Source organism: Bos taurus, chromosome 26 (genome assembly GCF_002263795.3).
Source record: "Bos taurus isolate L1 Dominette 01449 registration number 42190680 breed Hereford chromosome 26, ARS-UCD2.0, whole genome shotgun sequence".
In the NCBI taxonomy this organism is placed as follows: Eukaryota; Metazoa; Chordata; class Mammalia; order Artiodactyla; family Bovidae; genus Bos; species Bos taurus.
The window spans coordinates 41,445,092-41,589,270 of NC_037353.1; the positions used below are offsets into that span (position 1 = coordinate 41,445,092).

General features: G+C 46.8%; 1 protein-coding gene and 1 long non-coding RNA gene across 16 annotated transcripts; one reads left to right on the forward strand and one right to left on the reverse strand.

The window, feature by feature from the left end:
* Window positions 1-5,585: 5,585 nt before the first annotated feature.
* FGFR2 (fibroblast growth factor receptor 2) lies at window positions 5,586-112,645 on the reverse strand. Of its 15 annotated transcripts, none has more exons than NM_001205310.2 (18): window positions 112,552-112,645; window positions 108,460-108,755; window positions 84,486-84,752; window positions 83,533-83,610; window positions 73,374-73,543; window positions 60,862-60,985; window positions 43,874-44,064; window positions 42,614-42,761; window positions 38,806-39,002; window positions 29,094-29,245; window positions 26,133-26,254; window positions 23,988-24,098; window positions 22,460-22,650; window positions 14,087-14,209; window positions 13,457-13,527; window positions 12,039-12,176; window positions 10,273-10,378; window positions 5,586-7,287 (listed from the first exon to the last, which is right to left on the reverse strand). In NM_001205310.2, exons 2-18 carry the CDS (start codon window positions 108,623-108,625, stop codon window positions 7,123-7,125), a joined length of 2,520 nt encoding a protein of 839 aa, NP_001192239.1. In that variant the 5' UTR covers window positions 108,626-108,755; window positions 112,552-112,645; the 3' UTR covers window positions 5,586-7,122. The 15 variants fall into 15 exon arrangements, with proteins under 15 accessions (NP_001192239.1, XP_010818391.1, XP_010818393.1 ...); XM_010820089.4 differs by lacking the exon at window positions 42,614-42,761 and adding an exon at window positions 41,029-41,173 and having other exon boundaries at window positions 112,552-112,640; XM_010820091.4 differs by lacking the exon at window positions 42,614-42,761 and adding an exon at window positions 41,029-41,173 and having other exon boundaries at window positions 5,586-7,379; window positions 112,552-112,640.
* LOC132343968 (uncharacterized) lies at window positions 68,818-73,214 on the forward strand. The gene is made up of 3 exons (XR_009493013.1): window positions 68,818-69,598; window positions 71,946-72,340; window positions 72,506-73,214. It is a non-coding gene; the product is annotated as an uncharacterized lncRNA (long non-coding RNA).
* Window positions 112,646-144,179: the final 31,534 nt, after the last annotated feature.

Here is a 144,179-nt window from a genome sequence, read left to right on the forward strand (position 1 = left end):
TAAACCCTTCCTCAGCATGACTGGTACAGCTCTGAAAGCATTGATTTATCCCTTAAAGTTCATCCAGGGAACTGCCTGGGAGCATTTATAGAGCAAATGCTTGTTTTAAAACAGAACATAATTAACACAACCATGTAAATCAGCTATACTTCAATTTAAAAAATAAAGGGGAACATAACAGGTTGAATATTGTAAGCAATTTTATGATTTTAGAAAATTTTGATCATTATTTTCACTAATTTAAAACATAATTTTTTTTCGTTTACAAAAGTAGGGGAAACATGGTCCTAGTGAAATTCACAGCTAACTAGTAATTTCATGAATAAGTTCCTTCAGTAAAAATGACAATTATAAATACATACATACACTTTTTTTTATATCTGCCTCTATATCTATGTCTGTCTACATTTTGATCAATTGATAGATAAATAAAACAGCAGCTAATATTTGAGCTCTATGTAGCAGGCACTGTGTTTAGTAAAATCTCATTGAATTCAACTCTTATTTGAGAAGGGGATCATTTACCCCACTGAAACTAGTCAATTCTAAAGGAAATCAACTCGTCAATGTTCATCAACGCTGAAGCTGAAGCCCCAATACTTTGGCCACCTGATGCAAGAGCCAACTCATTCAAAAAGACCCTGATGCTGGGAAAGATTGAAGGCAGGAGGAGAAGGGGACGACAGAGGATGAGGGTTGGATGGTATCTCTGATTCAATGGACATGAGCTTGAGCAAACTCTGGGAGATAGGGAAGGACAGGGAAGCCTGGCGTGCTGCAGTCCATGGGGTCGCAAAGAGTCAGACATGACTGAGGAACTCAACAGCAATTACAGACCAAGAAAACACTTCCTCCATTATTCTTAATTTATAAATCCATGAATCTGTCCCTTTCCAAGTACATTTTGCTGAGGATTTTGACTCGTAAGGGATGCAGGCAAGATTCAGTTAAGTGTCATCAGCTAAAGAACTAGAGGGGACAGATACGTGGATGTAGAGCATAGACATGTGGACTTGGGGCAGGGTAGGGTGGGACAAACTGGGAGAGTAACACTGACATATACACACTACACTACATATACACACTACACTACATATACACACTACCATGCGTACCATAAATGGCTAGCGGGAACCTGCTGTACAGCACAGGGGGCTCCGCTCAGCACTCTGTGATGACCTAGATGGGTGGACTGGGTGTTGGGAGGGAGGCTCAAAAGAGAGGAGATATATGTATGTGAGTGCTCAGTTGCTTCAGTCATGTATGACTCTTTGCAACCCTTTGGACTGCAGCCCACCAGGCTCCTCTCTCCATGGGATTCTCCAGGCCAGAATACTGGAGTGGGTTGCCATACCCTCCTCCAGGAGATCTTCCCGACCCAAGGACTGAGCCCACCTCTCCTGTCTCCTGCATTGCAGGCGGATTCTTTACCCACTGAGCCACCTGGAAAGTCAGATATACATATACAAATAGCTGATGCACTTTGTTGTACAGCAGAAACAAACACAACACTGTAAAGCAATTATACTCCGATCAAAGGGAAAAGAAAAGAATTTGAGGGGAGAAACACACTCAAAAGAATCAACTCGAAAAGAAGGCAATGTTCTGAGTCACAGGAAGAAAGACCCATCACTTACCTGCAAACGTATTTCAAGCCTAATTCCGTCATTGAACTACATACCCTAGAATTCAACTTTGCAAATGAAAGGAATCCACTGCCTTTTATTTCAAAGGTGTCGGGAGGATGGCCAGGGCTGCTGGAGGCTCCAGATAGTTGGCACTGACTGTGCTCACATCTACCGTCTTCTGTAGCCCCTCATGTGACCTCTGAGACAGGACTTGGAGGCAATTTTGAAGCATTCTTCAAAACCCCCTGGAAACCCTGAGGAAAAGAGGACACAGAAAGGCCCCATTCCAAAATGTCACTTAAGACGTGGAAGGCTCTGTAGCCCCTGCCCAGCTGAGTCATTTCAAGGCTTCCAAGGAATGAAATGTGAGAGAAGATAAACTCTGCTTTCATCTTCAAAAACATCAAAAAATAAATAACATCAAAATGCAGGCTGGATAAGGAAGGCTCCAATGTGCATACATAAGTAATGGTGCATTAATCGGTCCCAGGGGATTCTCAAGCTCACTAGACTTTATTTGCTATAAAACTGGGGACCTGGGGAAAGATGCACTCAAGGATTTCAGCCAGAAAGTGTCTCTATCCCTCTGCATCTGTGAGTGCTTCCTTCCTTTCTCAGTCAAAAGGAGAGAGATGGAATTGATCAATTTCTCAGGCCCTCCACTCCGGGAAGCTCCACTGATGCTTCTTTGCTATATTGGCCATTTTATAGATGTCAAAGCTAGCCAGTTTTGTATTTATGTATTATGTATCTTTGATCCATGATCTAAGTAGCATTTCCTCAACTTTTAAAATCTTGAAGAAGACACTTTACACCCACTAGCTATAATAAAAAGTATGAACAATAACAAGTGTTGGCAAGAATATGGAAAAATTGGAAATTTCATACACTGTTAGCGGGAATCTAAAATACTGCAGCTGCTTTGGGAAACAGTCTGGCAGTTCCTCAGAGGTTAAACACAGAATTATCTATGACCCAGAAATTCCACTGCTTAGGTAGACTACCAAGAAAAATAAAAACATGTGACTACACAAAAACTTTTACACAAATGTTCATAGCAACACTTTTCCTAATAGGCAAAAAGAGGAAATAACCCAATATCCACCAACTGATGAATGGATAAATAAATGTGTATATATCCACACAACGGAATATGATTCAGCAATAAAAAATGAGTGAAGTATGGATACATGCTACGGCACAAGTGAACCTAGAAACCACTATGGTAAGTGAAAGAAGATAGACACGAAGACACAATATATGATTCCATTTATATGAAATAGCTAGAATAAGAAAATAGTACATTGGTGTTTGCCAGAGCTGTGAGAAGTAGGGAGTGACCACCAAATGGTACCGGGCTTATTTTTGGAGTGAGGAAAATGTTATAGATGGTGATAATGCTTGCACCATCTTGTGACTATCTACCAAAACCAAAAAATCACAAATATACAAATCCTCAGGAAGAGAAAATTGTTTATTAATAGTTTAGCAATTGCCAGGGCTGAGCTAAGCTCCTACGGGCAGCCCTTATGGTAAGACCATGAGGCCGGTGATAATCAGTTTTAAAGTTGAGGAAATAAATGAAGGTCCAGATAGAATCCATGACTTGCCCAACATCACCCCGCTCTAAGAAATAAACCAAACCAGTTCCCTCCCAATCCACCATCCATCGTCTTTCTTCTGGACTGCAGAAGGCTGCTGCCTTGCTTGTGTTTCCTAGGAACCTCAAGTAGAGCCTCAAATTCCTAATCTGTAATAGCGGAGGTCTCTGTACCTGGCCCCGCTAGAGTCTGTTTGTTATATAGTACAAGCTAGCAGATCATTGTCTGGTTCCCAGGACAGGGGCTGGTCGTCAATCCTTAGCTGTTCAAATATGCCGTATGTTTTACCGCAACTGCACGTTTCAGTCTCCTATGCGTGGGATCAAAGACACGCATCTGGTGGAGGGAAGCTACCTGAGGTTACCAGGGATGGAGAAACTGAGTGTGGAACAGAGTACCTGGTTCTCAGGCAATCCACTGAAGGCCCAACTTCTCCTCCCCACTCGTTACCTGCCCACCCTGTCCGAGGCCACCACCAGCCGGACTTTGAGGCAACCTCTTGAATCTGCCCCCTTCCAGGCTGGAGACAGCAAGGTCAGGTACCCCTCCTTCCTCACCAGCATGCCTGACTTTTGTTCATGTCTCGATGACAGTCACACAGCGGTTCAACTAATTCCCAGTGTTTCCTTCGGTCCTAGGGTGAGAGGGCGGGGGCAGCCACAGGCTTTAGGATTCTTATCAAGCCCTACCTATGTGTTTATTAGGAGCAGGTTTCAAAAAACATTATGTCTAAAAAGCATCTCAAAAAAAGCACCTCTCATCCTTCCCGTGGACCACATTACCTTCCTTCTCTTCCCTTCCTGTGTCCAATTCTTTTCGACCCCGTAGACTGTAACCTTCAGGCTCCTCTGTGCATGGAATTCTCCAGGCAACAATACTGGAATGGGAAGCCATTCCCTTCTCCAGGGGATTTTTCCAACCCAGGGATTGAACCCTGATCTCCTGCATTGCAGGCAGATTCTTTACTGTCTATGCCACGAGGGGCGCCCCCTTGATGATGAAATCTAATTCTAAAACTAAAATAGCTATCAGCTGGTATAGGATAACAACTTACTTCGTCTAGTAACAATATAATTTACATTGTAAAAGCCATAAACTGCCCCTAAACAGTCTCAAAAATATAGAAGATATATCATGAAATTGCATGAACATGGAGCATCGAGTCCTTCCTAAAGCCTGGCCAACCAAGCACAGCCCACTGGTGAAGATGGCCAGAGGGCTACAGAAGTCTTCCTGTATACACGTGACTTCCTTAAAAAGGCTGCTTTCACCTATTTTTAATTTTTTTTTAAATTGAAGTTTAGCTGATTTACAATGTTATCTTTTTCTTTTTTGGCTGTGCCGTGTGGCTTGTGGGTTAGTTCCCCGATTGGGGATTGAATCCAGGTCACAGGAGTGAAAGTGCTGAGTTCTAACCACTGGTCTGCCAGGGAATTCCCATATTATCCTGTTTTTTTAAATCCCGTTCTTTTAGGTGGTATTATACCCCTGTCCTGATAACAAATAGTGCAGGAGATTGGCAAGTGCAGAACGAGGGCTGAGGTCACTCTTCAATTGGCTGGTGAGACCCTCGCTTCACTACTGGCCTCAAACAGAACAAAGATGCCAAGGACGGCATCCCCTTTGTCTTTTTTTTCCCAAGAGAAATACTTTATTCTGAACTGAAAAGTTGAGTTCTGGCCAAGGACGGCACTTTTTAACCACCAACAGCCCCAGAGGGTTCTGAGACCGTGGCTTAAGTTCAGATGCCAGATTGTTTTTGTCTTCTTCTGCTGGTGTGAAGGCTGGCAAGCTGATCTAATGAGGCCTTAAGAGTCACAGATACATATTTGTTAACAGGCAAAATGCCGTTTCCCTCTTCAGATTCTTGGTGGCATGGGAACAGTACAATTATTTTAAAAATCTGCTCAAGTTGTCTTTTTGAAAATTTGAAGCAAAGTGTTGTTTCCATACATCATGAGGAAGACAGCTTAAAAGGTTTCAAGGCGCCCAGTATCCAGAGCTTCTAAATATCTCCCCTCTGATGGTCTCCCATCCTTAGAACAGCTGCGCTTCCACAAAGCTCTCTCCCATGCCCTTCATTTGCTCCTCTGGGAGCAGCGAGGGCCCAGAAAGGAACACAGACTACTCTGGGGTCCTAGGAAGCAATGAAGCCAGGATTTGAACAGCCTTTTCTGATTTTCCACTAGATCCACCTGTCCCAGGTACTGCTGGGTCCTGGCCAAGACCTCTGAGAAGTCACCTGTTTGTAGCAAACACAGACCTCCCCAGCTCTGCCTTCCTTCCGGGCGATCACACCACGCAGCACTGAGTCAGCGCCTCCGAGCACGGGAAACCACTTGGTAAGACACAAGGGTTAAAAAAATAAGCCGCATGACATTTATTTTGTCTTGTTAACATTAATATCTGTAGAAACATTTTTATTGTCAGTATAAAAATTAACAGGTTTTATTAAATACTTTCTCCAATTTCATAACACGTTAAAAATCAGTGTCATCCGCATTCATGTTGCACAGCCAGAGCAGAGTGAGAAGGTGTTTTGAAAGCAAAACACAACACGTTCATACAGAACGAACACCATGGCAGTAACATGACATTGGCATAGGGCGGGATCTTTCGGTGAGATCCTGCCAGAGGAGGCAGAAGCGATCCCTTAAAAAGATGGAAGGATCCCCCAAACTATCAGCAGAACAACTCAGTGTTTCCATTTTCTCCGACAGGGCGTGAAGATTCTAAGAGACTTCTCTGTTGCCAGTAAATCTGGAAGCTGTGATGAAGATTCGCCAAAGAGAATGCAGGCTGATCTGATCAATGTGCAACTTGGCGGGGAGAGGGGCAGAAGGCCAGCGGCTGGACAGAACATTCTTTTAGCATCTCGATGAGAGTTCCTCCTTTGAGGAACAGATTAAGGCATCTTTTTAGGAGAACGCTGGTACCGTTTGTCTTGGGAAGCCCAGTGAAAGGTTTATGGGCCCAATGACCAAGCTGTACCAAGACAACACACCTTCTCATCAATGGGCTCTTTCATACGGGCAGTTAGGTGGTTAAAGACCAATCATCTGACAGCAGAGCTGAAATACAAATAAACCAAAACTTCACTTCCCCCAAATTAGTCACATTTTGTAAATATTTCTCTTTTCAGAGGATCTGGTAACTAGTTAAGTTCAAGCAAGAGATTAACTAGTCTGGTGTGCTGCCTGCATAGAAATGCCACTTAAATTACCAAAAAAAAACACAAAAAACGATTGTTTTGTATATTACCAATTCATTAATAAATTAATGTCATATCATTTTTCCCTGAAAGCAAAAGTACTTTTCCACCTCTGCTCGGTGAAAATTAAGAAATTCTATGTAAGAAACAGCATTTAGCAAATAGCTATTTTTTAAAAAAAGAGAGAGAGACCAATTTTCTAGGTGCGCTGGGACATCCATTTAAAATCAATACAAAAAATAATTCCTTGTAAATATATAATATATATTTATACATAATTTGAATATATTTACATACATCCAGCACCTATATACTGCAATTGTGCTCTATAAGTGTGCGCTGACATATATTTTCTCCAATTATTACAAAATTCACAAGGCAGGCAGAACGGGTGTTTGCCTCAAGTCCGGCTGGTCCACAGCCAGTACCCACGGTGGGTCACAAGCACGTGGCGGCCCATGGCAATCCATTGCCCCCACAACCTTCTTGTTCTCCTGGTGAAGATTACAAGTCTCCAACTGGATAAATTCTTTACACGTGTGCCGATCACTTTTCCAAATATTTACTCCTCTGATCCATATATACAAGCCAAGCCAACAGGCTCCTGGAGGCAAGGCCCCCCCTGCTCAGTACAGCTAAGTTCCTGATGCCACCCTGTTTGGGGACAGGGGGACAGGCCCATTCATGTTTTAACACTGCCGTTTCTATGTGGATACTGAGGAAGGCAGGGTTCGTAAGGCATGGGGTCCGGAGAGAAAACAGAATCATCTCCCGAAGAGCAAGAACTCCTTGTGTCAGGGTAACTAGGTGAATATTGTTCAAGAAGCTGACTGAGGTCCAAGTATTCCTGAAAGAAGGGAAGAGAGACGTTTTATTTCATCTCGGGTCAGGATAACAAGGTGAATACGGTTCGAGAGGCTGACTGAGGTCCAAGTATTCCTGAAAGAAGCGAAGAGAAGACTTTTATTTCAAACACAGGCTCTTGGGATGTTGATATGGGAGTCAGGACAGGATGGGGGCACCCCCAGCAGGGAGATACCCACCCAGCCTAGCTCCCACAAAGACCACCTTGAGACCCTGACTTTATCTCCTCTAGGTTACCCTTCAATAGTTACAAACTATTGCCAAGTCGGGAACCCTAATACCCAGCTGAATGGTCACCTCGATGGGCACAGACCCCAGGACTCGTTGATAGACCACATGGTTCAAATCCATGCCGAGCAAAATGGGGAAGATATAAGAAGCTGTGGAAGTCCAGGACCTCCTTCCAGTGCTGAGACCCTGAATATTTATGTCACGAATTACATCTTACTATTGTAGCTTCTAGGATAATTTAAAGGGAATATGTCTTCATTCAGCAGGTAATTTCACAGATGCAATTCATTACTCTCAGAAGCTCTCTGAGTTGAAAATGTAAACAGGTTCAAAAAAGGCTTGGATAGACTCATGTGTGTTACATCCATAATGGACAGCAAAAGAACAGTTCAGGAAAACGCAGGCTACATTTCAAAGTTTTGCAGGTTTGAAATTCAAAAAGGGCTCTTCTGCTCCCTGAAGCTGGTGCTGCTCTCGGAAAACCCACCCAATGGCCCCCAGATAATATTTCTTTCGACTTAAAACAGGGTGAAAATCTTCTACCTCCTCTTGTGCAGCCCGTGAGCTAAGAATGGCTTTTAACTTTATGAAATGGTTGGGAAAAAGGGGGAAAAAAAAAAAAATCAAAAGAAGAATAACATCTCATGGTATTAAACTATGTAAAATGTCCTAAAATTTAAATTTTAGGGTTCATCCAGTTTTATCTGAACGTAGACACATTTATTTATTCATTTACACATTGTCTGCGCCTGTTGCTACAGAGATCCACAAAGAGGCCCATGAAGCTAAAAATATTGACTGTCTGGCCCTTGACATAAAAGGTTTGCAAACTATGAAAAGATTTTTAAACTGGGGCCCTACTGGGTCTCACTGCCTCATCCAGGCTAGCATGTTGGGGTGCTTCTGCTCACACCCCCAAAAGCCAAGGAGTATACCATGATGCGTGGTTTTGCTGAGAAGGGGATAAAAAGGTGTAGACCACAGCACAACCAGCCTTGGTGTTATCAGAGAAGGGCCCACAGAATGTTGGCAACTATACATTTTAACAGACAGGAAAAAAGGAAAAAAAACCCAACCCCACCCCTATAATTCATCACCAGGTTTGGCAAGAAAAAGAGTCCCCATCCAAGAATGGGGGATGTGTCAGCTCCAACAACATCAGCATGAACCACACGACTGGAAACAAACACGCCCACCACATCAAAAGAGAACTTTTTTGCTTACAATGATAAAAAATGAAATTTTGTCCTAAATGGAACCATTTTTCTCCAGCATGTGGTAATGATTTTCAGAAGGAAAGAACTTCGATTTTTATATCCGTTGGACAATATGGCATTCTGCTTTTTTTTTTTTTTTTTTTCAATTTTAGGATGCTAGATGTAAGTTTCAGGGTGAAAACAGGCTCACTTTAAATGTAAATATATAAATAAATGGCATAGAGCATGGATACAGGATCATTAAAATGGAACTTTAGTGCTTTTTCAGTTTCTAACTGAAGCCATAAATGTTCAGATCTGATAGGGGAAAAAAAAACCTAGAGATATCAGTGAATTCCAAGTCTAGGGTTAAAGGAACTTATACTAGAAACAACAGTTTTGGCAGGAGAAGAAAGTTGGTTGTTTTTTTTTTTTTTTTCCCCTTGAACTGTTCCTTTCCTTTCAACTTCTGAAGGTCAGCTGTATTCATTTAAATGCAATCTCTCCCTTTATCAGCCACAGTCAGACACACAGATAATATTCCTGGCTTAAGGCTTCAAATCACAACATTTAATTATTTTTAAAAAATCAATCTGAAACTATTAAATACATTATTTTAAAATAAATGTATTCTTTTCCTTCTAAAATGTTTAGGCAGTTTTAATCTTTTCTGTTGTTATTAAGACAATTGTGGGGGTTTTCTCCCCCTGTCTGGGGGAACACTGTTCTATATCCTCATTAAATATCTCTAATTAATTCACTATTTCTCTCTATTGTGGGTTTTTTTTCTGGCTTTGATGGGTTTATCACCTTTCCTGCTCACATCACTTTCTTTCTACAACCAAAGATCACTCTCTCTGCATGAAGTAGCCACTGACATGGCTGAGTGTGGACAGTGAGTGACAGAAGGGGGTTTCTTTTGTTGTTATAGGTTATAACTGTTTTATAGAAGATACATATTTTATCAAAAGTTTTCACTCATTAAAGGAGTGACTCTGTATGTATACACTATGACCATCCTGCGTTATACAGAAGCTGGAATGGCACAACTTCACTTCATCCCAACAAGTTCATTGGTAATGGACCACCAGCAGCCCTCAGAGTAATGACCAGCAGCCCTCAGAGTAATGACCAGCGGCCCTCAGAGTAATGACCAGCAGCCCTCACGCTAATGAGCAGGGCAAGGAATCCAACCAGCACAGAAACCCCAGCTCCCTCCCACTCAAATCTAAATGCTGCAGTTTTGGACATCTTTTTCCCCTTCCCCATCTTCCTACACACACACACCGTGGACCCACCACCCACATGCCACAGTGAGGGGCAGCCTCAGGTGGGGCCCTTTGTGTCTGGTTTTGTGAGTCGCAACTCTCAAGATGAAGTTCCAAGAAAAGTCAGGGTTTGGGAGAAACATGGTTTCAGTCTATCTGAGCCCTGGAACAATGATAAACTGTACCCCAGACTTCCACTGGGGAGGCTGCATTTCAAAAGCTATACGGGGGTTCCCCAGCAAGGACCCTTGGCTTCTGGAAGGAGGCTCTTACCTCATTGGTTGTGAGTGTGAGAATTCGATCCAAGTCTTCTACCAACTGCTTGAAGGTGGGTCTCTGTGAGGGTACCGCATGCCAGCAGTCTCTCATCATCATATACCTGGAAGAGATGGATTTCCTTGGTGAGTTACTTCCCTGAGGACTAGGGGTGTGGCTATAAGCCACTCTTAACAGTCAGTATGGAGAGATGTCCTCAGTTATGAAAATGTATCAGAACTGCCCTAGCAACTGAATTAGGAGGTGGTGATCCACTCTGCCAAAAGAGACACTGCTTAGTTTCTCTGTAAGGCACTTTGATTTACAAAAACATCACTTTATGCAAAATGCTTTAGGACAGTATCTACACCATCAAAAAAGACACTTCTGGGAATTCCCTGGTGGTCCAGTGGTTAGGACTCAGCGCTTTCACCACCAAGGACTGGGCTTCAATCCCTAACTGGGGAACTAAGATCTCACAAGCGATGTGGTACGGCCAAAAACCCAAAAAGACACTTCTGTTTTCCTGGTTGACTTCCGGTATCCCTGTGGCAGTGACTTATAAAAGGGCATCACATTTCCACACTTCTGGACACTGTGGGAAGAGCCAGGTAGGGGTGGGTGGGAATCCAGTTTTCCCTCCCCACACACCCCTGCCAGGACCAAAGCTGCTCTACTGTTATCTGCCTGACACTCTGGACAAAGGTTCCTCAGTTTTGAAAAACTGAAGTTTGATAAGCACAACATTAAGGCAAGGTTCTTATGAATTAATCTGTCGTCACTGAGCTATGCCTTCACTTCCTGATTAACTCCTGGACAGGCTTAGGCTCCCAGGCCTTATCTTGACGATGGGTTTCGACAGACCCTCTATAGTAGAAAAAGCCCCAGGAATGACAAGGAGCACAATAAATGCCTTTATATAATATACTATAAAATGTGACCATTCATCTGATGCCCACTGTGCACCGAAAAGCACTCATGGGATTACTGATATAAAATCCCCATGAAACAATACCCAAGAGACTGCAGTCTCTGGAACAATCCCTCTTCTTAGTTGACACTGGGAGCTGGGAGGAGAAACACCTTTTCAAAGCGCTGATTTTACTGCACAAGACGCTTGTCACCAACACAAGTAATTCCACTTAAAGTACAGGGTAGGTTTTGCTCGAAACCAGTTTTATAGTCAGATCAGGATTAACAGTCAGACTATATTAGCACCTGGACAAATTTTTAATCCTCTGCACTGAAATATGGCTAAAATATAGATAAGCAGACACTAGTTCATTCACCCTGAGGGCTGTGGTCAAAATCCATCTATAATAGCAATGGTCACAAAGAGGCTGCAGAAGCACCCACTCTCTACTCACAGTGCAGAGGCCACAGACCACTCATAAGAAATGGAGGCAGCCCCATGGGTCTCAGGCTTGTGCATGAGGGAAGGCTTGATGTATCTTCCTCTCACAGCGAGGACAGCACAGTGGCCCAGGAAGATTACTGTGGGGGCTCACTGTGGATGGCTGGGAGCCCTCGGCCAAGCACTCAACACCTCAGTGGGGTAAAGCTCACGCCACACCACCTCAGGAGGATGCTCTTTCTTTTGGACAGTCAGGCCTGTCCATGGAACTCTCTATCTCAGTTCTGGGATTGAGCCCAGAAGTCTCCGCTATTCTTTTTCTCAGGACGTATTTAGAAACCTGGGGGCCTAAGGAAACGGAACCAGCCAGGAGAAGCGTTAGTGGCGTGGTGGGTCCCCTTGGGGCATCAGGAGAGACAAGAGCCCTTACAGTTCGTTGGTGCAGTTTGCTGGCTTGTCCATCCTATGTCCTTCCTTAAGCAGCTTAAAAAGTTCCTCCACGGGAATCCCTGGGTAGGGCGAACCCCCTAACGTGAAGATCTCCCACATTAACACCCCGAAGGACCAGCTGCAAAGAGGGGAGAAAACAGCATTAGTAACCCATCTGAATCACAGAAACCTAAACACACCCAGTTAAGAAAACAAACTCCCCCGTGCTTCTTACATTCAAAGACAAATGACCGGGGCCCTCCTGCAGTTCATCCAACCTGCCCCTTCCTGCCCCCAGAAAGCATCCCCAGATGACAATGAGGAGATATTCTGATGGAATTTTCCATCAGCAGACAACAGATAAGTGATGGTAAACCATCACTCTTGGGGGAGGGTGGGAAGGGGAAACAAGGGATGGAAATTTGGTTCTTTCTTCCTCCGTCTACCACTTTCAAATAAAACTCTTTGTCTTTATGCAGCGTTATCAACATGAGCTTCTATGCTGGAAACACACCCTCACTGATTCTATTAGGGTGAGTTTCAGAAATGAAACTGACTTCAGTTTTGTATACAGCAAGAGAAGCAGCTCACTGCAAAACTGGAAACCACAAGGCTCTCCTTCTAGGACTGCTGAAGAGAACCAGTGGCCGTGGCACGGGCTCCATGCCTGCGCCAGAAACCCTCCTGCCCACACAAGAGTAGCTCAGCTAACTTTTTAACTTTTGGAATAATTATAGATTCACAGGAACTTACAAAAATAGACCAGCGCGATCCTCTGTACCTCTCACCCAGTTTCTCACAATGGTAACATCTTTCCACCAGATTTCCAAAGCTAGAATTCTAAAATACCGCTTGGAGCCTAGCCCTGATGGTATTTTTAAGCGTATCATAATTGAAATACTGTAGAGTTTTCACTCTATTGCTGTAATGTTATCAAGGCTGCAAAGACGAGGTTGGACATTTTTCAAAGGATAAACAGGGAGTAGGCTCTGTGGAGATCCCCTGAGTGGATCTCATCCCAACCAGCCTCCCTGTTAGGACAAACCTAGGATGGGGAAAATACGACAAACCGCTCTCAAGAAGGAAAAGTTGAAGAGCGCGAAGAACATGCCAACAGCTTGGCAAATTAGATGGCAGCTTTGTACTTGCACATCCGTGAGTGAGTTCAAGGGGGGAGCTTCCGCTCTGGCAGGAGCAGGTTAGCGGTTCCACCTCCCGTGTGCTTTGAAGCCAGGCAGATTAGTAACAGAGCATTGGTTACCAGCCTAGCAGAAAATCCGTCCTTTCTAAGGCTGGCTCCTGCACCTTCTCTGCGTGTGTGAAATGCAGCAGGCACCAAAGAAGGAAGGAAGGCGAGGAACGGACAAGATTTCTGCAAGTCAACCCCAGGGAGAAGGCAGCGACAAGGGAGTTACTCACACATCGCTCTGATGGGTGTACACTCTGTCGAAAAGGGCTTCGGGAGCCATCCACTTGACCGGAAGTCGGCCCTGCGAGCGTGGAAGAAATGTCAAACCCAGTATACTAAAACCACTTTACTTTAGCAGCCCTCACTGGGCTGTGCCCTGTTTATTTTAAGAGCTGACACTCTAATGGTTTTTGCTGGAGAGTCATTAGTGAAAAAAATACGCTCCAAAGGGACTATGCAGAGTGTGGGTGATGCACAGATACGGACATGTTGATAAAGGGTCGTTTCCTCGTGATCATACATCTTCCCCAGCACGTTGACACACCCTGGCCCGTTTCTAGGTGAAAATTAACCCAGAAACTCACAAGCTCCAATCTTTGCTAGGGAATTTCCGGACGAGGAGCCTTGTGAAGATCCTAGAGGCTGATTATTCAGTATATAAGACTGGTTCACTTTTACTGAGAGAGTCTTAACTCTTAGTAAGAGTTAAGCCTGAATTTGCTTATTGAGAAGTTTGTAAGGAGTAAAGCCAACGAGCAGGAATAAAAAGGCATTGGTTGTTCTAGTTCTGAACGTTATCTTTCACCTGGAATGCTCCGTGCCCCCAACACCCTCCCACCAAATCATCACCGTAGACTCACATTTGTGGTCTTTTTGTAATAGTCTATATTGTTGATATCTCTGGCCAGTCCAAAGTCAGCTATTTTCATCACGTTGTTTTCTGTTACCAAAACATTTCTGGCAGCTAAATCTCGATGAATGCACTGAAATTAAAAAAAAAAAAAAAAACTTCTTTCAAAATGCTGTAAGGATAAAAAGGTAACACAAGCACTTCTTAAAATGTAGACAGAAAATACAACTGAAGTCAAAAATTGGTGTTTCTTTTCTAATTAAAGACTAAGGCCCCAACTATTTCAAAGAGCAAAGGTAGATAAGAAACCACATGCCTTTTTAACTTCAGTTGACTGGCATCCTTCACATTGTGAAGACTCAAATGGAATTTTTTCCTCTCTGCAGTTCAGGACCCTGTTTTCTTGCTCATTTTTGAGGCTGTCCCCCTGCTGAGTTCCACCCCATCCCTTCTCTTGGCTCACTCTCCTCCTCTCTCCCCACCCCTTCAGATTCCTTGGCTTAACTCCTCTCTCCCTCAAAACAGAGGACCTGTCCCATTAATTCTGTATATTTCCATACATCCTCATGGCTCCCATTCTTAGCTACATAGGAAAGATCTTCAAATTCTTATCTCTATCCTGACCTCTCTCCTGGGATCCAGATTCTCACTTTTATCAGGCTACAGGACATTGCCACATCCCTTTGGCACCTTAAGTTCAAGGTCTCTACTCTTATCTTCTTGGTCTTTTTCATACACACCTGTGATATACACACCAGACTTTTTTACACACTCCTCCCAAGTTCTTTTTGATTTCAACTCCCAAATGCCTCTCCGATCTGTCCACCCAGCTCCCTTCCCACTGCCACCAGCTTAGTCCGGGGTCTCATCACTGCCCACCCCCGTGCCCCACAGGAGGCCACAATGTCTGCACGGCAGTCTCTGTGCTTCCAGACTTAGCCCTGTTGCATCTTTTTTTCTGTTTCCCTCAAATTTCGTTTCTGAAGGAGCTGGTCATATCTGTTCCGGGCTTATATCAAAATCACTGCCTGTCTATCCAAATTCTCTGTCCAGTTCTCACCCAACACCTGGCCCCCACACAGGGCCCAACCTATATCTGCCACATACACAGGGGCCAGGCACTGAGATGCTTACTGCAGGGCAGTCGATTCATGGTACTGATGCGATCTCTTCAGTCTCAGAAAGCTCTAGTTCTTGTAACTTCTATATTTCCTTTCTCAAATGATATGCTTTTGTAAGCTGTTGAAAGCATTTTAGTTGTACTTTAATATACCAAAATTTCATCAGGATACATAGTAATTGGGGTCCCAAATCATCACCTCCTGTTTTTGGAAATGTAAGGTAGACAGAAGTAAACAAACATCCCTAACAAAGCCTTTTACACAGGTTCTGGGCAAAGGCAAAGTATTATATGAAGGAGAGACTCCTAGCAACCCCTCTGATATGGGTGAGATGGGGCTGATTTTAGATAGATACTACAAGAAACAGGCCATTTTAAAAAGAAGCAAGCCAAACTCTCCCTGAAGAATGAATTAGGAATCATTTCTTTCCACCCACCCTCCAACTAGTCCTTGTTTTAATCCCCGTCTGTGGCCCCCTGGATGGGCTAAGGTCATTGAAGAGAAAGCAAGAGAAGCCCACACGCTGCCTGTGCCCGGCCAGAATGGAAGCAGGAAATGTGAGAGCTCCCAGAAGCCGCCCGGGGATCCGGTCGGGGCAGGAGCCGGGTTCCTGGTTTTGGAGGCCTCTTCAAATGGAACTTCCAAGTCCTGGGCCAAACTCTCCCGGTGGTGTGCTCCCCGCCGACAAGACTCTGTGCGTTTGGCAAGCCATGCGGTCAGAAGAATCTGGCTCCCTGTGCACGGGGCTCCGACCACACATAAGGGCTCAACTCCGAGTCACCGTGATGGCGACCTCCATTTTCACTGTGAAAGCCAGAATCCATCACCAGCCTCCTGCGTCCCAGGGGGCTGGGAAACACCAAAGCCAACCCTCTGGGCTGAACAAGAAGAGACTTGGAACCAGTACCCAAGAAAAAGAAAATAACCAACGTCAAGCCAAACTTCCATCATCTGCAGAAATCTGAGTTGTTCTCCAGTGCAAAGAGCTGGCCGTTTTATATAACTAGAGCTCTTTGGGATATTTGGTATTCCTTTTTTTTTCTTTAAATAAACGAAGGTCAGTGGGTCCCTAAGGGAAGGAAGACGAGTACCTCTATGACCCTGACAGTGTGCTGGGTGCCTCTGCACAGCTGATCACATTAAATTTCCAAGGCAACTTATGAGATGGGTGTTATCATAGCCATTTTAAAGATGAGGAAGCTAAGCTTAAAAAAAAAAAAAAAAACCAGCAAAAATAAAAACAGCTGTTAAAAGTTAAACACCTTGGAGGTTTAACTGTCCTTAAGATTTTATAAAAAAGAAAAATTAGTGTACTTTACACTAAAAATAGAAAGGCTTGCATAACTAGGATAAGGCTCAAATACCACGTCACCCACTGTGTTACTGTACACATCACAGTGTCTCTTAACTTGTCCATCTCCAGTGTCTCCAGCTTAAGCGCAGGACTGCAGGTTCATCTCTACACACCCAGCACAGAGCCTGACCCCATCAATGTCCACTCAGCTGAATTTCTAATTACACTCCATCAGCAATGAGCCAGATGTCACAGCCAACAGTTCCTCAGGTCTCTAACAAACACATTGCCCTCCACTGGGACAGAATCCGTGTGGCACAGCTAGGATCTGACCTGTCCCCTGCTTTTCCATTTTCCACTACCCGAAATAAGCCCTCCAGTTTTAGAAGCAGGTTCCACTCAGGGCACCATCCTTAAGATCCTCATCTAGAACCTGCTTAAACCTGTTCTAGGTCCTTAATTACAGGTGGCCTTTGGCAAAGAGCTTTGGAAATACGACTGCAAAGCCTTAGGAAACAGACTCTGTCCCCTCAATTCCACCCTGGGTTGGCAAATGAAGCCCCAGCACACGGCATTTTTTCTCATCTTCTTGGTCTTCTTTATATACACCTGTGATACACACAGAATCCTTTACACACTCCTCCTGAGTTCTTTCTTATTTCAACTCCCAATGCCTCTCCAGCGGTCCTCTTCTTGGTCCAGAGAGGCAGGAATATCTGAGAGCAAGATAGCTGAGTAGAAAAGCAAAACACCAGGTCTGGGACCAGCCTCTTTATTCTCTGAACTGACGAGTCCTCATCTCAGAAATGAGCACAGTGACATACACACACCTGGGCTCAAAGGTTTCCTGGAGTTTCCTAACAGACCCCAGCATATTTACCCAGAGGACAGGGATTATAAACACACCTGTTTCTGAGTTATTCTGGGGTTGCGGACAATACTGTATGTAAAATGTTTGCCCCAGGCCTGCTGGACATTAAGCTCTCAAAAAGTGGTAGTGATTAGTAGTGTAATTATGATTACAGTACTCCTAATAAGAGTACTTTCAGTTTGTTCTAAAATGTATTCTTTTCCCCATTTTGCTGAGTTCATCTGATCCTCTGTTCTCTTTCCACCACACCACACAGCAAAGCAGGAAGGCTCTGATCCTCTAGGCCAGGGTGCGATGCGGGTGGTGGGGCAGGACTCAACCATCTTCTGTCTCCTTCTGCCTTCCCGAGACTCCTCTCTGGACCTCTGAACCACATTCTGGGTTTCCTCCTCCTCCTCTGAGGGTGTCTCCTCCGTCTTTTCCTGTGCTTTAAGTCAATCTGTGGACTTGAGAGGTTTCTCAGGGTTTGACTCCAAGCTTCTGTTTCTGCCTCTCCCCAACCTCCCTGCCCAAGGTGAACTCATCCGTTCCTGTGCCCTGAACCTATACCTTTTTCACTGGCTCCAGTGCCTCACCTAGCCCCCCAGAGCTGAGCTGCAGCCTTCAGCTTCCTGGCGGACATCTGCCTTTGAATGACCCTCGGACACACTGGAAATGCACCTGGGGTTTCCCACCGGAATCAATTCCTGCCACCGCCCCTGCCCCTCCCATCTTCCTCATCCTGATAAGCTGTACCACCATCATACCGCCGTCCAGTTTCTCAAGGTGGAAATCCAGCAGTCATCCTTGGTCCCTCTTCCTCTCCCTCCCGTATCTACCCCATCCTTTAACTGTCCTGATGGCAAAATATATCCCAAAGCAATCTACTTCTCTGGTATCTGTCAGAGCCAATAAACCTTAGCCAAAACCATGGTCACAAGTAGCCGGCTTTATACTGTGAACCTGATCCAAATCACTGCCCCTTGGAGGGGGGAAGGATGGCAACCTACTCCAGTATTCTTGCTTGGAGAATCCCAGGGACAGAGGAGCCGGGTGGGCTGCCATCTATGGGGTCACACAGAGTCAGACACGACTGAAGCGACTTAGCAGCAACAGTAGCAGCAGCCCCTTGGAGGCTTCCCCAGCGCCAAGAGCTGAGTCTTGCCTGGGGCTGTCAGCTTCGGAATGAGCAGGGCCTGCCTCCACACAGCCTGTCCCTCTGCAGGAGGGCTCAGCCATCACGTTTGGTCCCCAAATCCTCCAACCCCCGATTCCTGCCCCCATGCCAGGGGCTTCCTCCACAGCACGATTCTCAGCCTTTCAACATGCTTACTTTTGTGCCCACGTTTATTGTTGATTTCTAAAACCAGCTTGAACATCTGGAAGTTCATGGTTCACATATTGCTGAAGCCTGGCTTGGAGAATTTTGAGCATTACCTTACTAGCATGTGAGATGAGTGCAATTGTGCGGTAGTTTGAGCATTCTTTGGCACTGCCTTTCTTTGGGATTGGAAAGAAAACTGACCTTTTCCAGTCCTGTGGCCACTGCTGAGTTTTCCAAATTTGCTGGCATATTGAGTACAGCACTTTCACAGCATCATCTTTCAGGATTTGAAATAGCTCCACTGGAATTCGATCACCTCCACTAGCTTTGTTTGTAGTGATGCTTTCTAAGGCCCACTTGCCTTCACATTCCAGGATGTCTGGCTCTGGGTGAGTGGTCACACCATGGTGATTATCTTGGTCATGAAGATCTTTTTTGTACAGTTCTTCTGTGTATTCTTGCCACCTCTTCTTAATATCTTCTGCTTCTGTTAGGTCCATACCATTTCTGTCCTTTATCGAGCCCATCTTTGCATGAAATGTTCCCTTGGTATTCCTAATTTTCTTGAAGAGATCTCTAGTCTTTCCCATTCTGTTTCTTTCCTCTATTTCTTTGCATTGATTGCCGAGGAAGGCTTTCTTATCTCTCCTTGCTAGTCTTGGTTTTAGAAAAGGCAGAGTAACCAGAGATCAAATTGCCAACATCCACTGGATCATGGAAAAAGCAAGAAAGTTCCAGAAAAACATCTATTTCTGTTTTATGGACTATGCCAAAGCCTTTGACTGTGTGGATCACAATAAACTGTGGAAAATTCTGAAAGAGATGGGAATACCAGACCACCTGACCTGCCTCTTGAGAAACCTATATGCAGGTCAGGAAGCAACAGTTAGAACTGGACATGGAACAACAGACTGGTTCCAAATAGGAAAAGGAGTATGTCAAGGCTGTATACTGTCACCCTGCTTATTTAATTTATACACAGAGTACATCATGAGAAATGCTGGGCTGGAAGAAGCACAAGCTGGAATCAAGATTGCCGGGAGAAATATCAATAACCTCAGATATGCAGATGACATCACCCTTATGGCAGAAAGTGAAGAGGAACTAAAAAGCCTCTTGATGAAAGTGAAAGAGGAGAGTGCAAAAGTTGGCTTAAAGCTCAACATTCAGAAAACTAAGATCACGGCATCTGCTCCCATCATTTCATGGGAAATAGATGGGGAAACAATGGAAACAGTGTCAGACTTTATTTTGGGGGGCTCCAAAATCACTGCAGATGGTGACTGCAGCCATGAAATTAGAAGATGCTTACTCCTTTGAAGGAAAGTTATGACCAACCTAGATAGTATATTCAAAAAGAGATATTACTTTACCAAAGAAGGTTCATCTAGTCAAGGCTATGGTTTTTCCAGTGGTCATGTGTGGATGTGAGAGTTGGACTGTGAAGAAAGCTGAGCGCCAAAGAACTGATGCTTTTGAACTGTGCTGTTGGAGAAGACTCTTGAGAGTCCCTTGGACTGCAGGGAGATCCAACCAGTCCATTCTAAAGGAGATCAGTCCTGGGTATTCATTGGAAGGACTGATACTAAAGCTGAAACTCCAATACTTTGGCCACCTCATGTGAAAAGTTGACTCATTGGAAAAGTCCCTGATGCTGGGAGGGTTTGGGGGCAGGAGGAGAAGGGGATGACAGAGGATGAGATGGCTGGATGGCATCACTGACTCGATGGACATGGGTTTGGGTGAACTCGGGGAGTTGGTGATGGACAGGGAGGCCTGGCGTGCTTCAGTTGATGGGGTTGCAAAGAGTCGGACACGACTGAGCAACTGAACTGAACTGATTGTTGATTTCACTTGCTGTCCCCCACAGTGCCCGCTCCAAGAGGCGGAGGATGGCATCCATTCCAGTCACCCACAGGGAGCCTGACCCAGCGCACCAGGCATCCGAATCAGGAACACTCAGGCATATTTGCTGAAGGATTAATAAAAGCACCAGGCCAGCCTTCTACCACTTTTATCAGGAGTAGCTCCTTGCTGAGCCCCCAAAATCATCCCCCCTCCACACCAGAGCAGGAGGACAGAGCAAGAAGGACTGGAGGGTCAGATGTGGGGGAGCCTGCAGGCAGGATGGCTTCCCAGGGTTTTACTTAGCAATTCTTCCAAGTTACAGAAAGGTAAAATAGAACAATGGATATCCATGTTTGCCAGATTCAATTCTTAGGCTTCCTTGCTCTCTCTTTCTCTCTATACCCAGACTCCCCCCACTCTCTCTCTCTCTCTCTCTCTCTCTCTCTCACACACACACACACTTTTTGTGGCTGAACCATTTAAAAATGAGTTGCAGACTTCATTAGCAGGTATCTCCTACCTTAACACAAGACCTTTATCACTGCCCCCAAATTTAACACTGAAACAGTCACATTATCTAATATACAGTCCATACACATATTTTAAATGCTCATAAATGGTTTTTACAAAAGTTGTCCCCCTACCTCCCACCCAGAACAGGAACCTAGTCCAGGATCACAAATTTAGTTGTCATGACTCTTAAGCCTCTTTTCATCTGGAACCCTCTCTGCAGGATTTTTTTTTCAATCTTTTGTGACTCTGACATTTTGAAGCAATGTCTTGTCAAATGTCCCACATTCTGGATCTGATTGTCTGACACGTTAGCTGGCAAAGTCTGCTGCAAACACACACACACGTACACATGCACACAACTTCACTCTGTCTTGGTTTCTTAAAATCTATACATTGGGAGATTTTATAGGAAAAAATATTTTTTTTGAAAAATCTTCAACTCTGAACTCTTTTGCTAAGGAGAAAAAACCAGAGCACGTGGTAACTCTGGCTGTGTTCCCACCTGGCTACAGACAGCAGGGGCCGAGCTGCAGCGGGGCCCTTCCTGAATCGCTACGTGGTGTGATGCGACAGTGGCCACCTTGCCCCGTCAATGACCGCCATGGCCAAGATCCAGCGGGGGGATAGAGGGTCCACGCCCACCAGAGGCTCTTACTTCTTTGGGGACACGAGGAATTACTGATGTTTCATGACATGCCAGAGCAGATAAGAACTGACCCACCTCTGCCCAAGGAAGAAGCTATGGACCGTCCCCGAAGTGTGGGCCAGGGAAGGACATCTGGGGCCAATCCAAAATGCCCCAGGGGACATCTGGGCACCCGTCTAACTGCTTTCAGAATAATTCAGATGTTTCAAGTTCCAACTGCATGCGGCATGCTCGGAATGCAAGTGATTCACCTCAGGGGACCTGGCCAACTTTTAACCGCAGAGGGTCACCTCACGAAATGAGACAAAATAAATCCCGAGAATACCTGGCTCTCGATGTCACCATAACATCCCATCATTTGATCTCCGTTCCTAGAATCTTTAACTTGATTTCAAACTCCAAACCACAGAGACGACACCCAAAGTCCACATCCAGAGACTCAAGAACCACAAAACAAAGCCAAAAGATCATCGGCACCAAAGGCAGCGCCCCCTAACCCCGCTGCCGTCCACCTGGAAAGCTGGTTCCCCAAAGGGTGCCGGCCAGCCCATCTCTGAGAAGAGACATCTTCTCTGCTCAACTCTGCGGCGCTGCTACAGGTCTATGACGCAACTCTGGCTGTTAAAGAGTTCATCAAACCCCAGTATGAATAATGCAAGACATATTTTCCAGGTTGTACAAGACAGGCCAGGGCTTGATTCGGCAAACGAGCACATCCAAATGGTCTGTTTTCTTCACATATTTTTCACTGGAATCCATCCAACCAAGGAGAAGGGGAAGGACTCACTTTCTGGGAAGCCAAGTACTCCATGCCCCGGGCCAGCTGGTAGGTACACGACACCAGGTCCTTGAAGGCCATCTGCTCCTCGGGAACGCGGTTGATGTCGTAGGAATACTCCATCCCGGGTGGCCTCCGGGCGCGCAGGTATTCCCGAAGGTTGCCTTTAGAGGCGTATTCAACGATGACATAGAGCGGCCCTGTGGATGGAAAACACGAGCTGGAGAGGCAGCGAACCCTGGAGCTGCCCTGGGGCAGCTCTGCCAAGGAGTTCGTAGCTATTACAACTCAGTGCTTTATTATTATTTTTTTTAATTTAAACATACAGAACGGCACACACAAAAACAGAACACCTGCCTTCTAATCTCCCCCCAAATGACAACGAACACCCGGTCGAGGTAGACTCAACAGTCTTTAATAAAACAGAAATGCTTCGTGAGTGCCCCTTTCTTGTCATGTCCCCTCTTAGAAAGCAAGGGCTACCATAAATTTGCTGCTCTCATTTAATTTTAACAATTTTACAAACACGTGTATCAATAAACGATGTATTATTTTTAGCAACATCAATAAGTAATAAAGACACAGCTTTGCAACAGTTTCCCCCCACACATGATCTTTCTGGAAGCCAGTCAGGCTGATAAAAAATAGATCCAGATCATTCCGTTTAACGCTTACATAGATTCTACCATATAAATATACCGTGCTGTATTCATCCACTCCCCCGATGGGTGTGTTCAGGCGTGGGCCATTGCCCACGTTGTGCGACGAACTCTGCAAGCCAGTGCATGGCTCCTTACACACGCGTGCGATAATGTCCCTATGGCACAGACCAGCCTGTTTCCATGTGTAAATGTTACTGGCACACAGCGAGGCCAATTCATTTCTGTATTGTTTGTGGCAGCTTTCTCACTCCAGCAGTAGAGGTGGGTGGCTGCCACAAAGCCAAAAATACTTACAATAACCCTTTACAGTCTCCTGACTCCCGGTAGAGACCTCAAAGGGAAATTGCCGAGGCAAAAAACAGGCATTCCAAGTTTATTAATTATCATCAAACTGGTTCCCAAAGTGACACAGATCATTTATGAGAGAAGCCAGGGTTCTCACTCCCCGGAGGAAGATAACATGTCCTTCCTGTCCCCTCTTTAAGGCCACTCCTGGGGACTCACCCATAGCAAGACATGGTTCCTCAATCCCATTTCAAGGGAAGAACTTGTCAACCAAAATGCAGGATCTTACATTGGGAACTCTCTCTCTAAACATAATGAGATGGCCTTTTCCAAACACCCTCTAGGTTATGTCCAAAAAACAACAGGACGCTACAGGCCTTCCCATCCAGGGTCGCCCAACATCCACCTTTCCCCCTAGACCCCAGGCATGGTCATCAGGAGCGCCTTCCTGAGGTGGGTTTTATAAAAAACTTTAAACATGTGCTTAGGAGGCTCTAGGAGCAAGATCTAAACAACCATACACTTCTAAAATGACGCTGATGCTGAACCCTGGGTTATGTGAATGAATGCATTTTTTTCCTCCTACTCACCATCCTGAGTACAGGCTCCAAGGAGATTTATGATATTTTTGTGTTTCCCAATCATCTTCATCATCTCCATCTCGGACACCAGATCAGAAAGGTCTTTCTCAGTGGCATCATCTAGAACATTAGGTAAGTTGCAGATCAGTTTTGCTACTGCTGGTTGATGAACATTTGGTTGAAACAGAATGAAATTGAATTTCTGAACCAGAAAAGACTTTCCAAATCACCTCTCTCATCTTACTGGTGAAGCAGGAAATGCCCAGAGAACTGCCCTCCTCCATGTCAAATAGCTAATTTGGGGTCAATAGTGTCAAAAGTCAAGACAACTATATATGCCTTGGGCACTAAGGCCAATTCTTTCCCAGCAAACCTCACAGACATGGGGGCATTCTTCTCTACCAGGAAATAATTCCACCCTCTAGCAGATAGCAGGTATCTCAGAAAACCACATCAAATTTCATGGGACCTAAAAGCAACTGTGAGGACTTCTGTGGAAGAGGAGGAAGGGGAGGAAGATGGGGGCATTTCACATACTTCAGACTGTCTCTGGATCACAGGCTGCTAAGCTGAGCCCTCAAAGCCCACAGGGCACTCACAGATGGATTCAGACAAGGACAAAAGTTCCCATACCAAGGACAAAAGTGTGCGTGCGTGTGTGTGTGTGTGTGTGTGCCCGCTCCTGCATCTTGAGGGGCTGAAGGTTCTCGCCTTCTATGGGCTTCCCAAGGGGCTGGGATTCCCATACTAAGATAATTAAAGTTTTTAAAACCTCTCTGCTCCATAATTTCAAACAAGAACAGCTTAGGTCCTGCATATCCTGGCTTGCAGTTAAGCTTCCAAAAAGTGGCAAGATTCTTCCTCAGGTACCTGAATTGAACTAATTCAATATGGGAAAATCTGAGCTCACCCCAAAAGGAGGATAGGCCATGGATAGAAGCCATGCTGCATAAAGCTCTTTGGCTTCACAAAAGGAAGAGCAACAGAAGTGCCTGGAGTGTAAAATCCACACGGACACCCATGGAGGAGCGCACACCTGCCCCTCAGAGGGCGAGGCTCCACTGCAGTGACACACGGCGTCCTCTCTAAGCTCTGAGATGCCCACTGGCTATTAAAATGACCACGGCTGATGTCTGTGGTCTTCCCAGGCATCACACCCAAAGTGGGGAGCAGCTCAAAATGTCCTCATTTTCCCGGGGAGCCATTCAGATCCAGAGCTAAGGAAAAACAACCAAAAAAACACCCAACACCTTTCCAACGATTTCTACCCTGCTCCCTCCTCTCAGGAAGAGACGCGATGACTCAAAATCCCATGAAAGAAAGAAAAAGCCTGACCCTGGGTGTCCACAATGCGTGAGACTCCCCACCACTGCCCAAGCACACACATTCTGAGAACAGACCTGTCTGCCAGGACATGTGGGAAAAACTCTGCTTGGGGTGTCTTTTCTGAGATGCCCACAATGGGATTTATAATGTAACCGTTTCCTATAACTCTTCTCATAAAAGAATACTGTGGGAAGATGAAGTTAATGGTTAAAAGGTCTTTAGGCTCTTTGGCTGTAGGCATGAGCAGGGTTGGAAGGTTAACACATAAATATTCAGGCTCCCACGAACGCCTCTCGACGTTCACATCTCTGGGTCACTGCTCACTCGTCCCTGAACATGTGAGCAATTCTACACCCGCATCAATGCCATGCGCTCCCTCTTAGCTTCCTAAGCAACTCTCCCAGACCAGGGCCATTCCTGCTCAGTGCCTCTTGCAAAGGAGAAGGACTGGCCTCCTCTCTCTGAGCCTTCTTGGCTCCCCCTAAAAAGGCCAACTTCCCTTTATTTGTAAGCTAAGGTTTGTGTTCTGCATCCAACGTGCCAACACTCATCTAAATTAATCAATTCTATGTGAGTCAATATTTTCTAAGCATTTCCAAATATAAAGGGAATGAGCTACCACTTTCTAACAGAACTGGCTTTTCTTTTTTATAAGTGCACACTGCTCAAGATAAATAGTCTGTCCGAGATGCTGATTTATACCGAAAACTTCTCAACCCCTAGGTCAACTATGTGCTCTTTGACCCCGCACCATGATAGAGTTCACACAAAAGGAACATCCTTGATAAGGCAACCCCTTTCTCCTCCCTCCCCACACCACCCCCTCACCTTTCAACATCTTCACGGCCACAGTGACTGCTTCCTTGGGCTTCTCCTTGTCAATTCCCACTGCTTCAGCCATGACCACTTGCCCAAAGCAACCTTCTCCCAGGGGTTTGCCCAGCGTCAGCCTGAATGTGTAAAGGGAGGATTAGTACACGGCATCTGGTACAGCGAGGGAAATTCCAGAACTCAATATAAAAATCTTTCAGCAGCTTACAAAAGCATGGAGCATTTATCATATGGAACTAATGAGACTTGGGGAACACACGCGTCTGAGTATTTTCTTAGTGACGCTTTAGGGAATGTCAGTGACTGCTGGAACAACTATTGAATGTCACATTTGTATTCTTGATTTATTTTCTTTAAGGAAGGTATCCTTGCGAGTCAGGTGGTCAGCTTTCCTAAGTGCTAATGAGGAGAAGCTTTGATCTTGAGCCCATCGAATATTTGTAATTTAGAATGTCTCAAAGAAAACCGTTAAACCTGTTATTTTTTTTTTTTTGTCTCTGTGAAGTGATGTCTTTAAAAATCACTATTATTTAAATACCAATGGATTTTATGGTCACATTCTGGGCCAAGTTACAAGATATGAATCTTAAACACATTTCAAGGAATCTCTGTTTTTTCATTAAAGGAAAAAGAGAACTCTAGAGAGGGGGGATTTTTCTGACATATTAGTTCAGAAATCCTTATGACTACCCAAAATTAATAATGAAGAAAATCCAAAGTGAACACAACAAACTAAGTTTCTAAGGTCAGAAGTGCTACATGCATCATGCTAATAGCCATATAGACTCCTTGGACATCGCAAAAACCAACAGAATGGAAGCGACTTTGGAATACTTACAAATGTGGGTTTTCATTTAAGTATAACACAGCAAAGTACTGAGCTGCCACTAGTAAGCAGTACTTTTGCTAAGTACGCAATGGTTTGAAAAAGTTAAAGCAAAGACCAAGGGCAGCGTGTGCTATGCTGAGGTCATTCCCTTCCTACCCTGAGCTAAAATTAAATTTAATATCTTGGCAGAAAATAAACATTTGCATTGGAAAAATGGCTAATTTATGTCCTATTGCCCTGCTACTACAAACATAACAATCCTTTCTTTGTACAACATCTGCCTCCAATCTAATAAACTGCTTCTAAATAGCCTTCATTCATTGGAAATCTGCTCCACCTATGGTTGTGCTAAACACTATTCTGAAACACTTAGCACTCAGATTTTCCGCACTCAGGGTCCTCTGGGTGGGGGCTGACAGACAGACTCCCACTGTTGCCTGTGGTGTCACAAGTGGCAAAAGCTATGGCTTGAACCTGGGAGCTACAATTTCTTAAAATATGATCACAGCTCCCCGACTCAGTCCTATATCCATAGGAATGTGCACAAGAACCCACCAACTTGTTTAGTCAAGCCCAGGCTCGTGAGAAACACCCCCTTCTCACACTCCACAGGTGAAGAAATCATTCTTGGTTTTTTTCTGGTGCCTCACTGGTAAGAATGAAGTAAACAAGTCCTGAATGAATGAACAAACAGCACACAAACAAACTGGAAATCACTTCCGTTAACACTCTAACAATATGATACCAGTACAGTAATTTGGCTCTAACTTATGGCGTATATTAATATCTCTAAATGAGCTGTTAGGAAACAAAACTGGTTGGAGTTGTGTGAGTCAAAGTTACAAGTGCCATGTAAGCTACCTCTCCTTCCAAAGAAAGGCTCCTCATCACATCCAATCTCTGGAAAAGCTTATCTGTGTATTTCCAAATCTGTGCCTGAGTTCCTTCTCTAGTCATTAGACACTTCTCCTACATAATCTCAAGAAGACAGAGCAAATGTCAAGACCAATAGGGTAGCTGTACATAAGCAAGTCAAAAGCTTATTCCAGTTGATTTGATGCAGAGGTAGAGTCAGCAATTTCTACCTTCCATTACTCTCAAGCTGTTTAGACTCTAACCACTACAAGAGAGACCCTGGAAATGAGCTGACAGCCCTTCAATGACCATCATATTCACTTCAGAAGGTAGACTTGGGGGCTGGCCCCTGGCTGGAAGATCGAGGGCTGGTAGCCCAAGATCTGTCCACTGGCTGGATGTCCATCTTGCTGAGATTTGAAGTTCAGATCTCACCGGTTATGAAGGGAAATTCACAGGAGCCAAGAATTGTGCTCAGTCTGGGGAGGTCTGTACCGTGATCTTCATTTTATAGAAATGAAGTTCAAAAAGAATCAGGTAACTCATACAGGGTTTCCCAGCCACTGCTGGCAGAGCCAGGATTCAAATCTAGCCCAAGAGAATCCAAAGTCCATGAACTTGATGCCAGACCAAGAAATATACAGCTCTCAACAATGCCTTCACCAGAGCCCAGGTGGCCACACTTGGACTGATCTTATTGGAACATCTCTATATCACCCAATAAGGAAAATATTATGGACCATAAGAAATTCAATGGCAGGTACCATATTTGAAGATTTACAGCCCAATATTATATTAATAACTAGTAAAAACAGCACTGTTGGGTGAAGATTCTTAAGGCAATTTATATTCTATATCTAATCCCTCTAAAGAAATGAACCATAGGACAGTCATGAACCAGAAGTTAGAATGTCAATTCTGTTTTATAAATGGGATAATCCCACCCATATTCCATTTGACTGGATCTAAATTATCTAGAAAGTAAAAAAAAAAAAAGAAAAGAAAAAAATGCTAACAAGGTACCATTTTGTTTGCTGACTAGACATGGCTTAGTAGCTCTGCTTTAAAAGAACTATTAAAAAAGAGCCCATGACAGAATCAGTTCTTTATTTTTCCTGGAGTTGATTATTTAAAAATATAATCTTACCCATTCCTGTTGATGTCATCACAACAAGACTTTGGCAATTAAGCATCATAAACAGAAAACGTCAACCCAATGTCCTCATTTATACTTAAGTCTTCATTGGGAGAAGTGTCCCCACTCAAGTACTCACTTATCTCTTGGAAACTCCCATTTGGGATCTTCTGGCAGCTCGTACTCGGAGACCCCCGCCAGCATGGGGGTGTCTGCAGTTGAAGAGAGGCGAGTTGTAATCCTCACCAACGGGGTATTGGAGTTCATGGAGGAGCTGGACTCAGCAGAAACCTGGATACAAAATGCAAAGACACAGATGTAATCCTGGCTCCACCTGAGAAGACTGGGAGCCGGCCAGAGCCCAGCCATTGGTCAGCTCTTAGAAAGCAAGGGGAGGGTGGGTTGGCCAAAGTCATGAATTTAGGACCAAACATTTAGGAGCTGGATTCCAACTCCTCGGTCCTCCTATCCAGGCAGTATGTGCTAGATTTCATCCAGCTTGTATGTTCCTAAAACCAGACGTCCAAACATTTTTTAGACATTGCTTGATTTAAAAAAAAAAAAAAAAAAGTCTTGTTTCCACCCTAAACAGTCAACATATCATCTGAGAACACAGAGCTAGACCCCCACAGGCTTCATTCTTGCCTTTTTGCCTGGGCTTGTATCAGAGCCCCAGATTAGCAATCTCCTCCTGGCATACCAGCTCAGATGGTGAATCAATGCTACGCTTATGACATTCCACAAAAGCTTCTGGAAAATCGGCTCCTCAATCAGCTCTATCTTTTGAAATGTAAAGGCGAATATGTCAAGGATCTAGCTCTAGAATTTGAATGGGAAAAGCATTCTGGCAGCAACAAGTGCCTTTATTCAAGGGTAACCAGAGACCCAGGCACTGCGGACCACTGTCTACTTCTCCCCCATTCCTTCTAGGAACTAGCTGATGACCAGGTCAACTTTGGTTTCAGAAACTAGTGAACAAAGAGTCAAGGGAAAGAAAAATACCTCTTTATTCACAATCTTGTGGGAAAGCTCCCCTCCCCATCCCCAACGCCCCCAGCAGCCTGCAAGGCTTTACAGAGTGTTCTCAGTTTACGCTCATTCATTATAGTCTGCATTTGAAAAAATAGCTATTTCTTAAATATATCATCTCTCTGTGCTGGTTTCTGTAAAGGAAAGTACCATTACGGGCTGCCTGACCATCACCTTATTCTAAACCATGAACAAGACCGACCCAAGAGAACTGGAATCGGGTTTGACGTGACCCCTCAAACGTGGTTCTGTCCCCTACGTGACTCTCACACCAACCTTTCTCCCCAGCAGTGCTTACAAACATTTTTAAAATCAAGATGGCAAGGATCAAGATGAACAAATTTAATGAGGATGAACTTTCAAGGCAGAGCCTGGACCATTCCCACAGGGAACCAGAAGATTGCTCTGGGAACGTCCTACTTAAAAAAACTTGACTCTCTCCTTAAACCCAGACTGCCCTTAAAAACAGGTAGGAAACCTGAGATATCCAAGAATAGATTGGGGGCAGGGATCATTTCAGGAACAGGAAGCTGGTATTAGTATTACTTATAATATCAAGAAGAAGGCAAATTTTAACATAGAATTTCTATCATCTTTTTAAATGTACATGAAAACATTTCTGAGCCTTCTGAGCAGTCTTTTGTCAAAGGGAATCATGCTTAAATTTTATTATGTAGACTCTATGATCAATGCTTACTCACCATGAGCATAGTAAACATATATATATATTTATGTGTGTATTTAATGATATATATACATACATATATTTTAAAGGAAGTTAGCAGTCATTAGTTTTGGAGCTAAGAGGGGCCTCATGGACAGATAAAGTTCTAAGAGGCTTCACACCTAAGTGTCTGGGCCACAGAGGCAAAGAGCAGAAGCAAAAAGACAAAAAGGTAAAAAAAAAAAAAAAAAGACAAAGGTAAACACGAAAAGCCTGCAGAATCCACCTCCGCAATACGCTGACCTCAGCTGCAGGGCCCACCAGTAACACCATCTCCACAGCCTCCACTGACCCCATATATGGGGTCATATATATATATATGTATATATACCCCATATATATGTCTTGAGCTCCATCTGCAGGGAAGGACTCAGAGAGATTTCAAGGAACAGGTTTGGCTAAAAAAAATTCCCCAAATCCTAACACCCTGCATCAGGTCATGAGCTATGGATGCCAAAGGAGATGGGTGTTCGCAGACGAAAAGGTCTCCCACATGAAGAAGCACAAATCACCACTCATCACGGTGGGAACCCAGCTTGAAGGTCACAGGCCAGAAGACTGGGAACAGCAGTCAGAGTCAGTCTGGCAATGAGACAGGACAGGCCCCATCCAGACGAGGTCTGGCAGAGTCCACAGCCAGAACACCTCTCCAAGGCCAGTAGCGTAGCCCTGCTCGCTGGACCTCAGGGATCCTAGAACCCCTGTGCAGAGTGTGCAGGGAACTTGGAGACGGAGAAACCCCTGGGGTGGTGATGGGGGGAGCGGCTCTGGGTGAGGAGGCCCGTCCCGCCTTCTCTGGTATCGGTGAGGTTTCCAGGACACGGTGAGCGGGGGCCGCCTTCCCACAGGAGGTTAGAGGACACGGGCACTGAAAACAAGTCTCAGGAAGGATCTGTGAGAGCCTGAGCCCTGGTCACCTCCGGGGAGACGGGTTAGAAGTTGAGCAGGGACGGGGTGGAATATATCTTATTCCAGAACCTTCTAAAGCATTTGCATTTGATTACCATGCATATGTATCTCTTTTACATTCTAGAAAAACAAAGAACTTTTCCTTAATGACAAAAATATTTTTAAGAATGAGAAGGATCTGGGCTGAGGCATGTCATGGGCAGGAGTTGGGGGCATGGAAAATGGGGCATATTCTTGAAATATACTGATGTCTAAAATGAGTCAAAAATGACGAGATCTTGGCTCTCATCTCTTCCCTGGGCTACAGGCTGGGTGTTGGGGCATCTCTGCATCCTTCCAGGTGGGTCCCCAGTGACTCCCCCAGCCTAGCTGGTACCACCAATCCTAGCTGGCACCGTTCCCCTGCAAACTGTTTACAATGTGGGACCCTGAGTGGGGATAGGGGCAGTCCCACCTGGACCAAGTGCCCCACTGTGAGCTGTAGGGTCCCTATTCCAACACTAACTGTGAGAGCTTCAGCTAGTCACTTGACCTTCCTAAACTCGAGTCTCCTCGTCTGTTAAAAGGAGGCCAGAACAAGGAGATCCAACCAGGATCCAAGGAGACCCAACCAGTCCAAGGAGATCCAACCAGTCCATCCTAAAGGAAATCAGTCCTGAATATTCACTGGAAGGACTGATGCTGAAGCTGAAACTCCAATACTTTGGCTACCTGATGTGAAGAATTGACTCATTAGAAAAGACTCTGACACTGGGCAAGATTGAAGGAGGGAGGAGAAGGGGATGATAGAGGATGAGATGGTTGGATGGCATCACCGATTCAATGGACATGAGTTTGAGCAAGCTCCAGGAGTTGGTGAAGGACAGGGAAGCCTGGCATGCTGCAGCCCATGGGGTCACAAAGAGTTAGACATGACTGAGCGACTGAACTGAACTGAGAACAGTTCCCATGTCACTGAATTACTGTGAGGGTAAAATGAGGTCATACCCACAAAGCGTTTAGCCTGGCACCTGCTAAGAGCTCAGTTTGCTACCAACACCACAATGGCTTCTCTTAGCATCTTCTCTTTTTTTGCCTGCACCCCAGTGGTATATGGGAACTTAGTTCCCTGACCAGGGACCGGACCCATGCCCCCTGCATTGGAAGGTGATATCTTAACCACTGGACCGCCAGGGAGGTCCCTTAGCATTTTTTTAGAGTCATTTGCTGCTCAGATTCATGGGAGTTTATGAGGATCCCTCTCTCTGGGGAAGCCTGCAGACTTGCAGCCTAGCATTGTTCTGTGTGTGAGATGCTGTCTGTCAGACGGCATGCAGCAGGGAGAAAGCAATTCCACCACATTACGGGTAGGATTTGCCTTAATGGTTTGACAGATGAGACCCTCTGCTCACAGCCAGGGTGGGTGGGTAGGGCTGGAGGAGTCCAGTGGGCAGAAGAGCAAGCCTCAGAAATTAAGGAGTCAGGGGACAGTCCCAGGGCAGGAGGAGAGCTGGAGAGTTAAGAAAGCCCTCATGACAAATAGGGCTTAGTGGCTGCCTCAGAAAGAAAAACGAAGCATTCAGTCAGAAGTTAACTGCTCCGCGGCTAACCTGTGACCCCAGAGGAATCTCTGCACAAACCCGTGACAAGAGTTCACACCCATACACATCTTCCCCCACAGACAGAGTGTCTCCCACAAGGTTTTAATGCGAAAGCTTTGAAAATGGAAAACCTTCCCCAACTTTGTTGCTGTCACTAGGATGAAGGTTATGGAAACTTTGTTCAGATTTAGGGCAGAGGTTTAGATTCCATGGACAGATCTGGAAGATACTTCTGTTTAAAAAAAAAATACACAAAGAGAAAAAAAAGAGAAGAAAATGTCCCGAGTGGAAGAATCGACAGAATTCAATCCCTCTGTCTACGGAAGGTATATCATAATTTTACCTCCATGCATTTTACTATGCTTTTAAAATCCCCTCTGGGACTGTAAAACATGACTGGCTTTCTCTTCATTCCATCTTACTCTGAGCGCTAACGTGTTTGCAGGGCTGGCCCAATCCCTTGCAGGCAATTCCTCTGAGGAACACCATGTTTCTAGAGCTTCTCTCTTTTGGACCACATTCTCTAAGGAATTCCACTGAATTTCATTCTGAATCCTGCTTCTGCAACACAGGTAATCATTCTTTTTTTGGGGGGGAGGTGGGAACAAAATCAAAACCTTCTCTCTCAGATATGCTCCTCCAGTTCCAGGTTTCCTTTTCCTCTGATTTTAAAAGATCCCATTGATAGTGATCACTGAGTTACTTAAAACAATAAACACTAACACTCTAAAATAAGCTGTTTCCCCACTCCCAAATCCTGGCAGGCCCTTTTCCATCATGTTTTGCCACAGTCTCCACTCAGCTTCCTCTCTCTCCGGAATCTCTTTACCATAAATTCCTCGTGCCATAAATCAAGCTCTTAACCAAATGTGTTTTTTCTCCTATTTCCACAGCACATAAAGGAGATTAGGTAAGGAAGCGGGTTTTTTTTGTTTTTTTTTTTTTCTTTTCTTTTTAAAGGGCCACCAAGACATTGTGTTGTCCTTTGATACTAGATTTGATTCATCAATGAGAGGGGGGCCTGCAGAGAACAGGGCAGGCAGAGGTATAGATGCCAGGAGGAGGAGGACTCACACGTGGACCACAGCCAGCCAGAGAAACCCTCTGACGCTCAGTCCACGGATCCACATTCTCAAACCAGAGCACGAGGCCCCAGAGCTAACACAGTGATGCTGTAAGTACCGCCTATCACTCCCCAATAGCAAACAAAGTGCCTTCACCACCTAGAGCTGGTGGATGAGATAAAGGGTCAAGGGATGGGGGAAGGGAGGATTTGTTTTCCTTCCATGACAAATTTTAGGTAAACAGGCAGGGGAGCTAATTTGACACTTACTTTCCTCCTTTAGCAAGTCTCTGCCTCCCCAAACCTCTCCCCAGAGAAACTCTATCAAACCCCGACCGGTCTCATCGGCCCAAACCCAGGTCTGATCTTAGCTGAACTTCGTGTCTTCTGGAAGCTGAGAGGAGAGAACAGCCAAGTGGGGGCCAGGCGCCCACATGCAAGGGCAAATTCCAGTTAAGCCATCCATGACCATCCGATTACCTACATGCTTGCTGGAACCAGCCAGTTCCATTAGACCACTTGAATGACCAAAATACAGAGAATGTTCCAAGATCACGCTGTTTAGCTGCTAGGCAGCAAATGCGCTTCTAGATGTGGGCCTGCCCTTCACAGAATTCAGTGGGTTTCATAACACGGCCCCCAGAACTGGCTCCCAAACCACACATGCCATCTTTGACCCATTCACGATGTCCCTGGGAATGTGTCCTTTGCCTCAAAGATACTGTTATAAAACATGACCTTGTCTGACCTTGATTTTTCTCTGGTTTTTGATCTATCTGTACCAGTAATCAAGAGGGTGAAATTAAAGTCTGGGGAAAGAAAAAAAAAACAAAACCAAAAACCAACCCTGCTGCCCCGTCTTGAGATGCTGGTGGTGAGCCAGCATGAGGTGCATGCATGTGAGGGGTTATCTGCTGATGCAAGTGTATCTCCATACCGCCCTACAGAAGAGTCTGGCTCTCGAAAAAGACCTGGACGTGCTCACTGAGAAACCAACTCAACAAACCCAGCAATGCTGCCTACCTCCTGAACAAACAGCTCACTTCCTTTCACACCTCTCTGCCCCCACAGAACTAATGTGTGCAACACACGAAAAGTACAGCCCACCCGGCAACTCATGGATGTGTCAGGAAGACTTCCCAATGGCCACACCATCCACTAGCAGCCCTGGAGACCTGTACAAGAGCCAACAGGCTCGGGCAGACTACCCTCTCTGGGCTGGCTCTTGCTGGTCCCCTTGTCTGAGCCCCAGCTCAGAACACGGAAGGATCCCTGCCAAAGGAAATGGGGAGACACCCTACATCACCCACCTCCCCCACCAAAAAGCTATTTCTCTTTCCCCAAACATCAAAATCCATAAAGAGCCTCAACAAACTCATGGTTACCAGGAAATGATCACAAGGAATTTCTTCTTTGGTACCAGAGAAAAATATTTTTGTGTCAAAAACAAATAACAAACTCGTATGTTGGTCTTACACTGGTAAGTCCAGTACATGTTAGTAAATGTCAACAAAAAAAATCCACAAAAGGATAAAACAATTTTTTTAAAACCTGCTCTTGTTCTAAAAAGGGAGCAACGATGGATCTAGTGAGATGTGGTCTCTGCATGTCTTGGGAGGGGCAAGGATCAGGGCCAAGAAGATGAAATTCCAGGCACATGCAGGACGGCAAGTGCCTAGGAAATACTGAGGAACAGTCCATCCCCAAGACATCTAATTACAGCTTACCTGTCGCCAGGTAAAGGCATGCCTGGCATCCCTGTGGTATGCTCTCTGTCATCAACGTATCTGCAGGCCTTTCTGGGGCTTTTCATTCCAGCCACAGTCCAATAACCCTCTTTTATCCAGGTATCTGATAAACATTCTTCCACCAAAGGGGCCATGCTCATTATGGACGAATGGCTGTTTGTGAAGAATCAGTGGGTCCCACATGTGCAGCTGAGATGTGTCAACATCCCCCCAAATAAACGCCCAGAGATTTGTTTTTCCAGGGGACTGGTACCTGCCCACTTTCTACTGCTTCTCTTACACTATTTGACCCTACTGAAACACAAGGCCATTGCATCTCAAATGAAGGCCCCCAAGTAACTTTGGAGCCATTGGCAAAGGCCACAGGCCACGTCTTGCATGAAACCTGTGTTAGACTAAGCACTCAGAAAATTAAGAAGAAAGGAGGGGCGGGAGGGATAAACAAAGAGGAAGAGCTAGAATGCTGCCTTCAGTTACACACAGGGAAGGAGAGGAGAAAGGAGCAACTTAGACTGAGATGGACAATGAAGAACACCAGTCAGCCAGGGAGAAACAGCACAAAGACCAGAGCTGAGTCAAGGGGATTTTAAAGGCATCTGCTTCTTCTATATGAAATAAAAAGAAGAGCACTATAACAGCTGCAGAAAAAAAAAGTATGATGAAGTAATTACAGGACAATGGTCTAGCTACACCAAATTAAAGGTTTCTTCCAGAAGGTAGCATTTTTCCCTATTAGAAAAAAAAATAATAGAGATGGGAATACCACTCCCTCTTTCAAGTCCCTAGAGTCAGGATCTCAAGATAGTAGCTGTAAAAATGGTCCAAATGGCTGTAAAAAATGGTCCTGAGGGTCGGGGAGGGGTGGCCACACCACCTGAAGGTCACTGAAGGTACCATGTTATAAGAGTCATCTTAAGACTGAACTCTCCCAGAGTCAGGCAAGTGGCCTCATCATCAATTCCCTGGCCCCAGGAAAGATATGCTCAGTCGCTTCAGTTGTGTCCGACTCTCAGAGACCCCATGGACTGTAGCCCACCAGGCTCCTCTGTCCATGGAATTCTCCAGGCAAGAACACTGGAATGGACTGCCATGCCCTCCTCCAGGGGATCTTTCCAACCCAGGGATCAAACCTGCATCTCCTGCGTTGCAGGCGAATTCTTTACCGATGAGTCACCAGGGAAGCCCCGAGAGACAATGTGCCACTTTAATAAAACAGCATTCTTGGAGGCAGGGGGAACCAATGACAACTTTCTCCCCTGCCTCACCCTGCTGCCACTCTTAAGACCATGTGGGCACTGCCCTATACTTGACACACTCCAAATGCTACCCTCAGCCTCCACTTTTTTTTTTTTTTTTTTTAGCCTCCATTTAGAAAGACCTGCTTGAAACATAGATTCAACGAAGTCAACAAGGACCCATTCAGCCCAGAGTTCGGAGCTGGGCTGAGAACAGCCATATCTGTGCCAAAACCACTGCTGACCAACTGGTTCCTAATGTTTCCTAATGCCTTGTCCAGAAAATATCATTGCCACCTGCAGTCAGGCTGGGATTAATCCAGAGTTTCTCAGAGTGCATTTCAGAATCATCTGAGGACTTACTTCAGATGCAGATTCCTGGTCCTCTTCAAAACCTACTCAACCAGAATCTCTGGGGCTACAAGTAAGGCATCTGCCATTTTAACAAGCGTGCTGTGCACACCGAGTTAGAGCCTGTGAGTTAGCCATTTTCCTCACTGTTTCAAAACTCATGTCCTTATTGGAACCAAGTACTAAATACTTTTGGAAACACTGCCTTCACACCTGCCTTCCCCTTCCACCTTCGCGAGCACTTCCAGCCCCACCAGCTGTGCCAGGCTTTGGTTTAAGGCAGAGGTGTTGGCTCCAACTTGTCCCATTTGCCTGAAGCAAAAGTAAACCCACCGGGAGGCACAGACGATCAAAAAGCAACCAACAAAACTGAGGTTAACAAGCTCGAGGGTAACAACTAGTTGCCCGTTCAATATACAAATCATTCTGCCACCAAATCCACAGTCACGCTCATGGGAACACCTAATCAGAACATATTATAGGCATGTGTGTGTGTGCGTGCTCAATCATGCGACCCCATGGACTGCAGCCTGCCAGGTTCCTCTGTCCGTGGGATTTTCCTGGCAAGAATACTGGAGTGGGGTGCCATTTCCTCCTCCGGGGAATCTTCCTGACTCAGGGATGGAACCTGCATCTCCTGCACTGCAGACAGATTCTGTACCACTGAGCCACTGGGGGGACTACAGGATTCTATTTTAAGAATCAGAGGTGGAAGCCAAATCCAGTTAAGACAGACCTCATGGGGTAGTAGTTCAGACACCTCCAGGTACAGGTTTCTGACCTTGACTTCAAAAAAAGTAAGTCCAAGAAAACCAGAATCCCTTCCTTTCCAACAGGCATCAGTCTATCGCCAAAAAAAGCATTCGATCACAGGGACAACGAGGGCTTATGCCACTGCACTTGAGTCCCACCGAACACAGCAGGGTGTTACCTCTTGGGTTATTTCCAGTCCTGCAGATGAGCTCAGAGTCTCGCACCACTGGGCTTTCTCACCCTCAGAACTAGACTCAGCTGACCTTACCAATGCACCAGGACTTGACCTTCCAAGCTCCAGACACTGATTGGACAGACGCCCACGAAGAGACCGGTCAGAACCACTAGCACAGGGATGCTCCCCAAAATAGAAGCACAGAAGCAGAGGAAGAGACCCAAGAGCTGGCTGGGCTTGGGGAGTGGTAAAGTTCTTCAAACTCTTTATCTACTTTCTGTTACCTGTCTCCGCAGGGGGATGCGCTTGGTCAGCTTGTGCACAGCCGGCTGGCTGCTGAAGTCCGGCTTCTTGGTCGTGTTCCTCATCCGGCACAAGATGACCGTCACCACCATGCAGGCGATGAAGAACACCCCTATGCAGTAAATGGCTATTTCCAGGTAGTCTGGGGAAGCTGGGATCTCCTTTTCTCTTACAGGAGCTAGATTGCAGATCACAGGAGAGGAACAGATAAGCAGGCCACAGAGTTAGGAGACTGCACTGATGCTTCCTGGCGTAACTACAGGAAATCAAAAAGTGACAATCATTCCCAAGGCAAGATGGGCCTCCCAACAGCTCAGCGCTGCAAGAGGCATGGGCTGTGGGCCTGCCGTGCACCTCTTCTAAACAAAAGTGAATAACTCTGGGCTCCTTGTTTTACCACTGGGGCCCAGGTAGTGTCTTATGACTACCTCAACGGACCTCCGGAATCCAGATCATGATGGATTGGCTGACTCCAAGGTACGAGGGTCAGGTTACAAGGTCACATTCCGTTAAGACATATGGGTAGGGTAGGACAGTCACCCACACCCACGACAAAAGGGCTGCCTTCTCCCTTGATGGTCTCTGATGCAAACCATTTAAAAATTCTTAAATATGAACGTGCCCACTTTTGTCTCTAAAGGAAGAATGCCTCTGTCTTATTTGGGTGAGCTCTTCCAAAGGAAGATGTGACCAAGTCATTTGCCCAGAACACAGTTTCAAAGCAAACAAAAAAATTATTCATCTACTGGGCTGGTTGGAAAAGGTTCATATTTCTAAATATAGTCCAGTAGATTATTTAACTAAACAAATGCTTTTAATAATAAAGACTGAATTGGTTATAGTACAGAATCATTATGTCTATACAATAAAAAGTATGTAACATTCTTTAATAACCATTTAAATTTTTGTGTATCTGGTTATACACATGTCACAACTTTTAAAGAAAAAACAGAGATGATGTCACATGTGAGGGCACATAAAACTGCTTAAGTTAGAAACTCTTACACTAACTTCCAATAATCTGCTCCCTCCTTGGTCCTCAATGATCAATCGACAAGCAGTGTATTTCCAAATAGTACTTTTCTCAAACTGCATTCTTAATTAATGTGCTCGTACTGTCAGGCAAATCGGTTAAGAAGTGCCAGTCGGGCACTTGTAAAATGCAATACTGCAAGTAAAAGCAAGCTCAATACACGAGGCATCTCACTGTCGCAAAGCAAATACTCAGAGCGGATTCACAACAAAAGGAAAAATGAATGCAATGGCATTATTTAAAGCTTATACATTTGAGTCAGAAAACTATTCGCAAGATAGTCAAAACTCTTAGCAGCACAGCACAAAATGAAATGATCAATTTATTTTTGCTAGATATAAGCATGCAGGTAGGCACCAAACTCTAAAAATAAGGAATTAATAACTGGAGTGGAACATATGAGCTGGCAAACCATAGTCTATGCAGTTTCACAAAGGAAATGACAAAGAGACAGATGTATTAAAGAAGATAGTAGTTAAAACTTGACTAGGGTAGAGATGTCAGTTAAAAGATTTAGACAGCGGCAGTGTTTAGGCAAGAGGGCTTCAGTGATGTTGATTTCTCTGTAGGGTAGAAATAACATCAAGCCCAAGATGGCAAGAGCATGCTTTGCAGTAAAAGCCTAAGAGTCTGTTCCATTACATCATGCAGCAAGCCACCGATCCCCAAGTAGATAACACACTGCTTCTGAACACCCTACACACAGAGGTATTTCTGCCCAGGAGCCTCAACATACACCCATCTATTTACATCTCATTAAAAACAGGAAGTGGAACAAAAAAACGTTTTTTAAGTACATATGGGATTTTAACAAAATGGAATTTGAAATGAGAAAAATCACTTTGAATTTTACAGAGTGATTTCAACTTCTTCCTTAAAAGAAACCAGGATGGGTGAATTTACACATTGACTCAATAACTCACTAAAAACATAAGATCTCTCGGGGTTTGAAGGGTAAAATCACTTGATCATAAATAAATGCGCGGGTGGGATCTCATTGCAAGTGAATTTCCAAGGCAACTTTCTTATCCCAGGGGGGTAATTTTAAACATTTTGAAAACTCTTTATGTGAGGGGAAAAGGGACCATTCCTGAGAACAGAAGCCGTGTTAATTTCATAGCAATCAACCAAGAAGAGGGAAAAAACCATGGAGAGAAAGAGCAGTATATACCTGGCAGAACTGTCAACCATGCAGAGTGAAAGGATATCCCAATAGAATTACCCGCCAAGCACGTATATTCCCCAGCATCCTCAAAAGTTACATTCCGAATATAGAGAACCTCAATTTCTTTGTCCGTGGTATTAACACCGGCGGCCTAGAAAACAAGGAAAGCAAGAGAAAGGGCTAGACGACACAGGAATGATTGTGGAGGGGCCATGGAACCACGAGGCACTGCACCGGGACCTCCACGGGTACCGGCCACCGGAAGATTCCAATCGCAGCCCATCCACAAAGCCCACAACCAAGAGACACTGAGCAACACGGAGCAGCTCACCTCCACAGGCCCGTCACCACACCGGCTTCACCACCTAGACATACATGCATGCGATCAAAGGCATGGAAAAATCAACCCACAGAGATCCATTCTCTGGGTCTTTGCTTGCTTGCTTTGGATGGAGGAGTGATTTTCCAAAAGTAGGGCACCCAGAAGTCCAAGCTGGGTTCTGGTCCTGTTGGCTGCAGACTCCCACCTTGAAAAAAGGATGGCTCTGTCTAAATTGTTGTATTGCAAGACAGCACACTGCAGGTTAGTCCAAGTGGATACTTGGCATATCCTTCCAGGCCTGTGAGAACCACCAGGGTGGGGTTCTGTGTTGGTTACTAGGCTCTGGTTACTTTTACTCCTGTACAACCACCTTGACATACATTGCATTAAAAGAAAATCGAAGAAAACATGATATTGATAGCAAAGAAACTGGGCTCTTTTTTTTTTCTTTTTGCAACAAAAACATTTGCCTGTGAATCATGACAAATTGGTGGCTCAGACAGTAAAGAATCTGCCTGCAGTGTAGGAGACCCGGGTTCGATCCCTGGGTTAGGAAGATCCCCTGGAGAAGGGAATGGCTAACCACTCCAGTATTCTTGCCTGGATAATTCCACAGAGGAGCCTGGTGGACTACAGTCCATGGTGTCGCAAAGAGTCAGACATGACTGACTCATGTCCCTTTCATATGAAAAACTGAGAAAAGCAATCTACTGTCTTTAATAGCCAGTCAGCAGTACATTTATTCACGGAGATGGGATATCCTTGAACTTGGGATAACAAGGTCAAGGACAGTATTCTGTTTAAGTATCAATTAGGTAACAGAGAAAACGGTGCTCTGTTGAACCAATGATATTTCTCTAAAAATCTGCGGTTGGGAAGGTATCAAATTCTGCTGTTATGCAAATGCCACGCGCAACAGGCACACTGGTGTGTGTCTGCAACAGTGCTGATGTGCAACAATGATGGGAGATGTGCAGCCTGAACAAGAAAAACCAGAAGGAACAACTTCAAAACTGGGTGGGGGGCGAAGGGCAATCTTCAAAAGAAATGAGAGCAAGCGCTTTGAACATGTGTGGGTATTTTTCCATGGCTGCTGGCATCCTACCAGCTGCATCACGGAAGAAAGATTATGATGAATATACCAAGACCACAGAATCACCCTATAAGCCGCTTGCAATCTCCCAAAGCACCAGGTCTTTTCAGCTTCTATATCCAGCCTTCTTTTAAAAAAAAAACCAAAAAAAAACAAACAAACAAAAACGTTGTTACCTTGCTGTTTTGGCAGGACAGTGAGCCAGGCAGACTGGTTGGCCTGCCCTATATAATTGGAGACCTTACAAATATACTCGCCAGCATCCGCCTCCGTCACATTGAACAGAGCCAGCACTTCCGCATTGGAACTATTTATCCCCGAGTGCTGGAACAGACACAGGAGAGCAATATAACGGCCAACCCGGAAGGGCTGCGCAAGGTCCCGCCACCAACACACCGCCAAAACCACCTCCATCTCATCTAAACAGCAGCACCAAAGGGCTGTGGGTTCAGAAGGAAGAAAAGTAAGTCAACTGGTGGACAGTGGAAGTGACCCAGTGGAGAGGGGACGGAGGCTGTGATCAATTCCCTTGAAGAAAGGGCCCACAGTTCCCCAAGCGGAGCATCTCTTTCCAGCTTTTTGGATCCTGGGTGTTTGTAGCTGGAGAGCACACTTTGGTGGTTTGATGTTTTGAGCTAAGCTACCTATGGTTCTACGGGAAGACTGTGCTTCTTAAGGACATTCTCTATGAGCAACTCAATGTGGGAGATGTGTCAGGCAGTGTGCTCAGAAGTATTTATGCAGACTCAGCTACCGGTTGCTATCACCATCTTGAAGAGCAAGACAGATCTAAAAAATAAAGAGGCTGGTGCTATTAAAACTGGGTCTTGCAAGGAACCAAAGAAGAACTCCATGGGGAAAAAGGTTTCCTTGTTCTACATTTCACGTGTGCAGAAATACCTTCTCAAGTTTATCATCTAAACCACGTGTGAAAGAACTTCAAAGGTTACGGGATTTCTTTTAAAAGGAAAATCTAAATTGTTTCTAAAAGGTGGCCACTAAAATCTGATCCTAACATCATATTAAGAAAAAACAACGTCAGTGGAACAATCAACGTTGCGACAACGCCTAGAGTTTATAATGCTCTTTCCAGCTACTCCAATCCACTGATCTGCACAGCGCCCTGTGGGGGAGATACTATCACGATCCCCACTTTTATAGATGTGCAGCTAAGCCTAAACATCTCATCTAAGATCTCTGGGCTGATAAACAGCTCAACTATTCTGACTCCAACTTTAGTAGTCCTCCCACTGCCCCATGGCTCCCTTCTGAGATTTTATTAGCAAGCCTAATGATCTGCTAATTCTCAAACACACTCTGTGCTGAACACATACAAGAGTCATCTTCTCAAACTCAAAAGGAAATCAATGAACCTGCGGCCAAACTCATCAGGGGAAACCCAGTCGTGGGTATCTTTGGATTCAGAACTTGCTCACCTTCAGAACCTTGAGATAGGGCAGCCCGTCGGGCCCATATTTACTGCCGTTCTTTTCCACGTGTTTGATCCACTGGATATGGGGCTGGGCATCGCTGTACACTTTGCAGACAAACTCCACATCGCCTCCAACCACAGTGGAGGCATTTGCCGGCAGCCCGGCTTGGAGGATGGGCCGGTGTGGTGATCGTTCTGGTGGAGACACAGAAGGAAGGGGGAGCGGGGACGGGACACGGAGAGATGAACAAATAAGTCGTGTTGTCCAGAAGGCTGCTAGTGAACTCAAGCCAAAAAGGCCTTGAGTCTGCTGGCTGACTCTTTTGAAATAACACCATGGCCCGATGCATAACAAAAAACGACTTCAAAGGAGACGGCTGGAGCGCGACCCTTGTAAAAAGAGTACTTATTTAGAGAGCTGAGAAAAGAACCTAACTACATTCTTGAGTCATTGTCCATGGCCACCTAATGAACAAGAATAAGATTTTATTTTGAGGATCTAAAAGACAAATGGTGAGGGAAAGAGTGCCTCTTCACTTATTTCATTTGGGACCATTTCAGAAACTCACCTTGATCATCAGCTTAACATCTCAGGGACTAACTTTTGAGGTCACCCTGAATTCCAAAATGGCATCTATAGGCAGTGTCTCCCCGCACCTTTCTAAGATGCTCTGGGGAAGATTTACAGCCCTTGTTTTGAAAGGAAAATAAACTAAAATCTAAAGCCCAAAGTAACGAACAACTGGTTTCATCCCTTTGCTGTGGAATTCACTCCATTTGGTCATTCTTTGTCCCGCGCCCCGTTCACCTCCCTGTAAGTACTCCGGGTCACTGTCTGTCCCATGCTAGATGCACAGGCAGACGCTCCTCAGCTTACTCAGATGTGGCACCAAAAGAAACACAAAGCAACACTGGTTCACAAATCCCGGCACCGTCTCAGACCGTCTTAAAGGAGGCCCCACAGTGGGTAAGCCAGCAATTACTTTCCACCCTCGCTTGTCTGCGTCTCTCTAGGGAAACTTTCCAGTTCAGGGGTGGTCTTTGCAGAAACCCTGCAGAGGCAACTGCATCAAGATGCAGGAACGACTACATAAGGTTCCTCAAGAATCAAGTAACAGACCAGCCTGCTGCATGATCTTGTCTACAAAGATAGTCCACAGAATCACAAATGGACCAGAGCCTCGCTACACAGCAGCTCGGTCAAGAGTCACACACAGAAAGAGAGTCCATGCACCAATATCACCCCATGCCCACCTACCTGCACGTACCTGCTCCTGTCTCCCTCCCCACACTGTGGGTACTGCTGCCTTTAACCTCCAGCCTAAAACATCACCAAGGGAAATGAGGACATCCCAACCAGCTCGATAAACCGAAGATGTCTCCACACCACGCCTGAGCATCCTTAAGCATCGCACTGGAAACAGCAAATTAAAACGACAGCTATCTAAGCCTTTCTATATTGGGGCTTTCAGATTAAAATGTCATTTAGTGGAATTTGTTGGACAGGAGCCAGACCATGTGCAAATTGATTTTACTGCGTAAGCCTGTGGCTAGCCTTTAAAAACTTAAAAAAAAAGAAAAGAAAAAGTGCCAGCAGTTACTCTTTAGCACATTTCATTCTAGAATCTTCCATCACTTCACAAACACCTTTATTTTTGCATTAAAAAGACAGGGTTGCAGAGCCCAAAGAAGGCATTCATTTGCCATGGTTTCACCCACATGGGCAAAGCAAAGAGCCCGGAAGTCGAGGCTCCTAGTCGTGGGGGCAGAAAATCCCAAAGCTGGAATCCTTTCAAGCATCACTAGAAACACTCACTGCTTGGCTAAGACGCCATCCCAGTGATGCGCCACTGTGAGCCTCCTGGTCAGGCCTGGTGGCCAGGTGGATGCAGAGGGACCTGCCAGAGGCCAATAGGGACAGCGCTCTGGTTCAACCCCAGCTTACCCCATGCACGTGAAAAGAACAGAGTTAAGTCCACACACACTCTCCCCACCAGGCCTCCTCCTAAGAGACTTATCAGCCCAAGGGGCACTGGTCCCGCAGGCTGGACACTGCCGGCCAAGCTCACAAAACATGCTCCTTTGCACCTATCAAATACTGAGGCGCTTTACTCCTTCCCACAGAGAATTGAATGTTAGGTATCAGTTCCTTCTCTGGCTCAGTTTTCCAGTTTTGCACGCGTGTGTTTGCGTGTTCTAAAGATAAATATTTACAGTGGACCTAAATATTTATTCTTAGAAACAAAGGTACTATAAAATCTTAAATGTCATAAGCCAGATCAACTGAATTTCAAACCAAGTCCCCTTTCTTCAACATGCTTGTTTCTCATAAATCGTTTCACAAGCAAACATTGTGCATGTAATACCAAATAATGATGCCGTGAACAATGAGGGCTTTCATACGGCACCGCAGTCCTGGTCTGCGCCAGGCTTCAGCAGAGAACTTCATCACTGGGGCAACACTGGCAGGGCCCACGATGGAGCTGCAGTCTTGTTTTACTTGTGGTCAACGTGCTGCTGTGCTCCAGTTATTAAGTTATTCCATTGCTATCCGGACTATGTTCACCCAAAAAAAGAAAAGAAAAAAGCACCATCTTCGCAATGGTTTCATGTTATTGCATTTGCAAATTACAGCATACCAAATGTTACCGCTTACAGTGGTGAATTCATCCTTTCAAATTTTCTCACCTTATACAAAATAACCTCTGAGCCACCCCCTCTCCCCGTCGGCCCTTTCTCACTTTAGGTACAAAAACTGCAAGCTGGATCGCTCTGTAATCGAAACCTTACACCGCCTTCCAAAACTTATTACAGCTGCCTTCAGTATAAAATGAAACCTTAGAGAATGTTATTTAAAATGTTTTTAAAAAGTCAGTAGGCCTCATGTTTCGTTTCTCCACATCAGGCTTTGATTTCCTTTGCAACCTTATTCTCTGCCCTTAAACAAGTCGGAGAACGAGGCCTGAAGCATCTTGGAAGAGATCCCAGGATGCCAGGCTCTGCCAAGAACGGCGTTCCCCTTTCTCAGATCCTTCAGCAACCACTCTTCCCTGTGTCCATCAGACCCCCAAGAACGGGGATCACCAGTGAGAGGATGACAGCACCTGGACTCCCGTTCTAACTTCTGAAAAACTGAGGTGAACGCAGGGTGCAGATGGCCGGCAGGAGAGCAGGCTGGGGGGCAGCCCCCAGGAAGCGGGCAGTCCCTCCGAGGCCCAGGCCAGCAGGCACTGGGAAAGCGAGACAGGGCCAGGGCCAGGACAGTGGGCATGAAGCCCCTCCAAGAGCGAACGTGCTCTCCTCAGCCCTGGGGGTACTCCAATGCCCTTGGGTCTGCAACTTTTGGGGGCAGCAAGCTGATATGAAAAGAATTTGTTGTTGTTCAGCTGCTAAATCGTGTCCGACTCTGCAACCCCATGGACTGTGTGGTCCACCAGGCTCCTCTGTCCATGGGATTTCCCAGGCAAGATAGTGGAGTGGGTTGTCATTTCCTCCTCCCGGGGATCTGCCTGGACCAGGGATCGAACCCACGTGTCCTGCATTGGCAGGCAGAATTCTTTACCACCGAGCCACCAGGGAAGCCCATAAAAAGAATCAGTCGATGAATTATCTTTGGATGAAAGAATAAAACCCAGAGCTGGCCCATCTCCTGTTCTTTTGTAATCACAGAAGTCATATCTCCTCTACCAGGAAGGATTTCCTTTTAGGCAAGGGGTCTCTCACAGCATGTTTAACGCTCAGATATTATAGAAACCAGATTTTGCTCTTTATAAGGGGAGCAATATACATGTACAGAAAAGCCAACAGGCATCTCATATCTGTGTTTTTACTGAAATGTTTAAAAATACATATTCTGAGTTCAGCAGGTTGCTGATGCACAGTGCATGGGCCGGAAAGAAGATGAGCACCCTTACAGTAGAGATCCTGAGGTCCCTGCGTAAGCTCCAAATTTAGACAGAACGGAAGGCAGTCCAAAGGGTGCGGCTGCGGCCGATGGGACAGTTGGCTGCCTTGCTGGAATGAGGTTCCACCAAATAAACGTGTAGTAAGCACAGCCTGGAGTGCTTTAAAAAACACATTCTCTCCCCCGTATTCTCCCTTTGTCAAGTACGCCAAGAGTCGACTTTACCAAAGCAGAAGGCCCAGCTGCTGAGAGTCTAAATTTTGAGACAGGCTCTCTCAAATCCTACTCTGGAGCTGGGACCAAGGCTGCAGGAAGAAAACAGCCTGTTTCATTCCAAGGGGTAATTATTGAGAAGGAGAGAGAGAAAATACCTGAGTGACAAAGAATAAATCTTTGTTAATTGACCATTTGAAACTTTATAACATGCCCGTCCCTCCTCTGGACATAATAATAGGTTTGCTTGTAAGAGATCTACAACTTTTGCTTTAACATAGCAAAGGCCATAAAGAACGTCCACTGGGCAGAGAGGCCTCCTGTCCATGGGCTCCGTAAATACACATCCCCAGGATCAGGAGGAGAACCAGCTTCTTAAATTACACCTATAAATTAATCAAGCCCGGAGTCGCCGGTTTCCCAGCACACATTGGTCTTCTAAGTATTTCTCCACAAAGTTCAGCAGCGCTTGCCACAAAGAACCATTTCAAAGCCACACTCTCTGGCGGCAAAACACCGAGAGACTCCAATCACGGTGCATGCCCAGGACCGATCTGGAAAGAGTGAGCCTCCTCCTTCTCGGGCACCCATTCATTTCAGGAACGTGAAGAACCCTGCCTGCCCTGTCTTTAAATTAAAATCAAAATTGAATTACCCCTCCTCTGAAATGGCAGTTTCTTAGCAACTCCAAGGGGCTGAATAGGGAAAGAACATTCTGCAACTTGGAGGACACGTGAAAACAACTGAGAATTCTTGCTCCTAAAGCCTAGCCTTGCTTTTTTTCTCAAGAGTAGGCAGTGGTGGCTTTTGTTGCATAAAAAACAAAAACAAAACAAAAAACCCGCATTAAACCAGTTAGCATGAGGCCTGGTTATTAGGAGAGCCGATCAAAAGCCTCTGATGTTTGAGGAGCCCAAGAACCTGCTAAAGACCTCACGTGAATTACAATTAGTAGAATGAGTTCATTGCCTTGTCAAGACTCTGCTGAATGCCCTCTAACCAGCCAGGCTACATCTAACTAGGTTCTGGGTTTTCTTTTCCCTAAGCTTCCTCCAGCATCTAGAGACTGGCACGAAAGGAGGTCAGAACCAAAAAGTAATCTGGAGGAAAAGGGACAGTTAGGACATAGGATGAGAAGGATTGCTGGTGTCTCAGAAATAGTCAACGCATCTGTAGCCAGGACTTTGCTTGTCATCTTCCAGAAAGGACTGGGGGATGATGGGTATCAGAAATTACTTTAAAAAAAAAAAAGGAAAAACGCACTTTGGTGGAAGGTGACTAGTTTGCTGCTCTCTTTCCATTCTACATGTACCCTCATCTTCCTCCTGCTTGGATATCTGATTCTGGGGGTTCTAGACAAAGTGGCCTGGAGAGCCAACTTCCTCCAAAACATACGTGTGTCTCTGCAGAGAGCAAAGTCTAGGGAGCAAGCTGGTTTGGGAAAAGCCAAAATGTTCTCCCCAGCACTGAGGTTCCTCAGTGACTTAGGGAGGCTGTGCTATGTGAAATGCTAGAAGCAAAACACCACTAATTCCTTTGTGCTTGCTCGATGAGGTGGAGATGCAGGGTGAAGCGCTGGCTGAGGCTGGATGCACTGGGAAGCCCAAAGCAGGCGGAGGCATGGTGCCTTCCCTAATTAATGTCATAGACGGTATTATTTGGCTGGGAGTTGAGTGGCTTCTACCAGCTGGGTGTCAATTTAAGTCTTCTTGGGCAAATTACGGGAGCGGGGCCGTGTGCTATTTACACCCCAAATGTTTATGATACCCTGATCTCTGTGTCTTCAAAAAGTTAAACTGGATGTGAAACTGCTTTGGCAGCCACAAAGGTATGCCAACTTTAGGTTCAAACATGCCCTTTCTTTTGTGAAAAGGCTTTGGGACGATGAAAAAGTTCCGAGATGGAGAGTGGTACAGTAACGACTGTATTTAATGATGCTGTACTGTATCCTCAGAAATGGCTAAAATGGCACACTTTATGTTATGTATATATTACCTTAATTCTTTTTTTTTTTTTTTTAAAGAATCGTGGCAGAGGTGGCAATCTCAGGGTGAGATCTAGTCCCAGGGATCCTGGAAAAGCCGCCTTCTCCATTAGTTAAGCATGTTTATCTTGTCCAGTTGACTAAATGAAGGCTTTCCTCTCACCAGGCACAAGGTCCCTGCCTGTATTGTGCTTGGTTTTCAGGCTGATGCAAAACTCAGACGTCAGTCTCCCTCCTGAGGAGCTGGGGTAAACACAGCTGAGCACAGTCATGCTGGGGAGCTCCATCACTGAGCCTCAGCACCCTGCCACTTGCTAGAGTCCATGCAACATCTTTCAGGAATACAAGGTTATCAGCTGGTGTCTGCAGAGCTGGCTTCCCTTCATGGGAAGAGGATGTTGGAAATGTTAAAATCCAGGACCGAAATATACTCTCTTAATACACAGGTGGAACTCTGATTTAGATTTTTTTTTTCCCCCAAATGATTTGCAAAAAAGCTAAAAAAAAAAAAAAAAAAAAAAACCACCAAACCATGGGGGAGTCCCCAAACACAGCAGTACTCAGAATGAAGCTGTTTAGGATGAAGATGTTGGTATCCAAAAAGATCCAGTGAATCTACGTCTAGAAATAGGTCCTAGAAAAATATTAATTAACCTAGGTGGCCAACAAACAGGTGTGAGCAAAGTTTGTCAGTGGAGCCTCTCTTGTAACTGGAAAGCAAAAGATGAACATAAGCTAAATACTCAGCAAAAGGGGACGATTATATAAGTTACGTCCACAACAGACAATATACAGACCACTAGAAAGACTGAAGCAAAAAGCTACGCACAGACATGGAAAGATGTCCACAGTGATAATGTTGATGGTTTTATCAACTTTCACCATTAAAAAATCTGACTTCAAGAGGAAGTCCAGAAAAACCTATCATGCTCATCTCTCAGACGCCTGACTCCTGGGGCTGTTCAAGCAGAAGCAAAAGCTTTCAGCCCATCTGAGCAAACAAGAAATGCCTCTCTTTGGTAACGAACCACAGGAGAAGTTGGACATTAAAACCTCATTTGTTTTTTTAGAGGCAAACTCAGGCCCCGAAAATAAAAGTGATTCTAGAGAATAGTTGCTTGCTCATAAGCAGCAGCATCTAAAGAGAAGCTTCAAAATAGTCACCCAGGTCACAAAAGGCTCCAATCTGAATCCTTCTCTTTTCACCAACCAAGCCAGATGAGAGACCTCAGGCCAGCCCTGCCCACTGCCCACTGATCACTCAGTAATGGCTGACACTCAGGGTGGTTTTGTTTCGTTTGGCCAAAATGTAAAAATTTAAAGGACTAAATCCTTCATCTTTCAGTTATAGTCCAGAATGTATACTGAACCAAACAAAATGAGGAATTCCTTTTCTCAGTAAAGCACAACTTCCAAAAAGACTCCTCCAAAACAACATCCAATGCTTATCTTTAAAAAGAGCACTTTCATGCACAGACGATAGAGAATGTCTGGGGCACCTTCTGACCTGTGATTTGCACACTGATTTGGGATGGACAGAATTCCTGTAGGCTTTGTTTGAGAGAATTCTCTTAAGTGGGAGGCTCTGGGAGAAAGAAAAAAGAGTTCTATTAAGATCCAGGAAGCTCCATTTCTATTTAATCACCTCACTGTGGCAGTTTGGGGGGGTTTGCACTGTGAACTGACCTGACGGCCCCAAGAGGCCAAAGCACATGTTCCATTCAACCGATTGTCCCAAACACCCTCTAGGCCAAGCACCAGATGCCCCACAGATAGAGGATTAATCATTACAGTACAATCAATAGACATGACCCCTGTGGAATGATCTTTCCCTCCAGACCAAGGCAATGATGTTCTTACCTCCACATCTCTCTCTTCTCAGAAGGAGGAACAGAAAAACTTCCCCACAGAAACACTAACACCCTCCCTTCAGCCTTTTCTTCTCCACTTCCCACCTGCATCTGATCTCCTCATGGTGAAAGAGTGTCGGTACCCCAAGATGCCACATTTCCAATTCAAACCTGCTCTTGAAGTTGGGAGCACATCCTTATTACGACAGGTCATTTCTGTCCTAGCTTCCTGACTATGAAAAGAAACCAAACGCAAGACCCCAATGCACAGCAGGGTGTTCTAAGGGTGGGGGAATTCACAAACTAATTCTGGTGGAACTACTGTTTCAAAGGGGAAGGATTTGTTGGTGTTTCTACATTCATCTTAATGAGAATAGGCATAATACAACCCAACAAAGGTCTTTTGTTTAAAAAGGTGATCGGTAATTGAAGCTGTGTGAGCTTAGAGAGAAACTAGGAAGATTGCTTCAGAGAAGGCAATGGCACCCCACTCCAGTACTCTAGCCTGGAAAATTCCATGGATGGAGGAACCTGGTGGGCTGCAGTCCATGGGGTCGCTAAGAGTCAGACGCGACTGAGCGACTTCACTTTCACTTTTCACTTTCATGCATTGGAGAAGGAAATGGCAACCCACTCCAGTGTTCTTGCCTGGAGAATCCCAGGGACGGGGAAGCCTGGTGGGCTGCCGTCTATGGGGTCGCACAGTCAGACACGACTGAGGCGACTTAGCAGCAGCAGCAGCAGGAAGATTCCTTACATTAGAATTTGCAGTTCAGTATTCTTGCCGGGACAATTCCACGGACACAGAACCCTGGTGGGCTACAGTCCACAGGGTCGCGAAGAGTTGGACACAACTAAGCATGCACACACGCAATGTTAAGAATCACAAACTCTCAAATATAAGTAACTCCAACTGTTTCTTATTATTTCAGTTCAGCACATACTGATCAAAATCTTGCTAAGTTCTAGTTCAATTACTAGGCACCCTGACTACCACTGATGAATTTACATCTTCATGCCATGCTTACTTGCCCACACCCTGATAGCAGCAAGCTTTCTCTCTGCCCTCTGCCCCCACCTGAATCATTTCCAGCTATGGTGAAGAGACCCTCTTACAAAATGCTGTAAGTCATACACTTATCCTTAACACGTCTACATCCTCTTTGCCCACATCACAGAGTCAATGCCAAAGAATAAACAGGAGATCAAATATTAGCCCTCTCCCCAGCCACCTCTAAGCTAGGCCCCCTGCCAGAATAAAAAACAATCAATAATGCTTCCTTTTTCAACTCTGGGGCAGAGGGCAACTGATGGGTTGCAGAGAACATGACAAATAGGCTGATATGGCAAAGTTCTAACATGCCCCATCCAGGCCAGCATGTGCCTGCTCCAACCCCAGGAGCTGGCAGCCATGGGTACCACCTGCTCTCAATGCCTGGAAGGAGTCACCTCGAGCTGGTGTTAGTCCTGCAGGAAGCACTTTCTGCTGGTCAGTATATCCGGGGCTAATATAGCCACCCACTGAGCAGCTTTTGCCCCTGGAATACCTGTTATGAAATAGGTATGAAAACCCGCTCTGTAGCAACCAGAAAGCTCGTTAAACAGTAGCTACTGAAGGAAGTTTTGAAATCTCTGTCCTGAAGGAAAGGAGAGGACCAACCACTCCTTTAGCCAGGGCTGGGCTGAGTGTGCATGTCTCAGCTTAGAGCTGTGAGAGAAGGTGTGGGACCCCCTAATGACAAGACTAGCAATCACATGGGTCCCATTATTTAAAAGCACCACTCACCTACTGCACTTTCCCAGTGGTGCTACAGGAAAAGCATATCATCACCCCCATTTTACAGATGAGAAAACCGAGGCTCAGAAGTTCCATGACTTTCAAGGCCACAGAGCTAGCAAAGGAGGCAAACAGAATTTGAATCACTCACTCATGTAATTCCCACAAGAACCTCCAGAAGTGCTACCCCGAAGGAGTGGAGACCCCTGAGGGTTGATGTGACAGCAAGGTTAGGAAGAGGAAGAGGAATTGGCTGCTGAAGCCACAAAAGCAGTGAGACTCTGCTTCCTACTCAATCCCCACTGGAGCTCCAAGATTCCATGTCAGTGTTAACAGGCCCACTTAGGAATGCACCACTGTGACCTATTCCCTGGCACGGCACCTTCATCCATCGTCAATAGAGGGGCCTTCTGCCCCCCTCCAGCTGGATTTCACAACGTTGAGCTGGCACACAAAACCAGCATCAGGAGAAACACCAAGTCTTAAACTTAGAACAAGAAATGGAAAAGAATTCATTGGCAGCAAAATCATGAATATGGAAAATCAAATGAGGTCTGGCCAGGAAGCTTCTAGGTCAAGATGCTTCAAGTTAAGAACCCCAAGGGGCTCTGTGGAGCCGAGGGTTGGCGAGTGCCAGGGAAATGCACAAGAGCTGTAAGTTGGAAGGCTAGAGTCAGGTGTCAGGAGCATTTAAATCTCCAGATACACGGTGCTGCGCTGTTTCATGCTACCTGGGCCGTGGCTGCCCTCATCACACAGAAAAACAAAAGCAGCATCCAGGAGCCACCGCATGATGGAAGCCAGGACACAGAAGGGTTTCTGTAAGGAGCAAGTGGCTGGGAGTGATCCTAATTTTGAGAGCCTCAGTAATAAGCCAAAAAGTGAAAGTTGCTCAGTCATGTCTGACTCTTCGTGGCCCCATGGACTGTATAAACCGTGGAATTCTCCAGGCCAGAATACTGGAGTGGGTAGCCTATCCCTTTCTCCAGCTGATCATCTCGACCCAGGAATCGAACCAGAGTCTCCTGCATTGCAGGCGGATTCTTTCCAACTGAACTATCAGGGAAACCTGATCCAGCCAGTTAATTAACAAACTACACCATTTCTTCTTTTTTCTTAAAGCCTACTTTGTTCCAATAGCCCCCTCTCCCCACCAAAAGAAAGGCCCACTGCCCTGCAGAAGTGTGGTTGCAGGGGCCCTGACTTGTCCCAGTCTCCTCCCTATGGCCCAGGGATCACACAGGGTCCTCTGTCTTCCTAGGACGGGGCTGCCCCAAGCAATAAACAACTGACACAACTTCTCCATGACGACAGGCTGCCAAGCGCTGCACACCAGGTGTCAGCCCCTTAGGCAGGCCTATCAGTCAGCGTTCAGAGTAACAGACTTCATTCCTTCCCAACACACACCTGAGGGACAGGCAGCACTGCGATGGAGTCCTTCCTGCTTTCAGGCTGAGTTACAGTGGACTGATGTCAAGGGCCAGTGGCCAGCGCCATCGTGATCTGCCACTGAGCACATCGGGACTGGCGAAGGGGACTGAGTGATCCCTCACAGCCAGAAGGGACACCTGGCCCCTGAATGGCTCCCAACAGTCCCCCAAGACACTGTCATCTGCTTACGGCTCTTGCCCGGGGAGGATGAGTCTCTGGTAAGCCAATTCACAGGAGGCACGGCTGGCCTCTGCAAATCCAGAGGACATGTTCCCACCTCTGCTGTCTGTGGGCTTCCCTGGTGGCTCAGACAGCAAAGAATCTGCCTGCAATGCAGGAGACCTGGGTTTGATCCCTGGGTCAGGAAGATCCCCTGGAGAAGGGAATGGCAACTCACTCCAGTATTCTTGCCCAGAAATTCCATGGACAGAGGAGCCTGGGGGACTGCAGTCCACGGGTTGCAAAGAGTCAATCATGACTGAGAGACTAACACTGCTACAAGTTACCAACCCCCCCCGCCAAATACCCAAGGCCAGGTGCAAAGCTCACAAGTTACCCGCTGGTCTCTGGGAATGCAAAACTGGACAGGGAACGGACACCAAGCTCATAAATCAAAGCCAAAGAAAGGGTCTTTATGAGTAAGAAGGAGCAACTGGTCTTCTGAACACCTCCCTTGCTCCCTCTCTCTCTCACTTTTTGGGGGTTTTGGCAACAAAGAGCTGAACATGGGGTTCACCTTTCTTGAGCCTGGCTGCAGCAGCTGCTGGTCTACAGTACAGTAATCCTAAAACAGAGACATCAGAGAGGGTGCAGGCAGCGTTAATCTAGAATTTGAGAAGACCCAGCTCTGGAGCCCCTTTGAGATGCTGGCAAAATGACTTACCCACTTGGAACTGGGATTTCCCCGACTATAAAATGGGGTGAGAGGTGGAAGTGGAAGTAACGAGACCAATTCGACGAACTCAAAGCTCTCAAAACTCTACAACCTTCTTCTGCAAGTTCAAGCAACTATCTCATTCCTGGGGCAGCCTCAACAACATCTTTAACCAAAGGTGGACACCTCAGCAGAATAAGTGACTGCCAGCCATTGGCCAGTTTCATCGGTCCCAACGTGCCATCCAGTTTGGTCAATAAGACTTCCGATTGAGTCAATAAAAGCCATTTAGGATGTCTTCTGATTCTCAAAGGAGTTTCTGGTTTGGCAAAAAAAGAAAGCAGTAGCAGTATTTGTTGCTAGCCACCTAGGTACCCACTGGGTGTTTTCATCTGTTAGGCCAACGAATTTCTCAAACCACCAAACTGGGTTGAACTGTGGCCCCAGAAAAGATAAGCCCACATCTTAACCCCAGGAATCTGTGAAGGTGACCTTATTTGGAAATAAGGTCTTTGTGATTAAGTTAAGTATCTCAAGAGGAGATCACCATGGATTGAAGATGAGCCCCAAATGCATTGACTGGCATCCTTAGGAGAGAAAAGGCAGAAGGAGATTTGAGAAAACACAGAAAGGAAGGGAAGACAGAGTCAGAAGTGGAGTGATATGTCCCCAAGCCAAGGACTCCCAGAGCCACCAGAAGCTGGGACAGAGATATGAGTGAACTCACCCTTGGGGTCTCCAGAAGGAACCAACCCTGTGGACACCCTGACTTCAGAATCTACAAGAGAATAAATTCCTATTGTTTTAAGCCATCTGGGGGCTTCCCAGGTAGCTCAGTAGTAAAGAATCCACCTGCCAATGCAGGAGACACAGGTTCAAGCCCTGTGTTGGGAAGATCCCCTGGAGGAAGGCATGGCGACCCACTCCAGTGTTCTTGCCTAGAGAATCCTATGGACAGAGAAGCCTGATGGGCTACAGTTGACGGGGTTGCAAACAATCAGACACGACTGAGTGACTGACCACACACACACAGGCTTATTCTAACCCCCAAACATTCTTTGAAAATATAATGGAGGCAGTTCCAATTATTTATTAAGCTTTTTTTTTAATTCTTTCAAAGTATTCATTGAATTTGTTACAACATCGCTTCTGTTGTTTTATGCTTTGGTTTTTTGCCTGCAAGGCATGTGGGATCTTAGTTCCCCAACCAGGGACCACATGTTCATGCCCTGCATTGGAAGGTGAAGTGTTAACGACTGGACCGCCAGGGAAGTCCCTCAAGGATTTATTTAAATACAACTTAAGTATAAGAGCTTGATCTCTGGGTCAGGAAGATCCCCTGGAGGAGGAAATGGGAACCCACTCCAGCATTCTTGCCTGGAGAATCCCATGGACAGAGCAGCCTGGGGTCACAAAGAGTCTGACTGGACAGGACAGATTACACACACCTGTACCTTGTGTACCTAAGCCATCCAGGCTATGACGTGTTACAGCGGCACCCTGGAAACTGATAACCAACACAGATGAGGCAGGCATCACCTCCGAGCGGCTCAGAACAGCTACATCACTTGTCCCAGGTCGCTCGGTCCCCAGCGTGTGGGCGGACAGAGCTGCTATGCTCACAACACCAGGCTGCATTTATCTAAAGTGGGTCTCAGCACCTTCATTCTCAGACACAAGAAGGGTGAGACCAAAAATTAAATGACTTCTCCCAGGTTGCAGCTTCTTTCTTGGTGGCAGGGCCCCGGGCAGGATCCAGCACTCCAGCCTCATTCACAGATGAACGATGGCAAACGCTTGCCAACTCCCGGAGCCAGGTCTTTTAAAGAGAGCCCGTTTTATTATCAGCACAATTACCGAGATGTGGAGCTTCACACTAATTTTCCCTTGCAAGTAAATGGCTGAAAAGTAATGGTGTCAATTTTAATGAGGATCAAGCAAGGTTCTTAAAAGGGCTCCCGTAAACCAAAGCATCTCCCTCACACACAACAATGGCTTGCTGTTTAATTCCAGAACACAAGAATGTCACTTAAATTACACGGCTTCTACATGAAAATGCTTATGGGAATGCCTTTCCAAGGAAGAATTTCAATAAAAAGATCTCACCCGGTTTGATGCATCGTCATATCTAAACTGCAAGCCTATGTCTCAAAGCAACAAAAATAAAGCCTCAGAGAACGTGCTCTAGGACAGGACTTCACTTTCTCTGGGAAAGCGTCTCTGAACTTCTGTGAAACGGAGATGTAGCTGAGAGGCTGCTATGAAGCAGCAGTATATTAAGCTCGGACCTGCAGGCCACCAGAAATTCAGTGTTTGTGCCTGAATCCTTTTTGTTTCCACTTGCCGAGATGTTCAGAACGATTCATCTGCCAGCCCTGTAAGACTGCCTGAGACCCTTCAGCTGACTCAATTCTTATTTTATTACCACTTCTCAGAGCAATTACTAGGGTTTTTGAGCAAAAATGAGAGTATTTCACACCTCCATCTTTCCTGAAAATGTCTTAGACTCCACTGACTTTTGGCTTCTATTTATAAAGAAGGTTCAAGGCTTGGAAAATTATTGGGGTTGAGCTTTCATGGATATTCCCAACCAGCATTGTGTCATTATTGGCCCACGTTTAGCTGGGCGAGCTCCCAAATTTGTGACATAATCAGGCCTTTCTCTGCATTACTCCATACACTCTACACTCTCTCCACATTACACCACTGAATCATACGCTCTTTTCAACAAGACTGATTGCCAGGGGATTAACATTAGACAGCACAATTCCATTATTCAGCAGCCCAATTCAAATCCAACCCTAAATGCTAAGAGAGATTTCAGGGCTTCACAGAGATGAGCTGCCAGAAAGCTGAAAGGGGGGGTGGGGTGAGGGGCTTTTGAATGTTTTACATAACAACTCAACCTAAAACCTACTATATAAGCAAGAGCCCCGTGGCTGAAGTGGCCGAGATATGACTCCTAATTCCTGGAATGGCCCCAACCAATCTTAATGAACAATTTGTAGACCTCTGCAAAGCCAGGATCCCCAAAGACTGCTATAGCACGATGATTTTATTCCCATAATAAATTACTTATTTTCAAAATTAAGTATTTAGAACTTTCAGCTTCAAACCTTTCTTTCCTGAAATAGAAACACTTGCATGTCAAATTCAGGATGAGTCAGACCCAAAGTGAAATACAAGTTGTATGTTCTTTGATCAACAGACTTATGGTACATCAGTGCCAAGATAAATGCTTAACTACTTTTTTCTGGTATTTGGGTGTTACTTCTCTTTGTGTTTCTTTGGAGAAATACCTGTACATGGTGATTCCCACTAAGAAACATTCCACAAATATCTTTGTAAGAAAAGAGAGTATAAAACTCAGGCTTTTATGAATATCTATAGAATTCACATTATGCAAAATCCTTTCAAATTTCACATTAAGGATTCTGAATAATAAAATGTTACTTTTTTTCCACTGAATACTCACAAATGGAAATTTTAAAAAGACTGTATCATACTTTCTAAAGCAGGGTTTCTTAAGAATTTAATTTAACCTGCTAGAAAATTAAAATGGTTTTCTATTTAATTTTCAATTTATCTAAAACTTCAAGTAACCAAATCTATGTAATTTGGTTAATCAAACTTTTGCAAGGTTCCTTAATGGCTCTTTGGGCAATTCAAATATCTATGGGTGGCGGAGTAGGGGGGAAATTTCCCTGGTGGTCCAGTGGTTAACACTCCACACTGCCAAAGCAGGGTGTGTGGGTTCAATCCCTGATCAGGGAACTAAGATCCTACATGCCATACATAAAGCATGGCCAAAATATTAAAAATATATATATATTTATCTATGCGGTCTCTCTCTTCAAGGAGTTTATATTTTATTGAAGGAGAAGAAATGCCCACATGTAAAATAATACTAGGGTCTCATGCCCAGGAAATGACGGAGGAAGGCCTTTGTTTATGGATACACAGTGGGTGGGCATGAGTTTGTGGGGTTACAGAGGGTCACATCAAGGCAAACTGAACCAAGGTGAGCTTTGAGCCTGAGACCTTAGCAGGAGCAACCTGGCATATATGTGCAAACTGATTAGGTAACCCACAGCAAGGACTCACGGACAACTGGCCACTTTGAGAGTCAAGGTAGATGGCAATGAGCAAAGACGGCTTCTACAAAGAAAAGACCTCAACCCACCATCGCAAAACAAGACACGTCCTTGCTGTAAGTTTATCTATCCTCTAACAACACAGCGAAACCCCCTTTCTTCATCAGTTACAATAAAACCCAGCATAACAGACCAGACTTGAGAAGAAATCTGAGTTTCCAGGACAACAAGCTATGTGGTCTTAAGATATTTCATTAAAAATAGCTTAATTCTCTAAGCATTAAAGTATTCCATCAGCCCATTAAAATAGTTCTCTTTTCACAGAAGAAATAGGTTCTAGGAATGGATGTTGAACTTGTGGTGTCTAACGACTTTCTTCTGATGGAACTGAATGGCTCCTTGATATTAACCTTCCTCCAACCAGCTATAAGCTCAGTCATTAAAATACCTTTTCCTTTACTCTTCAGCCAGCATTATACAGTTGACCTTCTTTCAAAAACAATGTTCCCCCATGGCCTAACTGGACCCATTCCCTACACATGCTAACTTTTTTTTTTTTTTTTTTTCAGAGAAATCTCAGCTTCCGGAACATCAGCACATTTCGCATCACATCCACGTCACACAAGAGGATGCTTGGGAACCAAGGGGACCACAATAAATGCATGTAACTCAGCTAATCAGGAAACAGAACGCATGTCAAACGACAGGAGCATCCTTCTCAATGACAGCCTGTATTTAGAAAGAAGGAAAACAAACCAACCCTCCTGAAAGTACAGGGAGAAACAGCGCTCACTTTCACAGCTTCAAATAAGCCAAGCTGCAGCAGGATGGCACATGGCTGGCACTCAGGGAGAAGTAAACTCACCAACAACGTCAAGGTGGTACGTATGATTGATGGACCCGTAATCGTTCTCCACCACGCAGGTATAATTTCCTTTGTCAGACGGGACCACACTTTCCATAATAAGGCTCCAATGCTGGTTTCGTACCTGCAAAGAGGAAAGGCGGTTACTGGACAAGTTTAGTACAGAATACCAGGTGCTGTGCTTTCGTGATTTGAAAAGAAGGTGAGGGAGACAAGGAAGGTAAAGAAGAATCACCCAAATTCTGAAGTTTCCTCATAATAAGGACTCAGACCAGGTGACAAAGGACAACCATGATTATCATCACAGTGAGCATCTGGCAAGCTGGCATTGACATGTTCAGATTTGAGAGGGTGTGGAGGAGGTCGGTCATGTCATGGGCTTGAGGGTTCCTCCAGAAGCTGCCAAGTGGCCAGGGAACGCAACACTAACCCCAGTGTCAGTGTTCCTGGGCAGGTGAGCCTCAGACTGGTCATCCACTGGGAACCCTTAGACTTTATGGCACCAAGGAACCACACAGAGCCAATGCCAGGGATGTGAACATGTACTGGATACCAGGTATTACACTGGGCAAAAAGTTCACTCTGAAAGATGTTACGGGAAAACCCGAACGAACTTTATTGCTAACCCAATATTTCCCTGAGCACTCCTTTCAACCTCAGCAAGTTTAACCTTAACTCCTCCAAGGAACCCACAAGGTAGCTACTGTTACTGTTCCTGAAGCCTTCTGGTTTGAAGACCTCCCAGCACTTTCCGTGCGGCCCTTAGATGCTATTGGGACATCAAGAAGTTTCAGCTAGAAACTCAGATCTGCGCCCCGCCCCATCACTGGGGGTGGCTGAATAAGATGCTACATGTCCCTGAGATATATACTCAGAATTCCAAATATGGGAGCAATGAATCCTTAGGCAACTTAAGGTGTGTATCCATCTGTTTACAAAATCCTTGAGACTTTTCAAAGTTAAGCAGCACGTGAGAAAATAAGTTACTACGATTCTTACCCGAGTTCTGTCAACATGCAAACAGGCTAGATTCTAATGTGCCCACTTTGCTTTTAAAATATTTCAACAGACTCGGGTTTTCAAGCAACTATGATTTTTTCCCCCATATTAAGAACAAAATGCAGATTGCATCATTCAGGCTCACAGCTTTAATAGTTCTCTCCAAATCCATATCATTCTTTAAAGGCATTTTGGACAAGGCATTCTGGGGAAGTGGCAAGAAAAAAATAAAAAGCCAGGGCCTACTCATGTTAACTATTGTTTCAGGAATTCCAACTGACCTTCTGAATGATTCCCTGAGCGCAGCAAGTGTTTTCTGCCTTAATCACATAAAAACCGATAATACCAGCAGAGCCTCTGCAAGCACATGAGTGATTCAAGGAACTAAATTAGCAAAGAAAGAAAATCATCTCATGAATGCTCCATTATACATAACAGGAGGGCAGAGCAGCTGTCCACTTCGAAAAGCAGAGCCAACAGAGGTAAGAGATTAGACGAACACGCTGTAGTACAACTCTCTTCATGTGCAGCACAAGCCACCACGGCAGAGTGCGGTGACTGATCCTGAGTCCAAAAACAAGCGAGCTGGTCATTCATCACTAACAGTCTTAGGAAGCATCATGGGGTGAACGCTGGACTCTACTTCTTAACAGACTACAAGCCCTGCATCAAGACTGAGCTCTGAGCAGTCACTTTGTTTCAGCTACTGCCTGAAGACGACCCCCCCTGTACAACCATGGAGGTTGTTTCAGAGTCTAAGGTCCTAGAGCTGGTGATAGGGCGCTGGTCTCACTGTCACAGGCAAGAAGTCTGGCAGTAAATGAACTTGCAGGCATCAGAGCCACAGTGGAGACAGTCCATTCTCTGTGTTGGGAGAAGATGCATTTTCTGCCCTTGGCTGGACCACAGGCTTTCGGGAGACCCAGAACAAGAGGCTATGCCTCCTCTTAGAAGGGATAAGCACCTTCTCTGAAGCATGCATTAAAGGGATGCTCAGAAAGAGGACAAGATGTAGATGCTAAAATTTTCAGTGCAAGGAGAATTCTCTACCAAAATCCTGGGCCTCAGGGACTCCCCTGCGGCTGCAGGCTCTAAGCATGGAAAGTGCTTGATTTAACTTAGGCCAGACGAGCCCACAGTGAGACCCTCCCTCACCCCCAGCTCTCAGGAATATCAGGAATGGGACTTGCCTGGCCTCTGAGGAACTGGTCACATGCAGAGTAACTCAGGCCCTGACGTCACCAAGCCACGTAATCCAGCGTTTAGCCCTGCTGTAAATATTCAGTTCTTTGAGCCCCCGCTCAAATGTCATGGGCCTAAGCCCTTAATCATGGTTAGTGCCTGTCTCTGGACCCCGTCCAAACTGTCAATGTCTTTCTTGTGCCTGGACCCAGATTTGGCACAGAGCGGATTCCAAATGGAGCTGAACCTGGACTCTGCAGAGAGGGCATGGTCTGCCTCGGCCCAGACGTTAAATCTTGGCATATGCAGCTCGGCATGCCACTGCCTTTTTCTTTTTTTTAACCCCCGGGCATATGGTCAGCCGCAATCTTTCCTCAGGGCTATGGCAGTGCACGTAAGATCCCTCTACAAGGGCATGTTCTCCCATGGATATTTACTTCCTAGAGGTGCACGACAATAATGTTAATAAGTTAACATTTATAAAATGCTTTCACAATGAGAAACACATTTACCAAACAGGGTGTTTCTGCCCTTCCAGAGACCTTGGTACTCAATCAATATTACCCCATACGATGCTGCTAATATTTATTTTCTTACACCATGGCTCCAATATTTGATTCCTTGACTTGCCACCAGTCCCAAATGTTATGAGCTATGGCATTTTCCAAATGGATGCCCTTGGAAACCACCAACAGGGAGACAATTTGACACGTTTGTAGAGGACATCCTACCATTAACTATTAGTTGCTTAATGACAAGCCAAGAGCCTATACAGAGTAACTGTACAAAAATAGGGAAGAGGCAGAAAGGTTTCTGTGCTTTTTAAACAATGTCCTCAGTCGCTTAGTCATGTCTGACTCTTTGCGACTCCATGGACAGTAACCCACCAGGCTTCTCTGTCCAAGGAATTTTTCAGGCAAGAGCACTGGAGCAGGCTACCAGGGGATCTTCTCAACCCAGGGATCAAACCTGCATCTCTTGTGTCGCCTACATTGGCAGGCGGATTCTTTACCACTGAGCCAACAGGGAAGCCACCGTATTAAACTTGATCTTAGCTAGAAGGCCATGACACACACCATTTCCATACCAAGAATCTGAGTAAACCTAAAGAAACTACAAAAATGTATAAGATGTTATCTTCAATATGTTTTTCTCAATTCCCCAGGTTTTGAATGCTCCAGCGTTTCTGCCAATTAGGTCATATGCACATAAACCATCTTTGCATTCCCAGAAGAGGAATGTGAACATCTAATAAACATATGAAAAGATGTTAACCTCATTAAGGAGCAGGGAAATGCAAATTAAAACAATAATGAGACACGGTTACTCACCAGTTGATTAACAAAAATTAGAAAGATCAGTGTCATTGAGCACTTGGTGAGGGTGGAGGGAAACTGACTCATAACAGGAATGAAAGTTGAGAAAAATATTTCTGTAAAATAATTTACTCACACCCATTAAAACAGACATTTTTTGGGGGGACCCTACTTAATTCCACTTCTAGAAACCTTGTCTACACAAAAAACAGCAGAATTACTTCAAAGCACATGACAAAATCATTGCTTCAAGCACAGCTTGTAACAGAAAAAAAACTTGGAACCCACAAGGAGCAGACTCATTCATAATGAGTAGTTTATTCCAGAAGACTAGCATACAGCCACTAAAAAATATGAAGCCTTCTTTTGTCCAGTGCTGGTAAAATATCATTAATAGTTATTGATGAATGAAAACAAGTAGCAATGGCACCCCACTCCAGTGCTCTTGCCTGGAAAATCCCATGGACGGAGAAGACTGGTAGGCTGCAGTCCATGGGGTCGCTGAGAGTCGGGCACGACTGAGCGATTTCACGTTTACTTTTCACTTTATGCATTGGAGAAGGAAATGGCAACCCACTCCAGTGTTCTTGCCTGGAGAATCCCAGGGACAGGGGAGCCTAGTGGGCTGCCGTCTATGGGGTCACACAGAGTCAGACACGACTGAAGTGACTTAGCAGCAGCAGCAGGCTGAATGCAAATGTCTATTTATGACTCCCTTTTGTAAAAAATACAGACACACACACACACCACAGACACCCTTCTAGGTGCATATAGGCCTGAATCTGTAAGCATGACTTATATACAAGGTAAAATAAGAAAGAAAATATACTCAATTGTTAGTAATATATATATAATTAAAGCAATGGGATTAAAAGTGTTTACACTTTTCTCATTCTCACTTTTTAAATTTAAACATAAATCCCCCATGCACACAACAGAAAATGTGAACGAAAACTCTAGGCGAGGAGTTGCCCTGCGGCAGATCCACTGCACAAGTGGCTCTCTCGCAGACCGACCTCAAGAGCCCGGGAGAATCGAAATCCTGCATCAACCAGTACATGCACAATTCCTTCTTTTCATTCCTGCCTGTGGCTAAATCTTTGTGGAATTCATCAGTATTTTTCATCTGCCAAGGAACAAAAGGAGAGAGCATGGGGTTTCAGAGTTAATGTTCACTAAAGACTTTTAAAAATAACATTTCAATACTAGAACCAAGTCGACTTAGCTAACAGCCTACACTCTCTGACTCGCCATCCAAAAACTAGACCCACAAACATTCCATACCCTGTCATCGCAAAGACAAAAGGTGGCCCAGGCAGGTTTTTTTTTCCTTTTCGAAATTCCTCTGTTACCTAAAGCCTCTGAGTTGCCTGTTAAACCCCTAGCCTGCAGCTGACAACCGGGAATGTCCATTGAGTTGGGAGGACACCAAAACACCTGGGTGAAAGGTCAAAGATCCAGCTGTCACCTGGATGTTTGCCTTCCACATTGCAAAAAACTCTGGACATTTCTAAATACCCAGGTGTTCAATAACAAGCAGAATAAACACCCAGAAGCTGGACGGAAAGTTGAACTCTGTGCCAAGTTGAGGAATGCAGTGTCCATATGACGATAAATATTCTCACAACTTCCTTCCACCAGCATCAGGGTTCAAACGGGTTCAGATTATAGAGAAGGACAGCCCTCCCTTTTAACTCTGGCCGTCATAAGGTGCCCCATGAACTGTAATTCAACACAGACCAGCTGTCATTAGGACGCACAAAATCTTACTATCCCCTGCCAGACTCCCATTTTCAGCTGGTTCCTGGGGTATTTCAAATCATCTCTCTGGGATGTGTATATATGAACTGAGCTTACCTGTGCCAAGCGCTGGGGCACGTACTGCTGCCTATCACTGGGCAGACGTGAGAGCCAACACCTGTTTAATGCTTAAACACCAAGTTTGCTTTTCAGGTGGTGTCCAGAGAACAGGCTGGGCGGGCGCTGATCTTCTGGAACCTGTGGCAGAAACTCTTCCCTCTACTCAGTAAGCAATGGATCTCTTTGGAGGAGACAGGAAGGGAATATAAAATGCAAGCCTGTTCTCTTAGATGTCTATTCCCTAAAAATGCCCAGAAAGGTGCTCTGAGGACAGACTGCCAGTGGGGTATCCACTGCCTTTTGAACTTAACTCTTTAAAAATTTCAAGGCCCTCCTTGAAAAGCTAAACACAGAATCACCATATGATCCAGCAATTCCATTCCCAGGTATGCACCCAAAGGAATTCAAAGCAAGGGCTCAAACAGACACTAGTACCCTGATGTTCACAGCAGCAGCAGCAGCAGCAATAGCCAAAAGGTGGAGACAACCCAAGTGCCATTAACAGATGAACGAATAAACAAAACGTGGTCTTATCCATATAATGGAGTATTATCCAGCTGTCCTTATAAAAGAATGAAGTCATGATTCACGCTACAACATGGATGAACCCTGAACACAAAAGTGAAATAAACCAGACACGAAAGGACAAATTTCCTATGATTCCACTCATATGAGATACCTAGACAGGCGAATTCAGAAATAGAAAGTAGGTGAGAAGTTACCAGGGCCTGGGGAAAGGAGGAACAGGGAATTAATACTTAATGGATACAGAGTTTCTATTCTAGGGGATGAAAAAGTTTTGGAAAAGAAATGACAAATTTTATGCCACGCTTTTACCACACACACACCAAAAAAAAAAAAAAACACCTCCCAGGTCATGGAAACTGGAAGAACAGCATCATATCATCCCCTAAGCACCCCCGACCCATGGCTTTGCTCTCAACAGTACGCTTTGATTCATCTGGTATTTATGTGCTCCGGGGAAGTTATTACCATCTCTGTTTTTCATTTATCATAACAGTGGTTTTTATTTCATTTTTTTTAACAAGACATGGAACCATGTTTGAAAAAAGCAGTTTAATAAGAGCATGAACTTTGGAGCAAAAATTGCCCGGATCCAAATGGCAGCTCTGCCACCGAGGAGCCATGTGACAAGCCTCATCTGTAAAAGGGGCTGAACAGCTCACCTCTTTGGGCCAGAGAGTGATGCACACAAGGGGCATCCAGAACAGTCGAGACACAAGTGAACAGACCACACATGCCAGCAGATACCAACTACACCTGCTTCTCATCACAGACAGCCTGATCTGAGATGAAAGCAGAAACATCTTAGTTGAAAAAAAAACCTCAGCAAAGTATATAAATATATTACAAAGTCACATTAGTCGTGACTTTTCCAAATAAACATACTTTGGGGTTAAGCATAACATTTAATAACCTAGAAAATGTAAATCTAATCTACCCATCGAAACAACCAGTTCAGTTATGATCATAAGAAAATGATTTTTTTTTAAAGTTGTCTTTTCTTGGACCTGAAATATACTTGGAAACTAATAGTCTATGCTGTACAATGCTTCTCTCTGCCAAGTGGTTCTGTGGAAATTCTAACCTCTTGAATGTCATGGACTCTTGTGCCAATTCCATGGTCATGTTGAGGGAGAGATTTATCCCATGGTCTCTCCATGGGTTTTATGCAGTTGGTGACTCAAAAGATGGTTTTTGAGAACGTTTTTCTCCTCTATGCCTAAATCATTACCTAGGAATGAATTAGGAATGGAGATGGCCTATTATCTCAGCCATCTTCTCATTTTCCTATGTTTAACTGTGACAACTGTCCAGAGCCCTACTAAATATCTGGCCTTAAAGGCAATCTCTTGGGACTTCCCTGGTGGTCCAGTGGCTAAGACTCCACGCTCCCAAGGCAGGGGGTCAGGTATTCGATATCTAGTCAGGGGAACTACATCTCACAAGCCGCAACAAAGATCCCAAGTGCCGCAACAAAGATCCAGCTCAGCCAAATTAATTAATTACATATTTTTTAAAAAGCCATCTCCTTATAAAAAATTTGTGCAGTTATTTAACATGAAAAATGCCTGATGCTACATCATGGCTATGCTACTAAATCACAAGTTTTAGGGCTGGAAAGGATCCAACACGGGAGATTTTCTATCCCAACTTCCCATCTTAAGGACAGATGACGTGAAGTACAGAGCTTAGCCAACTTTTCAGCTGATGTTAAAAAAAGCCCAGGCATCAGCACAATCAGGGAGATGTGGTTTTGCTTCAAGTATGCTTTGTCATTATAAATAAATTAATAACATCCAACCAGCCTTTGCCCACATACTAAGAAAAACAATAATTTGACTCTTAATCACCTAAGAATGGCTCAGCGTGAGTTCTTTGATAATAAGACTGAAACACAGAATACCAGGAGTTTCACGGGCCATTTTAATTAAAATGAGCTTTCTGTCCTGTTTCATAATTTTCTCCGACTTTGCTTTGGTTTTTTGTGTTCCTTTTCCCTTCAGTGGACACATAGGCTTAACGCAGTAGATCAGGGCCAAAGCACCTGACCCATCAACAGGTGGGAAGAGCTAGACAGACAGGTTAGCCACAGGAGCACAGCTGTGGTTTATGGAATGAGATTTATGAAGGAGGGAAAAAAAAAAATCGCAGAAATAACACAATTGCATTTGCAGAAAATTTCAAGTTGCTTTCTAGAAAAAGACATCTTGGAAAAGTTGATACTTTGTTTCTTCATTAAATAAAAGAGCTAATGGGTGGGAATGAGAGGAGAGGTCATTTAGACCAGGTATGCGAGATCTTAGCTTCCCAACTGGGGTTCAAACCCACACCCTCTGCAGTGGAAGGTGAAATCTTAACCAATGGACTGCCAGGGAATCCCAGAGGCACAGTTCTTTCCAAGTGTATGTAGGCAACAAAAAGAACATCAGAGGGAAAGACCACCATCATGACCCTGCTCCCCACTCTGCCCTGTTCAGCCCCATGGGTCTGGAGCTCAGACCAGTGGGAGTGGCCCTCAGGGGAAGGTCAGCTCTGTAACCTTTAGTGACTTCACAATCTGGAGGCCCAAAGACCTGGGATGGGTCTAATATAGCATTAGCAAGGCTTAGACTTTAGGGAACTACATTTTCCCAGGAGATGAGAGAGCTCTGTCTTTTCAAGTCCCAGAAGCCCATGAAGCTCAATAGAATTTCTAGGAGTGCCCAGTATTTTCTAGAATGAATGACCAATTCCATAACTGTTGTGAAAATCCCTTAGGGAATCCAGGCTGACTACCCTTGCAATAATGCGGCAATCTCCAAGGCCAGTCAAAGCCACTGTCCCAGCCCCTTTCTCCAAAGAGAAAACCCATCCAGGTAAGAGATACACCCTCATCAGAGCCAGCCAGCACCCCATGTTCCAAAGGTGGTGGTGGTGGTGTTTTAATCACTAAGTCTTGTCTGACTCTTTTGTGACCCCAATGACTGTAGCCCACCAGGTTCCTCTGTCCATGGGATTTCCCAGGCAAGAACACTGGAGCAGGTTGCCATTTCCTTCCCCAGGGAATCTTCCCAACCCCAGGATCAAACCTGAGTCTCCTCCACTGGCAGATGGATTCTTTACCACTGAGCCACCAGAGAAGCCCAAAGGTGTGGTACTCTCTGCCTTTCCCCCTTTCTGTAGAAAAGCAAAACAGATTTTAGACTTTCGTCCCCATACACTCAAATTCCACTCCTCTTTCACTCCAGAAATGACTCCAACATCAAACAACCAAAATACTTGGGACACCTCTGCCTCTATGAGAAGAGGCTAAAGGTTGCTCATTTTGCTTTTAGAACGTAGCTGCTCTTCATTTCGGAGAAGGCAATGGCACCCCACTCCAAGGAAAATCCCATGGACAGAGGAGACTGGAAGGCTGCAGTCCATGGGGTTGCTAAGAGTTGGGCACGACAGAGTGACTTCATTTTCACTTTTCACTTTCATGCATTGGAGAAAGAAATGGCAACCCACTCCAGTGTTCTTGCCTGGAGAATCCCAGGGACGGGGGAGCCTAGTGGGCTGCCGTCTATGGGGTCGCACAGAGTCGGACATGACTGAAGCGACTTAGCAGCAGCAGCTCTTCATTTAGCGGGATGTTATCATCAATAATCAAAACCAAACAGCACCCGGTGAAAATCAAGCAGCGCTTCCTCATCAGGCACCCTCAGGCTTCCAGCGTGTTTATAATCACTAATTCAGACTTGCAAAAACACTCCTCAGGCAGAATAATGATGTTGGTCCTATTTATTTTGAGAACAGGAATTTCCAGAGGCTCATCGACCCTTTGTACTCTTATCTCCTAGGAAGGAAGTGAGCTAACCACCAGGATTTTGACTACCTTTCTGATACTTAAGCTATATTTAAATAAATCATTGAGGGACTTCCCTGGTGGTCCAGTGGTTAAGACCTTGCCTTCCAATGCAGGAGATGAAGGTTCAGTCCCTGGTTCAGGAGCTATGATCCCACATGCCATGCAGTCAAAAAACCAGAACATAAAACAGAAGGGATATGGTAACAAATCCAATAAATGCTTTGAAAGAATGAAAAAAAAAATTTTAATAATAATTGGAACTGCATCCATTATATTTCCAGAGAACGTCTGGTGGTAAGAACAAGCCTGCATGTGTGTGTGGTCAGTCGCTAAGTCCTGTCTAATGCTTTGTGACCCCATGGACTGCAGCCCACCAGGTTACAAAGCCTGTCCTTTGTCCATGGAATACCCCAAGCAAGAATACTAGACTGGGCCCTCCTCCGGGAGATCTTCCCGACCCAGGGATTGAACCCGAGTCTCCTGCATTGCAGGTGAAGTCTTTACCACTGGTGTCAGCCAGGAAGCCCAAGAACAAGCCCAAGGGCCCAATTTTAGTGGTTTAACCCTTTCTTTACAACCAGCACTGCCTAATGAAATCTGTGTCTGTTCATTCCTTTTTTAAAAAAAAAGCCAACTCCAACCTCACTTTTCCCATCTAAGGATGGAACAAAGAGACAAACCGCCCTTCTGCTATGGCTTCCCCCAAAGAGCAAGTTGTGGAAGACAAGCGGAGTGCGTCCACTCCACGGCTTCAAAGGCATCCGCCTTCCAGCTGATGCACTCCACACAGGAACTGCCCACACGTGCACTTAGAAATGCACTCGGAGGCTTTCCGAATTATCCTCTGGGCTTTTGGCTTCTAGAAAGTCCTCTTTCAGTGTTAAAAGCCATAAACTCTTAGAGATGAAAACACTAAACCCCTTTCAAGATGAGTCACTGGGGATGGTATTACAGGAAAGGGCTCCGGGGCACCTTGGGTGGAGAGAAGCCCTACCTGACCACAGACGTGGTGACACAGGGACTTGTGCGTCATCCAGAGTGATGCTGGTGTGTTGACACAGTGAGAAGGGCACCAGGGAGGGTCCCCTAGGTACCACCTTGCTGCCACCAAGGAATCCTCTCCCACGTGATTCTTAAGGACCTGGCCTGTCAGTCTGTGCACACTCTGTATTACCCACTGCGCAGGTTCCTCCAATGGTCCCGTGATGCTCATGTCTCCTGATATTCATGCCCTGAGTCACCACCTCCCTTGGTGACTTGCTTAATGCAGAAAACAGCTATCAGTGGTGGAATGGCTTGTCCACAATTAGTTTGCAAAGGCTTTGACCTTGGTCTTCCTCATGCTCTCCTCTGTCTTGTCTGTTCTCCCCCAGGAGGCCAGCTGCCATGCTGTGAGCTGCCCTACAGAGAGGCCCACATGGCAAAGAACTAAGGGTGGCCTCCAGCCCATGGCCAGTGAGGAAGTGAGGCCCTAATCCAACAACCTGCAAGGAACTAAACCCTGACAACAACCACGTGAGTGAGTCTGGAAGCAGATTCTTCCCTGTTGATCCTTCAGATAAGAGCCCAGCCTTAACTGAAACCGTAATTACAGTCCCTGTGTTCTTGCCTGGAGAATCCCAGGGACAGAGGAGCCTGGTGGGCTTCCGTCTATGGGGTTGCACAGAGTCGGACACGACTGACGCGACTTGGCAGCAGCAGCAGCAGCAAGAAGCCTTGAGACAGAAGGCCAGCAAAGCCACACCTGGATACCCGGCCCATGGAAGCTGTGAGTGGATAAATGTTGTTAAAGCTACCAGGTCTCGGGGTAATTTGTTACGCAGCAATGGGTTACTGATACACCCACTCATGTTCCAAATGCACTAAAGAATTTCACAGTCAAGTTCCTTAAGTCTTCCTCACATACTAAATTGACAAAGCTCTCCCTTTCCAGGCTAACTGATCTGGAGATCCGACTCTTTCTGAGACAATCTTCCTTCCAGCTTGGCCCAGAATCCTTTTCTGATCTCCTTTATGTTAGTGTCTCAAGGAGCCAACGTCACTGAACATCCACCGGAGAGTACACTCCTCTAATCTCACCCGTATGGGTGGGTGTCCTGATGGCCGGATCTTTATCTGCCTTCCTGCTGGACAAGGAACCCTGATGAGCTAAAGGCTGTGTTTTGCCCAGAGCCTAGGACGGTGCCTGCCACAGAGGGCACTGGATCCATGTCTGCTGAATGGATGAACAGAGGCCTGAAGGGGCATCTTGGGGGAGACGTTGTCAATTTCAACCTCTCCAGTGAATGATGAGACTGAATTTCACCACCTCCTGTAATGGGCTCTTCAGAATCCTTGAGGATGGAGGACAGAGAGATTGCCTCTGTCATCTTGGAAGCATTCTCTCTTAATAAGTAATATTTCATACCCCAGTCTCTCATCCAAGTCCATCCACTATTCACACAATCCTGCTCAAACAGGGCAACTGTACGTCTCAAATTCTGCTCCAGTTTTACAGACCATAAAACATATAGAAAACAGACTCTCAACTTTCGACCCTTCTTTTATTAAACTCTCTTCATATAAAGAACAACACAAACGGGGATTATGATTTAAAATCACATGCAAGTCCGAGGCAACTTTTTTAAAATATCAAACGTGGTAACGATCAATTATGATAATTACTGACTTTTTTAAAAAGAGAATATTCCTTCTATTATTTCCTGCTAACTTCGGACTACTTAAAAAATGAAGAAAAAAAAATTTAAGTAATAGTATTAAGTATTTTTAAACATGTAAGTATTTTACAAGCTTCATTCTACCTTATAGCCTCCAATGCGATGCTCCTGCTTAAATTCCTTCCCGTTTTTCAGCCACCTCATGGTTGGTGTTGGATTCCCCCCAGCTGGACAGCGGAACTTGACAGTGTTGGCTGCTGGGACCGCGTGCAGCCGTTTTTCCATCTTTTCTGTGTTGGTCCAGTATGGTGCTCCTGTTTTGGAAAACGACATTATAATGTACATAGATGGACAGCTGCATCTCCATCAATAAACCCCTAACAGGTTTGTATGTGAACGATCCGACACTTCCAAAACTTTGGGGTAATATTTATCAATACATTAGAGAAACATTTTCTGAAGTCTGATCCAGCTGGCCTCCCAGAAGGTCCCTGGAGATGGGCTGCCTAGAGTTTATTAACAGGGAACTTTTCTTTCCCTTGTACTTGCTGCCAGAATGTAAATTCATGAATGTTTTAAAATGCTACTTTAGACACAAAGCGACAATACATACAGTAAGAACAGCTGAGCTCCCCCCACCCCCAAAAATAAATCATTTTAGATCGCCGCACCTGTGAAATGATCACACGTACAAATAAACAAATTGTGTTCAAAAGCCACATCAACTCATCCGCTGGCGCTTTAACGGGTGATCAATAGTATAGCTTAGCATCTCAACCTGTGCATGTTCAGTCATGTCTTGATTCTTTGAGACCCCATGGACTGTAGCCCGCCAGGCTCCTCTGTCCATGGGATTTTCCAGGCAAGAATACTGGAGTGGGTTTCCATTTCCTTCTCCAGGGGATCTTCCCAACCAAGGAATCAAACCTGAGTTTCTTGTGTCTCCTGCATTGGCAGGCAGATTCTTTACCACTGAGCCAGCTAGGTAGCCCTTTTATTTGCAGACATGGGCCCAAAAGTTCTCACACATTTAATTTATTAATCCTGACAACAATTCAATTATAACCCCTGTTTACAGATGGGGAAACTGAGTCACGGAGCAGTAACCTGCCCGAAGCCACAGAGCTAGGAAGAGGTGCAACCAGGATTTGAGCCAAGGCAGTTTGATTCTAGGGCCCACTGTCTGCCTCCCCGACCTACTCTCATAGCACTGGAATCCATACCTTTAACCTCTCTGACACGCAGGACCAGCATCCGAGACAGACAGCCTCAACTGGAGGCACGCTGCCTCCTTTATCACTGCTCAGGATTTCCACTGACAACATCCTGTATGGCAATTAACTCTTCACACGCATGTTTCTGTCCCAGCAAACATGTAACCAAAATCCCCATATCCCTCTGCCTAAAGCGTCCATCAACAGGGCCTGGAACACCCAAGAACATTCTAGAACACTGAAATTCTAGAAGACTTATCCATAACTGCTTACAAGGGTTAGACTGAGCAACAATTCACACCCCCCACAAACCAGAGGCAGTGTTGGGGGGAAGGGGCTTTGTCTCCAGTATGATTTAGAAATTTCCTCTCCTATTCTGTGGATGGCGCAGCACATTCCTGGCAGGGCACCAGTGCCCTTCACTTAACAGCCAGGCTGTCGTGGTAGAAAGAGGAAGTGGAACAACTGCATTCAGAACACCCACCCCTCTTTGCCTCAACCTTGCTCTTGAAACCTGCTATAAAAGGTGGAGTGAGGGTTTCTTAATGTGCTGTGTCTTCTTTATCCATCTGCTTATCTAAGTGTCAAGGTGGAGGGTGGCGGCGTGGGGAGGTATGGCTGGTATGGACATGATGCTAAGGCACAGCTAAGTGAGGCAGAACTGGTCAGTCTGTGTTCAGAGAGAGAACGCCCAGGGGAGGGTGGGTGGGGAACCCGGGCAGAAGGACCAGAGCCGCGTTCTCGCCTCTGCATCCAGTTGTGTCTGTAATGAGCAGGCAACTTGGTAGCCACTTGACCTGGGGTGTCAAACGCCCATACACACACCGAGTCTTTTTAGGGGGTCCCCAGGGAGTACTCAATTTCTATTTATCACAGGTCTCCCAGGGCCTGGCGTATCCCGAAACAATTTCAATCATCTTTCATTGGAAAAGCTTCTACTTGGCAAAGTCCATCCACAGCCACTGAAAAAGAAAGCGTTAAGAGCACAAAATAAATAATGAGCTTTGTCGCCACACAAAGACTTTTACAAAGCTGACCTAAATGAAAGGCATACCTCCTGCTGTCAGGTGTCTGCATTCGTGTCATCTGTTTAAGTAAACACAATAGCCTATTCATATGAATTAGCTAAATATTAATGGAGTCACTCTTTCAGATACCATCAATTACAGCTGCCCTGATCCTATGGAATGTCTTTTCTTTTTTTTATATAAAAGAAATCAACAGATACGTGCTGTGTACCATTAGGCACGGTTTCCCTGTTCCCTGGGTTAAAAAGCAGACTGAGCTTTAGGCACTAGGAAAATTGCTCTGTTCCTCTCTCACAGGGCTAAGCTGTGGGTGAGTCTGCAACCTGCCCGGGGCGGGGATCACCCACACCACATGGGCACCTATGGTTGTAGCCTGTGGCAACAGTACATTGGCAGTGAGCACCTTCCACTTGGCGCCGGAGTAATGATTTAAGGACAAGAGTGAAAGAATTTTGCTGGAACTTCTGGCAGGTAGCCACTTTCCTGGGGTGAAATTTCAATCATCAAAACTGCACCTATAAAACCTGCTCGTGCAAAACAGACATGGCCGTGTTTCTCTTCTAAAGGCTCAGAGATCACAGGTGAGTGGGGCACCATGAAATCTAATCAACAAAGTAGAAGCCAACCGCCTACATGACCACCACTGGAAACCTGAATTCACGACATCTGCTCTCCCTGAGGAACTGTAAAACTTGACTCAACAGAAACAGCCAAGGTTTCGAGGTTCCCTGAGTAGCAGCAATGGGTCACCACCAACCCCCATCCAACCCCACTCTGGGTGATAACATCACACAGGCATGATGTGCTTTTGTGAAGAGGCCTTCCTTCAAGGTGTCCAGCTCACAGATTTTATTAAGGGTGTGATGCTGGAGGGGAGGGGCTATTTTAGTGTTTTACAACGGCTCTTTCTGAAACAAACTAGCTTTGCAAAACTTGAAGAATCTGGAAGGTCTAGAAAAATAATTACAGGAATAGCTCTGCTGTGCTTCCAGCATCAGTGTCCTCTGCAAACTCTTCCTGTCTTCAGTGTTTCCCACTGTGTGTGCAGTGTCGGACACGTGGACATGCCAGGGCCCCCACTCCATAAACTACAACGCAGCTGGAGAGAAACAGGGACCGGCCCATGAAAAACCTCCTCTCCCTAAGGAGGCCTTCTTCCATCCAAGGCGGTGAACAGCATGAACAACTTCCATTCGCGGGAGGAATTCATTAACGAATTAATGATCTACAAAGGCAGAGACAGCTCTAGCACTCGGTGGGCACTCAGTATCGATGGCCAAGGCCACAACATGTTGCCTGAAAGAAGTGTATGGTCTCCACTTTGTAAACCTTCCCTGGAATAATCTTAGCGATCTATTTAGTGGAGAAGGAATTGTGGTACAAACCCCTGATGACATAAACATGGATCATACCTAAATCAGAAGTAAAGAAGTTGACCTAGACATAGGTATGGCCCTTTCTGCTCTGACACGCTCAAATCTTCTGATGTAGTATGTAGCAAAAGTATGACATTCTTTTAGTCATTAAAAACTAATGATGATCAACTTAAAGGGACAGTCAGACCCAGCCAAAATAAATAAGTACAATCTCATCCTCAAGGCATACTACTCATTATCATCTTCTACACTGAAACAGATATTGTATGTTAGTAACGATGCCAAGGAAGTACAACTTTAACACAGAGAAGCCTCTTCACATGTGTCTGGTGAAGCAGACTCATAACCCCACAGAAATGTCCCTCAAAGTTCCCTCCACACAGCCTTTCTTAACCCCCTTCATCCCACCAGTAAAGACGCCCTCCTCCTGCTCTGGGCCCCCATTGTCTCAGTTATGTGCATGTTTCCATGCCCAGGGCATTTCTATACTGAAATATATCCCTTTCAATGTCTGCTGACCAGCAAGAGTGGATCACCTGGAGGTTACAGCTTAAGTCATCTTCAGACGATGGAACAGACACTCCAGTGTTTACTGAATGGATGGATGGATAAATGGATGGATGGACACCAGATGGACAACTGTTCAAAGCTTGAGCTATAAAATGAGGGCGTTGAACTGAAAGTTCTGATAAGGCCCTTCCCGGTTCTAACATTCTTTTCAGGTATCCGTCTATATCCTACACAGATACTGAATCTGTCAGCAAATGGTGGGATCAGAGGCTTTGTTTTGACCCTGTGACTTAAACCTAAGGAAAAAACATGGACTGCTGAGCCTGCTCCCACAAAAACTCATGTATCTCCACTCTAACATCTAAGGTTTATGGTGTTCTCTCTCTTTCTCAAACCAAATAGAGAGAATACAGCCTGGGGGTTTAAAGGAAAAACATGAACTCATATTACCACCGTACCAAAAGAGACCTCACTGACCATCTGGCCCAACGGCTGGTCTGATCAATGTCATTCCGAAAGGTTAAGTGATTTGATCAAGGTCACACGGCCAGAGGCTGGGCCGAGGCTAGATCCAAGTCTCCAACTCCCTGAGCAGTGCTCTTTCAACCACTCCATGCTGCCCTTTGAACTCTCCCATGGTAATTAAGTCAAAAGTTCAAGATTTATGTGAGCTGTGGCCGCTGATGACTGCCAACTGTATTTTTATTGATGTAAAAATAATAAAAAAAAAACACAGCCTGTTTCAGCTCCTAGATTAAGCCTCACAAACTCTCTAAAGCCCCACTAAGGCCTCTGTCTTAAGTCTATAATTAGGGCCTTTAAAAATATCACTAATCAGGACATTTCAATGCTTTGACCCTTGATGAGGGAAGGGGTATGTGTCTGAGAGCTCTCCCCTATCCTCGCCACAGACTGCACTTCCTCTGACTTCAGTTTTGCATAGAGAAGAGAAAACAAACGACAAAATATGAAGATGTCAGTGAAGGTGTGACTGCAGGGGGCAGGAGGGCTTTATTTGAGAAGTTTCATTAAAAACGGCAACTTGCTGATCAGCAAGGCATTCAGTAAGATACACTGTAAAACAAATCAGGCAGAGTGAGCCGTACTGGGAGGCCAGTTGCCCATGGAGGTCCCCAGGCTCTGCCTTAAAAGGGGACCGCTGCTGGACCAGAGGAAGGCTGAGAAAGAAAAGATATTCAGCCTGGCTGAGTAGATGGAACATCATCACTGGCTTCTGTGATGAAACACCCAAACCATGTGATGAGGTTTCACTGAAAAGGCATTTCAAAAACTTTAGGCAGCTTATGTGTTTTTTTCAAAAATGCATTTTCTTCAACTCCTGGAAACTTCAACACAACTAAGAAACCATCTTAGAGACCATCTCTACCAAGGAACAATCGCAATTAGAGCAAATGTGACTGATCTGCTACCATCAGTAGGTCTCAGAATCTCAGGCCAAGAACCTTCATTTTCCCGTTACTTCCAAAAAAAAAAAAATCCCCTTTCTCCCTAGTATGGAAGATGGGCAGCTGCAGGTCTCAAGGAGAATAAAACCAAAATAGAAAATTATCTTCTCTCTCTTCACTCAGTAGTAAGAACCACACTCCACTTGATACACCCGTCTTACTATCAACTCCCTCTAGTTAAGCAGTCAACCTGAACCTTCTGTCAATCATGTTCTTCCCAAGAAGTCAGTCTCAAGCTCTTCGGAGACAATCATCACTTAAACACAAGCTGCCAGTAATAAAAGTACCTTGAAAAACCGGACAGATGTGTAAACTTATTTGCTGCCAGATAATCCATTAAGATATCGAGTACCTAGGGAAGGCAAGGACTAGTTAAGTTATGCTTTTCTAAGCTAAAAGATAAAGCTTGAACCTTTCAAAATCCTCAACCTGGATGCACTTCAAAAATTAGCATTTGAAATCGCAACTTTCTGTCCAGAGAAAGTCTCTTTCACCAAAGGGCATATGTAACAGCATTATTTCCTGGCAGCCAGGCTTGTAATGACATCACAAGATTGTTCTGTTCAGGGAACCGTCTAGCACTGGTAAAGTGTGATGTCATCAGCAAGTCAGCTGCTAAAATATGACCGGAGAATGCCCTTCACATCTGTGATGGAAGGACCCGACTTAAAAGCGGGGGGCGGGGTGGGGGTTAGATCAATCAAATCAGCTCACTGGAGGGATTTTCAAAGCACGTGCAGCAGGATGTTAATAGATGCTATATTTTAAAAAAGGGTCTTATGGTCAATCAGTTTGGAAAACCCTGGGAATGGACAAAAAGAAACAGATGTTTTACTACAGAACTTCTCAGAGCTTGTATTAGGCTGATAGACACCATAAGTCTTTGAGAAAGGGTTATGGTATGAGATATTCTCCAAATTCATTTTAAAATACAACTGATTTTTGGCAGAGGATTATTTGGAACCAGGGTTCCCAAGGATATTCTTTGAGAAAGACCGACTTATTCTCTTCATGTACAGACCAAACCTGAACACTGCTGTTTTTAATGGGATCTGTAAAAGAGATTCTGGGAGGACGGTGATACCACAAAATATTCATTCAACATCTGGGCTAGTCATTGCCCTTCAGAAGTAATCTAAGGGGAAAGGCAGGTCCGAGAGGCTACCTGATACTGAACATGATACCATACGTTGTACGATGGAACATGCAAACACTCAAAGCCACTCAATCGGCCAGTTTAAACAAGGAAATCTACAGAGGAGCCCACTTTTGAGTTAGGTCTCATAGGATTAAGTAGAAGTTCAGATATACCTGAACACTGCAGAACATTACCATAAAAATCAAACTAGACCTGGAGGTTAATGGATAGCAGTTTCATGGCCAAAATGCAACAAATCTGCCTTAATTTTTGACTGTTATTTTTACCATTATATTTGGCTACAATGTTTTCTGTACTCTGTACAGAATCTAAAAAGAACTCAGCTACTGCTGCTAAGTCGCTTCAGTTGTGTCCAACTCTGTGCAACCCCATAGACGGCAGCCCACGAGGCTCCCCCGTCCCTGGGATTCTCCAGGCAAGAACACTGGAGTGGGTTGCCATTTCCTTCTCCAATGCATGAAAGTGAAAAGTGAAGTCACTCAGATGTGTCCAACTCTTAGCAACCCCATGGACTGCAGCCCACCAGGCTCCTCTGTCCATGGGATTTTCCAGGCAAGAGTACTGGAGTGGGGTGCCATTGCCTTCTCCAAAAAAGAACTCTACCAGGCAGATAAGCTTGCCTTCTTAGAGTGCACTGCCAGAATTAGATAAACGAGAATATCAGCAACCGGAGTAACCTGCCATCTATTTTTCAAGTCAGATGATGGACAACTAACGTGGACCAAGCTCCAAAAAACTCTTCTTGGAGAAGCTCAGAAATATCACTGTCAGCACAGGGTCACTGAAGCATCGTTTGTTAACTTCACTAAAGGGGAACTTTCAAACACACCCCAGGGGCATTTCCAGACAATCAGAAGACACCGAAGGAATCCATTTGGATGCATGAGTGGTTTCCAGGTGGCTGAAAATGCAAAGAATTTGGTGCTTCTACAGTATTCCCGATTAATCAGGTCAAGCATTTGACACTTGAGGTGGCAAAAAATTGTTTTAATGGCAACATCCCCTTCCCCGCTTTGCCAATTACCCTGGCCGTGGCATTCCTCTGTCCACGCCGGCCACAGCTGCTTAATCTCAGCTGCCCCAGGCCGCACCTGTGAATCACACCAGCCTAATCACAGTAACAGATGGCAGAGGCCACGCAGCCAGCTAAGAACTGCTATCACTTTAAATCGCGTCTAATGTTTCACGGGCCCCAAACAGAGGCAGTTCCCGACAGCAGTATCTCCCTGGTACAGCTAACACCAGTCCTTAATCACCCCAGAGTACCCACTTCAGGGCGAAGCTGGTGTCATTCGAGAGCTAATTACGAAGAACCCTGGTTGCAAGGTGAGGGCACGGCGATTCATTCAACGTGGGCTGGCATTCATTAAATGGAACAACCCACTACCTGGGCACTGGGCAGTCAGCACTAGTGTTCGGGATGCAAAGAGAGTCATCAGAGAGGGAGATCAGACAGAGAAGTAGTTCATTCAGCCTACTTGTTACATCACCTATACCTTCAGTTACATTTTATTACTTCCTGCATATTCTGGGTAACATGCTGTCAGGCAGGGGGCTGATCACCAGGACAAGTTCTCCGGCACGCCGACAGAACCTCGCTGAGTCTGATGTCCCAGTCAATAGCAATGGCTACCACACGTGGGTACCACATTAGAGCTGCCCACAGCTATGCGAACATCCTCCTCCCACCTGCATCATCACCCTGGGAACTGGCAGAGGGGCACGGCGATTAGACAGGCAACAAGCCTACAACTGAAATTGCAGCTCTGCTTTGTGTTCATTGAGTCACAGATTCTCAATCAATAAAACACAAAAACAACTCCTCTCTCCACCTTAAGAGGTTGCTGGGGGCACGGATTGAACCAGCAGTCAGAGCAGAGCCTGCCCCGAGCAGCCCCTTTTCATCACCATCAGGCTCACAGCATCTCGTGCCAGAGCCAACAGTAAGAAGTGAGTGACATGTTCTAATCTACCAGTGTTATTACAAAGTCACAATAACAAGAACAACCTCGTTAAAAGGCTGGTACAAATGACAGTTGAAGACACTTTCCCTCCTCCTGCCACCCTCTGTTTTACCAACAAGCCTTCTAACAGTAAACTCCTATTGGAGGCAGACCTGTGTGTGTGAATCCCTAAGCCAGTGGTTCTCACACTTACTGTGCATCAGAGTGACTTCCAAAGTTTCTAATTCAGCAGGAGGTCCCGGGTGGGCCCTGAGAATCTTCATTTTTAGTAAGGTCTTAAGTAATGATGATGCTAGTGGTCCAGACTGCAAGCTTTCTCTTGTCAGACAGTGAAAACTAATATAAGCCAAAATATTTCCCTTTTTTGCCTATGCTGCTAGGAGACTCAGAGACAAATCCAGTTCCCCACTGAAGCAAAACATTATCCCAGGTGCTGAACCACATTGACTGTCTCTTCTTCCTTGAAAAAGCCTTGGATCTATTTTAATAACTAATTGTCCCATTATTTAGGTCTTGTTTAAATTTACTAAACTGACTAATATCCTTTTGAGAAAATGAAGACTATAATATCTAAGACTATAACATCCAAGAATGCCAATGACCGACGTAAGGTCACTTTGGAAATATTCCAGCCATGGTACTGGAAAATACAACTTGCTGTATTTAATCTTTTATTGAATAAGCACTCAGAAATGTTTTTCTGAGCAGTGTGCAAATATGCACTCACTAACCTTCATAACAGCCCCCAAAGATATTGTTATTATTTCCATTTTACAGATGAAGAAACTGAGGCACAGAAGTTAAATTACTTGCCCAATTCAGCAGTGTTGGAGCAAGATTTGAACCGAGGCTGCCCAGCTCTGAGAGGCCCATATTCTCACTCACCAAGTAAAGGCGTCCTAGGGTCAGTTAAAGCAGTGCTGACTGTCCCTAAACATGCAAACAGCATTTGGTGTCCCCCTTTTCTATTGGCAATATAAGGCACACTTCCCTTATTTCTGCTCAGCAAGCAATACTATCTTAGCAGGCCAAGATTTCGCAACCTCTGCACTATCGACCTTCTGGAGAAGAAATTCTTTGTTACGGGGCTGTCCTGTGTATTGAAAAGATGTTTATGAGCAGCATCCCTGGGCTCTCTGATGCCACTAGCATCACCCCATTCCTTCGGTGAAACAACCAAGCATTGCCCCGTGTCCCCCAGGGGAGGGGGAAGGAGGAGAATCCCCCCAGGCGGAGAGCCACTGGGTCAGGCCAAGCAACATCGACAGGAAGAAGACAGGATGTCGTATGATTCAGCTGGCTTTACATCTCCAGATAGCGAGGAACCAGAGGGGAAAAGCAAACCAAGGAAAGAAAAGTCGTGAGTGCTTTCAAAAGAAAGTGGCTACTGACACAATAAGAAAGGACAAGCAGTACAGAAGGGTGTACAGTAACACTGCTTTATTCTCAGATTTGAAAGTCAGGAAGAGAAGACACAGTGGAGAAGTGGGGACTGCAGTCAACAGCATCCCAAGGAGTCGCCAGGGAGACAGCTACGAGTCAGGAAGTTCCTCTCTCGGGGACGTTCGGAGACGGCAATTACTTACTCTTGCTGTTACTGTTCTCACTGACAAAATCCTCCGAGCCATCTGCGTCGTCCTCATCATCTCCGGATGAGATGGCATCTGTATTCAAAAGAACACAGCCATGGTTGTGTTTTTGCAAAGCAAAAGGTTGAAATCATCTACAACTCAGTCCTCCTGGAAAGGGAATTCAACAACCCAGGAACCCAGGCAAAAAAAAAAGTCTGAGATCGTGTTTAGTTAAGATGGTTTTAATGGCTTAAATTTTCTCTCCGTGATGACAGTTGGTCTATATTATGATTCTTCATGTGTTCTGCTTTCACATTATTTAAACATGCTATAAAATGGGATATACTGAAAAGGGATTTTAAGCTTCAAATGGTATTCAAGTCCCCAACAAATTTACCGATTGTATAATAGCTGAAGATTCTTTCCAACGCAATCTTTCAGCACTCGGGGTCTCCTTCAAGAAAGGAATTAGTCCCTAGAAAAACTTAACCCTGTGGTCTTCTGACTGTTTACTAATAATCTGAAAAAATAATTTTAAACACAGCCACAAAAGGGGACCTGGTTGCCCCGTGGAAGAAAAGTCAAGGAGAGAAACTCAAATTTTAACAAAAGGAAGCAGAAATCTTTGGCATCCAAATTTCAATCCTATGTTCTAAATGCCAAGGATGCCAGTGGTACAGGAGTTTAAAAAAGAAAAAAAAAAGATGTGTTTTTTACTTATAGGAAAGTGTGCGGTCTTAAAAATGTAATGTTGCACATGAGAACCCTGTCATAATTTTAATGACCAGCCTCTCTCATATACCAGGTCCCGGAGAAGAACTTCAAAAACAGATCAATCACCAACTGTGAAGCTCTGTGCCCAGCATCCAATTAGCAGACCCCACCGTGGACTTCACTGGTCTGATAACACTTTACCCAGGAAAACGACTACAGGGAAGAGAAAGCAGAGGGCTGTCAGGCTGACTCACCTGTGACATTGACCATGAAGTAGACAGTCTCACTGTCTACGTTCCTAGCAGCAGTACAAGCATAGAGGCCGGAGTCTCTAGGCGTGGCACCTTTTATCTGCAAATACTCCCCAATAAGCACTGTCCTATTGTTGGGCCCCAAGTGTACCCCATCCTTAGTCCAACTGATCATGGCGGCATCTCGCAACAGGCAGCGCAACTCTAGCGACTCCCGGGGCGCAGCCACGTAAACTTCTGGTTGGGAGATTTGGTATTTGGTTGGTGGCTCTGCAGAAAGGCGGGAGAGAGAAGACGGAGACAGATGGGAAAAGAGGAAAAGGAGAGAACGCCCAACAAAGGTCAGTGGAGGCCCCTTGACTCCCGGGAGAGGCAGTTCATGGTTTTTCTCTCTTTTCGCAAATGGCCCCAGGGGTGTCTGTCTGCCTCTCCTTGTACCCCAGAAAGCTGCCCTCACCAAGGAGCAGAGGAGTGTCCGAAACCAACCAGAGGAAGCACCCGGCGAAAGCTGCCCCACTGAGTCTCCAACAAACCTTACAGCATCCAACACAAACCCAAAACCCGACTGGCAAGGACACTGTGCAAGTTTAAGGTCGATTGTTGATCCAAAGCCTGCTTACCACCAACACCCGAAGAAGTCCAGCGTTGTGGCATTTTTAATTTGTAAAAATGTGTGTTTTCACAAATGGTTTCATTCCACGTGACTGCGCTGTGTACACACACTCACATACACACATACCTCTCCCTATTTGTGTGTGCTGACGTCCCCTGTTATCACAAATCTGAGCTTCTTAAAAAGAAATGCCTCAGTTTCTCAGGCTCAGATCAGAAAACTGCTGGTCTGGGAGACTGACGTCTGTGCTGGCCGAGCTCGGACACACTGTTTTCCTTAAAATGATAAAAGCCTGGAGGCCTTCACGTCAAAGCCCAAAAGAGAAAAGCCGCCCCAGGGAGCTGAGAGGCGGTCCCCATCGCACTTGTGTGGTAGGCTCTCAGTCGTGTCCGACTGTTTGCGACCCCCTAGACTGTAGCCCGCCAGGCTCCTCTGTCCATGGGATTTCCCAGGCGAGAATACTTGAGTGGGGTGCCATTTCCTTCTCCAGGGGACCTTCCCAACCCAGGAATCGAACCCAGGTCTCCCGCATTGTGAGCAGACTCTTTACCGTTTGAGCCACCAGGGAAGCCCACTTAAATGGATCTTAGATCGCGCTTAAATGGATCCAAAGGAAGGTGCGGAGGCCTGCAGGCCTGGCACTCCACCTGGAGAGCTGGGCTACTCCCTGCTCCCCAGCCCCCACCACACAGCCCAGCTTCCAGTCTCCTCAGCCTTCTTCTGCCTTGTCTCCTTTAGAGCTTTTCCTTTCTCCCTCGCCTCCCCACTGAACCCCCCCCATCCTTCACGCCCCCCCGATCATGCACGCTCTCCTGGATGAGAGCCTGCCACCAGCCACCCCAGCCCAGAGCGAAGTGGGTCTCTCCTCTTCACCAGCTCCTGGGGATGGGCCACATTCGTGATGGACTTGTCCCGTCCCCCGAGGAGATGCCCAAGATGCTAGAGGGAGGGCTGATGTCTCTGGTTCTTTGCGAGCCCCTCCCCTGCCCCAGGCAGGCACACGGAAGGCGACTGTTACAAATCGGATAACGGTCCCAGTGACTCAAGAGGTAAAGAATCCACCTGCAGTGCTGGAGACACACAGGAGACGTGTGTCTGGGTTGGGAAGATGCCCTGGAGGAGGGCATGGCAACTCACTCCAGTATTCTTGCCTGGAGAATCCCACGGACAGAGGAGCCTGCTGGGCTACAGTCCATGGGGCCGCAAAGAGTCAGACAAGACTGAGCATACACACGGTCCACAAACATGCAGGGCAAAACAGGCCCAGGAGGACCTAGCCTCTGCTAACCGAGTGAGAAGGAACCACGCGTCTTTAAGGAGAACAGCCAGAGCCGCCGGCTGGGACCCACGAGAGTCCATGAGCTGGCTTTTGGCCTTCACAGAGAGCACTATGAATGGTACCCGGAGGCCCAGGCCCAGAAAGCATAAAGCTTCCCAGCTCTGGGATGGCTAGGAATCTGGGCAGCATCAAAAGGCAATTGTTTTGTCCTTAAGTGTGGTCTGGACAAGGGTCCCACATAAGACTGAAATACAGTTACTTCATGTTTCAGTGCCAGGGTCCAAGAACAAGCGAGGGCCACACGCATCAGGTTCTAGAAATCCATGCCCCCCCCACCCCCGACCACCACCCGCTGTGGAGGGCCAGGGCTCCCCAGAGGGGCACCCCCCAAGGCAACCACACCAGCAAGGGCCCAGACACTGAACAGGATGGGAACATAAAGGGGTAATCACAGCAAAAGGAAGAAAATGGAAGTCACATTTAACTTGGAAAAACTTACACCCCAAGACAAGGGCAGAAAGTCCCAACTGACAAGCAGGTTACATTTTGAATGCTTGTTTTTTCGCAATCAACAATTATTTTACTGAACACCTACTATGGGCCACATGCTTTTATCCTGGATAAACAGAACAGATACAAAAATAAACAGATAAAACAAACAGAAACAAAAATACTCCCTGCACTTGTGGGTGATTAATTACCGAGGGGTGACAGATAACAAATACAAAATCTACAAAACTATAAAGTCTGTGGAGTGGTCCCAAGTGTTAGGAGGAAGAAATACAGCATGTTAGGGGCACATCCAGAGAGGCAGGCTCTGGACTCCAGAACAGGGGTTGGAAAACCACAAGCCCCTGGGGCCAAACCCAGCCCATGGCCTGTTTTTGTAAACAAAGTTTACAGGTACATAGCCATGCTCATCGCTTACATAATGTCCGGGGCTGCTGTGATATGACAGTTGACAGGCCTGTGGTTGAAACAGAGACCTGGTGACCTGCAGAGCCTAAAATATTAACAGTCTTGCCCTTTACAGAAAATTCGCCAGCTTCTGTTGTGTAGGATCATCAGAGAAGGCTTCTTTAGAGAGAAGGGAAGGGCAAAATGATGCCTAAAAGATACTGCAATGAACTTAGTTGGAAGGTCCTCAAATGGGGCCTCCTGAGATTGTTTAAGTCATAATGCTGCTAAATTCAATGACTAATAAAAAGGTACTGAACTCTGGATCCTGAGCAGAAAAGGTATGGGAAGAGAAATGCAGGGTAGAGGGGAAGAGGAGGAGAACAAAGAAGTCAGTTTGGCCCCAAATCTCAGACCTGCATCCTAAAGTCAGGGCCACACAATGTTGCAATTGACAAGCCTCTCAAAGCCACGTGGCCCACCCCCTTTTACAGCTGGTCAAAGCCAGGATCAGATGTCATCTGAGTCCTGGGTCTCCCACAACTGATTACAGAAACAGCATCCACAATGTTAGAATGAATTGACACTGCCTCAGCCTGAGTTATAAAATAATCGCTATTTATTAGGACCAACATTGCATGATCAGCATGTCACCAAGAATGTTGTGGAATTTGCTTTCCTCTGAGCCAGAACTGGTTATCAAGAGATGACCCAGCAAGGAAACAGCTGGACAGAGCAGCAACACTTCCCTCCCTTAGCGGAGAGCCCGGGACCCATGTGGCCCATTCTGCTCTGTTCTGTCCCCCTGGCCCTCAGAAAAGGGAAAGCCATGTGACTACTTCATGGAGGCACAGGAAGACTCTAAGACAGTTTTTTGTTTTTAAGAAGAAAAAAAAAGGCAAGACACTTGCAGTTATGATGCAGAAAAATCTCTCTCCCAGATAAAAGGGAGAATTATGATTTCTCAAAGAAAAGCATTTTCACTAAGAATCCTCTCCTTCACCTAAAACAGGCAAACCACAAAATCTTGCTGAAACCTAGGTATCTAAGATGCTGGACCAATATCACCAAAAAGACATCACTGCCTGCTGCTGCAGGAGGAGGGTCACATCCTATTCAGGCCGGACACACAGGAGATGCTAGTGGAAGGGGTGCTGGTGGAGGACAGAGGAGTCTGATATGCTACAGCCCATGGGGTTGCAAAGAGTGGACATGACTTACAGCCTGAACAACAACAACCTGTGTGAGAAAAGATGACACCCTGAGTCCCAAGTGCACTCTGCTCCTGCTTAAGCTCAGGAATGCCCCCAAACACAATATTATTTTGAGAATCCAGCAAGCCATCCAATATGAACCTGATCTTCCAACTATAATTTATGGGGCCAGTCTCCATCACTATCACTCTTCAAGGCTGAAGACACTACCAAGATCACAAGTACCACTCTTTTCAGAGGATAATCAAGAGACTACCTGGATTTATGAAAGTGAAAGTCGCTCAGTCGTGTCCAACTCTTTGCGATCCCATGGACTGTAGTCCATGGAATTCTCCAGGCCAGAATAGTGGAGTGGGTAGCCTATCCCTTCTCCAGCAGATCTTCCCAACCCAGGAATTGAACCAGGTCTCCTGCATTGCAGGTGGATTCTTTACCAACTGAGCTACATCCCATGGATGTAAAATGATGTACTAATGATGGGCTCCTAGCTCAAAAGGCCTGATAAGGTGACGAGCTATTAAGAGTGATTTTAATTTCCGTGAAAACTATCACCCAGCTTTCCATTGAGATGATCAGCTTCAAGGATAGTAAAATAATTCCCCAATATACATCAATAGGGTGAAGATGTTCATTTATAAAATAGGGCCATCCACCTTCAAGACCTGAGACCATTAACTACTCCCATGGGGAATTCAGAAAGTGTGTGTTCCTCCTTCCCCAGCTGATTACTTCACAACAAGCTCATCTGAGGGTCTGGGGCATCTTTGGGGAACCCCAGCAGAATCTTGTGATACTCCCGCATAATGTAGGAGGACACATTTTAGGGAGGATGGGTGGATGACTAGAAAGGAGAAGAGGGAAGAAGGGGTTAAGGAGTCAGGGAGGGCGGGCGAGTGGGGTCTACGGTGGGAAGGGGTGGAATGACACACCCAGCCCCTCCCAGGCCACCCAATAGCTCCTGTGGCCCAGTTTGCGTGGTCCTGCATCAAAGCCATCCCAGGCCAAGATGCCAAGAACACCTATACTTATTAGCAGGGACCCAGACTGGCTCAGTGGAGGCAGTTCTCACCCTGCCCCTCCCACGTGGCCCCAGGGGCTTGCTTCCCTTCTGGGGCTGCCATCTCCAGGTGACTACCCACCAGATGCTCCGCAGTGCTCCACGGACACCACCACAGTGGGAGTGCCCTCCTCGTGCTCAGAGGGGACAATGGACCAGATCCCCCAGAGCACCAATGCTGCACCTGCGGGGCCCTACCAACCCCTCTGCCTTTGGATGCGACCACCTTCAAAAGTCACATCACCAAGCCGCACCGCCTGCTCTATAACACAGGACGGTTGACATGCGCAGAGTATTCCCTGGAAGATTTAAACGATATCTTTTATGGCAATATTACCAGTTCCTGCATTTTTTTTTTCTGGTGATGGAGCATACTTTTTACTCTTTTTCACAGAGGAGGGGAGAAATCACAGGGAGCACGTAGTCCAACACGTCCCTCCTCTGTTCTCGCCAAAACACAACGGGAGAAGGTTCCAGAAGCCATTTTACTACACAGCAAGTGCTCTTCCAGAAGCTTCCATAGACAGAAAACGTCTCTTCACGCCTTTCGTAATGTAAACGACAATCCACAACGAAGCGACAAGGCTGGTACCCTCGCACCAGCGCTGGACGTTCTTCGTCACCGCAGCTAAAAGCGCCCGACAAACGAGGCGCCGAGTTTACCTTCTGGGAGGATGAAGAGGCACTTGTTCCTACTTGCTGAGCGCACAACCAGCCGGGACAGCTCAGTTGTGCGCGTCTTAGGTTGCATCATCTGAACTTTCTCCCCATGAGTTTCAAACACTTGAGAAGCGCCAGCGGCATCTTATCACGCAGCTGCTTTCCAATAAATGGAGTAATCTGATATGAAAAAATGAGAGAGATGGGCACCCGTACAGCTTGGCAAAAAGTGAACAGGGTGAATAACAGCTGCCTCAGCTTATGGTCAACGTGTGATTCCTGCTGGAGCTCCATCTTCTTCCCGCCCCTAAGAAAGTCCAGAGCCCTGATCTACGAGAGCTACTGGAATTTAGAACTGAGGGGCGGCTGACTGCAAAGGGAAGAGGTGTGACGTCAACAGGGCAGATGTCTGACGTCACGCTGACGTCACCAGCTCTACTTCTCAGGAAATCCACACGGGGACAGGAGTCCTTGCTGGAGGCGATCAGGGTCCAGGGAGGGGCGGGGAAGTCTTGCAAAAAGCAGAACAGGCTGTGGTTTCTGGGACTTCGCTGCTGAATTCTTCGCCAGGCTGAATTCTTCCCCGGTGTCATCAGGAGGCCGTCTTGAGACAATTGAAGCAGCGAGTGCGTTTGGAACGGGGAGCTATTTCAGGTAACACTTGACGCTGCCAAACCAGCCATAGCAGCACTTCAGACTGTCACTTTTTATAATGTTTGCCTATAAACTTTGCCCGTGTGGTTTTTGAAATGGCGCCCAAATGCAAACAGGGAACAGATGGGAACCCCGCGTCTTGCCCTGTCCAATCGCTTCGCGCGGAATGGATGACAGGTTTAAACTGTTAAGGAAGAAACGGCGTATGCCACAGGGACAACAAACCACGTCACTTCACAAATGCACCCTTTTCTGGGGTTTCCTTGGGACCGGTGTCTTTTCAAAGGTCGGGATGATCACAGCTAAGAAGGGAAACTCCAGCTTCAAGGATGTGGGGCGGGCGGAGGGGTCCCCCAAGAGGTCTCTCCATCTCAGAAAGTCAGAGGCATCCAAACCGTTAACACATTCCTCCGAAAAAGTGGACGAAAGGGAGAAAGAAACAGAAAGAAATGCCTAAACAGATCCCTCTGTGAGACAAGGAGGGAAGGGAGAGAGAGGACGGGATGTCCTACAAGGGGGTGTGGACGGCGGGGGCTCCCTTGGGAACTATAACACCCGCGTTTGGGGCGAGAATAGTAACCCAGCCTTGGTTCCCTTCTGCCACCTTGCACAAGAGGAACAAACATCCGTGCGGTGGGGCTGCCACTGTCTTGACAGAAGAGATACCCAGGATGAGCTGCACGTGCCCCCGGAACGTGGCAATCCACGGGCACACAGCAGGCAAGTGTCTGTTCCAGACTCGCCCTCTGGTCTTTACTATGGCCCACAGCGGCCACACCCCGGTCCTGGCAAGAAGTTTGAACTGGCCAATACCCTGCATTCTGTCCATAGGAACGGAATACAGAACCGCCTCACATACACAGCACTGCCAAAGTGCTTTTCACCAGCTGGATGGGGTCCAGACAGACAGACACCTGGCATCACTTTTCAGTGACCCGTGGTGTCTTAGAACACAGGGACTTTGGAAGAGCATAGCCCCCATTTTCTAAAGCACGGTTTCCGTCTAGGTGGCATCCAAAGTTAGCTTCACAAAGATCTAAAGGTCCCGGGATCCCCCTCATCGAGTCAGAAATGACCACCCTTGTGTTCCCCAGCACGGGGGCCCTGCAGACAGCCAGAGAGCAGCGGCAGAGCTGGCTGTTTTCAGCTCAGACAGCCTTGAAGCTTCGCCTTTACAAGAACGGGCTTGCAGAAGACAAAATCCGGACATCAAACGGAGGCCTTATAAGGCCTGGGTACTACTTGTTCCTTCGGGGTGGGAAGGGAGACACAAATACTCTGCACAATATAAAGATGAAAGTTCTCTACCTCAAGAAATACTGCCAACATAAAAATGGGGGCCTCAAGGAATGCAAAGCCTTGGAACACGGGAGAAGTAAACAGGCTGCAGTCTCCTCTTTCCAGCCCATGGTCGGGGTGTCTTCTAGACTCACGTAAGGACTTAACACTCTCCCTGTGGGTATCGTGGGGGCCAGGACGACCACTAATAAATAGCTGCCTCTGCCACAGAAGCTTGACTGTTCCAGAAACTCTAGCCTGGCTCGCATTCCCCCTGATCAGGCGGGATGATGGCTAATGCTTCCAATATGGTAACCATTAAAAATTATATATTTAGGCACACCCCTCCTATAATTTAGGTCTCTCTTTGAGAAACAGGGCAAACAGCTCTCTGAGTCTGAAAAGAAAGGATATTTGTTGCTGCCTATGAGAAAATAAATGCATAAATAGTCCAAGTGCCTTAAAAAAAGCACCATTTAAGAGTCACCATTATCGCCTAATATTTGGACCCAAAATGTAGAAATATCCACTCCCTAATTTGTCAGCATCCCTTATCCAGTGTTTTACACTATTCATTATAGTGCTCTCCAATAGGGAGAAAGAACAACACAAAAAGATATTTTTGCTCCTGGACACAAAATGTGCATCAAACATTAGAGCAAAAAAACATTCCGGAGATCCCCACTGGACCACCAAGAGGTGAGTATCAAAACAGAACCATCTGCAGAAGGTCTCCAGATATTGGCAGCTTTGGTTGAGCAAGAACTTCAAACCTGAGCCCTCTCTTCAAAAACCATTTCCCAGAGAGATAAGCCATTAGATGATCTAGTGCCCAGGAAGCCGAAACAGGCGCTATGTCATGTCGGAGGGGCTCCCCCGGCCCAGGTTGGACAGACGGGGAGCCTATGTGCTCGGCCACCTGGCCGTCCAGGCCCCAAGCCTCCTGCCTTCTGGAGACACGTCTGCCAGACACAGCAGAGGAGGCTGGCCCTTCTCAAAACCTGGGCTTCCTCGGGCACGCTGTTCCAGGGAAAACCACATCATCAAAAAGCTGGCCCTGCCTACTGACCGAGACCACTGGAAAATCTCCCTCGTTTTCTCAGTGGAAGGCTTTGTACTTGTGTCACCGCAAGCAGGAAGAGGGACGAGGGGAGCGGGAGGGGAACTGATGAGGAGGTATACGGATAAAGGAACGAAGGGGCTTGGCCCGAGCCTTGTCGGCCCCCTCTTTAAGGTCAAGGGTGGCCTTGCCGACACTTCACCTGTAAAATGAACACACATCATCTCCAGTCCTGAAAACAGAACCCTCTGCACCCCCAAAAAAACACATTCCTCCCCGAATCCTGGTGACAGCCCTTGGCCCCAGGCAGCCCTCTTCCCTGTACAAAGTTGGCGGGGGGCATCTTCCTCATCCGATGCTCCTCCAGCTCCCAGAGCTGTTCCCTGAGCCCAAGCATTAGGTCTCACTCCTGTCCCCTCTCTGGTGACTCTTCAGAAAAGGCGAGAATGGGCTGGGATGTTAAAAAGACCAGACTTAGAACAGGCCTGAATCTCAGCTCTGCCACTTAGAAAGCGTGGGACCCGCGACAGGGCCCTCGGGTTCCTCATCACTCAGCGTTCTGCCCCTGCAGGTCAGGAACGACCATGAGACAGAGCATGGAAAGTTCCGCACACAATGGCCAGCGCTTAGCGAGAACTCAGAGGTACCAGCTGTGGGGAAGACCTTGCCGTTGAAATCCTTATCCCTCGGCTGCAGTTGGCTAACCCTGAAAGGAGGAAACACCCCCTAAACCAGATTGTCCCAACTTGGAAGGGTGGGGATGATAGAAAGAGAGCCCCTAACACACAATTTAGTGCACGTTTATCTATAGCTGCATTCTATTTTCTATCGGCCTGTATGTGCGTCTGTGTGCACACACATGTTCTCAAGAACAGGAACACGACCTGAGGCCTTCCTGCCCTTCTGGAAGCCCCTTCTCTACCCCCATACCTGTGGATGCGCCCTGAACTCCATCCCCGGCTCCTCCGGTCCTTCTGCCTACTTTCTGATCTCCATCTCTGCAGCGCTTCCCACCCCCACAGGCCAGTGCCCCTCAAGTCCCTGCTTGCAGGCTCCTATTTCCACCTGCCTGAGGGAACACATTACCTGGATGCCAACCGAGGTCCTCTCCAAAACAGGCAGGTAACCTTCCACCTTGTCCTCCTCCGCTGGCTTCTTGCTGAATAGAGTCTCCACGTGACATCAACTCAAGCCCCACGTCTGCCCTAAAGCCCCTATGCTCCCTCTCACCTCTCATCTCCAAAGCTCCGCCCCCTATTCACTCTGCCTCTGCAGAGCTGTGCCCCGACTCACAGCTCTGGAAAGAAAGCAAAGGCGGATGTCACTCCCACGGGCCCACTGCTGCAGACCTCTGCCATCTCTCCGGAAGATCTCTGTAGTGCCTCTGCCATCTCTCTGAAAGATCTCTGCAGTTCTCATCATCTGTGGAAGGCCCCATGTTCATCATGAGCCACTAGAGTAATCTTTTGAAAAGCAAATCTTACCTCTAATTTAAAAAAAAAAAAGGCAGAGGGCACAGACCACTCCACACTTTGACAAGATAAAACGCAAAGAACATCACCCAGGCTAAGGCCCTGGTTGCTCCTGGCCCTAGATGCCTCTCCCCGCCCACTCACAGCTTAGGCTTGTCTGTTCATATGGGCACTGTTCCCTCTACCTACAACCCCAGTCCCAATACCCTGCATGGCAAACTCCTATTCAGCCTTCAAAGCCCAGCTCAAATATCTCATCTGTGAAAACTCTTCTGATTCCCATTAAGACAGACTGCATGGCTCCCATCTCCAATTCATCAGGTCTTTGTTTCTCCATCTAGTATATTCCTACAGAATACAGTCTGTCTCCATCCACCACCCATTCCAAGTGAGAGTTTGGGGCGGGCACTCTGCATAAAGACTTTGCATAAACACCATCCAGACATAGCTTCCAGGGCCCCACTTCCAAAGTTCCTAGGCCAGGAGACCTGAGGTAGGGTCTGAGATTCTGGATTTCTTGCAAGTTCCCAGGTAATGCTGATGTTCCTGGTCCAAGGGCCATCTCATGAGAAGCCCAGCTCCAGGGTCCCAGGACAAGCTGGAGGCCTGCTGTAGCAGTGATGAACCCAGTCCACTTGGGCAGCCCCTTCACAGCTCCGAGCCTCAGAGTCCTGCTTAGTAGAACTGGCTACCTCTGGGCTGGGTCAGGGTCACCATGGGGACAAAACCAGAGGCTGCCTGGGAAGGCCTTTGGCAAGTGGGGGTACCTCTGAGAAGTCCCCCACCCCAGCAGAGGTTCCCTGCCCACCCTCAAGCACGGGACAGGCTTCCTCTTGTGGGCTATAGCTTGATATGACTGATCAGCAGATTTTCTTAATATTTTTCCAATCATGTGGGATTGAAGGCAGGAGGAGAAGGGGACAACAGAAGATGAGACGGTTGGATGGCATCACTGACTCAATGGACATGAGTTTGAGCAAGCTCTGGAAGATGGTGAAGGACAGGGAAGCCTGGCATGCTGCAGTCCATGGGGTCACAAAGAGTCGGACACAACTGAGTGACTGAACAACAAAAAAATCACGAGGGAACCCCAATTTGCATTTGTCTGACTTTAAAACAGAGTTTTCTTTCAAAAGAACAAATCTACCACATAATATGTATATAAGTTACTGGAGCAGGGATTTCTGGAATGTTCCTAAACATTCAAGGATCTTGTAAGAGTCACCGTTATCAACAGCCGTGTACAACACCCGTTTGATTCCTTTCGTAAAGGAAGAGGCCTGTGGCTTATGAAAATACCATTTACTAGTCATTCATCCAACAAATCTGAGTTACTTGTAATGGGGGGGGCACAGTAACCCCCACAGAACTCCCTAAGAAAGAGGATCCCAGCTCGACCCATGGATGACTATTGGCAACCCCATGGCGGGCCACAAAAAAATCCTGAATGCCTGAGGCCCTGGGTTCCAGCGAGTAGGGTAATTGGCCAGCATTCCAGAGAGCAAGCTCCAAAGCCAGCAATCTGACTGCATTCCAGAAACAAGTTTTCAGGGGCGGTTGGTCAGCTTACCACCTTAGCATTATCCCCATTACTAACATAAAGTGAATAACCAGTGCCAATTCAAGTGGATACATTCGCCCTCTAAGTCCCTTAAAGTGTAAGTGTTAGTCGCTTCAGTCACGTCCGACTCTTTGTGACCCAATGGACTGTAGCCTGCCAGGCTCTTCTGTCCATGAATTTCCCAGGCAAGAATACTGGAATGGGTTGCCATTCCCTTCTCCAGGGGATCTTCCTGACCCAGGGATTGAACTCCAGTCTCCTGCATTGCAGGCAGATTCTTTACCATCTGAGCCACCAGGAAGTCCCTTAATGGTCAGATCACTGTCCAAATGTGACATTTTCCCCAGCCCCTCCCTCAGTGAGTACATTCTGAATACACGAATACTTTGAAAGTGACCCCAGTGACAAATGGGGGCGGAGGCGGGGGAGGCAAGAGGGAAGGGAAGGGAAGGTGAAGAGTTCTTCCCAGAGGGCAAGACTGCCTCCTGCATCTGTAACTGGGGACCTTTTGGGGGTATTGTTCAGCAAGTTTACTTAAAGGGCTTGTCCTTTCTTCTCTCAGCAGGACCCCAGTTCCAACACCGGTTAGGAGCCTGCAGATGTATCCCTAGACGGGTTCCCTCCCCCAACAGCATCCCAGCCATTTGCAAATGAAGGGACAGCAGCTGGATACTAGGAAACAGATGGGCTTCCTCATTTGCATGGGTTTGATCTGGCAGCCCTGGCCCTGCAAGTTCAGGCCCGGCCATAGAAGCAACTGCGTTTGGGCAAAAGCACAGATTCACAGCCCGCAGGGTCTCCAACGGGCAGCTGGATCAGAAGGACCCCTGGGAGAGGTACCCCTAAAGTCAGAGGGGGCGGGGAGCCTCTGCAGTGGGCGGGGCCCATCCCCAGCTGGCTGGGCCCCCGCAGGACCCAGGGAGGCCAGACAAGGGACAGGGATCACTTTTCTCCGGTGATTTGCGGAGAAAAGTCTCTCTAGGGGGATCCTGGGCTGGAGGACTGAAACCACATTCATTCAGGAAATTCCAAATTAAGATAGGCGCCACCGTGGTTAACCTTTCTCCCCAACTCTGAGCCGCCTATTTGCATGGAGGTGAAGGCTTCAAGAAAACAAACAAACTTTGAAGAGTCTCTACCTCCCCACCACGAGCGAGTGCTCAGTCACTCAGTTCTGTCCAACTCTTTGGGACCCCACAGACTGTAGCCCACAAGGCTCCTCTGTCCATGGGACTTTCCAGCAAGAATGGTAAGTGGGTTACCATTTCCTCCTCCAGGGGAATCTTCCCAACCCAGGGATTGAACCTGAGTCTCCAGCATCCCCTACACTGCAGGCAGATTCTTGACCGCTGAGCCACTGGGGAAATCCACCTCCCAACAGAGCGCCTTTCAAAACCCTCAAGAGCATCTGATCTGGAAAGGGCTGTGCAAGGCTCCCCAGTATCTTAGCTTCCCGAAATGTGGACAAGGGCATACCAGGTCCTTTCTTAAGTGGAGACTATTCACCCCTCTCCAGGGCATGAGGAGGGAGCCTTATTCAAACCTCTGAGTCCCCAGGCAAGGCCCCGAAGATGGGAGCAGAATCATGTTCATTACCCAGTCCAGGCCCTGGCTTCCTGGGCAATCTCCCTCCTTCCACATGGGTCAAGCAAGAAACTGCAGCTCCAGATAGACAAGGGGAAAGAAGAAACGACCTATACAAGGGCCAACTGCAGGCTGCCCCTGACCTCCTCACTCGCCATAACTTTAACTGTGGGCACAGGTGGCTCAGTGGTAAAGAATCTGGCCTGCCAGTGCAGGAGACGCAGGTTTGATCCCTGGGTCAGGAAGATCCCCTGGAGGAGAAAAAGGCAATCCACTCCAGTATCCTTACCTGGGAAATCCCATGGACAGAGAAGCCTGGTGGGCTACGGTCCACAGGGTCGCAAAGAGTTGGACAAAACTTAGCAACTAAATAGCAACTACAACAAAACCTCTCACCTGATGGGCAGAGAGGCCAGGACAATACCCAAACTGGGCACAGAGTAACCTGGCCGGCATGTCTGGCTGGGGCTGACTAGAGGGCCAATGTGGTGGGTTTGCCAGTGAGTCAAGGGGGTACCCACTGCCTTCAAAGACCAGCTTCAGGAAGCTGCACAGCTGGGGGACCCAGAAAAATCCTTGACATGGCACGTAGGCTGCCTCTACCCCGCGTGGCCTGGCCTCCTTCTGTAGTCTTCTCTCCAGCACACTGGTCCCCTCGGGGCTCCCCAAACCCCTTCGAGACACGCCACGCTTTTACTTCTGAGGACCTTCACCTCAGAATGGCTGGAAGGGGCCCCTTGTTTTTTGCAATTATTTGACAAAAGCCCATCTCCCCATCCCCCACTCCACAGGACTTGAGACTTTTTTGCTTGCCACTCTTATCCCCACTGAGCCTGGCACAGAGTAGGAAGCAGTAGGGTCTCAACTTAATTGAGGGGCAAACTACGCACCCACAGCGATTACGCTGCAACGTGAAAGCTGTGCCACAGCCACGCCACAGCACTAGGGTCTGGAAGCTGCGGCTACATCAGGGCTTTGAGGTTCAGAGGGGACACGCTGTGGTGCTGCCTCCCCGCCACGCATCATACAACTTCTCCCCCACACAGAGACACCTGCTGAACACTGGTGTCCTCTGCATCCACCGAGCAGGTGATCGGTGCAAAGTATGGCTAACTGAACCAGCCCTGATTCACCCCCACGTCTAGCTGGAACCACTCAGAGAGCACTTTAAAAAAAAAAAAAAATCATCAAACTGAACTCCATTTGCTTTAAAAATGGGCTCTGTTCCTCAGCCTCTTTTTTTCCCCTAGGACATTCTTCCTGGCCAAGGCCGCAGGAAGTGTAGGTGTTGGAGCTTCTGCCCTTTCATTCTTGGAATTTTTCCCCCCTTTTATTTTTACTTTGTACTTTTTTTTTGCTTTCCTGGTCTCTGACATTAGCAGGCCCAGCATGCATCATGTCCACGACCACAGGTTGCAGGAGCCCTGGGTATACCAGCAGTCTCATAGGTCGGCCTTGACCCAATCTCAAATCAGAAGATGCTCAAGAAAAGCTTAATACAACGTCAAACGGAGAACCAACACTGAACACTGAGCAGGTCCCAGGGCAGACCACCCAAGGCACTCGGGACAAAAAGAACAGGATGGCCTGGAGCTGCTGTGTTGGGGGCAAAGTCCTGCCGTCCTGACTCCCTGCCACGTGACTCAGCCTGGGACACTAACTGGGACTCAGAGCAGCCACCCTCTGATCTCCTGGGCAGCAGAAAGGGTTAGCTTCTTACCGATAAGCGACATACCACCAGAGGCCGTTCCAGAAGAATCCCAAGGCAGTAATTACTGGAATGGTTTTACTGCCATGACTTTTCTTCAAATAGCTTTAGGGGAATAGATGTGGACAGATGAAAAGAAACAGCATTAACCAGCAGTGTCCTTACATGTTTGAGAGTCAGATGACAGATTTAGGAATAAGCAGGCCCCCAAAAGATCCCACAGAAGACCCTCCTGCTCAGGAAAGAGGCATGCATTGGGGAATCTTTGCTGCACCAATAAACTGATCCCAAGGCCTGGGCCCATGCTCACTAACTATGGAGTCTTGGAGGAATCATTTCATCTCCAAGAGTCTAGGTCAAGAGTCTCGTCCGTATAAATGGGAATGTGAATAGCTGGGGTCTGCTGCGTTATTAAGATTAGAGACGGTGTGGGGAGGAGGATCTACAGGAAAGTGGGTCAAAAGGAACAGATTTCCAGTTACGAGAGAAAGAAGTCCCAGGGATAAAACGTAAACACGAGGACTGCAGTTAATACTGCCGTATAGTCGGTATACATGAATGCTGTTGAGAGTAAATCCTGAGTGTGTTCATTACAAGGGAAAAAAACTTGCTTTTTCTTTTTGTGTGTGTGTCTATATGAAGTGCTGGATGTTAGCTAAACTTACTGTGGTCCTCATTTCACAATACATATAAGTCAAATCATAACACTGTACATCTTAAACAGTGCTGTCTATTATATCTCAATAAAACCAGGGAAAAAAGATTAGAGATAATATGTCAAGGTACCTCGCACAAGGTCCAACACACAGCAGGCACTTAACAGATGTGATAACAATAAGAATTATTGTTATCATCTGCATTCTCATCCTCTCAAGGAATGAATGGGCTAAAAAGACGATGACCCCACCCACACTGCCTACCCCTACTCACACCCTCATCCTTCTTACCCCCGCCCCACCTGTCCTGTCAGGTAACCCCCATGGGCTGTAACATACAAATAACCACTCAGCTCCCCTCCACCCCCAGTACCAAGGATACCATAACCAGCTCCCTGCCATGAAGACTGGAAGTCCAGACACCTGTGCACTGAGGAAGGCCCAGCAGGCCGCCTGGAAGAAGCCACCACATACCAACCTGGCAAGCCCGTCTTAACATGCTTTGGACACCCCTCAAGGGCCAGGACCCAGGCAGAGAATGCAACACCCCTCCTTCCCACCAACCAATCCCATAACCCTCTCTCCATCCTTCTTTCTCTTTGGCCAAACCACACAGCAGGCAGGACCTTGGTTCCCCAACCAGAGATCGAACCCATGCCCCTTGCAGTGGAAGAATGAAGTCCTAGCTGCTGGACTGCCAGGGAGGTCTCCCCCCATTCTTCTTCATAGGGCCTTTTGACAATGCTTCATCTGGAAGCCCCCAAACACAGAACTCCCTGAGAAAATACATTGCTCTTTGTCAAGCGCACATCCCGCTATTATTACATAGCTGCGAATGACTTCTCTCGACAGGGAAAAAAAAGTCAACCCCGAACTACTTGGACCGCAAGCAGCAAGAGGATCCAATTTCTAAAGTCCAGATTTGTAAACGCCCCAGATAATAAAAAGGGTTGGCTAAAACCAGGGCCAAGAGCTCCCTTTCTATTTTAATTAATGTAAAAACCTCTCATCAGAAGACTTGTCATCCTATATGGTAGGGTAAACATCCCTGAAATATTGACCGGACATCCTATCTCAGGTTTTTACTTCAAGGAGGAAGTTGGGTAGGGCGGGGAGGAAACAAGCACTTACTGAGCACCTAGTATCTGCCAGGAACTACAGTGATGGCTTTACATCCATTTGCATTTAATCCTTAAGGTACCCCTTACAAGATATTTATTATCAGATAGACTTTTTGATAAAGAAAGGGAGGCTCAGAGAGGTTGTCTAACAAATCCAAGGTCACAGCACCAGTAGATCATAGAGTCAAACCTGCCTTGTCTAGCTCTCAAGGCCAAGTTCTTTTGGAGAGTTTCTGTCCCCAGAAAGCACATCACATACCATTTAAAATGATTTTATTCATTTCTATGAAAAAAAAAAAAAAAAAGCAAATGTAGAATTTAGGCTAATTATGTGGAGGATTCCTGGTCTTTTACAGATGTGAGTGAGTGATTTTCAATCGGAAACCTTTATAATATTTAGGATCTATAATTAATTGTGTGCCCACCTGGGTCAGCTAAGAAGGCAACATGTTTCGATCAAGGTCAGGAGGCCTAGAGGGATGGGAGGGAGGTGGCTTCTTTGGAGGGTAAGGGGCTACCCGTGTGGCACGCAGGATCTTAGTTCTCTGACCAGGGATTGAACCCGGGCCCATGGCAATGAAAGGGCTGTGTCCTAACCACTGGACTACCTGGGAGTTCCCAAGGGAAGGTGGCGACTTGAAGGCAGTCACACTCCTTTGTGGCAATCTCATCATCTATTCATGATCTGAAGTTTAAGGATTTTCAAAGAGTTTAAACCCTCAACTCACCCCCACAAAGATCTTCCTATGCACCTTACAGCACCTCCCCGCCTCCCACTCCCCTCAACACACAACGCTGGCTTTTTCAACGTCTTGATATCTTTAAAACATTACAACTGGTCACGTATGGAAAAACTTAAAGAGTAAATTGGCCTTTAAAAAGAGGTCACACATAGTAACTTAGAAGGAGTTCTCGCATAGAAAATAATCATCACAGTTTATACAGAGTTTATTGTACTAATGTCAGAGCTCAGAACTGGGCTCTTTCTTTCAAGTAAAGTGCTGCATATAAATCACAAAATATATACGTCCCTTGTCCTCAATTCTGAATCTATCGGTATTTTCCTTATAAGCTATTTTTTTTACCTCCTCATAAAACATGTTCACCATTACTCGACATTCTATATTATGCGCATTCCATTCAGACACGACTTGGAATTTACCATGCTTTAGTTGGACAGGGGTTAAAGGAAAGAGAAGGCCACACCTTAGCTCCCTGACTCAGTACAGTCAAGAAGAAGCTGACATTTTTAATATCCACATGAACATGGCAAAAGTCCAGGATGGGACGTAACTACTTATGGTATTCTGAAGTGGAATAAGTGACAACAACTCACACCCAACATCTTAAAACTCCATCAGTGTACAAAGTTCCTAAAACACAAATTACTGAAGCTCTAAAGCATGCCTATTTTGCTTGACACTCTTTAAGGACGACCGTGGTCTAAACTGGTCATTACATACCCTTTTGCATGAATCTATAAATGGTAAAAGCTTGAAGTTATACAAACAGAGGCCAGTGAAAGCCGGCACCCGCCACCTACCACGGATGTGGCTACCATCTTGGATTTCCTATCATGCCCTAAAATGGGATGGTAACAATCAGAACGAGTGAGAAAAAAAAACTTGGGAAGAGCGTGACCTCTATTAATTTCGGAAAGAAATATCTCCAGGACATGGGGGACCATCACGATGAAAAGGCCAGCAACTTGTTCAACCAGACTTCTTTACAGAACCGGCCTTCCCTCCCTTCCCCACCTCCTCGCGTTCCCTGATCCAGGAAAACCAGAACTGAATCTAGTGGGGTCACTCCAGTTCCACCTGAGTGACCAGGAGGAAGTGGCCAGTGTGTACAGATTCTCAGGCTGCCAGAAAGCCTTCAGGCTTCCCATAAAGATAAACACTGTCCCCAAAATGGAATACGAGCTGCATAGAACTTTATAAACTCAAGTTCAAGAGCCTCTAGCAAGTCAGAGCTGAGTTCTTCAGGGTTTGTTCATCGTGGATTTAATGATCAGAAACCCCTCTCCTCTTCGGCTTAAGGTCAAACATTCCACCCTTGCTTTAGGTCCATGATTCGGCACATACAGCCTTCAACACAGTCGCCGTCAGTTTAAAGAAACTACTACTAAAGACAGCAGAGTCAGAGGAGGACACGGGGAGAGTGTGACATGGTTAACCACACCAGGCCCTGCAACGCCAGGGAAGCTGGACCAAGAGCCATTGCTAAATCTCACTTGGATACAGCAAAACCACAAAAAGGATGCAAAATCGAAGGCTAAAGTCATCTCTCCAGAAAAACGAAATAATAATAAAGACCATGCGTCTTTTGCACAGCCTCGTAAAACGCACTGGATCAGAAAACCATTTGTGGCATAGCCTGAAAAACTTCCAAACAATCACTTCTGAATTGCCTACCTAGGCAAGTCACCCTGCTACAAATCTTAACCAGCACAGCAGAAAGTAACACACAAGTTGTATTTCCTATGGAACCTAAAATCCCAAACTCCATTTCCCATGTTTTCCTTTAAAGACTAAAATAAGACAGGATTTTTAATGGAAATGTACAATTAAGCCAAACTCTGGGGGGAGGGGTGTGCCAGGGGGAGTAGCCTTTTAACAATTATCCTGGATAAGTAAACACCCAAACAAGAGACTGCAAACGGGAAGGCTCCTGGACACATTTTATTGAGAATGTAAACATTAAACAAAGCTCTTCCTGTTTAAACACTACCCCAGTTATTTCATAACCATGTAATTATTCATTAAGCTTGATATTGAAAACATCTCATAGGGTTTGCTCTAGTTCTATGAATTCTCACCCTCAACTTAATGGGAAAGACTTGAAAGCAACAAGTCTTCAGTGATGGCCTAGTGGGAGCTAGTCACCTAGCAGGTGTGCACCTGCTAAATCGCTTCTGTCGTGTCTGACTCTTTGCGACCCTGTGGACTGTAGCCCGCCAGGCTCTCCTGTTCATGGGATTCTCCAGGCAAGAATACGGGAGTGGGTTGCCAGGCCCTGCTCTTGGGGATCTTCCCAACCGAGGGATCGAACCGGAGTCTCATCATGTTCCCTGCATTGGAGGAGGGTTCTTTACCACTAGCGCCATTCAGTGCTTTAATTGGTTAAAATAAAAAGCAAAACACACACATACTTCAAATCTGCATGAGAGCGGACCAGTAGAGAAAGTATACAAATACCAATGCTCTGGGCTTGCTAAATTTTTGCTCTAGAAATAATATTAAACACAGCTCTTTGTCTATGAATTGTGAAATACTTTATATACTAATAAAGAATGTGTACTTCATTGTGTATTTAACTGCACAAGCCTGCATTTGGTTTAATTTACTAAGAATAAGTCCTTGTTCCTATGCTAACTATCAAGTTACAGTCAACTCTTAAATATTAACACTCATATTGAGGAACAAAGATGCAGATAATACAAAACAGAAGATTATTTTAAATCATTCATTCTTGGTATGCGGATATATTCTTTTTTTTCTTTCCTTTTAACTTGCAATTAAATGCGTATGGCTGATATTATGGCATTTACAATACTTCTAACAAAAGACCTAACCCACACTGGAAAACTCTGACAGTGGTGAGGTCTCCATGTAGATCCCCTGCTCCATCTCTCTGCTATTGAACTTTGGACCAATTCACATCAGTTAAGGACAGCATGACCTCAGAAGGTTGCCCCAAAACTGACTGCAAAAAAAAAGCAAACTACTTTCTTCCCAGGTTGTTACTTCCCAGCATCACACTTTCTGGAGGGTGGGAAAGTAATTAAAGGTTTGGGGTTGGAAAAGGCCTTTTATTTTAACTCCTACTGGGCTGGTGTAAACAAAGATGTCGTTAAAGTCAACAACGACTTAATTAACCAGAGTAGGTGACAATGTCAGGAAGAATTTGAAAGCAAGAGTCCTCTCTGCTACAGGGTAATCAAGCTTGACTATAAATAATTAGAACCTTAATCAACAGAACAGTACTTGGCATTGAGGACTGGCCGCCTTGAGTCAGTAACTGAGTTTAAACCCTGCACAGCTGGTCCCCGACAAGAATGACTGACCAACTGAAAATATTCATTTTTTTAGTCTGGAATATTAACAACTAAAATCTTCTAGAGATTATTTTCTTAAGTCAGTTGAGTAGACCCAAACCTACAGCTACCACTTCAGAACGTGTCCAGAAGACAAATGATACATGACAGGTGACGGGATATATGATCATGATACATGGTAGATGAGATGATGTTGATACATGACAGGATGATAGATGATGGATGGGATGGGATGATGATCAATGAGATGATACTGTACAAAGCTGAGACAATTGGAAAAGGATCCTCTAGAGGGAGGGCTCGGGCCCCTTCCTGGAACTTAGTCACATTTTTCTCTGGCCACATTTATCTAAACTGAGCTTCCACATTAGCAAGCCAAAAAGTCTTCCAAGATAACGCCCTGTAGGATAGAAGGTCAAGGCTGAACTTACTTTATCCAAAGCTACAGTTAAAACACACCATGGAGGACAGACAGCGACTGATGGACACACATGGATGGGGGACTCTGTCCGTCTCTCTCCAATTCGCCAGGACCACAGCCTAAACTGGAGCTGCCCAACTCAGTCTGCTTCCAGTTGCTAAAAATTCTTCTTTCTCATCTATAATTAGATTACCTTCCTAATAGCCTCTGACACCAAAGCGAAACTCCTGCACTGGAAGAACTCATCTTAGGGCTCACATCAGTCGACAGGGGAAGTGCAGACCCTACAGAAAGCCAACACAGCTGCTCCTCCATCAGGGAGCAACTTTCCTCTCAACTGTCTCCAAAAGCCTAGATGTCTCCTGATGTGTTGGCAACTGAACAGCCAGCCCATGGGACTGGGAAGATGGGCGTGCCCAACTCGCCAAGAACGACAACAACTTGTCCCAGGTACTCATTAGACACCAGGACCTGTGCTAACTGCGTTTTGCATCCAGACCCACTTAAATCTCCCAGCAACCTTCTTGAGGCGGTCATCAGAAGGCTTCTGAAGATATTAGTATTCATTTAACATTAATAAAGAGACCCTAAAGATGATCTAATCCAGCCCTCAGATGACAGAAAAGGAGACTGAGGTTCAGGGGACCGTGTGCTTTTTCCAAAGCCGCCACCTCTTTGCAGGGTTTTGCACAGCTTCCACTAAACCTTTGTTTGAAAAAACCTCTCACAACTCTGGACGCAAACCTCATAGGAGCTGTGAACCCCAAAATATGACCTACCATTTCAGGGAATTCAGGCACCTCCCCTCAACCCCCAAGTGCATTCACAGATGCCAGGCTGGGAAGACCAGCCTCCAACAATACTCACATTGTTGGATGCACATTTCTACACAAAGAACTGCCGAGGGTACTGCATCCTTGTCCATCTCCACCCCCCTCCCCATCTCTGTCTCACCTCTTCCTACCAGTATGTGCACACAGATTTTTAAATTCCCTTCAATAATTAAAGACGATAAAAAGAAGTCCTCCAGGACCATTTTACACTTTATGTTGAAATAAACTCCCAATCACGCTGCCCTGAAAGTCGAAATGAAAAATGACATTTTCTTCCTAACCTGGGCCATGCCTGGGCTCACACTGCAGGAAACACCCCCGTTCAGCAGCCTCGGTGTGTGTACTGAGCCATGCACCCCAGGGAAAACCGGCAATTAGAGAAACATCCATTTTAATTATTAGCAAAATTAAAGACGTGCAGGCATGACTTTCAGAAACCAGGAACCTTTTCCCTCACGTTAAGCCCTTTAAACATGCATCCCCATCGCAAGTGACACTGGCGCCCACGTCACCAGCAGGCAGTTCCATAATCCCTGGAGCCGGAGCCTGTGAACGCTTCAGACACAAACTCCTACCGCGTTCCCTACCAGAAGCCTGAAAGCCACTGCAGCGTCACTACACCTGGTTACTACAAACCTCCGTAACTCTGGGTAAGAAAAAGGGCACAAGCCTCCACTAGTGACTGCTGAGCTGCTTTTGGTAAGAAGCACCTCCGTTTTAGAAAAAAAAAGATACGCCTTTATCCTTGCATGACTCAGGGTCTCAGTGGGAGCCCCCCTGGATGGGGACACAGCCCTCCCCTCCCCGTCTGATCCTGGATGGGCTTGCGGTCTTCTTCCGAGCAGGGTGTCTTTTCCAGAACAGCTGACTGACCCCAGCCCACGCAGGCCCCCTGAGCTCAGCAGGCACCAGGTGGGCTCTCAGCAAACAGGTTCATTAAGTGGCGATGAGTGCTAGGATCTGCCGTTTTATTCTCGGATTACCACTCGAAAAATAACTCAGCTACCAATATTCCCTACTGATGACAGATCTCGTGCGGCACCAAGTCGAGGCTGGGCTACCGACATCGCGGAAGGACCCGGGAGAAGAGGTTTCAAGTCTGCCTGGCGGGAAAATTCAGCCCTTGTGAGTTTTGTGCTCACAACTGGCCTCATGCCTTTCTGCATGTTCCAAAAGGCATAATGTGTTGCCTGCATACAATTTCCATAGCTGAAACACCAACGCACGCCCTGTTAGATCTGGAAGTTCTCAGAGATTCAGGAAAGGCCCAGGTACATTTCAAATTGACCTAAAATAGAATCTGCCGCTCTGTGACGTGTGGCTTAAGTATTATGAATTACAAGGGCTAAAAAGAATGTAATGTCTCAACCCTCTCCACTCTGAAGTTCAGAAGCTTTCTCTCCTTAGACAATGAAAATAAAATGTCAGCATTTCAGAGGTTGGCAATTTCCCTGCGTGACTCCTTTTGCCGGCAAATTGCAATCCTTTACATTGTGAGCAAAACTCTCTCGGGTAAGCAAGGGTAGATGGTATTCAACTCTGAGCTGCCTGCCACGGCTCTCCTGGCACTGGATGAACTGCCAGCCGCCTCCCTTACCCAGCACAGAGAAAAACGCACACGCCAAGAAACCACCAACTACACCACCCGGCCCGCAGTGTGACAGCTGAGAACCTTCTCTTATAATCCCTGGCTTGCAGGGGGCAGAGAGCCACAAGCTCCGCTCTTGGAGGTCTCCTTTACAACACAAGGGGCAGCTGATTCTCAAACAGGCCTTGACCTCAGTGCCACTTCCCCCAGACAAATCCCCAAACAAACTTGGTACCCCGAGAGCGAAATGAGATAACTTACCTTCCGGCTCAACCGTGGTATCGTCAACTAAATTGAAGGAGGGCCGGGCCAGGGACAAGGTTGCCATGGTGACCACAACCAGGCAGAGGAAGCGACCCCAGCTGACCATGGTTACAGTGCCGATCCCCTGTCCTCTTCCATATCTCCATGTGGACGTTAATCCCATCTGCACCCTTCCTCTACGAGCATGGACTGCCTGCAGCAATGCCTTCAGCCGGCGGTGGGCTCAGGAACCAAGGTGCTGCGGCGGCCGCTCGCTGGCCTTGCCGCTGCTGCTGCTGCTGCTGCTGCAGCCTCTAGAGGAGAGAGAGACTGCGAGTCAGTGAAATCTTCCCCAACACCAATTTAGTTCAACCCAGTTCTCTTTCATCATCTGCAAATACCTTCCATCCACACCTGAGTCCCAGGGGTTTCCACCAGACCGGTCCACAAAAACGTGTTAGGCTGATGGTTGAGAAAGCCTACTCTTAGGAAACAGAGATAAAAAGAGTAGCTATAGGACCCAGATACGTGCAGCCACTTCAGCTGGGCAAGTGGACTCTCTCCTCCTACCCACTGTCACCTCTCCCGCCCTCCAAAAGCCAAAGCTACGTGACCTTAGTTTCAAGGGCAACTACAAAAGCCAAGTTAACGATGCTCCGGCTGGCATTGCCAGCCTCTCGTTAATTTCTTTCACGCCAACTGGGCTTCAGAGGCGTCTGCTTCTGGGGGCTGGAGCTAAGTGGCTTGCTCCACCCTCCCTGGAGCCCTCGGGAGGAAGGGAGACCAGCAAAATAAAAAGAACCCCAGGAAGGCGACCAAAAATTCCCACCAGTTTACACTTGTCAAGATTCATTTTCAAATGCAGAAATGTATTTCAATCTTTTCGCCAAGCAGCCACTTACAAAGAATGAACGAGACTGCGATACATTCAAAGCAGCTGATCCAAAAAGAGATTCAAAGCTTGAATCCCATTCCACTGTGACGAATGGCAGCCCAGGCCTAGTGGAGGTCTTCAAACTAGAGAGAGAAACGGAGCAGATGCAAGCTCCTTGAATAACACGGGTGTTCATTAATGATGATGATGGTGACGATGATATGTAAATTATTCTCAGGGTAGGTGATTGGGCCAATAACTTTCAATATGCTAACTTATTGGCTAAAATTTCAGAACAGAAGTTACCAGGGGGTGTTCAATGGGTCTGCTCACCCATTTAATTCAAAAGCAAAGAGAAATTTCCAAGCTTAAGATAATCCAAGACTTTACATTTGTTCGGTATCAATTACTAAGAATAAGAACCAAAATGCACAAGCTTCAGAGAATTTGATCCAATCAGATTCTGTGAATTATATATGAAAGAACCACATTTTATAGGATTTAGGGTGGAGGTGAGACCTTTAATATACAAATCTCGAAACCCCATGCTTTCTGCTTGCGGACCTCATGTTTCAGATTATGACGTAGGATTTCAATACTGCTCGAGCGTCCCCAAAGCTACATCAGAAAAAAACTTTCAGCCTTGACTAAGGATTAGAGTGGGTAAGGGGAAAAGAGGACGCTGCTCCACTTTCAGAGAAGGAAAAAAGAAAACCTCTTCTTCAAAAGAAAGCACACGTGAAACCATGTGATTCACAGCAAAAGAAGAGCGCGTGCGTCCACCCCGTGCTTTCAGACTGCTTGAAGGATTTCTTTGGCCGGTTTTTCTTTCCTCTTCGAGGTAAGAGCCTCAAAAGATAACTCCGTATCTATTTCTACATACACATGGGAGGAGAACACACAAACATTCTCACTGATTTACGAAGCATTTCCAGAATGCATGGGAATTTTTTTGCCTCTAACACAACTCCAGGAAAACCCCAGCAAGAGAGTGGGCCCCAGACTGCTTCCCCAGCCCGACTCACCCACCTGTCCCAGCCTTAAGGAGCTTCCTTTGCAGGTAGAGGCAGACAGTGAGTGACCTCAGCAAAATCTCAAGCCATCCCTTCACCCCATCAGCTTGCACCAGCAACTGACTTATGTAGCCATTTCCAGATCCAGGCTCCGCGGCCGCCCCGCTTCCTTCCCAAATCTCTGGAAAGTGGAGGTGGAGGGTGGCAGGTCTGCACAACTCCTCACCCGAGTGGACAAAGGTACAGAGGGACCTCCTGGGCGGGATAATGAGGTCCCCAGGCTCAGTGTTGGGAACACAGGCCCAGCGTGCCTCTGGCGGCCACAATCCCAGCTTCCTGCCTTCAATACCATAATCCTTCCTGGAGTCTGAGCCTCAGTGAAAGCCCCAGCGTGTTTATTTTTCCCCTTGAAAGGGAACTCTCTTCTCTGCTTGGGCGCGGGAGGAGTTGTCACCCTCCCAGTGATGGATGGCTCTTCCTGGCCACCCGTTCCCCAACCCCCCTGTCCATTTTCACCTCAGCACAAGCCTGCCCCCAAAGACAGGCAAAGTGACAAGCGAGAGGGCTTGGCTGGGGAGTGGTCCCTATACCAGATCTATGCAGTTTACAGTACATTCCCAAACCCTCCACCCTTCAAGAAGACAAGTCAATATAGCACCCACCTAAACTGAGTCTCTACCCAAGCACTTGGGAGCTTTGTTCCCGGCAGATTTCCCATCAGTCAAAAGTGCCAGGCAAGGTGAGGGGTGCCCAGGCCCCCAGGGGACAGACCCACCTTCTAGGCTCCAAGCCTCCCTAGGGCCCCCAGGCCTGAACTGAGCAGGGGGCTCTCAAGGGGTCAGATGTGGTGGGGGTGGGAATTCCTCAACACACTGAAATCTCAAGACAAAATACAGGCTGACCCAGGACCACGTCTATTCCCCGTTAACCCCCAGCAAGCCAACGAGAACTTGCAGCAGCTCCGGGAGAACTCAACACCACCAACCCGGTTTCAGTTGTAGCAGTTCTTTCATTTGTGTGCTAGGAATATAGTGATTTTCTCCCCCTTCTCGGGGCGCTAAAGAGCTCAGAGAAATCTGCATTTTAATTGACATTCCAGGGCGAGAGAGAGGGGCGCCCGATTGCTTTTCTATTCAAACTAAACAGGCTTTTCAGATGAAAATGAGTCGAGGCCGGTGGAAGATTTACAGGGATTTGGGACCCAGGGGACAATGGGGTTTTAAATGTTGATAGCGTTTCACACCAAACACATAATGGGTGAAAGAAGGTTTGCCTTTAAGGGTGGTTTTATTGAATTGGGCGAGAGAAAGGAAGGTCCGGAGAAGAGTTTGCAAAGGAGCGGGAGGCGAGGGGGACTGAGGCTCCACGGCCCCGGGCCGGACCCCTGCGCCTGGCCCCGTGGCCGCGAGGGTCGGAGCCAGCGCCTGGCCCGGCCCTCGGCTGACTCCCCGGCGCGGCCCCGGCGCTGAAAGAATGAGCGCGCAAGTTAGAACTCGCCTGTGCTTTCGACATCTCCGAGCTGCTGCCGGTAGAGCAGGCAGCGAACTAGAAAAAGTCGGTCCAGTTCGCCCCCTAGCCCCAGGCGAGCCGCGCTCCCTCCAGCCGAGACGGCGGCTGCGGGCCAGGGAGGCCGAAGGGCACTGCAATCGGGAAACCGGAGCAGCCCCCTTCCCAGAGCGCCACCCCCAGCCCCGAGCCCTCGCCTACCCTACAGAGGTGTTGCCAGCCCCACCTCAGCGGACCCCTCCCGGGGAAGGGTCCCCGGCCCGGGCCTGGATGAGACGGAATGGGGGCTCCCCGGGCCTCGGAACGAAGCACCTTCGAAGATGCCCCCTCCGAGTCCGGGACCTACCGGGCTGTGCCACCAGCGAGGCTGCCCCGCCGCTCGCCCGCCAGCTCCGGGGTCGGAGGATCGCGCCCGGCCAGCGGGAGTGCGCCAGCCAGAGTTTGACAGGGAGGCGGGCGGGGGCGGGGGGGGTGTCAACGCCAGAGGCAGATGTCAGCATCTGGATGGGGGTGGTAGCGGCAGAACTTCCCAAACGCCAGCCGTCAGCAGGCACCCAGCTCCCCCATCGCCTATGCAGCCAAAGAGGAGGCACAGGGAGCCGCCTCCACAGTGCCAGCCCTCCGTTCGGGAGTCCGTGCACCGGGCGTCTCGGGCTTCCACCGCGCCCACTGTCCCGCCCCGCGAAGCTCCCCCGAGGCGCCCGACTCGGCGATTACCTTGAATGGCAACGATCCCCGGCGATCGGGTCTGTCCCCGCGCCCAGCGTGGGTCGGGATGGAGCAAACGACCAACTCCCCGCAAAAAAAAAAAAAAAAAAAAAATGTGGTACTCGCCGGCGCCAAAGTTCGAGGCTTCACGCGCACCCCAGGCTGCGGAGGCGCGCGGGCATGACGCCCGCGGGCTGCGCTCGGATTTGGGGAGCGGGAGGAAGAAAGGAGTCGGGCTTGGCGTTTCCTCCACCAAACTTCGCTCGCAACTTGCGAACGCTTGGAGCGCGGAGGAAAGCCGCGGCCTCGGGGCGCCCGGGCCCCGCCAGCCTGGAAAGGAGTCGCTGCGCCGGGCCAGCTACGCCGCGCGCAGACCCCGCGGCGCCCGAGCTTTGTGGCGGCCGCGCTCGCTCCTTTGCTCGCCCGCCCGCCCGCTCGGCTCTCCGCGGCGTTCTCCGCTGCCGCCGCCGCCGCCGCCGCCCCCTCCCGGCGGGTCACGCCCCCGCTGAAACCCGAGCCGTTTCCTGGACGGCGGCGCCCGCTCTGCCAATCAGCGCCGCGCGCCCCGCCGCCCCGACTCGGCACGGCTCCCGACGCCTGCAAGCGGCCCGAGACCCCGGCGGGGAGGGCGAGGGGGCCCGGGCAGCACCGGGACGCAGAGGGGCAGCAGGCAGCATCCTCCGTGGATGCGGCCGGGGCCCGCGCCCCCTTCCTTCCCTGGTCAGTTCGCCTGATCCACGGTTTGCCGGGTGGTTACGTTACGTTGTCTCGATTCAAGTCAAAATAAATGACAGAAAGCCTGCTCTCTACCCACCCCCACCCCGGCCACGAGACTTTAAAATGCATCTGCGTGGTATTGGGGCGCGTGGGGGAGAAATAGAACGCAACTGAAACTTTGAGACGAGAGAAGGTAACCTGGGGCATGCCTGCCTGTCCATCAAAACGATAACGATGAGCAAAGAAGCGAGTATTTACGGAGGTTCTGCTATAGGCAGGGCACACGGAATAGAGTCTTCTTTTTCAACCGCACAGCCACCCTGCAGAGTAATATTCCCAGTTTCTGCTAAGGAAACAGGGTGAGAGATGTTATTTGTCCAGGGTTAACCAGCTGAGTAATGGCAGCAGCTGAGCCTGACTTTGAATCTGGCTCTCTTAGGGAACAGTTCAAAACTGAGGGGGAAAAATTTTGGATTAATAAATTCGGAAGATTCTAAGGACTCAACTCTGCTATAAATAGCTGTATGACCTTGAGCAAAGCATTTCCTCTCTGAATCTTAAGATTCTTCAACTAAATGCCAAGCTGTAACTGGTTAAAGTTCATATCTTCCATTTACCTTTTCCACTAGGCTGTGTCTACAGGATAATTTATTCTTTAACATATTTGCTCTCCTTCCCCACTCATCCAGCTCCCAAGAAGTGGTGCCTTAAGTCCAATACAATATAGATAAAAACCTTAATTATTTTTCCTTAGAAAAGGTCATTAAACCCAGAAGTGCTTTGGAGTCCTAAAGATGGATGGCGCAGCAATACCAAATTGACCTGGGAAATCGACTTTTCCTGCATTTAGAAAGGCAGTTGCTTATGGGTCATTGACACTGCACACTTCACAACATTTACGAAAATATTTTTTCATGGTGCCACATCATTAGAAAATCATTCTTCTTCACAATACCTCTCAGAGAACTTTTATGTAAAATTACCGAAACACCAGGAGTACAGATCCATTGAAATGCTTCAGGCAAATGGCTCTGAAATTCTGTTCTGGAAATGTGACAGCAAAAGTAATAGTCTGAGTCTCAAGCAAAATAAAATAATAAGTTCCCATGCTTAGGGGCAGGCTATGGTTTTTGGTCAAGTCTTTTAACCTGGATCAGTCCCAGAATCATTTAATTCACTTAGACACCTTAGCCAGGTGACCTCAGCCATCTACCACACCCGAGTTGTTCTGACCACATCAGTGCTTTTCAATGTCTCAGACCAGGCTGAGTGTCTGCCTGCTTGGAGGCTGGCACTTACAACTTTATATTCCCCACCAATGGGGAACTCAAGTCTCTCAGGACAGATTCCTTTCCCATCCTGCAAGGAATCCATCAGCCATTGAAAATGCTGTTAACACGTTCTCACATAAATTACTGGTGCAGGAAGCTGCCATCCCTACCCATCGTTCATCAGTGGCTCTGTGTACCCTGAATGAAAAGGAAGCCTTCTGCTGATAATGACAAATAAGAACACCTACTTCAGTGTCCAGATGCAGTCTGCAGAATTTATTCTTTATAGGAATAAAAAGACACCCATCCATCAAAAGCCCCTTATTCCCTTAAGAGTGTCCATTTTTAAGTGAGTGAAGCCCACAAGCCCACAACAGCAAACTCTTTGGTTTAGAGAAAAGCAAAACCATGTTTGGAATTTAAAAAAAAAAAAAAAAAACAATCCTGTCATCATATTTAGGCTTCAAGTGACCTCAGAGGGTCTAGGAAAGCTTTCACACCAGTGAGGCTTCTGAATGAGAAAATAATCTCTTTACAGTTTTTTTCTCTTCCCTCTTCAAGTGGCTGGAACCCCTTTTGTCAATGGCCTCCTGTGAATGGTGTAGCTAATAAGCTTATTAATGAGCTTCCACGGCCGAGTGTGAATAGGTAAATAAGCCCCAATCTGTTGAGGTTCAGGGCCGAGGGCAGAAAAGCCAGCGAGAACTAAAGATGACAGTTTGAACTGGACAACCAACGCCTGCACCAGGTTTCAGCTGAGAGAGCCTCCGGACAAGGGCACATTCACAGCCCTTCACCCCCCACTGAGGTCCCTTTTCCTAGCAATTTTCCCCCCTTTACAAAATGTCTTGAGTAGTCACCAATTTTTTTTTTTTTTTCAAAAGCCCTCGAGACGTCCTTCTTTTTTCACTCTAGTAATGATACATCAATGGAAGGAAGGAAAATGAGGACACCAGAACTCTGATGCCCCACAAGTTTCAAAGAACAAACTGCTGCTCACCCATTCGTTCCGGGAAGAAGACAGTGGGGTGGGGGGACCCCGGCTGCCACGGGCCTCTCTCTTTTAAAGATTTATAATTTCTCTTTTAATAATTTGTTTTCTAATGGGTGGCTGGCCCTTCACCCGATGGAAAAGCTGGAGGAATAAAAAGGCTACTGACATTTAAGTGCTAATGAGCCCTTTTAATGTGATTCTGAGCACCTTGCAAAACTTTGAATTTCATTCTTTAAGCTACATCTCAAGAATGTCTGTAGCATAAAAGAAGCTTTTGAAAGGAGAAATCTACAATAGTCCAAAGACTATGGTTAAGAGTTGTTAATCCTAGGATGTGCTGATCAGAATGGGTGGGAGGATAGGAGAGACAGGACCCATCTTCAGGGAGCTTATGACATTTAAACAGAATCATGAGTCCCAGTACTGATCATCATCAATAATTCTAAACTTAGAACAGGGCTTGAATTTCCAAGCCAAGACTTCCCTGGAGAAAAACTTAAGTTATCTGAGTCTTTCAGGTTCTCAGCTATAAAATTTAGAAAACAATGGTGTGTGTGTCTGTGTCTGTGTGTGTGTGTGTGATAAGTTGCTTCAGTCATGTCCGACTCTTTGTCACCCTAGGGACTGTAGCCTAGGCTCCTCTGTTCATGGGATTCTCCAGGCAAGAATACTGAAGTGGGTTGCCTTACCCTCCTCCAGGGGATCCTCCCAACCCAGAGATTGAACCCGTGTCTCCTATGTCTCTTACACTGGCAGCACTATCTTGTAGTAATTTAATAGGGTCATGCAAAGCATTCACTGAATTAAGGTGTGACAGCATTTAGACCTTTTTATCCAGATGCCCGTGGTTCTGGAGAAACTCTTGGTACGTGAGAAATGCAGTGTGTTTGCAATGATTATCATTAGCTGTTAATTATTATTCCCACCTCCTGAGACTACTGGAAAAGTTAAGTGATTAAGTGAAGAGCTGAGAACCCACTAGCACTACATGGATATTATTATGAAATAATAATATGAAAACCTGGATTTCAAAGAGTCTGGAGCCACCATTGCTGGATTCCCCAACCCACCTCTGCCACACTAGAAGGACTGATGCTGAAGCTCCAATATTTTGGCCACCTGCTGCAAAGACGGAGAAGGCAATGGCACCCCACTCCAGTACTCTTGCCTGGAGAATCCTATGGATGGAGGAGCCTGGTAGGCTGGTAGGCTGCAGTCCATGGGGTCTCGAAGAGTCGGACGTGACTGAGCGACTTCACTTTCACTTTTCACTTTCATGCATTGGAGAAGGAAATGGCAACCCACTCCAGTATTCTTGCCTGGAGAATCCCAGGGACAGGAAGCCTGGTTGGCTGCCGTCTATGGGGCTGCACAGAGTAGGACACGACTGAAGCGATTTAGCAGCAGCAGCAGCTGCAAAGAGCCAACTCACTGGAAAAGACCCTGATGCTGAGAAAGAGTGAAGGTAGGAGGAGAAGGGGACCATAGAGGATGAGATGGTTGGATGGCATCACTGACTCAATGGACATGAGTCCAAGCAAGCTCCAGAAGATAGTAAAGGACAGGGAAGCCTGATGTGCTGCAGTCTGTGAGGTCGCAAAGAGTTGGACACAACTGAGCGACTGAACAACAACAACAACTTCTGACCCCGCTGAAAGGCCTGGTGGTGTCTACCCAAGGCCCAGCCCAAGATGAAATGGCTGAGTCATACAAATGGCCATCCAACTGGAAAGCATCACAACACTCATTGGTACCCAAGGCCCAGAAGCAGTCCCTGGGAGTGGCAGGGAGGTTGAGGGGATGGTGCTGAGCAGAAAACACTTTTAACACTGGAGAACGGCTTTAAAAAGAGCATCTTTGAACATGGGAGAAGCATCTGAATAAAAACTGGCACTATGCCTTGCTCCGATGGTTTACTAGATTCCCAAATGGCTTGAGGGATATGGATAGGTCTTTCTAGGGAGACAGTGTCCAAAGATGAGGCAGTATATATTAAACCCTGGCAGTCCAGTGGTTAAGAATCTGCCTTCCAATGCAGGGGGCATGTGTTTGATCCCTGGTCAAAGAATTAGGATCCTACATGCTGCCTTTTTGGTGCAGCGAAAAAGAAAAGGAAAAAAAAAAATTTACCATCATGCTGACTCCTGAATTTTACAGGGGAGGAAATCAGGATGCCGAAAGGGGAAGTGATGGACTCAGGCCACCACGCCGGCTGATGGCTGAGAAACCCAGAAATCTGGTCTCTCCATCAGGCTAGGATTCATTTCAGCAGCCACCAGAGCAAGACGTGGGTTTTTATCCTGACATTGTCAAGGACTGACTGTGTGATTCTGGCAAAGTCACTGAATGTGCACCTTGCCCCTCCCCCACGCCCACCACTATCCTTGGCATCACCCACTTCTGCATAATTGAGGTTTCACCTTTCAAGCAGAAAAGACAAATCTGTTTATGATCTCCACCCCCTCCCAGCTCTGAACATTCCTAGCCTCTAGAGAAACAGAGAAACTTGTCATTTACTTATCACTGAAGAGCGAACTGGTTACAGAAAGCCTACATCCACTCTGAAGTATTTTGAACCCTACTTTTCACCCCTATCTACTAGTGATGGTATCTCCCAGAAAAGTCCTCTAAGCCCTGGTCCATAGCTGCTTAAGGGCAACATACCACATACCGCACACCATTGCTTGGCTGCATTTGGCTCAGTTGGTAAAAAATCCGCCTGCAATGCAGGAGATACAGGTTGGATCTCTGGGTCAGGAAGAGCCCCTGGAGGAGGAAATGGCAACCCACTCCAGTATTCTTGCCTGGGAAATCCCATGGATAGAGGAGCCTAGTGGGTTATAGCCCATGAGGTTGCATAGCGTCAGACACGACTTAGCTAGCTGGTAAACCACCACCACCATTGCGTGGCTGCAAGACTCCATTCTCTCCTTTCACTCCCATCCCACACTCAACCACCACCTCCACCACAACAATGCCTCCCAGCGGACTGGAGAGAAAGCATACAGGTGGCTTTAGCTGGTGTAGGGCAAATGAGGATGAGATCAAGCATCAGGTCTTCCTGCCTCTTTCAGACCCCTCCCCATCGCTGCCTAGAGCTGTCCAGTCCCATACGGTAGCTCCTAGCCAATGTGATCATTTCAAGTTAAAATTGAATAAGACCTGAAGTTCAGCTCTTTGATAGAACAAGCCCTGTTTCAAGTACTCAATAGCCACACGTGTCACATTGGACGGTGGAGATTTTAGAGGAAATTGTCACCATGGCAGAATGCTGTACAGGATGGACTTCACTGGAGAGGCCCCCTGCCTTCCCCTTCCTCTTCCAAGAAGATCTCCTCAACCAGGGGTGTCCCCAGGGGCTGCTTTTGCCCGTCTCCCCCCCAGCTCCCACATGCATTCCATCGTCTTGTGTTGCCAGCAGGGTTTAGGGACAGGTCCTCTTCAGAATGGAAGAGTGTCAGAGATAGCCAGGATGGTCTTTGATCACAGATACAGTATTACCGTTGGCTGGATGGAAAAGGCCTGCAGCATCACCGCCTCATTCCAGGACCCACTTGAAGCAGTCCCAGTGCGGGTTTCTGCAAGCCCTAAGTCCCTCCCTGTGAGGACTGAAGATCCCCCAAACCCCCAGGAATTCACAGCTGTGTGCCCAGAGCCGTGAACCAGAGGGAGAAAGGTCAGCTGAACCAAGATGGCAGTGCCCAAGGAGAAAGCCCTGTGGAATTTGACCTTGGACAACAATGCAGAAATAGGAGAGTTCACTGGGGACCCCTAAATCATAACAGGGCTTCCCACGTGGTTTAGTGGTGAAGAATCTGCCAGCCAACGCAGAACAGGAAGGAGACCAGTGTTTGAACGCTGAGTGGGGAAGATCCTCTGTAGGAGGAAATGGCAACCCCCTCCAGTATTTTTGGAAAATCCCATGGACAGAGGAGCTTTGCAGGCTACAATCCATAGGGTCACCAGGAGCTGGACATGACCGAGTGATTCAGCAAGCACACACATACACAAATCGTATGGCCCAGAAAAACCCAGCCTGCCTCTCCCCTCTTGTGGTCCAGGGCCGGGCACACATGCTGGCTAGTCGTGGACAGCTCATGAGCTGCTTTGTGCCTATGTGTCCTCAGGAGATACTAGGTAATTGATGGTGATGGTGACAGCCTCTTTGGGGGGCTTCCTAATTAGGGCATCTGGGAATATTTACATAGAGTTTGCACCTAGTCCCTGAAGTAAATTTAGAAGTTATTGCAGTGGAAGTTACCTTTCCTGGCAAGACCTGATTTCCATAGTGCCTTCCTCTTTCCCCTTGATTTTTGCCCTTCGTTTGTTACCCTATTTCCCGAGGGTGTGTCTACTTTGTCCAAAAGTGAAAAGTTCACTTTAATAAACCCAAGTGGAGAAGAGTGATGCGGCCAGGATCCTGCTGAACTAGGGAAGGAGACGGGCGGGGGAATCCAGAGCAGGACTCATCGTAAAACCACAAACCCAGTAACACTTTCAGCGTCCCAGCGCGGTCGTATTTTGTCCCCAGACTGGGGAGAAAGTCCATCAAGGGGCAAGCGATTTCTTTAACAGGTTTCTAAGAGCTGAGCTGAGCAAAAATTAACTCCCTCGCGGGAGCCGGAAGCCGGCGCGGCGCGGGGCCCGCAGGCCCGGGGAGCAGGTGAGACCAGGTGCGGGAGGCCGAGGTTCCAGGGGCTCCCTTTGTTCTCCGGACTCTGCGCTGTGAGGCGCGCGGCAGCCGCCGGCGCCCCCGTGTGGCCACGCGCGTCCCGGGCGCTCACAGACAGGGTGGATGGGTGGGCGGGCAGCGCCCCAGGATAAATGAGGGGGTGCTCCGGGAGCACGGCAATCTGGCCTGCGCCCGGCCTCACCCTGAAGCCCTTCCGGCTGTGCAGTTGAGGAGCGATTCATGTCGAGCTGTGTCTGCAGCAGGAATCCCGCTGGGACAGAATGTCTTACCCTGACACCTGTGGGTCCGGCATCCTGCAAGGGCAGGGGGCGGCCTCCCTTGGGGTCTGGGCTGGCGTGTCCCCTCCATCCGGCTTCCTCTGTCCCCAGCGGGGCCTGGCCCCACATTTCCAGCTTGTGGCCGCATCTCTCCACCTGGTTCAAGCCTGAGAAGCGCCTCCGCACCCTGATCCTTACAGCTCAGCTTCAACCTCCCGCCCCACTGTTTGGGTTTCCAGCCACAGCACCCACCTGGACTGCCACCCTAAAGTGTGGGAGTTTCCAGCTCCCCTCCCAACAAAGCCAGTCTGTCCCAGATCTGAACTGTCTTTGGAAAAACCTTACAATGCACCCCTCCTTTTGGGTTTTTCTCCTGCATCAGGACAGCTGCCCTGGCTCCCCAGTCCCTTAGGATTCTGGAGCAGCTTCAGCCTCAGGTCTGTTTTCTCCCAGGAGGTGGGGACCACCGCCCTGCTCTTTCAAAACTCAGAGCCTTGGTGGCTCCCTATTTGCAAAAACCATGACCCTGCGCTCTTAGCACAGACAGGGTACTTGGTGGCTGACATTTACCGGGCGCTTACTCTGTTCCAAGCAAGTGTGATCGTGGCCTTACAGGTTATCCCATACAGGTCAGGTACCACTCTGACCCTCATGTTACAGATCAGGCTGTGGAAACATGAAGAGCTTGCCAAGTCATACAGTCATGAGGGAGGGAGCCTGGGTTTGGAGCAAGCGCTTGTGCCTTATGCTGCCAGCACCCTGAGCTGGTGGTGGGGGCCACGTAAGATCCAGGGGTCCATGAAGGTCCAGGGGAGGGGCAGCAGCTTTAGCCAATGGATGGAAATGCAAGCCAGTGGGGCCAATTCTTCTGAAGCTCCCAGAGAAGTCGGCCATCCCATTCAGATGATGACAGCTGTCCCTGTTTTTGGACCGGCCCCTCTTTCAGCTAGCCAGTGGGTCCGCAGATTGTACCCTCTGCTGTCCTGGAGTGCTGGGGACATGGGCCCTGGAGTCCAGCTATGCCAACCATGGGCTTATCATCTGCATCCTCTTTCTACATCCTCCTCTGTAGACAGAGATAATACTAACACCTGCTTAGAAGAGTTTTTGTACAGATTGAATGGGAGGCTTCAGGTAAAGTGCTTGGTTCATGGCAAATGATCAGTCCGTGTTAGCTAGTATTATTATTTCCAGCCTGAATGAAGAGACATTAAGACCTATCTCTTTGAAGCCCTAACCCTGGCTTTGTTTCCTGCTATTTCTCTTTGCTGTGAAACCATGGGCAAGTTACTCCACCTCCCTGAGCCTCTTGTGTCCTTATTTATAGGTAATGAACGTTGAATGTCACTAAGTTCAAGTTTCACCTCTAATAGTCTTGACTCCAACAGCAGCTCAAGCCGTCTAGGGCAGAGTATCGCTCACTTTCTTCTAAAGATCTTCTCAATATCACACAGAAATTCATCCCAGTGTGGGCTCATCATGACGACTAGCAGATTCTTTGTTTTATCCGACTGAGGCATCATTTTGTCCCATCCTCTCAGGACAAGGAAAAGACCCATTGTAAAAAGTCCTCTGAGTGCTCCAAAACAGGAATCAAGACATTTGTTAGCCTCCTCCATACAAGACAAGGCATCACTTCAGAACACCACTGGGTTAGGGGTGCCAAATTTAGCTATTTAATAAATTACAAGACACTCAGTTAAATTGGGATTTCAGATAAACAATGAATACTTCTTTGTACTCCCTAATATTGCATGAACAAATACCGCATGCAATGTACTTACATGAAAAAAGTATTCATTGTTTATCTGAAATTCAGATTGAGGTGAATGGTTTATATTTTATATGGCAACCCTACACTGGGTAGAAGGCACGCCCACAAGTTGCCTGGCTGGGGAAGTCCAAGAGAGATGGACCTTTTTCCAGAGGTCATTGGGAACTAATTGCCTTCTCCTTCTGATGAATTTGTGTACTGACAGTGCTATTTGAATATTCAGTGATAATCTATTATAAACCCATGCTTCCAGGACTACCTGGACGGTCCAGTGACTGAGACTCCAAGCTCCCAATGCAGGAGTCCAGGTTCGATCTTTGGTCAGGAAACTAGACCCCACATGCCACAACTTAGACCCAGTGTATCCAAATAAACAATAAATAAATATTTTAAAAAACAAAGCATGCCTCCTCTTGAGTTAAATAGTAACTATGGTATTGACTGCATTGTTGGAAAAGACATGAGGCTTTGTCATCAAGCGTGTATGTAAAACGTATGGCTACGGTCAGTGCCAGGGGCAGAGGCTCGCCATGGTGGACAAGTCACAAAGCCTGTGATGACAGAACAGGCCTCTGAGCCCCTGTGCTTCCTCACCTGATCTGTGCCATCCTACAGGGATTAGCTGATGGGCAAAATGTAATTCTGTCCAAGATGGAAGCGGACAGACCCTCTGCCAAGAATATATCCCCACACACCTGGGCCATTTTTCTGGCTGCTGTTTAGTGCTGGCCCCTGCTACTTTACCTGGCTCTGTTTCTCAGAGCTGATTCTCCTGCTCAAGCATGCTGAATTTCCAGCAATTCATTATGAGCCCATCAGTGTCAGCCATCTGCTGTGGGTACCATCCCCACATAAGCCCCAGAGATCATGGGGTAAAGAATCCACCTGTCAATGCAGGAGACACAGGAACTGCAGGTTCAATCCCTGGGTCAGGAAGTTCCCCTGGATGAGGAAATGGCAGTCCACTCCAGTATTCTTGCCTGGAGAATCCCATGGACACAAGATCCTGGCGTGCTACAGTCCACAGGGTCGAAAAGAGTCAGATATGACCGAAGAGACAGCATGCACACATGCATGCATGCTGCTATAGCAAACTGCCACAAACCTAGTGGCTTGAAACAATGCAAATTTAGTATGCCGTGGTTCTGTGGTTCGAGTCCAGTGGGCTCAGCTGGACTCAAGGTGTTGGCAGAGTTTCGCTCCTTTCTGGAGACTCTGTGAGGGAGAATCTGCTTGCACGTTCATCTAGGTTGTTGGCAGATTCAGTTCCTCATGGCTCCAGGTCCTGTTTCCTGGCTGCCCAATCACCAGGAGTCTCTCTCCTCATCCTTCTTCCATTGGCAAAGTCAGCAACAACACAGCAAGTAAACCTCTGACTTCTCCCTCTCCTGCATCTCTTCTGTTCAAGACAGAGAAAAAGTCTCTGCTGTTAAGGGCTCATGTAATTAGACTGGGTCTACCCAGGTCACCTTCTTATTTTTATGTCCAAAATTTTAATTCCATCTGCAAAGTCCTATTACCAGGTTCTAGGGATTCACACAGAGTCGGACACGACTGAAGTGACTTAGCAGCAGGGATTAGAGAACAAATGTCTTTGGAGCGGGGAGGAGGGAGGCATATTCTGCCTACCACAGATGGGGTAGTGATGCTTTAGGGTAAAACAAGGCACATTCATTTCCTACTTGTTGTTGTTCAGTCACTAAGTCATATCTGACTCTTTGTGACCCCATGGACTGCAGCATGCCAGGCTTCCCTGTCCTTCACTGTCTCCTGGAGTTTGCTCAAACTCACGTCCATTGAATCGGTGATGCCATCCAACCATCCCATCCTCTGTCACCCGCTTCTCCTCCTGCTCTCAATCTTTGCCAGCATCAGGGTCTTTTCCAATGAGTCATCTCTTCGCATCAGGTGGCCCAAGTATTGGAGCTTCAGCTTCAGCATCAGTCCTTCCAATGAATATTCAGTGTAAAACAAGGCATATTCATTTCCTAGGGCTGCTGTCACAAATTTGTCGCCTCACAGTTCTGGCGTCTGGAAGTCCCAGATCAAGGTGTCAGTGAGCCACTGTTTTTGTTGTTGTCGGTCGGTCATTAAGTCATGTCTGCCTCTTTTCCACCCCATGTGCTGCAGCATGCTGGACTCCTCTATCCTTTACCATCTCTCAGAGTTTGCTCAAACTCATGTCCATTGAGTCAGTGATGCCATCCAACCATTTCAGTGAGCCATGCTCCCGCTGAAACCTTAGGGGAGAATCCTTTCTCTCTTGTCCTCGCTTCCAGTGGTGACCGGCAGTCCTTGGCTTCCTGGGGTTGCAGCTGTGTCGCTCTAGTCTCTGCCTCTGTCGCCACGTGGCCTCTCCCCATGTATCTGTGTCCAGATTTCCTTCTTCTGATAGGGACACCAGTCATCCTGAATGAGGGTCTTACCCAAATGACCTCAACCCAATCCCATCTGTAAAGATCCTTATTTTGAAATTAGGTCCCATACTATTCATAGGTCCCTTTAAATACTGGGGCTAGGATTTCTGCAAGTATTTTGCAGGGGACATAGTTCAACCCCAAACACAAGGTAATGCCAGAAAGGTACCAGGCACAGAGCCTGACCTCTGGTCTCTGCTTAATCAACAGTAACAGTTGGGGGACTTCCCTGGTGGTCCAGTGGTTAAGAATCTGTCTGCCTGTGCAGGGGACACAGGTTTGATCCCTGGTCAAAGAACTCAGATCCCACAAGCCGTGGGACAAACTAAGCCCACACATCTCAACTAGAGACAAGCTCACACGCCACAACGAAGATCCTGCGTGCCTCAACTAAGGCACAATGCAGCCACAAATAAAATAAGTAAATAAAAATACAAACCAAAGAAAACAGTAGCAGTTGGCATGCACGAGTGACGTCTCAGACACTCTGGGTGACCGTGGCCATGGATGTGGCCAGCTGGTGCGTGTGTGGCAGGAGCCTGGAAACCGCACTTCCTTCCGTCCTGCCTTCCTGACCATCTCTCCCCCATTCTGTGGTCAGCTTCACCCCCGCCCTCTACTCAGGCTGCCCCCTTGCCTGTGATGTCCTCTCCCTTCTCCAAATCGGCATCCTGGTCGCTCTTCAAGCCCCACCTTTTCTGAAAGGCCATCTCTCAGGTGGCTGCACCCTTCTGAAGGCTGGGCCAATTAAAGAGAAACTGGAAAGGCTAATTTCACCCTGCAAGTCCCACTGCTCAGCTGGCTGGAAACGAGCCTTCCTATTAGGAGATGTGGATCAAAAACTCAAGGGAGAAATGAAGATAAAGCAAGATGCTGATTCAGTGGCTCAGAAGGTTCAGAAGAAGAGTAATTTTCAAGCAAGAAATTGCACCGTCTCTCTATCCGGTCTGATAATAATCCATCTTGTAAACATGAACTGTTCTTCCTAGAAAGAAAAACAATAACATCCATATACCCTGGCCAAGTTAGCCTTCCAGGGGCCATAAGTCTTTTGGTGGGGGGGGGGGGGGCGTCTACAGGACACACAGAGCAATGTCTGATTACCCTCCCCTTGCACATTTGTTAATATCACGTTGGCCTGAACTAAAATGCAAAGTAGGAAAGGGCTGATACATTCCATCAGCAGTCCAGGAATCTCACACCATTTTTTAGTACCTCCACGTTTAATCAATTAGAGCACGTGCACACCCAGAGCAGTCCCCAGACACAGCCGCGTCTGCTGAGAGAGCTGGCCTCAGCACTCACTCTCTAGGATGACTTCCAAACACTTGAGCGTCCTGACCTCGCCTCGTTTCCGGAAACGTCCTTAAGCTCGTTTCCCCCAGCACAGATGGGAACGGAGCTGGGTGGACGAGGGACAGCTGTCACTGCCGGAGGAACGGAAGAGATAGGCAGCCTCGCTTGGGGCTGAAGGATGCCCCAGAGGGAAGTCACTGTCTCCCTCCAGACACGGTCCCTGGAGGCTCTCACCTACTGGGGAGGGGCTCCCAAGGGCCAGGCAGAGGGTCAGCTTGGCACCTCCAGGATCTAGCCCAGGGCCTGGGAGAGAGCAGCATGGGTTGGCAGCAGGAACAAATGAATGAAGATGGTGGACTCGAGGCGGCCAGACCAGGACTGTGGAAGCTGTCCCCGCTGGCAGTTGCGGCTGGGTCTCAACCCCACCTGAGTCCCAGGATTCAGGCCTCTGTCTCCCAGGGACATCGCCTGGAACCGGGCCTGGGGCAGAGCGCTCAAGAAATGCAGCCAGCTTTTAAGCGCAGGCCCGCGGGTCAGAGCCTAGTGCCATGGCCGCGTGGGGTGGGGAAACCGTTTGCAGCTGTTTATGCGATGTGTATCGGTGGATAAATAAACTTCATTTTCCAGGGCTGCCAATCTCTAAACATGCAGGAATATACATTCGCTCAGAAACCTAAAAAAAATAAACAGACGTGGTGATGTTTGAATCTTCCTAGCGTCAGGGCCCTGGGTCCCGAGCTACTCGCCTTTCAGCTGGTTAATAAACCCAGTTTATGGATCCCTCCCAGAGGCCTGCGTGTAAAAGTTCTGCTCAGAGGAAATGCTCCCTGTTAGGACGTGGGGGAGGGAGACTGTGAGCAGCAGATCCTTCTAGTATCTCTTCTGGTGGGTCCAGGCAGGCCCCGGCACAAGCCAGGTAACTCTTGGATGACCCAGGAGGTGGCCACTGACATCCGCTACCCCGAGCCTCAGCTCAGCCTAATGCAGGGAGGTTAGGTGAGCCAGGTGAGAAGCCAGCCATGTCTTCTAAGCCAGGACCACCCCCCACCTACCCACCCCCGCTTTATTGTGACTCTGAGGCACCTTAGACAGCATCTGCCTATGTCCCCTGCCTCCATCCTCCCGTGGGACACTTGCACAGGAGAAGAAGGGAGAAGATTTTGACTGTGGGCTCCACCCCTTGTCCGTCCAAAAGGTACCTGGAGATGTTCTCGCCTCCTCCCTTGATCTCATCCATCACAAAGACAGTACGCTTATCTCACGGCACCAGTTCACAAAGCCAGTTCCCAGTGGTCCCCCAGGAGACCCATAAGGCAGCCGCTCATTCATTCATTCATTCACTCACTCATTGGTGAATCAGGAGATTGGCGATCCACTCAGGACCTGGTCCTGGTCCTGACGCCAAGCATGACAGCAGCTGCCTTCAAGGGGCATAGAGTCCGGGGCACACAGAAGCCAGGTTTCAGGAAACAGAAACCCAGAGATGTCTTGGGCAACTTGGCCAAGGTCTCACCTAGTAGGTGACAGACAGAGACCCAGGGTCTGGGTTCGATTCCCAGATGGAGGCTCTTCCTACCGTTCAGGGGAGCTGCATCCTATCCCCACATTAACTTAGGGTTCAGGGTTTCTAGTTAGGAAACGGGGTCAGGGGGAGCAGGGAGCAGGGTCAGAAAAGAGAGAGAAAAAGTGAGAAGAGGAGAAAGAAGGGAGGGGAGACCGTTTCAGTGGCTCAGGCTACACTCCCCAGCATTTCAGGCCTGAGGTCACAGGCAGGTAACACCACTCCCTCCATCACAATCCCAAGTGAGCACCACAATGCCAGCACCTCTTGGTCCTGAAAGGAATCCCCTTCTCCTTCTCCTGGCAACACGGCTTAGAAACACAAACTGACCACTCCGTCTGGTGCTCAAAGCAGTAGAGACCCGCTCCAGCCTCTGAGGACAGCCTGGTGGTGGAGGACTTACAGAAGCAGGGCAGCCTCCAAACCCTTCTCCAGGCGTCTCCAAGGGTTGTTTTACCTGAATTGTCCCCTTCAGTGCTAACCTTAGGCCCTACCTAACCCCTCCCACTCCACACACCCAGGTAGCAGAGGCCACCAGGGTCCTGCTCCCAGAAGGACATCTGGACCTGCTGCCTCTCGTCATTCACACCCACACAGCCCACACCCCCCCCACCGACTCCTCAAACTCACAAGGGACAAGAGACCCCCCTGGGGTCTCTTTCATAAGGGCACTAATCTCATTCATGGGGACTCCACCCTCATGACCTGGTCACCTCCCAAAGGCTCCACCTCCTAACATCACCTGGGGATTAAGTTTCTGCATATGAATTTGAGGCAGAGGGGACCCAAACTTCCAGTCTGTATAGCACTCATCCATGCTTCCTTTATTTTTCTTTTGCTGAAAGACAGGGCTGGCCCAGGGAGGTGAAGGAAAAGCTGGCCCAGCTCAGCCACTGGGAGCTAAAGGCAGATCACAGCCCTTCTCTGGGTGCAGTTTTCTCATCTGCAGATTGGATGGGGAAAGCGCCGACTGGCTGACCATGTTCTCATCAGCAGTTCTTTTCAGAAGCAACAAGGAGCAGCATCAGGCAGGGAAGTTCCTCCTGGGGAGCAAGCGCTGGTCTCCCAGCCTCACTGCTGACCTAGGGACCCTTCTGCTGTCACCTGTTTATATGTGTTAGTCCCTCAGTTGCATCCAACTCTGTGCGACCCCATGGACTGTAGCTCTCCAGGCTCCTCTGTCCATGGGATTCTTCTAGCAAGAATACTAGAGTGGGTTGCCATTCCCTCCTTCAGGTCTTCCCAACCCAGGTATGGAACTCAGGTCTCCTGCATTGCAGGCAGATTCTTTACCAACTAAGCCACCAGAGAAGCCCCAAGCTTACCCTGTGTGGCTCGGGCAGGCTCCTCTGCCTGTTTCACTCTGTGGCCCCCTCCATCGAGAGAGTGGGATTAGTTTTGGCAGATCCCTGACCATGGAGCCCCACCATGAAAGGGGAGGGGTGGGACTTCCCTGATGGTCTAGAGGCTAAGACTCCACACTCCCAATGCAGGGGGCCTGAGTCCCATCCCTGGTCAGGAAACTAGATCCCACTTGCCGCAACTAAGATTGCGCACACCACAACTGAAGATCCCACGTGTTGCAACTAAAAAGGTCCCACAACAAAGAGAAGGGCCACAGCTAAGACCCAGCAAAGTCAAATAAAATATTTTTTAAATATATTTTTAAAAGATGAAGGAGAATTCATTTTGATATTTGGCAAAACTAATACAATTATGTAAAGTTTAAAAATAAAATAAAATTAAAAAAAAAAAAAAGATGAAGGAGAGGAGTAGGAGAACTTTGGGCTGTGTCCCAAAGAAGGCAAGGATCAGAACAAGGCTTGAGGCAAGGGTGTGTCCAGGCCAGCCCCCAGCAAAGCCTGAGAAGCAGGACCCTGCAACCATGCAGGGCACCTGCTGGGGGGCCAGGTGGCAGCTCGGTTTGCCCACGTCCCCTGATCTGGAACCCCAGGGCACTGAACATCCAGTTACGTGGGTCATCAAGGTTGGGTTTCTACATCAGACTTCACTTACCAAGGCTTTCCCTGCAAAAACCAACATGACAGGCACGCAGCACTGGGTGATTGAAGGATCCTTCTGACAGTTCTACATCCCTTCCAATCAACCTGTTAATGTCACACATTTCTACTAGTGGAACTTTGCGACAAATAGTGACAAACAGTTCACAGGTGAGTGTAGTCAACGAGACGTGCTTTAGGGAACAGCAGCCGATCCACCTCTTTCTTCTCTAGTCCTCACTCTCCATAATCATTCATTCAACCAACCAACTAGCCAACCCGCTAATAATTTTTGTGCATCTGCCCTGTGCGGGGCTCTCCCAGGGGCACTAGTTCAATTCCGTTCAGTCGCTCAGTCATGTCTAACGCTTTGTGACCCCATGGACTGCAGCACGCCAACCTCCCTGTCCATCACCAACCCTCGGAGCTCACTCAGACTCACGTCCATCGAGTCAGTGATGCCATCCAACCTTCTCATCCTCTGTCGTCCCCTTCTCCTCCTGCCCTCAATCCCTCCCAGCATCAGGGTCTTTTCCGGTGAGTCCAAGGGCACTAAGGATCCAGCATTAAATAGGGCAGTATCTTTGCTGCCCCATAAAATTCACATTCTGGAGGAGACAAAGCAATAAGCAAGTAAATAAATAAACACAATAATTACAGATCGGAATAAGGGGGAAAATAAAGTGATGAAAGTTAAGAGTACCTGAGAGGCCTTGTCCTTGTCATCCTCTGAGCCCCAGTCATCTAAGTGGGCAGCCACTGTCTGAGCAGGTCTCCACTCACCCAGCAGAGCCTCTGAAACTGCTGTGTGCGCGTGGAGCACCTGCTTGTAAAAATGCAGAATCTGATTCAGCTGTTCTGGGTCCTGAGATGCCGCGTTTCTCCCTGGCTTCCAAATGATGCCGGTATAGCTGGTCCAGGGACCACAGAACACAGAGCACTCCCTGCAACCCTGACCGAGTGACTTGTCCTTGTCCAGCACAGGGGCTATAGGAGAGCTCAGAGGGGCCTCTATCAACTGCCAGGACCACCCTGAGACTTAAGCAAATAAATTTACCTTTCCCTGAAAAATATTCTGTTCTAGCCAGGTGTGTGGTGTGGATGGACACCTGAACCATGGAAGGAAGATATGTGATGGACTTGTCTGTGTGGACTGAAGCCATGAGACACATCTCTGCACCAGCCATTTTATTCTCCTGGGATCTGTCTCTTTGTATTCCTGAGACTCTGAGACCTGTACTCAGTCCCCGGGCCCCCCAGGCTGCTGTGTAAAGAGCACTAGTTTGGACTCCACAGCACTCAAGCCCTAGCTACATCATTGACGAGCATCCAGCCTCTTGGTCCTGGTGGCCCAACTATGCAGAAGCCAACACCACCTACTCTGCTTTCCCTTCAGAGCAAATGGACATCATTAACATAAGGAGCAGTCAGATCTAGAAGCCTGGATGGTTTACCCAGCCTTGAAATAGACCAGAACCCTTCGCTGGGAATTTGAACGAAGGTGGTTGAGAGTCAGCCATGGCATATAGTTCTAAGGAACTTAGTGCAGCAGAAATGAATCTGCAGCAGTTGGAAAGACAGCGATGGAGAGTCATAGAGAAGCCTTGTATAAACATCATGCAAAATCGATGTTTAGAATACTGCTTGATACACAAGCTCTGCGTGAGCACAGAACTAATCTCCCCACCTCTCTTCTTCACCCTCCTACTGATCTTACAGGACCCTTTATTTTTTCCCTTTCTAAGTCCCGTGTCCCTGGCCGAGCCATCCAGTTGTACCTGAAAAGCAGTGCTATTTCTTTAAGCCTCTTGTAGGTCTCCCTGATTTTCTTTGGCATCTGGGTTGGGCATCTCTGGTAATCTGACCCACATCTGGGTGCGATAAAGAACAATTATCAAGCTGGAACATGCCCCGCACCAAACACACCTACTTAATTGGTGCTTTTCTTAAGCTAACGTTTCACATTATTTGGGCCTCCCCAAAGCATCAAGTTGAAAAGGCAGAGCTCGTTTAGTGAAAGCTTCCTTGAGGTCTAGATGGGCCTCGTATGTACCATACGTGCACAAAAGCTTCCAGTGCGTGCTGGGCACAAGCCTAATTAATGATGCTTTTACTTATTAGCAATAACCAACTTCACATGCACAGCTTTTTGAACTTGTTTCTGGAACCCTCTTCTGAACCACAAGACTAGAATAGAATAACGGGCACTCTGTAAATATTTGTCGAGTGACTAAATAACGTGGGTGCAGTCAAGCATGCTGGCTAAGAAGGCTGGAGACACTGGCTTCAGGAAGATCTAGGATCCAGGTCTGGATCTCAGTTCTGTTTGTCATTTTTCGTGCGACCATAAGTTCTCTTCGTTTGTGTCTTCATCAGCTTAACTGATTAAATGCAAGTAAAATGATTAAATTAAATCACATTTACATAACTCACTATTTGGTAAGTCATAGGTATTTGAAAAATGTTAGCTACTAAAAGGTGACCATATTGCCCAAACAGGGACATGTTTAGCAGTGAATATGGAGCCATAATAATTACACCACAACAGCAGGCATCAACCAGGACTGCCCAGGCAAGCGAGGGCATCTGGTCACCCTGGCTGTTCCTATCTAATACGTGAGGTTTTTACAGATCATCAAATCCAACCTACTTCTTTGACACATGAAGCTAGTGAGCTAGGGAGCCCTGGGGAGGTTAAGAGTGACCTGAAGTGACATGGCCCATAGCAGACTCCAGGTTCAGAGTCACACTGCAGGTGCTAATTCCTCTTCCTCAAGAACGACAGCAAGGCTGAGAGACACTGGGAGGTGCTGGTCTCTGTCATTGTGTTTCGGCAAGATCTCATTTTGCAAAGGACAACAGTGAACCTCAGAGAAGTTAAGAACCTCGCCCAAGGCCACGCAGCAGTATGTTCAGATGCCGGGATGGCAGGCATCTCCCAGACTCTCTCCCACTGAAGTGTAAGCTGCGTGGTCTGTAACAGCACAAGTGCTGGTTTGCACACTGACATCATTTGTGAAATCAACAACTTATGCTTTTAGTTCACGCATCTTCCCTGGTTGTGTTTCAGAGCTCAGTGATCATCCTGATTACTGGTGCCTGACACAGACATTCTGGTTACAATTCACTACTCTTTCCCCACGCTCCCACATCCATTTCTGTTCCTGTTTCTAAAAGACTGTGCTCTGTAGAGAGTGCAACACTATTATGTTGCCTCTCACACAGAAGTGTGCTGAAGGTTATCATTTTCAGCATCCATCACACTGCTGACAATCCAACAGGAATCACCAGGGACCCATCTTTCCCAATTTTCAAGACATGAAAATTCTCAGGGACTTCCCTGATGGTCCAGTGGCTAAGAGTCCGTGCTTCCAATGCAGGGGCCCAGGGTTCCACCCTTGGTCAGAGAACCAGAGCCCACCTACCACGATGAAGACCTAAGATCCTAAGTGCTGCAACTAAGACCTGCCACAGCCAAATAAACAAATAATTTTTTTTTTTAATTTCTAAGAAAAAAAATTCTCAGAAAGGGCTCCACACACCCCTGCTGAAATGACCTACCTCCAGTGCAAAGTGATGGGTGACATTTCCTCCTAAATAACAGAGCCTAGTTTACACCTAATCGGTTTCCTCCTCCCGGTCTTTCTTCTTTGTGCAGGCTTGCATTTCTCTCCTAAATCCTGGAGAATCACCATTTATCTCACACATGTGAGGGAGCAGGCTCTGCCTGGCTCGCAGGAGTCAACTCCATGCTCCTGTTGCCAAGGCCATGTCCAGGGAATTCACTTGGATGGCTTGAACCTGGCCTCGGCCATGGTGGGAATATTTGCACCACAGAAATCAGCAGACTATAAATCAGGGCTTCTTTTTTTTTTCTTGGAGAACCAGTGGTTTGACGTTTATAGCTCACCACTGCATATATGGCACCGAATCCAAACCCTGCCTGGCTGCTTATGTCACATGCTTTTTATCAACTCAGTCTTCCCAAATTTCTACCACTTTTCCCAATACCTCTGCTCTTGCCTGGTGATTGTGGGCAGTCAAAACACCACAGTTACAAAAGATACAAGTATCATCCAGAACAGAATTTTTGACAACTACGTTTCCTGCCCCCCCCTCCACCCATATGAGTCTGTTTAGTCCACTGCTTGTAAAACTGCGCTTACAGAATCTCTTTCAGATCCATGCCCGACACATGCCTTCGCTTGCTAAAAAAGTTATCCAGTTTTCCTCCACTCCCCGCTCCCAAGTCCCACACAAAGTGTGATCATCACATATTTTTGCATCTCCAGCATGCCCTGGGTCTTGCCAGGGGTCCACATATGGACTGAGTTTCTTTTAAACAGGATAAGTTTCCCAGCTCTCAATTCTGTCTTTAAAGATCTGACAAAGTGGGGCTGCAGAGAGACGGACGCACAGAGACCCCCCCCCCCCCCCAGCTGAAAACCGCTCTTTCCACAGAACGCTCATTTACAGAATTAAGTTACAGCCTGACTGTTTCAGTGGATGGTCCCAGACTGGGGCAAACCTCTGAGGCTAAAATTTGAGCTTCCATTTTGCATGTGCAGTGCAATTTCTAGCGAGTCTATTCCATCGTCCACCCTGCATCTCAGCACTACCGTGCATCTTGGTCAGTCTCCATGCACGAGGTTTCCGGGTAACAGTACATTAAGGCTAGGGTGCAACTGTCCTTCTCTATAAACATTTTTCTACAGTGGTTTTAAAAACCAGAGATAAAGCTGACCTTGACAAGAAATCTTATGAAACTCGACCACCTTCCTGCTGTTCTGACTCTGTTAGAAATGACGGTTTGGGGCCTTGCATAGGTTTTCATAAGACAATGCAAGCCTCTTCAAGCAATGAACCAGTCACTCCTTATAACTTATCTGTAACTCAGTTATTTTGGAAACAAAATGAAGAGACTAGGAAAGCTCACTAAAAATAGTAAGTCACTGCTTTGCAAGAGCTGGCTTTAAGACAATTAATTATGCAGCAGTAATGTTCTTAATCATCTCTAAAGGAAACTATTTGCTCATGGTACTAGAAGAAATCAAACAAGGATCTCGCTTTAGCTCTGCATTGTAAGCTCATTATGTAGGGTCGTTTGGGCCTGACTGATTTCTGAGTCTTTCAGAAAAAGACCTGGGTAGGACTATGGGAGGCAGAAGCTGCATTTGGGCCGCCTGGGTGTTATCCAGGAAAAAGAATCCAAGCACATTCACCTATCTTCAGAACTTACTATCCCAAACAACATACAACTATTTTTTAAATTCTAGATGTAGACACAGACATAGAGAATGGATATGTGGACAGAGAGGGAGGGGAGGGTGGGTTAAGCTGGGAGATTATGAAGGATGTATATACTCTACCATGTGTAAAATAGATAGCTAGTGGGAACCTGCTATAAAGCACAGGGAGTTCAGTTCGGTGGTCCGTGATGATCTAGAGGGGTGGGACAGGAGGAGGGATGGGGGACATGGGAGGGAGGTCCCAGAGGGAGGGGATATATGAATACATATAGCTGATTCACTTCATTGTAAAGCAATTACATGCCAATAAGAAAAATCAATGAATTCAAAAAAATCCCAGAGCTATGTTACCATTACCCCACTTACAGAAGGGAAACTGAGGCACAGGGTAGTGCCCTAACTCAGTTCAGTTCAGTCCAACTGCTCAGTCGTGTCCAAGTCTTTGCGACCCCATGAACTGCAGCATGCCAGGCCTCCCTGTCCATCACCAACTCTCAGAGTTCACTCAAACTCATGTCCATTGAGTCAGTGATGCCACCCAACCATCTCATCCTCTGTCGTCCCTTTCTCCTCCCACTTTCAATTGTCTCCAGCGTCAGGGTCTTTTCAAATGAGTCAGTTCTTTGCATCAGGTGGCCAAAGAATTGGAGTTTCAGCTTCAACATCAGTCCTTCCAATGAATATTCAGGACTGATCTCCTTTAGGATGGACTGGTTGGATCTCCTTGCAGTCCAAGGGACTCTCAAGAGTCTTCTCCAACACCACAGTTCAAAAGCATCAATTCTTCGGTGGTCGGCTTTCTAGTTACTTAGTGCCGTAACTAATCCACTATAAAACAGCTCTGAAGTGGCTCCAATGAGGGACAAACCCAGGGTGCACATGCACACCCACCCCTCTAAGTAGACTGTGGTCCTGAGAAAAGAAGGACTCGTCCCAAGTCACCCAGACCATCATGGCAGAGCTCGGCCCCCGGTGTCAGCATGTCTTTCGGTCTCAGCATTCTGCCTCCATGAATGACACTCTGAATTCAGAGACGTCTGAATAGGGGGAGATACAGCTTGTGAGTTAGTGTTCTGATACAGAGCTGTGCCTCCCGCCCTTGATAAAGAGCAGCAGATTTTATGTCTCTAAAGCAGGGCTCGGCAAAATTTTTCTGCAAAAGCCCAGATAGAAATAATTCAGGTTTTGTGAGCCATGTGATCTCTGGTGCCACTTTTCAACTGTGCAGTCATAGCAAAAAGAGCCAAAAAGATCCAGAAATGACTGCATGAGGTTGTGTTCCAACAGAACTTGGCTTTATGGACACTGAAATTTGAATTCTACACAACTGTTTTGTGGCAGTAAAATAGATGTGACATCAATTGCCATGTTCATCAGTTTTTTCCTTTCTTTTTTTTTTTTTGTGGCCGTGCTGCATGGTATGTGGGATCTTAGTTCCTTGACCAGGAATTGAACCTGTACCCCCTGCCTTGGACGTGCAGAGTCTTAATCAGTGGACTGCCAGGGAAGTTCTTGTTTTTAACCATTTTTATGTGCACAGTTCAGTGGCCTGGAGTACATTCCCACTGTTGTGCAACCATATCACCGTCCAGCTCCAGAACTTTTCCATCGTCCCGAACTGAAACTCCACCCAAACTCGGCAGTAACTCCCCACTTCCCTCCCCCAGCCCTGGCAGTGGCCCTGCACCTCTCTGTCTCCGTAAGTCTGACAACTCAAGGTGCCTCGGATAAGTGGAATCACATAACGTTCGTCCCTTTGTGTCTGGCTTATTTCACTAAGTGTGATATGAATTTCATGCAATTTTTGCATATCACAAAATATTATTCTTCTTTGGACTTTTTAAAAAATAATTTTATTGATTGATTGCTTTTTGGCTGTGTCGTGTCTTCGTTGCTCCTCAGGCTTTTCTTTCGTTGCAGTGAGGGGAGCAGGGGCTGCTCTCTAGATGCTGCGGGCTTCTCATAGCGGTGGCTTCTCTAGTTGCAGAGCACGGGTTCTAGGGCATGAAGGCTTCAGTAGTTGCGGCACGTGGGCTCAATCGCTGTGGCTCCCGGGCTCTAGAGCACAGGCTCAATAGTCATGGCATGTGGGCTTGGTTGCTCTGTGGCATGTGGGATCTTCCCAGATCAGGGATCGAACCTGTGTCTCCTGCCTTGGCAGGCGAATTCTTTACCACTGAGCCACCAGGGAAGCCCTGCACTTTTTCAATGATTTAAAAATGTAAAATCTTTCTTACCTCACCTGCTACACAGAAGCTAGATTTGACCTGTGGGCCATAGTTTGCCAACCCCTGATCTAAAGGAGGTTTTCACAAATGCAGGTCTGACCATCTGTTCTTTGCCAGTCCTTAAACTAAGGCACAGAGAGGCCTAGCAACCTGCCCATGGTAACATAGCAAGCGGCCTGCCTTAAACGGGCAGCTGGGAATCCGCACCCCCCAGCTTGGTCACCAGAACAGAGAAGTTCAGATCCCTGAGTTTTCCCCCCAAAGTGGTTCCATGGGGAGTGAGTCAGTAGAAGTTACTTTGTTGCTGGGGAACGAACAGTGGGGAGGTCTCTCCCAGCGGCCCATCCTGGAGACGATTGGCAACGCATTAGACGCGCGGGCTTGAGAAGAAATGTCAAGTACGCACTCGTCCTTCTGACTGTCGTTCAAGTCAAACACACCGGGCCAGACCGTGAATAGGCAGCTTTATTCACTCAAGCCCTCTTTTCATCGGAACATGCATTACTTTTATATACAGTGACTTGCCAGATGCTTAAAAGACACGTTTAAAAGAATAACAAATGCTCTTCTGTTCCTTTCTGGTGGCCGAGGGGATCTCCGGTTTACAGCACTGGCTTCTCAGCAAACCCAGCCTTTCCCCTGTCTTTCTTCTCTCCAGAATTCACACATGTGGGCTTTCCTTCGGGTCGCCCCTGCTGGCAGGATAGGGGCCCGCTTGGAGGGTGGGGGTCAGCCTCATGCACACCTGGCAGTGACCAGAGCACGCTGACTCCCTGAGTTGAACTGTGAATGTAGCCGGACAGCCCGTTCTTCTAGGTCAGTGCCGGTGAGAAGGGCAAACAGAGCTCATATGCAGGAAAATACATAGTTGGGGTTCATTTTCAAAAGCTGGAAACAGAGACCCCAGGGCAGGGGCTGAGGCATGCCTGTCTTTTGCCGTGTCTTCCAGACTCGTTCCTTTTCACAACCGCCCACCCCAGGAGTCGAGATGGCAAGGTCCTAACTGGAGGGTGCTTGTTCCTGGGGTCTTGGCTCGGCCTCCACAGTTTGGAGGGAGTAAGCTTCCCTCTGTGACATTATAAAGTGGATCCCTGGAGCAAAGTGTCCCCCGGGGCCTCTGCTCAAGCAAAACACAAGCTTTCCATTTTCATTTAACTATTGCATCACGTTTGACTGACAGTCCTGGCTGGTCCTATGGAAACTGATAAGGAAGTACTATTGTAAGCTCCTGCCTGGAGCTTGAGCCTCAGGAAAGCCTACAGATAAATATAATTTTGGATCAGGTTTTCTTAATTTGAAACCAAGAGTCCTTATTTACAACAGACTTCATTTGGGGACAAAAATGAATGGCTAGGGAAACCCCATTTCTTCAGTGATTCCAGTTCATTGTAACTTCCAGCTTGGATGAACTACATGACCGATGAAATCGTCTTTATCATCAAAATGAAGAGAAGAAGGAGAAGTAGCAGTAGCAGCTGCTAATCTGGTAGTTATAAGATGGACATGGTCGGGAGGGACTACCCTGGGGGCCCAGTGGTTAAGAATCTGGGTTCGATCCCTGGTCTGGGAACTAAGATCTCACATGTCATGAGGTGACAAGCCTGTGCACAGCAACTGCTGAGCCCACATGCCACAACTTAACCACCCCTGGTTTCTGGACCTAGGATGTTGCTTATTTCCTCATGACCAAGCTTCTTCATACCTCCTTGTCCATGCAGGGACCCAGGTCATTCTTTTGGTCCAGGGCTCTCAGCAGATCCCCAGAGTTCTCCAACACTCATGTTGGAAACTGGGGCTCAGCTCCCTCTTCTGGGGTGCTACTCCAAGTCATAAATCAAGGTCCACTCCCACCAGCCAAGGCTGTATCACACTTCTGTGCTTGCTGGCTTCCTGCATGGCTGTGATCCTTGGCAACTCCTACTCTCCCCCAGGGTTTCAAGGTGACACTAGAGTGTCACCTTGCCCCCCTTGGGTCTCCCAGGGACGGAGTCTGGATCCAGAGTCACATCCCTCAGCAGCCCAAGCCTACACCTCCCGTCTGTGGGAATGTCGACAGGCATCCCCATGGGGAAGGGCTGCCTCTGCAGCACTCAGGTTGGTACCTGCTGGCAGCTCCACCGGACTGGCATAGAGCTCTGGTGCCCAAAGCACAGGGCTCATCTCTAATCTCTCCATCCACAGGGTCTTGGTGAGCCGCAGGTGCCCCAGAAAAGAGAAATGGATCAGGGCAGGTCATCAACAACCTGGTGCTGGTAGAGATGAAGGCAAACTGCCGTGGAACCAGACGATCTAAAACCTCAATACAGAGAACAGAGCTGGAGGGTCAAATCCTCAAGGTCAAGTGCTTGAGCTTTTCCATTTCCGTGCTGATTAAACAGAAATGTATATATTATACTGTATACTTCCCTGTTGTTTTTTAAGGAGAATTTTGACAGATTTGGTGGTAGGGAAAAAAATAAAATTTCTGTATAGAGAAGACCATAATCACATTAAATGTCGCATATGTAGTGAAACTATATGTAATTTCGTTCTATATTTTTCAAGTCTCCTGTAAATGTGTTATCGTATTTTCATCACTTAAAAAAAGAAGGAAAAAACAGATGAGAGGATAATTTAAAAAATTAAATGTCACATCAGGAAAGTGATTTAGAAAATCTGTAATAGAGGGCTACTATCTTTATGACATAAGCAGTTCTTCCAGGACAAGAAGAAACAGATGTCCACTTTTTTTTAATGGCAAAAAAACATGAAAATAAAGTTCTTCTAGAAGAAATATAAATGACGCATACATACTTTAAAAAATCAACCTCCCTAGTAATCAAAGGATGTGAAAACATAATCAATTTTCAGACACAATTTTTCACCAATCAGAAGGTTTAAGAAACCAACAGGATGCCTTTTTAACAGCCCAATATTCTGGTGGGACTGAAATTTGGTCAAGCTTCCTAGATGGCAGATTTTGATATATGTCAAATGTCTTTTAACAATATCGTTAGCTTTGGTCCGAGCAACTTTACATGGAAAGAAGTATGGGTGTGCACAAAAATGTATTTATAAAGCACATTCACTGCATTGTGGATTATAATAGTGAAAGACAGGAAACCATCTAAAGGGCCAAGAGTGAATTAACTAAAAAATAAAGAGCCAAATCATAAAACAGTACATAATTGTTACACTTTAGGGAAAAATTTAATGACATGAAAAGAGGTTCACAGTAAATTAGGTGAAGAAAAACATACAGCATTGCAAACGGTATGGTACTGTGACATTTGTGTTAAAAAAAAAAAAATCCCAACTGGTATCGATATAGAAAATCTACACATCTATACACATCTACACACATCTACACACAATCTATACACATCTGCACATGTGTACTCCAAGGTGTTAACAGAAGTTGGTTTGGAATAGGTGGAATTGTACATTTTCTTTTTCTCTACATTATCTGATTTTCTGCAATAATCGTGTGTTTTTATAAAGAAAAAAGATTATTTTGATGATAAAAATATATACACAAACAAGACGGGGCAAAAATATCTGCAGCAGAGACTCTTTCCGTGTGTGCCTGCTGCTTTTCTGCTTACACAACAACTTGTGTTGGTTTAATACTTTTGGATTTTGCTTTCTTTCCTTGAGAACACTCTAGACATTGCTCCATTGTCTTAATAAGTCTGGGACACCTGACTTTTTTCCCCTTGTAGGCTTCTGCTGCCCGAACGTCTGAGAAGTCTTTGTTTACCCTCCAAGTTCAATATCTTGACCAGGATGCAGCTTAATGTCAGAACTAACGTATTTTTTTTTCCCTATGCCCTTTTGATCTGCAGGTTGGACTTTATTTCTGATGATTTATCTCTCTGAGTGGTGTTTTTCCTATTTCATTTGTTGGGTCCCTAATTCAGAGACATCATTCATCATTATATTGGATCATCTTTGTCCTTTATTACCATATCTCCTCCAACCTACTTTAATCTTTTGCCTTTTTTCCTGTGTATTTACCATGAATAATTTCAGTAATTCTTCCTTGTCAGTAATTTGATTTCCAGTGGTGCCTTTATTATTCCTTACTTCTAATCTATTAAAGTCATCAACACTGTCTTTTTAAACTTAGTGTGTTTCCTGTGCTCTGAAATTTTTAAAAACGTCATTCTGTTATTGTATAGCATCCTACTTTTAAGGTCTTGTCTTACTGCATTTATAGTCTTATTAAGTTCTATTATCCAGAATGTTCATAAATGGTTCCTGGAATAGGTTTTCACTCAAGACAGGCCCTTCATCTTTTTTTTTTTCCCAGCTCTGTTCCTTTTCTTTCATTTGCTGTCGTCGTTTTCTATAATGAGCTTGCATGATGGCCGCACTGTGTCTTACCTTTCCTCTGAATAGCAGGGGAATTTTCCTTGACCCCTTTTTTGCATTATCTGAGGCTCACTATCCTGTAAGCTGTGTTGTGGTTTATTTTACTAAATGCTTCACTCTTCTGTAGTCTGATGACACAAATATGGGGAAGGAGCCGGGTTGTGGGGTAGGGAGCATGGCCAGTAGCCTTCTCTTGGAAACCAGGGCTCTGCTCCCTCTTCTGGGGTGCCACTCCATGTCATAAATCAAGGTCTACTGCAGCCAGCCAAGGCTGTATCACACTTCTGTGCTTGCTGGCTTCCTGCATGGCTGCGATCCTTGGCAACTCCTACTCTAAAGGTGACATTTAGGGCTTTCCAAATTCAAGGGATCCTTTCACAGGGCTACTGCTGCTGCTGCTAAGTCACTTCAGTCATGTCCGACTCTGTGCGACCCCATAGACGGCAGCCCACCAGGCTACCCCGTCCTTGGGATTTTCCAGGCAAGAGTATTGGAGTGGGGTACCATTGCATTGTCCATTTCACAGAGCTAGTCAATCCTAAAGGAAATCAACTATGAATATTCACTGAAAGGGATGATGCTGACAAAGTATTGGAGTTTCAGCTTGATGCAAAGAGCTGACTTGTTGGAAAAGACCCTGATGCTGGGAAAGATTGAAGGCAAAAGGAGAAGTGGGTGGCAGAGGATAAGATGGTTTGATAGCATCACCAACTCAATGGACACGAATTTGAACAAACTCCAGGAGATAGTGGAGGACAGCAGAGCCTGGTGTGCTGTGGTCCACGGGGTCGCAAAGAGTCAGACAGGACTGAGTGACTGAATAACACTTACTCTTGTCTACTCTGCTACAGATCCTGTTTCTCTCCAAATTTAAGAGTATTAGTAAAAAGGCTAAATTTCATCTAATCTCTTTCTTTTCTTGGAGAGACAGTTTGAGAGCCTGGCGGCCTACAGTCCATGGGGTTGCAAAGATTTGGACGACTTAGCGACTAAACCACAACCATAAGGGACAGAAGAACATGTTACATGACACCACCAAGATATAAATACCGAAATCCAGAATATGTTACCAATAAATGACATGAGAAGGGGAGCGGGCAACAGTTACAGGTTAGAAGACAAGGAACATCAACGAAATTGCAATGTTTGGTGGTTGCACCATGATTCAAACAGACTGACTGCAAAAGGAGGCTTCCCAGGTGGCTCAGTGGTAAAGTGTCCACCTGCCAATACAGGAGCCACAGGAGACACAGAGAGTCGGACACGACTGAAGCAACTGAGCACACACACAACTGCACAAGGACATCCTGGGGGGAGTCAGGGAAAACTGAAACTGGACTGAGTATCAGATGATACGAAGGAATTATGGGGGCGGGTTATAGTATTATTGTCATATAAAAAATGAGAAGTCCTTATCTATTACATAAGCCCACTAAAGTATTTACAGGTGAAATGATGTGATACCCAGGAATGAAATATTCCAGAAAACAACAACAAATGTGGGGAAGAAAGATAAAACAAGATGGCAGACTGTTGATCATGCTCGAAGTGGGTGAGCGACACAGAGGGGTTCATTGTGCAATTTCTCTACTTTTCTATGTGCTTGAAATGTTCTGAAATAGTTTCAAAAAGCAAACCAACCAATCTGTCTGGGTTCATATCTTGGCTGCAGCACTTCCTGGCTGTGTGAGCAAAGGAAAGTTTCTGAGCCTCTCTGGGCCTCAATGTCCCTATTCATAAAGTAACGATAAAGACAGTCCCTGCCTCATAGGCTCGTTGTGAGGATTTGGGAGGCAAAACATGTAAACCATGTTCAAAAAATCTCTGGCACATAGTAAGCACTCAATAAACAATCCACATTGATTCAATATTTATGTTCTAGCTCAAGTTCTATACAGCAATAGATCCAGATGAGGCATCTCTGAAAGCCTTGAGTCAATAAAATCTTTTACAGACAAAGGTCTTCATGGGAATATTAGCCAATCAGCTTGTCCTGATTCTGCTTGAAAGCAGAGGAGACCTTGACACACCATCCACTGTCAACAAGAAGTTAATAGGCACTGTCCCTATGTGCTAATTCCAAGCAGTTGTAAAACCCTTCCAGTCCTCACTCCGTGCTGAGAAATTGGGCGCCTGCAGAACCCACAGGATGCTTCTAGAAGGTCATCTTGTGCTATTTTTCTCTACCGAACGTTCACAGATGCTATGTCGCTGCTCTGAAAGCCAATATGGTCCTTTCTAGAGAAACGGTCACCACCACACAAACCCAGCCACATGGCTTTCACCCAGTGTGCCCCTGAATCAGCCGGATGCCTTGGTACACTGAAGCCCGCTTACAGATGTGTGCCTGGGGAGGCAGGCACACATCTCTGTCTTCTGGAGGCCCCACCATGGCTTTAAACATCTGCATCTGTTAAAGGAGCCTCTGCTTCTGCGTCTGTAACACGGGCACCTCCACTGCGTGATCCTTTGAGGACTAACTGAGTCTGCAGGCCTGTGAAGCCCTCACTCCAGAGAGGAGTCTTGGCGACAGCTAGTATTCTTCCCACTCCTCACCCTCCTCTCTTGCTCTGAGAAGAAACCCCTTACTTCGTTCCCCATCAGCCTTCCCTTGGGCGCCTCCTTCTTTCTCCCCCAGCAACCAAGGAGGCGCTGTGGGGGCCAGTGTCTCCTCCAGCACCTCCGCTCGGCCGTGTCCTGGAATCCGCACACCGTCCTGACGGCCCGGCAGCCCCTGGCCCTGGCCCGTCTGCTCTGAGTTTGAAGAACAAGAGCTTTGAAAGATGCTTCAAAGCGGCTCTCTCCACCACTGACCACTAGCCACTCC

What these genes read in the sequence shown, in the direction of transcription:
- FGFR2 (XM_059881740.1), bottom strand. Translation starts at nt 108,625, where the DNA reads ATGGGATTAACGTCCACATGGAGATATGGAAGAGGACAGGGGATCGGC. An exon ending in ATCGCATTGGAGGCTATAAG is followed by an intron (nt 60,986 to 73,373) that starts GTAGAATGAAGC and finishes TCCTCTTTGCAG; the next exon opens with GTACGAAACCAGCATTGGAG. An exon ending in ATTACAAAAAGACCACAAAT is followed by an intron (nt 13,528 to 14,086) that starts GTGAGTCTACGG and finishes CCACGCTCGCAG; the next exon opens with GGCCGACTTCCGGTCAAGTG.